Source organism: Panthera uncia, chromosome B1, assembly GCF_023721935.1.
Source record: "Panthera uncia isolate 11264 chromosome B1, Puncia_PCG_1.0, whole genome shotgun sequence".
NCBI classification, from domain to species: Eukaryota; Metazoa; Chordata; class Mammalia; order Carnivora; family Felidae; genus Panthera; species Panthera uncia.
In genome coordinates, this window is record NC_064811.1 from 94,222,773 (window position 1) to 94,366,951 (window position 144,179).

The following is a 144,179-nucleotide window of genomic DNA, read 5'->3' on the forward strand; positions in this document are numbered from 1 at the left end:
TTTTACACTAGCAGTGGAATGAATGATTCAGTAGTGTTGCCTTCCTGCTTTGAGAGAGTTGTTTTAAGACTGGGCAGTTAGTGCAGGCCCTGCAGGCCCTTCCCTGTGGGTTCTCATACAGAAAGGCCCTTGTGCTTTACATAGCTTTTGCATTTGTGCTGTTGTGCCTGTTGTTCATTTGTACTCTACCAGCCAATCAGGAGAGCAGGGCTTAGAGGAAAACTAGTCAAACAGGTTTTCCCCGTCTATTTAAATGGGGGGAAAGCAGTGAAATTTGTGGATAAGGTCAATGGTGAAACTATTTTAAGGAGTATTAATGCTAATCACTGACTCTTATTTTCTCCTGGGTTTTGAAAATACTTTGGGGGCATATGTGAGAATATATCTTAATGGAGCTAGAGTGAGCGTAAGGGAAACAGAAAGAAGTAAATAAGAAATAGGGAATTAGAACAAGGTAGAGAGAGGGAAAGGGAAAACAATAGTGGAGGGGAAAAAAACCCAAGAGGAAGAGGACAAGTGTTTCCACGTCCTATCTAGCCTTTGTGTAAGCTTTGATCTGAGAATGAGTTTAATTAAAACAAGCAAACACCTGCAGTCTTCAATATCCAAAATAGGGAACATTCTACTGGGTCAGGGCTGAGGCTTGGTAGGAATATTCGTGGGAAAATGTCGTAGTTACTATCTCTTAACACTGACTTTATCTTGCAAGTAAGTACACAGTTCCTTGAACAATAGTAAAATGTTATATTCATACAGCTTTTTTGTAGTTTGCAAATCCCTTACTCATACACTCTATTGTTTTATCCTCATTCCTCTCCTGAGCATCCAGTAGATAGTCATGTTTTACAAACCATGATCTGGGCTTGCAGAACTCTTAAGTAACTGCTGGTGGTCACTAGGAGAGGCTGTGAGGATTTGGTGTTGGAACACAGGCTTCTTTCCTAGAGCTGTGCCCTGGAACCACAGCTGACCGACCACCTGCTGAAACCTGGACCCTATTGAAATGACCTCTAAGTAAGTCTTTAGACCTCACCAGAGTCTTTTTACCCACCTACTGAGATTTTCTTCCCCTTTACCCTCTGGAATGGTGAGCTAGTCATGCTCATGGATTGGGGTTTTATTACGAATAAATGATTCACAGATTTGCAAGTCTAGTTCGGACTTCTTAGGTACACCTCTCTCTTTGTAGAGTCTCCAGGTCTGACACCCTCACTTGCCGGTCTTCAGGCATAGATTTTGGTGTTATTTTGGAGTCCAACCTCTCCTTTTCCCCTTATATCTAGCCTGGTCCCTAATTCCATCACTGTCTTCACAAAGATCTTTCACACATTGATACTTTCCATTCACTTTCTGCTGTCCCTGTCGCTTCCTGACCACATCAGTGCCTCCTTCTCACCATACCCTGGACCTTGTTTTCTCCACTCTCCATTCCTCACTGGGTTGCATTTGCCTTCCACGAGTGCTATTTGACTGTGCCATTCGTTTTCACATGAGAAATTCCAGCTTTCAGGGTTCTTACTGTCCAGCTGCATTCTGATCATCCTCCAACAGTTTTCCATTTATCAGGTTCCGTTTATTCCTGGAGGTATAAATGGATATTCCTCCACCTGATTCTTCTGCTTTTGTTTCTCTCTGTACTTAGCAAAGTTTCATTCTTCACTATGTTGACCCTCAAGTTCCATCTCAGATATTGCTTCCCAGTCTCTTGTGCTTTTCTTTGGATTTCTTTTTTACCTGTGCTGATGATCCTTTAACACTTAATTAGATTAATTCTCCAAGGAGAGTATGAGCTCTTAGAAGGTGGGCTCTCATTCATAGTTGCCTCGTAATGCCTTGGACAAACATACTGATGACAGGATATTCAAATATAATTGAATGGTATCTTTAGTGACTCCTAAGGCAGCAAAGAAGGTCCATTCTCCAATTTTCTATATGTATATTGCTGCTTTTGCCCTTTTGTTCTTTCCCAACTGCATTATTCAAACTTGAAATGTTCCATTATTTTATTTTTAAATGAAATATTCTATTCTACAGAGACCACTGTATCACTTAGTCACAACAGACAAAATAAAGTCTGATCTGTCATTATCTGCTACCTCTATATTATAGGTCCTTTGAACTCTTTATTATAATATAATATTTATTATAGTTTAGTAGGTTTTTCTTTTTGAGTTTACCTGGGGCTTCTAATGGATGGAAGTACACTCACAGCCAGCTCTAGGTAAGGCTAATAAAAGGAAATAAGGACAGAGATAACTAAGTGTATTTAGTTTTTGTTTTGTGTTTATATTTGAATGTAAACACACCTGATATCATGAAACAGTAGGTGGAGAAAAAAAATGATTACACACATGAGAAAGATCTGACTTCAGAGTCATTTGAATGGCTCCCTTCCTCCCCACCCCCCAGATAAGACATTAGATACTAATTAATTCAAAGCACCAGTTCAGGCCAAGTTCTTTTTTCCCTCTTCTGTGGTTATTTCCTCCTTTGGCAATCAGCAGAATTCTCTGGCTTGAAACGTCTCCTTCCCTATGTCTTTCTGGGTAGGGCAGTAGGAGTGGGAATAGGAATAAGAACATATTTTAAGGAATCTCTTCACTAAAAGAAAAAGAAAATAAGCAGATTTGGTAAAACTATTAATAAGAAATGATGCCTGACTCTGTTATTTGCCGGTTTTAATTTTTTTTTTTTTTAATTCTCCAGAGCTATGTTATTTTGATCAATTAGACTTTATCTGAGCATATGCTTTGGAATACTGTTTTTCTTCAAATTTTACAACTATGCAAAAATATACGGATACAGCCTCCTCTGGCTGTCCTGCTCCCTCCTTTTGCTATCTCTCTCTCTTTCTTTCTTCACCAGCCTGCCCTTCTGGAGATAATGTCCCTGTCTTTGATGGGGAATTCAGAAGAGGGATCCTAGTGATTGGGTTACAAATTGGAGGGAGGGATAGCGGAGCTGGGGCATAGGGTTCTGCCCATCACTAACATAGGAGGTGGTCATTTTGTTCAAATCACCCTGTATAGGGGTGCCTGGATGGTTCAGTTGGTTAAACATCCCACTTTGGCTCAGGTCATGATCTTGTGGCCCCGTGTCAGGCTCTGTGCTGACAGCTGAGGGCCTGGAGGCTGCTTCAAATTCTGTGTCTCCCTCTCTCTCTGGCTCTCCCCTGCTCTCTCCCCTGCTCGCTCGCACTCTCTCTCTCTCTCTCTCTCTCTCTGCCTCCCTCAAAAATAAATACACAGTAAAAAATCTTAAATTTTTTTAATTAAAAAAAAATCACCCTGTATAGTAGTTATCTAGCCTCTGTATGGGTCCTAAGTGCTTTTTGCTTTCTCATCATTTTTTTTACCAGTAAAAATACTTCAGCTTACAAATTTGATACTGCTTAAATGCATTTCTATTCCTCCTCATACACTTCTGCCCAAAGGGTATGACATAGGAGACGTTTTGAATCAGACACGCTAGAGGACTGTATGGTGAGTATCTGTAACATACACAAATTCATTCACCCATTCATTCAACAATCAGTCTATTATATGATAGAACTCTTCCACCTTAGAGCCAAAATACATGGTGTTTTTTTTTAAAAATCTAGTATAAAATTTAAAAGTTTTATGTAGAAAGGTTTAAAAAGGTCTTTATTAAGGCTTCTCAGAAACTGCTTTTGATTTGTATATCTCAGAATTTAAGAAAAAGTTGATCGATTATCTGACATATGACAGTGGCAACTTTTGAGAGTCTTTGTATGGTACTGGTAAAGGGTCCTGGATTAGGACTAAAGAAACCTGAGTGCTAGTTCCAACTCAGCCAGTGAGTAACTACAAACTTAGCCAGGGGATGCTAGGCGACCGCCCCCTGGAGACCTTGTCCCTTTCTCTACAGATGAGAGGATTTGAACTTGGTTATCTTTAGTCTTTAAATTGGGACTTTGACATTTTTTAAAGTGAGAATGCATACTTTAGGAATATTTGGTATCATTTCATAACAAATATATAAAGTACCAGTGTTTAAGTATATTTATATTATGTTTGCAAGCCTAATAACAATAGCAATGCTATACAAAAGACTTCTCTGGACTTGATTCATCATGCTGAATATCAGTTACCATTCTGGATGCTAAGAAGGCACAAAATTATGTTTTCGCCTGTTAGTAAGAAAGCATCAGAGAAGTAAGTTTTGTCTTTTTACAGAACCTATCAAAATCTTCCTCTTCTGGGGAATAATGTAATTTTGCTGTTTTATCTAATACCCTGCTGTTAGTGATTATGCTGGCATTTTATAGGACATCATTGGGAAAATTTGTTGTTAGTTCATTCTTCTGGACTTCCAAGGAATTGAACAGGGAAATATCCAGAAGTTGTTTTTGTTCTGATTTGGTTTTGGTTATATTTGTACAGGCATTTTTGGTTCTAAAATATGTTTAAGATATCACTTGGGAATTTATTCTGTGACTCTTAATCTTAATGTAGATAATGTTAAAATCTGCTTAAACTATTGATAGTAGCAAAAGGATATTATTAATAAAGAAGAGAAACAGTCTTGTGATATTTTGTGATCCTGGTACATTTCTACAGCCTTAAGAATGTCTGTATAATGATGTGTTGAAAACCTGTTTCCCTGGGGGGGTGCCTGGCTGCCTCAATGGTAGAATACATGACTCTTGATCTCCGGGCTTTGAGTTTGAGCCCCATGTTGGGTATAGAGATTACTTAAAAAAATAATAAAATATTTTTTAAAAACCTGTTTCCCCACACGTGAATAAACCTTGAGGTGGGAGAGGATGAAAATTTAATCTAGATTTCCTCCACATTCACTGTGGTGTTCTAAGAATTAAAATCCCAATGAAAGAGAGTTATAAAAATTCCTAACAAAACATTTTAAAACATTAATCAGGCATCAGTTTTCTTTTAAGAAACCATATACCTATAAGAATTTAAAGTCTTATGCAGTCTTATTTATGAAACTTTTCTCATTTGCTTAAAGATGAGATCAGAATAAAAACAAAGAATTTCCTTTTTGTTCGCTGAATGTTGATCACATGATGCAGTTGCCTGGAGATAACTGGTACCGAGCTGGTCTTGAGGAGATGAAGAAAAAGAAACCCACACTTATTCCTGTATGATTTATATATATGTATATCATACATACATATTTTTTTAAAACTGGTTGCGTGATAAAGATCGAAAGTGTCTTTTTTAAAAAATATTTATTCATTTAGAAAGAGAGAGAGCATGAGCGTGTGAGCTGAGGAGGGACAGAAAGAGAATCCCAAGCAGGTTCTACGCTGTCAACATAGAACTCAGCTCAACGTGGGGCTCAATCTCACAAACTGTGAAATCATGACTTGGGCGGAAATCAAGAGTCAGACACTTAACTGACTGAGCCACCCAGGTGCCCCAAGATCGAAAGTCTCTTAATGCCACTGTTTTCTTTATTAAAAAAGAATTACCTTTGTTAAAATTCCAGACTTTTATCTCTGTCAGTGATCCTTAAAATGGTGCCTAAACCAGCAGCAGCAGCATCACCTGGGAATTTGTTGGAAATGCAAATTTGGGGCTCATCCCAGATCTATGGAATCAGAAACTGTGAGGACAGGGCCAATAGTCTTTGTTTTACTAGCTCTCCAGGTGGTTCTGATGCATGCCAAGGTTGGAGAACCACTGATCTCTGATACTAAATATAATCAATTCAGGTTTTCTGATCATTTTAGGGACAAAAGAAAAATTAGGTTTAAATTTCAAAATGCTTTCCTGTTACTAATTCCCTGGTTAGTTTTTATAACCTAAACTTAAGCTATTGTGTTTTATTTACAAATTGCTTATTTACGCATATTCAAGTATTCATAGTGCATTTAAAACACACACACACACACACACACACACACACTCTCTCTCTCTCTCTCTCTCTCCTCTGTTTATTAAAAACAACAAACAAAATGGGTTGGATTAGTTGTTTACTTTTGTGTATTTTGCTATGATTTTGTGTAAGGGCAGTCCAGTGGTTCTCAATATTATAATTACTTGGAGAGCATTAAATAAAAGCAAAAAAATAAATGCTAAGACCTATGAGGTCTTATCTCCAGAAATTCTGATTTAATTGATAAGTTTAGGGGTAGTAGGCTTTCAGGCATCTCTAGCTTTTCCAAACATCCCAGGTGATTATAACGTATGGTCAGGATTGAGAGACACTGGCATGTAGCCATATGTTCAAAGACTGGCTTACCTACCACATAACGGTCCCTTAAAAAATTATATAGGTAAATTAGTTCCTTTCCTTATTATAAGCAGATTGTCTTTTGTTTTCCAGTAGGTTACTGTATTGTTGACTGGTTGACCATGTTATTAATCAGGTTTTATTGCTCTTAATTCTAACTCTTGGCTTTACCCCAAATCCTTTCTTACCAAAGTACAGTCCATGTACCTGCATCACTGGATAGCACCAGAGAGCTTGTCAGAAGTAAATAATTTGGCACACTAGACATACTGAGTCAGAATTTGCATTCTAACAGTATCCCTGTAAAATTTGTCTTCACACTACAGATTCTTTGTAACATAAAGCTTAAGATTCATTTTCTCAATTTTTTTTTTCCTTAGCATCTATTTGGTCTTAACTACTTTTATGAACCAACTCATACCAATGTCATTACACCTATTTTTAAAATTGTTTTTAAGTTTATTTATTTATTTTGAGAGAGACAGAGACAGCACGAGTTGAGGAAGGGCAGTGAGAGAGGGAGAGAGAGAGAATCTCAAGCAGGTTCCACACTGCTAGCACAGAGCCTGATTTGGGACTCAAACCCAGAAAGTCAAGAGTCAGACACTTAACCAACTGAACCACCCACGACCTTTTAAACCTATTTTTACATCTATTTTTTAGTAAGGTCTTTTAATTGTAAGAGATCTCCAGGACCGTCTAATTTCATAGTCTTAATTGGCAGATGAAGAAAATTAGGCACCAAGAAATTAAATGACTTGGCCCAAATTACAAAGGCTACTGATTTGGGGATCTATAGACACATGCCATACCTATTTTTATTTTTTCTTGCATCATAGAGACTTCACTGTAGGGTCACCTAAAATGATGTTATTTTCATAGTGTAAGCAACTGGAAATATGAGCTTCCCAAAAAGATAGTCTTAGGTTACCCAAGTATGACACACAGCCAAAACCCAACATTTTAAATACACGTTGACATTTGTTTATATTATCTATCTAGTGTGACATTGATTAATACTTTACTAATATTTTAATATTTCAAGTTATCTTATTATAATTTGTGGGATTAAATGATCATGGGAAAGTTGAATATGTGGTATTAAACTGAATGAAAATGAAAAGCTACTGCCGTGTTCTTATAAATTTCCAAAACTGTATTTGTGTGCCTGAGATATTATAGGTACTTTATAACAGTACATTAAAAACATACACTTTGGGGTTGCTTGTTTGTTTATTCTGAGTTCCTCAAGATCCTGGACTGGGGATTGTGACTTTTCTGAATACCCAGAACAAGTGAAATTTAACTCGGGTCTTTATATTTCAGATCCACATGCCCTTTGAATCACTTATGTATCTCTTAATGCACATAAGGATTGAGTAGTAGATCCTTGTCTCTCAATCCGGTGGTTGAACTGCATCAAAATCTCCAAATGCTTATTAGAAATGCAGATTTTGGGGGTTCTTTCTCCCCAGACTTCCTAACAGCCTGTGTGATGAAGAAACCATGGAATCTGTATTTTTAATAAGCACCACAGGTGATTGTTTAGGACAGGAACGTTGGAGAACCATTTCATGAGATTAAATATGTGTGTTTAAAATAATTAAATTTAATCACTGTTATCAAGCATTAATTTGACCCATATTGTATCCAAGGTACTAAGTTGCAATGTCTGTTGGTATCCATATTATCCTATTTTTCTTTCCCTTTTTTTTTCTTGTTTTTATCTTACTTCCCCCCACCTGATGATCAGAGAAGGGCCCCAGGAGGGCCTGGGCCAGGTATCACTGATAAGGGAAGAGCATTGGGTTTCTCCTGACAGCTTCACCATCTGTACTAGATGTCTGAATAGATACTGGTAGTGTAGGCAAGTGTTAAGTGCGGCTAACTCGGAGTGTGGGACGACAACAAAGGACAACAAAAACATTCTTCATGACCTCTCCTGCGCGAGGAGGTTTTCGTGCGCTCCTTGGCACTAGTCTAAGTCCCAGGTGCAGGATTAAAAATTTTGAGTGGTCTTACTACTGGCTTATTCCTTTCAGTAATTTGTGTGTATGAAGAAAGATCTGCCTGTGTGTTTCTTTTACAAATTCATATTCATCTTGTTTTCTTTAAGGTGACATGAGAGTGTTAGGAATGTGGTGTGAATAATAGACTATTTTCTGTTGTGCCTTTTGATATTATTAGACACAAATAGTATCCAAAAAAGCAAAAATGTGTTAGAAATTTTGGCTAAAAGCTTTTGACAAGTAGCTTTGATTTGTTTTTTGTTTGTTTGTTTTGTATTTTTGAGAGAGAGAGAGAGAGTGCACAACAAGCAGGAGAGGAGCAGAGGGAGAGGGAGAGGGAGAGAGAGAGGGAGAATCCTAAGCAGGCTCCATGCTGTCAGCTCAGAGCCCTATGTGGAGTTCAATCCCACATAGTGAGATGATGACCTGAGCGGAAATCAAGAGTCAGGCGCTTAACAGACTGAGCCACCTAGGTGCCCCTGGATTTATTTGTTTTTTTTTAATTTGTGAAATGGAGCCCACTTTCTTTCTTTGCATTTAGCATATTCCAGTTGAATTTTTGTAGTTAAATCGTGCACTTCCATACATATATGTAAGTATCTGTGATTTTTCTCAATGAGTAAAAACCATTAATTTGGGAAAGTGGTAGTTTTGAAAATCTAAGTTATCTATCTTTATTAACGACTGACAGACAACCTTAGTGGTTCTGTTGCCAGTGTAGGGTTTTGGTTGTTGTTGTTGTTTTCTTTTCCTTTCCTTTCCTTTCCTTTCCTTTCCTTTCCTTTCCTCTTTTCTTTTCTTCTCTTTTCTTCTCTTTTCCTTTCTTTTCTTTTCTATTTTCCTCTCTATTTTCTCTTCTTTTCTTTTTTCTTTCTTTCTTTTCTTTTTGTTTTTTAACCCAGATTGCACCCTTACTTAATTAAAAATGCCTATTGCCAGATCAACAGTTTTTGTGAGGTGGGAAGGAATATTAACCAACAATGGGTGGCCTTAATTTTCTAAATTATCTCTCCTCACCCTCCCACACCCAGTCAAGGTGTTCCCATTTCATAGTGTGATTTTAGGGGACTCCTTCCTTTTAGTAGTTTAGTTGCAAGAAGACGGTCCTAATTAATTTCAGAACTCAAGATATTGCCTGCATATGAAAGATGAATGCTTAAACTTGGGCTGTTGAATAACTCTGTAGCAATAAAATGGAGCCATCCCCGAGTTAGCCCACAGTTACAGTTTTCTTCAGCTTTATTTTCTTCCTCCCTTCCTATGGTGGGATAAAAGTAGGTTAAAAATGGATATGAACCTCTGAAGTATGCTACATGTAGATCCTGCTCAAGTTCTTGTCCTACTCAGTCTGACTATCCTTGTCCGTAAAATGGGAACAACACTTTTTCTTTGGTATGGTCTCTCAGTGTAAAATGAGATCATGCTCATAAAGCCTGTAATGCAGGGAAGGTACATAGTACAATGGAGCTCTTTATAAGATATGCTGTTTATTGATAGTTTTACGTTAGGATATAAGTCACAAACCATAGAGGGACCAGCTCGTTCCATTTTGTCCAGATAGAACACTGAAAGTTCCACATCCTGGAAATCCCCTCAGTTCTGGGCAAAGCAGGATGGTTAGTCATCCTAGTGTGGGAAACAGAGACTCAAAATAAAGTGCCTTTAAGACAGTAGTTTAGTTGTGTCACAGAGAATGGCCATAATGAGCACAAGCAAGGAAAAGAGCTGGTATTCTGCTTCCACAGTGTGGATTCAAGTATCTTTGTTGTTGCACTATTCCTGGTTTATACTTCTGCCTACGTGGTCAGTCCGGGATGTTAATCATTACCCTGTGCTCATTCCTGCTAGCAGGAAGGTGAAAATTGAAACCTCTCAAGGCATAAATCAGAAACTGCACATATCACTTTTGCTTCTGTCCCATGCGCATGTACCAGAACTTACTTATATGGCCAAAACTAACTCCTAGAGAGGCTAGGAAATGTCTTAGGTCTTTCTGGCTGTGAGCCAAGTAGAAGTAGAGGATTCCATTACTAGAAAAGAAAACTATATGCCACAGCAGTCTCTTGTATGCCTATTATGGCATCCAACAAATTCCAGCTTCTTGTCACATTCTTTTGTTATTTAATATAATGGTCACTTGCAAATTGAATGTGTAAGAAGTTAACAAATAAGATGAAAAAAGACCCCTAGACTTAAGTAAAAACTGAAATGGAACCTATACTTTGATACTTTCTTCCTCCAACTGCAATATCCATTATCCTAGAAACTTTCTCCATTATTGGGATGTGTAACTAATGTCAGTACCTCAGGCTTTTGATAAATCAAAAAGCTTTTGATTTAGAATTTTGTTTAGAAATAAGACAATTGATAAAATTACATTTCATTCATTTAAGATTAAAGAAAAAAAATGGGACCATTAGTGGCTGTGCCTGTGGTCCAACTACATACCCTGGCTCAAAATCACAATTGCAGTCAATTCATTCAGTAACTATTTATTGAGCACTTACTACATGGTTAACAATGGAAATAAAATAGTTACCTACTTTTACTAAAATTCCAACCTTTTTGGAGCTTAAATTGTGCTAGAGGATACAGAAATTAGATTTTTTTTTTTTTGGCTTTTTTAAACTGGAGTAAAATTAGCATTCAGTGTTATATTAGTTTTAGGTGTACAATAATTAGTTTTAGGTATAAAATAGTGACTGGACAATCCTGTACATCACTCGGTGCTCACCACGATAAGTGTCACTATTTGTCACTGTACAATGTAATTACAATATTATTGACTGTATTCCCTGTGTTGTTCATTTCAATTCCATGACTTGTTTTATAACTTTTGTACCTCTTACTTTATAGATTGTACCTTTTAACCCCCTTTTATCTATTTCACCCACACCCTCCTCCCCCACTTCCTTCCCTTTGGCGACTGCCAGTTTGTTCTCTGTATTTAAGAGTCTGTTTTTTGTTTGTTCATGTTTATTTTTTAGATTCCATATATAAGGGAAATTAGTATTTGTCTTTCTCTGACTTGTTTCACTTAGGATAACACCCCCTAGGTCCATCCATGTTGTTGCAAATGGCAAGAACTCATTCCTTTTTATGGCTGAGTAATACATTGTGCATATATACTACCTCTTTATCCATTTATCTATCGATGGGCACTTTGGTTGCTTCCATGTCTTGGCTATTGTAAACAATGCTGCAATAAACATAAAGGTACAGGTATCTTTTCAAATTAAGTGTTTTCATTTTCTCTGGGTAAACACCCAATAGTGGAATTATTATTGGATCATATGATATTTCTGTTTTTAATTTTTGAAGAATCTCTATACTGTTTTCCACTTTGCCTTGCACTAATTTACCTTTCATTAACAGTGTACAAGGTTCCCTTTTCTCTACATCCTCCAGGACACTTATTATCTCTTGTCTTTTTGATACTAGCCATTCTGACTGGTGTGAGGTGATATCCCACTGTGGTTTTAATTTGCATTTCCTTGATGATTAGTGATGTTTGTGGTGCCTAAATGGGATGTCTCTGAATTGGATGGGAGCCCCTGAGGTGAGGATCTATGGAAGCCCAAGAAAAAGGAGGTGAAAGAATTCACCTGAAGCAGAACAAAGGAGCTAAAAGTTTATTGAAAAAACCACTAGGCAGTAGAGGGCAGGACCGCAGAGAGGCTATCTGCTAGGAGGCAGGAGGGGGCTTCTTTTACTGAGGGAAAGTGAGGAGTATGGGGACCTATGGAATTTTCCCTTTTTTGGTAACTGTGCCTAGTTGTAAGTAGCCCATTGTTTAGTTAGGGCCTGTGGATATTTTGAGATATGGGTGCCTGATGGGCCTGTGTGTATTCAGCCAGGTGGTCTCTGTGGGCCCTTTCTATATTCCGTTGCTCAAGCCTATTTGCCTGAAAGTGGCCTCCAAAATGTTGAACATCTTTCTGTGGGTCTGTTGATCATCTGTATGTCTTTTTTTGGAAAAAAATGTCTATTAAGGTCCTTTGCCTAATTTTTAAGAAGATTTTTTGCCGGCTTTTCTTTTGGTATTGAGTTGTATAAGGTCTTTGTATATTTTGCAAATAAACCCCATATTGGATATATCCTTTGCAAATATCTTCTTCCATTCACCAGGTTGCCCTTTTGTTTTGTTTATAGTTCCCTTTGCTGTGCAAAAACTTTGTATTTTTGTGTAGTCCCAGTAGTTTATTTTTTGCTTTTGTTTCCCTTGCCTAAGGAGACATATCTAAAAAAATGTTGATAAGGCTGATTTCCAAGAGATTACTGTCCATATTTTCTTTTAGGAGTTTTATGGTTTAAGGTCTCACATTTAGGTCTTTAATCCATTTTTACTTTATTTTTGTTGATGGTGTAAGAAAGTGGTCCAGTTTCTTTTGCATGTGGCTGTTCAGTTTTCCCAACACCATTTATTGAAAAGACCATCTTTTCCCCATTGTATGTTCTTGCCTCCTTTGTTGTAGGTTACTTGACCACTTGGGTGTGAGTTTATTTCTGGACTCTCTATCCTGTTCTCTTGGTCTATCTCTATGTTTTTGTGTCGGTACCATACTGTTTGATTACTATGACTTGTAGTATATCTTGAAATCTGGGATTGTGGTACCTTCAGCTTTGTTCTTCTTTCTCAAGATTGCTTTCACTATTTGGGTCTTTTATGGATCCATACAGATTTTAGGATTCTTTGTTCTATTTCTATGAAAAATGCTATTGGCATTTATTTAAAAGCACTAGTAATGATGTCTAATTAGTCTTTATTTTGATGGATTTGATTTTTGTTTATTTTTCTTTATTTTTTCTGGATGGCATTTTCCTAGGTTTACTTATAAAAGGTGCTTTGAAGACAGATGAAATTATTCTAATATTTCATGTAGTACCAAGGTTGACTTCTGGTGGCAGTTATGATTGACATGTGGTTTTCATGTTATTGCAGTCATTATAATTAAATGCTAGAGAAACTTAAAAAGTACTGAGAATTTTAGCTGTTCATTTACCAGACTACATAATTTATTTTTTCTAAATAGTTCAATTCGCCACATACAGACATGATTTTAAATGTCCCATTAGCCTTTTTTTTCCTTTAATGCGAAAACACTTTGATTCTTATTTAAAATGACAGTCTATTTTTTTTTAAGTTTTTATCGAAATACCACTTAGTTGGGATGCCTTGGGTGGCTCAGTCAGTTAGGCGTCCGGCTTTGGCTCAGGTCATGATCTCGGGGTCAGTGAGTTCGAGCCCCAAGTCGGGCCCTGTGCTGACAGCTCAGAGCCTGGAGCCTGCTTCAGATTCTGTGTCTCCCTCTCTGTCTGCCCCTCCCCTGCTCACTCTCTGTCTCTGTCTCTCTCTCTCTCTCAAAAATAAAAATAAAAAAAAAAATAGAAAGAAATACCACTTAGTTAACATACAGTGTAATATTAGTTTCAGGTGTACAAGATAGCGATTCAGCACTTCCATACATCACCTGGTTCTTATCACAAGTGCACTCCTTAATCCTCATCACCTATGTCACCCATACCTCCAACCTTCACCTCTGGTAACCATCAGTTTGTTCTCTAGAGATAAGAGTCTGTGTTTGGTTTGCCTCTCTCTCTCTCTCTCTCTCTCTCATTCTCTCACTCTCTTGTTTTCTCCCTTTGCTCCTGAATTGCTAAGCTGCTAGGCTGGTTGGCTGTCAAAATTTAACTTCTTTCCTGTAGTTTATGTGCTTGCCATTTTTTTTATATATATAGTTCATCCTCATGTATGCTTTCCAGCTCAGTATTATTCATGGTTTAATCTCAAATAGCAAAAACCAGAGAAATGATTCTTTCATGTGGTAGCCAAAGACCATTCCCCATCTGTCTTTCTTCCTTCCTTCCTTTCTTTTTCTTTCTTTCTTTCTTTCTTTCTTTCTTTCTTTCTTTCTTTCCTTCTTTAATAAGTAGATGGAAATAACACTTTAAAGTAAGGTTGCTAGAGATCTAGTAAGGTATTAGACTCTGGTATTTTTAGACTCCTGTTTGAGAAAATAAGAAAAATCAGGGGTTAATGAAGCCTATTTTTTTTTATCTTTAAAAAAATCTCAGTAGAGTAATGGGGTGTTCTGGTGTCAGATTTCAGCTGAAGTGAACCATTGAGCTTTAGGAACAGGAAAAATACAGCTAATCTATTTTTTTCTGGTGTTCTAAGGGTTTGGTCTTAGAGGGATCACTTTTGCAAATGAGTGTTTTGGATTTGCAGCGTTCAAGTAAAGTGCCACTCTGATATCCTTGTTTTGCTGAATCCATTTACCCCTAAATGTTAAACGGCTTCCCTATGCCCTGAGGTGGGTCCTTTGATTAAAATTGGCATTGTTTCTTGTCTCAAATGCAAGTATATAGATAATTTTTAATTTAAGAAGAAAGGGAGAGCTGAAATGCAAAAGGAAATTTGTTTAGAGTCTTTGAATTCCGGATTTTCTTCAATATTGTGACAGTGAAGTACAAGTAGCAGTGGCATCTCAGAGCCAAGAGAGAATTTGGAGGGGAGAAGGGATTGATCATCAATGTATAGCGTTGGAGAGAAGTCCAATCAGGGAAGTGTTGGGGGAACAAAAGGGCATTTGTGTGAATATTAAGAGGTATTTGGTGCCCTCAACAATGAGTGTTTGGGCAGAGTGGTGGTGGAGACCATGCCAAGCTGTAATCATTTGGGGAGTAAGTGGAGCCCAGCAAATAGACACAGATATTTTTAGACATTGGACTCCAAGAGGAGAGTGGGAGTAAGGCTGCAGCTAAAGAGGCATGGAAATGGAATGAGTGTGTTATAAATATTACCTAGTTTTGGTAGAAAACTTCAAAAGCCTGGAAATATAAAATAGGAGGAGAAAACAAAATTCCTCAATTTGACAATCCAGATTTCTGATTTCTGTTTGTTTGCAGATTTCTGATAAGTTTGTTATCAGATAAGTTACTTTGTCATCGATATAATCATTTAGTGTATATACATAATACATATAATTTTATTTCTTTATGTTATGAGCATTTTCTCATGTTAAAAATGTTTAAAACTCAGTTTTGATGGTTCTATAATACTCCATCGTAAAATGTACTATGATGTGATTAATCCTCTATTGCTGGATTCCTGGTAGTTTCTGGCTGTTTGCTGTTAGAAGTGAATACAGGAACATCTTTGTACATACATGTTGATATACCTGATTTATAGTACTTACATAAATAACTATAAAATGATGGGCCAGTTGTTTTTCAGAACATTTGCACCGATTTATATTTTTACCAACTGCCTAAAACTGTGTTGTCATTCAAAATGATGTACTTGCTACTTTTCACGAAAGTAAAATCTAGTTTGTTTTGTTCAGTCATTCGGCAAATTTAAGCTCCTAGCCTCTAACTGGGAGGTTGAGTTCAAACTGTGTGTATGGATGCGGCATGTTCAGAGACCAGTACTTTCTCTAGGGTGACAGGTAAGGGGCTAAAAGCCACCTCCTGTAAACCAGCATTAAAAGGTTTTACCCTGAGTTATCAGTTCTCATCACTCTTCGGGCCGCCGATCTGTTCATCTAGGGAACCAATGTGCATTTTTACTTTGGGCAGTACATGTGGCTGTGGCTGCTTTGCGCCCATGGGAGTGAAGAGAAGATGTGATAGGTGGGGGAAACAACTTTATCTCCTCTTTAGAGAGCTCTTCCCCTTGGTTTCTTGCTGCTCCCACCACTCTTGCTCCCAGACTTGTCCACTGAAGCTCTCAGCCATTCTGGAAGCAGTTTTCACCTCTGCTACAGGCTTCTCTGTGTGTTCTGGGTCATGACTTCTTCCATTCACTTTTATTCCTCAATAAGCTATTCTTGGCATTTGTTTTCTAGAAATCCATTTCACTGATGACTGTAGCCCTGCCAACACCTCATTTCCTCATAACAATTTTCAGAGATATTAGGTTTCCCTATTATATTCTTGGCTGTCATTTCTAAAGAAGCTTTAGGAAGAAAGGAATAGAAACACTTATGTTCAGTTAGCCATCTTGGGCTGGAAACCTCTGCTCCAGATGTCTTTTTTTTTTTAATTTTATTTATTTATTTATTTATTTATTTATTTATGTATTTATTTAACATTTATTTATTTTTGAGACAGGGAGAGACAGAGCATGAATGGGGGAGGGGCAGAGAGAGAGGGAGACACAGAATCCGAAGCAGGCTCCAGGCTCTGAGCCATCAGCCCAGAGCCCGACGCGGGGCTCGAACTCATGGACTGCGAGATCGTGACCTGAGCCGAAGTCGGATGCTCAACCGACTGAGCCACCCAGGTGCCCCAGCCAGATGTCTTAAACATTCCCAAAATATTTAATGATTATGTAGTCGAATCTAATAGTATCTGTAATGAGGATTTCTTTCTTTGCTTTATGCTCATTTTCCACCTCTTTCCAGTGATCATTTAAAGTGCAACACTTTTATTGGATGTATTAAAAAAAAAATTAACACTAGTCTGTCTGATTTATCAATTTATAATATGGGAACGATTGACTTTTCTCAAATACCACCTTTCATTAAAGTAGTAGAGTATTTCTAAATACTTAGTATTATTTCCATGTGTATGCCTTTGGAGAAAGCCTTGCCGTACTTAGGATAGCAAACAAATATCCTTTTCAGTTAATTTCAAGGCATTTTATGTACTTTATTATTATAAATGAGATTTTTTTATCACATATTATTTAAAAGCAATGTTTATTATTTTTATTAAGAGAAGAGTAACACCTACATGTCCATTGTAGAAAATGTTAAATTAAAATCCTTTGTTATTTACACCATTATATGCATATTGTAAGTAATATACATTTCACTTAGTAATATGCATTTAAGTTTCTTTGCTTTTAATGGCTTGTAGTCCATATTCTTTTTAGCATTGAGTAATATTCCATTCTACTTTATTTATCCATTTACCTACTAGAAGACATCTTGGTTCCTTCCAAGTTTTGGCAATTATGAATAAGGCTGCCATACACATCCATGTGCAGGCTTTTGTGTGCACATAAGCTTTTAGCTCCTTTGGATGAATACCAAGTAGCACAAATGCTGGATCATATGGTAAATGTATATTTAGTTTTGTAAGCGGCCACCAGCCTGTCATCCAAAGTGGCTGTACCATTTTACATTCCCACCAGCAACAAATGAGGGTTCCTGTTGCTCTGTATTCTCTTCAGCATTTAGTTGTCACTGTTCTGGATTTTGGCCATTCTGACAGGTGTGTAGTAGTATCTCATTGTGCTTTTAATTTGCATTTGCTTGATATATGACGTGGAATGTCTTCTCATGTGCTCATTTGCCATCTGTAGATTTTCTTTGTGAGTTGTCTATTAAGGTCTTTGGCCCTTTTTGAAATCAGGTTGGTTGCTTTCTTGTTGAATTTTAAGAGTTCTTTGTGTATTTTGGAGAACAGTCCTTTATCAGCTGTGTCTTTCCCAATTATTTCCTCCCAGTCTGTGGCTTATCTTCTTATTCTCTTGGCATTATCTTTCTCAGAGCAGAAGTTTTTACTATTAGTGAACTCCAGCTTATCAGTAGACACATCCTGATAAGTCTGGACTAGCAATAGCCTCACCATTTGTTGGTAGTCGTGTTGCTCATTCTGTTACCCGCCACAACGATGTTTATCAGAGTAAAGTGCTGTTGTAGTACTTCATAATTAATTTTGTATTTGAACAATTTTATATCTGTAGAAATGATGCTTCTTTGTTGGTCATTAATTTTTTTTTTCACAAAGCATCAGTAGACATTGTTTTTAGAAGATATTTTTTCCCACAAATATTGGTATGTTTACATAACTACTTTTAAAATCTATATGTACAGAATGTATGCACTTTTTCTAACCTTATATTAGTACTGTAGCCACTGGTACTAAATTAATTAAGCCACATGTTAAAATTTAAAATTCAGTTCCTCGATCACACTAACTACACTTCAGCTGCTCAATATTGGATAGTCGTGATAGAGAACATTTTCATCTTCACAGAAAACTCTTTTGAACAATGCTGTTCTTGAACATAAGCACTTGTGCGTTAAAAAAACAGCCACTTTCCTCAGTCGATTGGGCATCCGACTTGAGCTCAGGTCATGGTCTCCTGATTCCTGAGTTCGAGCCCGGTGTCAGGCTCTGTACTAACAGCTCAGAACCTGCAGCCTGCTTCGGATTCTGTGTCTCCCTCTCTTTCTGCCCCTTCCTCGCTTGCTATCTTTCCCTCTCTCTCTCTCTGTCTCAAAACTGAATTAACATTAAAAAAAAAAATCGCAGAAAATGATGTCATTTTACTTTGTAGTAATTTCTGAAATAAAATATTAAAATAAAAAAGTAAGACTAGAGTAAAAAGCTCAGTGAAAGGATTTGTTTCCCTACTATTATTTTTTGTGTTTTGTTTTGTGTCTTATGTGTCTATGATAGATAAAGCAGTGGTTTTAACTGTAGCTGAATGAACTGTGTGTTCACTGCTCAGCTAGATGCAAAACACAGTAGACAAAGCCGTTCCTACCATTAGTCCATCCGTTGGTATGTCTTCTTGAACATGCAAACCATGGCAGGTAGTATTAATCACAGCAGTGGACACTAGCTGCTGAAATAACTGCTTTTGCATAAATCTCATCCCTGGAATTGAGAACGTGTCTACTGAAAATCCTTAATTTTTAATCCTTGGAATTGGGAGCCTGCACCAGAGAGATACATTAGAGAGATGGTACAGAGGAATGAAGGCCTGGAAAGTTTCCTCCAGAATTGGCTATTTAATTTTTTTTCTTCATTGACCTTGTAATTATAGAATAAACTTACTTCATTGCTATAGAAATAGTGTTTTCTCTAAATTTGTTTTTTTAAAGCCCTCATTAATTCAAGCAATAGTTAACACAGGCTCTTCTATGCTTATAATGGGCATTACTTCAATTTACTCTTAATGGTATAGTATCAACTCATCTAGAAATAGTTTGAAAATTTCCTTGGAGTGAGAGAAGGAAGAGGCACCTGGAATTATAATGTATTTTGTAGTTTAGTCTTTTTTTTAATTAAAAAAAAATTAGTTTTTATTTTTTCTTGAGAGGGAAAGAGAGAGAGAGAGTGAGCAGGGGCAGAGAGAGAGGGAGACACAGAATCTGAAGCAGGCTCCAGGCTCTGAGCTGTCAGCACATACCCCGATGCGGGGCTTGAACCCATGAACTGTGAGATCATGATCTGAGCTGAAATCGGACGCTCAATCGACTGGGCCACCCAGGCACCCCTATAGTTTAAATCTTGATATGAGAAGAATCTATCATTTGCCCGCTATTGATTTCTTTTTTGTTTTTTGCAGTGTGTTTGAATGTTGAGAAGGTATAATTGCTAAAACTTCATTTAGATGGTGGGAATTTGTACAAGTAGGGTAGTTAATATATGATAATGAATGAAAATGGTTATTGATTTGGTGATGTGCATATAAATCTATTCTAAGTTGTTCCTTGAAGTAAAAATATCCAGTTTGCATGGGTAATTATTATTTACATGGGTTTTGTTCGTGTGTTTGTTTGTTTGTTTTCAGTTTGGAGGCTAATTTAGAGTCTAAGTAAAAATTATACTGGGTCGGGTAGGAGGAATTTGCACACTATATAGACCCCACAGGTAGAACACTTATTTCTAAAAACTGATTGAGGACAACTCTAACTATTGTACATAATCCACTAACATGAAAAGGTAGAAGTGATAGGTATCACCTGTACAACCATGATCTAACTTGCCATTTGCACCTGACTTACAAGTACAACACAGGAAGTGTGGTCTGGCACACACTTGTTAATCACTTCTATAAACATCTACATAGATCTGGTTAACTCCCTTGAACTTTTCTATTAAAAGTTTTTCTTTTAATGTCCGGAAATGAATTAGCAAATTGCTATAAATTACATAGGGACTGCCAGGATACATAAGTGTATTTAGATAGAGGGGAAATTCACATAAAAGGTAATCTTTCCTGTAGAAAAATGTCCTTTATATAGAACTGTTACTTGAAAGGATTATTTTTTAAAACAATCTTTCTTTGGTATGCTTTGGTCATAATTAGGAACGTAACTGCTGTGATAAAATGATTTAAAGAGACACATACATGCTGATGCACCCAGAAATCAAAAATCTTGGCCCTTCTTCCTGGGATTAACATTAATGTTCAATTAAAAGATAAACAGTGTTGGGGCACCTGGGTAGCTCAGTTGGTTAAGCACCAGCTTCGGCGCAGGTCATGGTCTCGCCGTTTGTGGGTTCGAGCCCTGGTTGGGCTCTGTGCTGACAGCTCAAACAGAGCCTGGAGCCTGCATTGGATTCTGTGTCTCCATCTCTCTCTCTCCCCGTCCCCCACTCCTGCTCTGTCTCTCTCTCAAAAAATAAATAAACATCAAAAAAAATTTAAAGGAAGATAAACAATGTTTCATAGATATCTCATTGTGATTATTCGAAGAAGAGAGATCTTTCATTCAATCTTATAGAAGTTTTATTTCAGATTTCTGAAATCTAGTTCTCAGAAAGTATCTAGTTCTCTATTACTGATGGAGTTATGTGCTCTGCAACGGATATATTTTAAATGTATTTCAGTTTCTGTCAGCTTTGCTGTCAGTTCTGTACTTTAAAAAAATTATCTTTTAAAAATAGAGAGGTAATTAGAACAAATATCAGGATACTTTTAAACAGTGATCCTTAGACAAAATATTGGATCATCAAATACTTTGAAAGAAGTCTTTGTGATTGTTTGTTTTGAATGGTAAGGACTATACTTTGTTTTAAGTCTTTTTCTGGTTGTCATTTCAGCGATGAAGTCTTACACTCCGTATTTCGTGCTCCTGTGGAGTGCGGTTGGGATAGCGAAGGCTGCCAAAATCATCATCGTGCCGCCAATTATGTTTGAAAGCCATATGTACATTTTCAAGACACTAGCCTCAGCCTTGCACGAGAGAGGCCACCGTACAGTGTTTCTTCTCTCTGAAGGCAGAGACATCGCACCATCTAATCATTACAGCCTCCAGCGCTACCCAGGGATTTTTAACAGTACCACCTCGGATGCTTTCCTGCAGTCCAAAATGCGGAATATTTTCTCTGGGAGATTGACAGCAATCGAACTGTTTGACATACTGGATCACTATACTAAAAACTGTGATATGATGGTTGGCAACCGTGCCCTGATTCAGGGTCTAAAAAAGGAAAAGTTTGACCTGCTGCTGGTGGACCCTAATGACATGTGTGGATTTGTGATAGCTCATCTTTTAGGGGTTAAATATGCTGTATTTTCAACTGGCCTTTGGTATCCTGCTGAAGTGGGTGCTCCTGCCCCATTAGCTTACGTCCCGGAGTTTAACTCACTCCTCACAGACCACATGAACTTGCTGCAAAGGATGAAAAATACCGGCGTTTACCTCATTTCCAGATTAGGGGTCAGCTTTCTGGTTCTTCCCAAGTATGAAAGGATAATGCAGAAGTACAACCTGCTGCCGGAGAAGTCCATGTATGACTTGGTCCATGGGTCCAGTCTGTGGATGCTGTGTACAGATGTAGCACTGGAGTTCCCGAGACCCACTCTGCCTAATGTTGTGTATGTAGGAGGAATCCTAACCAAACCGGCCAGCCCACTACCAGAAGTAAGGTTTGCTGAACTCCTTGGTAATCTTTTCTAAATACAGAGGTCAATTTAATCGGTTTTGAGTTTCGGAAGAGATAGGATTGGTTATTGTTGGCTAACCGATGCTGCTCTAAAAAGTAGTTAAGACAGTAGATCCCTACCAGGGTCCCTTCTTTTGTGGATGCCATTCCCCTGGAACACGTTCCTGCTTTGATGGAGCATTTCTACACTGCTGAGGGGCCATTCTATATGGTCAATAGAGTGGCTGGGAAATCTATTTTTGATTAAGTAATAACGATAGTGTGTGAGGAGAATGTAGTTATTAGATAGTTAGCTTTAATGAATGTGAGTTTTTTTGCTTTTAATTAAACAGAGTTCTGTCTGTTCTTTGCCAGAAGCACGATTACAGGTCTCCACATCTAGATTAGGTTCAGTGAACTCAAATAAATAGGAGACCATGTAAATAGAGGTTCTTCTTTCAGCAATCACAACCACAAGAAAGTCCAACAATGAAAACGAGGTAGTAACTTCCATCAAACTAGGGAGCCAACTAATTTTTAGTAAGCAACTATAACTCTTTTAAAGAAATCCTGTTCTGTTGCAATTTCATTTCAAAGATGGAACTGATTGAACTTGAACAAAGCCTGTCTCATATCTAAGTCAGACCTAAATTCTTTTTTCCTGGTTGAGCTGTCAATAAATCCCTTGTGTTCTCTTCTCCATCACAGTGTGTTTTCTTAGGTATCTCAAACTTGCAGGAGCCATGCTCATATATCTGTTGTTGTAGGGTTTCCTAACCCCAGATTGGTTCTCTGTATTTAATCTCAGCATCTGATGTCATTTACCAGGAAGCAATGAGTTGTTCTACGATTTTGTCCTCTACTGAAACTATTTCTACTCTTGAAAATCTGAAAAGAGCCACTCACAACAACTCTGCTAAATTACTCATTTCTAGCTCTCGTCACTACGTATCAAAAAAAATTTGTTAAGGACTTGATGAAGAGCAAATCCAGACATTTTTATATATGCATCAGATAAGGACAATCACTGGGCAGCATTTTCTCATGGAGAAAGAATGTGATTGGAATATACAGCCAGCCTGTAGGCTTTTCTAATCCATTTATTAGAAGTATATTTAATAAATAACACCTTGATATATTTCGTGTAACATGAAAAAAATAGAACTTGCCAGATCTGTGGCCCATACCACCCTAGCATTTCAATCAGATGTCGCCAATGGAGGCTGTGAGGGCACAATTGTTCTCTCTGCATCAAATATAAAGGATAGGAATTAACCTCAGCTTTTCTCAGCCATTCACAAATTTATCCAAGCCCATTTCGAATCCTTAAGTATTCTCTGCCAGAGTCACTGTGTTATATATTAACTCCTCTTCCTAAAGGTAGCTAAAATCAGATTTAGAAGTAGCTTCTACAAGACTTGATAAGGAAGTCTGTTTTTACTCTGAGTCATTCATAATATTACACAGATGAGCCCTGTTCCCTCCCGGTGTTCATTTTTTTTTCTCAGCCAGAGCACTGTCCTTCTGCCTGCTCCATTTGGTTTCTGTTTTGGTGCTGTCTCCCTTCGGACTGAAAAAGAAATGCATGATGAAAAGGAATGTTCTGATGAGTCTTCAGTCCCTGTACATCTGTCTTGAGTTGCAGCAACTTGAGCTACATAAGCACAGAATAATATTTTATGTTTTGTTTTCTATCCACTGCCCTTCATTAAGATACATACATAGCATGTGAGAATGTTTCTTTTTTTCCTATAACCCAAGCTTATCTTTTCCCCCATGGGTCCCTCTGCCCGTTAGTTTCACTATTTTATTTTACTTTTAAAGCATCTTTTGAGTGGGTTTGGAGCCTTATATACGATTATTACTCCAAATGTTTTCTGATTTGCATAATTTCTAGGGTGATGCTGGTTTGACCTACTTTGTGGGCTTCCCTGTTCTTTTTTTTCTCTTTGGGTGTTTTGTAATGATTCTTTTAAGGATGTGCTTTTTATTTGCAATGGACACTTTGGCTGTGCCAGTTATGGTATGTGCATGTGTTATGTAGATCTAGGTAAATGTATTATTCCCATTGAAAGTGTCTTACTTAGTTCGTAAGTGTGAAGGGCCGTTTTCAGTTCAGTATGCCACTTACAAAGTTTTTCACCAGGGAACATTTTGAAGAATGATGTGTCTTACACTTTCAGATATTTCTTACTCTGGTGAGGTTTTATATGCTTAGGAACACATGTGTTCCTACTGGGATTTCTCTAGTAGACTTCTCTGATATGATAAACTGTACCTCAGGGTTCTACAAGTTAATGAGTTTCTCAAATGCCTGTATTATTTTCAGGTCATAGTTGTGACACTAAAATAATAGGGCCCAGCAAGTGGCCGTTTAGAACACATGATTCACTAATAACAGCTTAATTGTTAACTGCCTTGGTATCTTACATTGGGGATGGATTAGGTGTTCCAGATGTCTGGAAATGATTTGACAGTGGGATTTCATTTCAAAACCTGGGATGAAAGGCTACAGAAAATTTCTAAAAGACACTTTTTAGAAGCTTTCATAATGTTTGAGCCTAGAGAAACTCTAGAGAGCATCTAGTTCAGTTCCATTAATTTAGTTTATTTTTCTCCCCTCAAAATACAGAGAATAGTCCATTCATTTGTCACATAGGAGATTCAGTGAATTTGAGTGTCCCATCCAAGGCCATACAGCTGGTTTGTGGCACAGCCAAGTAAAATGTGGATTATTTTGCTGTGATTAGATATTTTGTCAAGATGCCTACATCTCTTGGTACTCATTTTACTCATTTACACATTTGTAGTGTATACAAAACTGTGCAGAGACGAATATTTCTCAACTATTTGATATCTCAAAGATTGTGAGGACTTAATACGAGAGTCAAATTTTAAGTCATGCATACTCTTACTTATGCTTTAGAGATTTAATAGTAGCAATCAGCCCGGTCCAAATGCTTTTGATTACAAGGTGCTTTATTAGCATAGAGTGAAGCAATTGAGTTCCTTGATAATACAATTATTTAACAATGCATGTTAGCTATGTGCCTAACTTGCAGTATTATTTACTACCTGACTCCCTAGAGTATGGGTCCTTAAAATGTGTCAATGAAGGAGAAGAGGTCCAGATTGGATTATATCTTACTCTATCATTGCAGGGTGGTAGAGAACATGAATACAAATTTTTTTAAAAAAAAGATTTGCCTTGGGCAGGAAAGGGGTGTGGAAATAGATCCCTACTTGATTAGGTCCTTTAAGTATTAAATGTGAATGAAATAATATCTAACAGAGAGTGATTAAAGCTTTTAGCAGTTTTATTAGTGGGAAATAATAATGCCACTAAGGAATCATACATTTACTTAGAGAGTCTATTAATTTTTAATTTTTTTCAACATTTATTCATTTTTTGAGAGAGACAGAGCATGAGTGGGGGAGGGACAGAGAGAGAGGGAGACACAGAAGCACAGGCTTCAGGCTCTGAACTGTCAGCACAGAGTCCAACACAGGGCTCGAACCCACGAACCATGAGATCATGACCTGAGCCGAAGTCAGATGCTTAACCCACTGAGCCACCTAGGTGCACCCTAGTTTTTAAAATTAACATATTTCAGGTGATAATTTTTAAATGATTTCTCATTGATGAAATGGTCTGACCCTGCCAGGCAGCTGATCTCTGCCACTGTTCTGCTTCTACAGTCCCAAACTGTTTTTGCACTTAATAGATTGTACTTTAAACATTGGTTTTTCACATGGCTTTCTTCGTAACTAGAGTGTGGATGCCTCAAAGGGGGTGGATCCTCTACTTAATTCATCTTTCTCCCCTGAGTACCCAGAAAATGGTAGGCATTCGGTGAATGTTTAAGATTAAATGAACTGCATCAAATAGAAATAGTTGCCAAAAGAAATAGGTTTCAGCTAGTCCAACAATGTTGTTAATAGTATAGGCATTATCTGTTTCTTTCTAATTTATGTCCACATACCATCCCAGCCATTAAACAACCAAACATTCCAAGCTAAGTTATTTTAATGAATTAGAATTGCTACATAATGTTATTGATATTGACAAAAGATCATTATACATTACTCAGTTGGTGAACTAAATGGCCTCTACTGTGTTCCAAATATGCACGGGAACAGGGTTAGTAGAGCGAATCAGCCCAGCTCTTGCTGTCTTGAAAGATGTTTTGGGGTGGGTAAGGTACTCATTTGGTATGCCTCAGAGGTGCTTTATTGACAGGCGAGGAGTATTAAGGGCATCTTCAATTCACCAGTTGTAGAAACATTTTTAATTTAGGGAAACATAGTTCTGGGGAGAGATACAGATAAGAGATAAGCAGAGATAAGAAAGAGCATGAGACCAAGGACAGGGTCGTGAAATACTCACTGCTTGTCATTTTGTTATTTGCCAGAACTCTCTCACAGAGAAGCGTTTTGGGGAAAATGAGATATTGAACAACAGATTCATTAGATTAACCACTTGTGAGCAGATCAGGTTATAAGAAGAAGAATAAAACTGAGAAGCAAAACATTGGCTTTCCATTTTCAGTTTCCATTGATTCACCTGTAAACCATTCCTTAGTATTACATATAGTAGTGGAAAGCTGACTTCCCGAATAATGAATGAAGTGTTTAGGCTGAGAAATGGGACCACAGTTGCTGGTGCTAACAAACTTGATCCAAGATTACAGCAGTTGTGGAAAACTCCGGCCATTTTAATACTGTGTTATATATAAATTATATTATCGTGAAATATAAAGCTACAGATGGGATTATAACCATTGTACCACATTGATTAAAATGCCCACTTAAAAAATTTTTTTTAATGTTTATTTTATTTTTGAGAGAGAGAGAGCATGCAAGGGAGAGGCAGAGAGAGAGGGAGACAGAATCTGAAGCAGGCTTCAGGCTCTGAGCTGTCAGCACAGAGCCCAACGAGGGGCTCGAACTCATGAACCGTGAGATCATGACCTCAGCTGAAGTTGGATGCTTAACCGACTGAGCCACCCAGGCGCCCCTAAAATGCCCACTTTTAAATAAGTATCATTTAATCAAATTATATATCCTTTGTTACAGGTTCCTCATTTTGAATGCCATCACTCACAAATGACTTAGTAAAATGTCTTCATCTATATAGTACTATTGTGCTGTTAGCAGCTGTGCCGGGATCAGAAATTGACAACTGTAATGTTGGAAAGAGACTGAGGTAGTTCCAATGACTAATTCTGAGCTTAAATATTCACTACCACAGGATAGTTGGGCAGAAGTGATAGATTCGCTTTGGGAACTTAATGTAAAATGTTGTTGGAGATATTTATTGCAAAAGTTTTATAGGTTGATCATATATTTTGTCTTTATTTTGTGGTAAGAAACCAGATTACCTTGCTCAATGAATCTATCCAGGAAGTATATCAGGCACTGTTAGAACCATCAGTAACTTATTGTTCAGTTTACTGATATGTTAATTTTCTAAGCTGCACTGTAGTTTTAAATAGCTTATCAGTTGCTTCTGTAAGCATTATGGGTTTACAAAGATTTCCTGATATGATACAAGATCCAAATATAATTGAAGGTACAGAGTCTGATAGGATTTTTAAACACCTTCCTTCTTGTGCTATTACGTATTTAAGCTGTAGGATGCCCAATAGAATTGTTTATGTAGATATTAATTCAAACACTGGCCGTGTTAAGGGAAATCTTTATAACTGATCATCTTTACAAATGCCAGTTTTCATAATTAAATTGCTGTTGGTACCAAGTTTTTGGTATGATATTCATCTCATTGTAAGCCAAACAGTTCTATTTTTGAAATTAAAATCTCTACTGTCAGTTGAGTTTGCCAGACCTATTCCTGAGTGCAGATTTTGACGGAGAGGATGGAGTGAGCATAAGCTTCTGAAGATTCAGTGTCACTGGAGACAAACTACCTAATTCATACTTTTGTTTATGGAATTTTTTGTACCAACTTTACTGGAGCTTGTGGCAGAAGTAGCAAAGTGGAAAAACATGGGCTTTTTCAGCCAAATGGCCCTGACTTTTAATCTTGGCCTTCACAGGACTCTTGGATGAGCGATTCAGCCTCATTAAAGTGAGGACGGCAGTGCTTACCTCGGAGGGATTGGTGTGTGAGAGCCATGGCAAAGCTGGTGGTGGCGGTTGTTGCATCTATTATTGTTTTAGTAGCTCCTATTAAGTAGCTCCTATTAAGATGAGCTATAATTGCTGAATCGCTATCACTTACTATTTTCCACATGGCAAATAGAATGGTTTCAGGGGCGAAGGGGGGACGTGAAGGAAGTCTCCACATCTTCCCCTCTACTTATTTTAGGGGTTGGCACGTGGTCCTTCTGCTCCTGTCCTGGGGATGTTTATTTCTCTTTCTTTCGTCCTCTTTTCTCATCCTCATTCTCACAGAAATAGGAGGAAAATGACAAGTGAGATAATGTGACATTAGCCCATTTGAGTGTTGTGAGAAATTAGTAGAAGCAGATGGGTACATTTCTCAAGGGTGAGAGAATTAAGGGTGTAGCTTCATGGTACTTGGGAATGCCGGCTTCCTTAGGCTCAATGATACTGTCTGTGGCTTTTCAGACCTTTACATGGAGCAGTTGGGACCCTAACCCCTGTCCTGCTGGCTCTACCCCTGTTCATTTTCCTATGTCTGTGCTTGCCATTCCTAAAAGAGCTTAGGGCAAATAAATGACTGCCTGCCTTCTAACCAGAGACTCTCCCCAGATTCTCCTCCACACTCAGACCCTGTAAACTAGATTATTAGATTGGATAGCCTAGAAACCTAAAAACATAAATAAATTCTAGGTTTTCTTCTAAGATCTAGAATGCAGACTCAGCAACAAACCCCAGTCTTTATCCTGATTTCTTGCAATATCTCTGTATCCTGCCCCAGTTCCTCAGTATTCTTTGGATCAGAATGCCATGACATTCTTGTCAAAACATAGATTGACTGGCCAATTAGTAGGTCTGGGATGGGCATACTAATTTCTGACAAATTCCTAGCTGATGCTGATGCTTGCTGGTCTGAGGACTAACCATACTTTGCAGACAAGCTGTGTGATCTATAAATTTTAATTGTATTATGTAATATATTTGGCATGAGAATGGAATTTTTTTTTGTGATCATTATAGGTTTTCTCCCTTCTAGACACTTGTTTTCAGCATAAATTGTGTAATGTGTATGTGTGTATTTCAATATCTAGAAGAGCCCTGGTTTCCGTTATACACATGGGGAGCTTATTATCTTACACCTCTGCATTGTGAAATTAAGATGATGCTATTGAATTATCAACCATTGCTTTAAGACACAGTCCTAAACAGAATGTCCGTGTGCAGCCATGTTAATAATAGTTAGTTACGCTTTTCAGAATGAATACCCTCAACTATTTTCCCTATTTCTTCATTCATCTCCACTATATTCTTTTTCTGTTTTTGCAACATTCTGAAAATATTTTATCCCAGGTTAACGTATAGTATTTGATCAAAGCAGGCTATGATTTTATTTTTCTAAGTTTTTCTTTATTTATCTTGAGAGAGAGAGAGAGGGAATGCACAGGCAGGGTAGGGGCAGAGAGAGAGAATCCCCAGCAGGTTATGCACTGACAGCACAGAGCCTGATGTGGGGCTTGAACTCATGAAGCATGAGATCATGAGCTGAGCCAAACCAAGAGTTGGACGCTTAACTGACTGAGTTCCCCAGGGGCCCCAAAGCAGGCTATGATTTTAAAGTCACATTATGTAAATGCCTGTTTTCTAAAATTCTAAGAAGTTATATGCTGAAATCACGTTTTTTCTTATCTACAGTCTTATATCCAAAATTTAGTAGTGAGCAGAATGCCATATATTTTATGTAGCATTCTATAAATGCCAGCTACCCATTATTGACATACTATAAATAAAAAATATGAGAAAGGATTTATTTTTTAGTGTGCAGTCTTTATGTCAGCTTGCTTGCTCAGGAAATATTTTTATGCTATGAGAACCACTTTATTTTTTTTAACTTTGAAGGCATCTCTCATAAGTTTGCAAATCCTGAACATGTACTTAAGGAAAATACTGGTTCCTGTCTGATATGCCCAGAGTCAACTTGGGGCAGAGGGTTACTTTGTAATGGGTACTTATAGCAAGAAAATTGGATAAACAGCCAAAGAGAAATAGGCACTGAAGTAATGGGACAGAGTTTTTCAGGCACTTCTTAATCCTGAATGTGTTCTAATTCCATCTAGAATCAGAGACGTATAGAAACTCCTCCTAGCACAGTGCCAAAGAAAGATCATTTCACAAAGCACAGGGGAGAGGCAGCAAGGTGCTCGCAGTGCCTGCGATTTGCCTGTACTCAGCAACAGGAACTGGGTGCCAAAATAAAAATGACAAAGCTATGCAGACCAGAACCCTGGGCATTTGTGGAAGAAGGCGTATTCTTTAAACGTTGGACACAAAGCAGTCACAGCCCAAGAGACCCTCCATACAGTCAGAAGCAATGGTGCTACCAAATGAGGCACAGAATGGGCCAGAATGGGAAACACGTACCTCCACCATTTTCCTTTGGCTTTCTGTCAAGATATTTTTTGCAAAGCTGCACTTATTGCTGTTACAGGGGACCACTTTTAGTAGAAGACTCAAAAGTTGTGATTCTACCAATATAATTAGACTGTTAACAGGCATTCGTTATAGAAAGTGCTGTAAGATAAAAGTGCTATGGGATATGAAAGAGAGAGAAGAAAAGAAAGAGGGTCACAGAGAGGCATGTGTTCCTTTTTCCTGAGAAGTTTGCTTCAGAGAAGAGTGCTTATTAAAATGGGCATTTACATATAATTAAGATTATTTCATATGGTAGCTTTTTGACAGGATAGCTTCTCGGGACAATTGTCTTCTGATACAAGAGAGGAAACCTTTATGCTATGTTGAGGATGTTATTTCCCTTGATTTGCTTCTGCTTTTTAGATCAAAAATTTTCAAATATATGATATAGTAAAGATAAACGTACCAAAGTAAGCCAACCGGATTTTACACTTCTTTGACTATCACAACCACTTAATAAATGTCTGTTAAATTGTTCTATCCCTAATTCGAGTTAGAGAAAAGTTCTTTTAATCTCAGTTGAAAATATTTAATTTGTGTAGCGCTTTAAGAAGAGCACTAGGTTCTGGGTTGTTTGGGTGACTCAGTCAGTTGAGCTCGGAGTCTTGATTTCAGCTCAGGTCATGATTCCAGAGTTGTGGTATCGAGCCCTACATCAGGCTCCACACTGAGCTTGGTTCCTACTTAGGATTCTCTCTTTCCCTCTCCCTCACCCCTCTCCCCTGCTCACATGCATGCTCTCTCTCCAAAATAAAATAAAAATAGAAATAAGAACACTAGGTTCTAAAAAACTGAACATTTTCAGAAAGAGTAATGGAGGAAGCAAAACTCTTTGAGAGCAGAGGTCCTGGCTCATCTTTTATATCCCACCCACTTCCATACCTCGTGCCACAGCACTCTGCATGTATAGGCCTTAATATATTTTTTTTGAATTAATGTAATTTCCAGTTGTAAAAGCCTATGTATTTGCCCAATTTATTTTGCAAAAATGAGATGAAATTATTTTTAAGCTATAGATTTCCAGAGCTTTTATCAGTGCAAAGCTCAAGTGGCGGGACAAATTATTACTAAAACTTTGAAGCTAAATAAATGCCCTGACTACCAGTTCCAAGCCACCACGAAGAGCAGTGAAACCAGCTTGACATTTTCTTTTTCACTGCAAGGTCCTTTGAGAACTTTTTTTGTGTTGGGGGCAGTGAGAAGCTTTTGCATACCACAAAGGGATGGCCGTTCAGAAAAGGAATAGATAGCCATTTTGTTATGCATTCGGTATGTACTTACTGAGAGCCTAAAATGTACCAGGCACTGAACTAGCAATATTAAGTGCAAGTCCCGGTTTCTTTGTTTGTGCCACTTAGAGTCTGATGGGAGAAATGATTAATAAAGATGTAAATAAATTAATAAGATCCATAATTTCAGCACTAAAGTGTTGTGGAGGAAAGCCATCAGGGTGCATTGATGGAGACGAAGAAGTCTTCTCAGGAGATAAAGTAGGGCTTCATGAGAGTTTGGAGCCAGCCACGGGAGGGGAACATTCCTGTCAGTGAACACATCATCCCAAGGTGCATTTTGAAGACCTGAGAAAGTTCAGTGAGGTTGAAGAGCAGGAGGCAAGGGGCTAGGGCAAGGTGGCTCAGGTAAACATTGACAGCTGAACAGAGATCATCTCACAGAAGCCCTTATACACTGTAAGGGGTTCGGATTTTATTCAGTGAGTTAAAAGTGATTGGATTTTAGAAAGAATTGCTCTGGTTACTTTGTGGGGAAATCTTGTTAGAAGGAGAGAGAGAAGACATGAGGTCCAACTGAGTGAATGTTGCCATAACTCAGGGAAGTGGTGGGCTGGTGAGAAGAGGGATGTTTCCAAGTGTATTTGGGAGGTAGAATTAACTGGTGGAGTTGGGTGAAGGGGACTCTAAGAAAACAGCAGGTTTCCTGCAAGAGTAACCAGTCAAAGGCATTTCGTTAAAGGGAAAGACTGAAGGATGAGCGGGTTTTTGAGAGAAAAGACATCGTTCAGTTTGGACATATTAAATCTGAGAAACCAGGGATCTATGAGCACAAATGTCAGACTGACCTTTGAAGATACGAGCATAGAGCTGAGAGGAAAAGTCAGGGCTGGGTATTCAAATGTGGGGGTCATCTTCCAAGAGACTGGACTAAAGCATTAGGAATAAATGAAATTACTTACAGAGAGGTGTGGAAAGAAAGGAGGACTTTGGTCTGAGCCAACAATACTCAACCATGTACAAGCTTTGTAAAGGAAGACGAGACTTCAAGAACTCCGGGAGGTGAGGAATATCCAGGAAAGAATGGTGTTTTAGAATCCAAGAAATGAGTGTTTCAAGAAGGGAAAGTCCACCAGTTATCACTACTGCTGAATTGGGTGTTTCCACATGTTAGTTGGGGACATATGCAGGGGTCCTATGTCACTGGACAATTTTAGTTGTTTACTGAGTAGATAAGTAGCAACAAAAAACTAAATTTATGCTCTCCTTTAACATTTTCTTATATCTGCTACATCGGTCCAATGGTAAAGTTGAAAGAGTGCTCACTGGGAATCAGGAAATTATATATATTCAAGGTCTCAAGGAGGTTCTCGGGAAGATCACTTTACCTTTCTGGGTCCCCATTTCTTTATCATTAAATTGCGGGCAGGTCAGTGGGCAGGATTGGATTAGTTTTTAAGTTTCCTCCACTTCAGTGATGATATGGAATAAAACATTTTAGGCACCATACATAATTAAAATGTAGATTTATATCCTTAAAACATTTTAATCTCTGGTGTAGTTATGTTGACAGAACTGAAGTCAAGCAGACTTTCTGTGTAGGTATGGTGTAAGTAATAGTTCATGAAGGTGGGGGCTCACAGAGGATGGGCAAGGGATAGCTATAGGAAAGGAATTTTACAATTTATATGTTGCAAAGCTTTGATTTTTCTAGTAAATCATAAGCAATCATTAGAAATAGTATTAAGGTGAGTAGTTTTGGTCTTATAAGAATTTATGACTAAAAATTCATGGGCGCCTGGGTGGCTTAGTTGGTTAAGCGTCTGACTTGGGCTCAGGTCACAATCTTGTGGTCCCTGAGTTCGAGCCCCACATCGGGCTCTGTGCTGACAGCACAGAGCCTGGAGCCTGTTTCAGATTCTGTGTCTCCCTCTCTCTCTACCTCTCCCCCGTTCATGCTCTGTCTCTCTCTGTCTCAAAAATAAATAAACGTTAAATTTTTTTTTAATTCACGCCATCATTTGGTTTTATTTTGCACAATACAGAAAATTCATTTTCTTCCAGAGAATATAATTGAATTACTACTTCTATTGAACAAGTTTTATTTTTCTTCTTGAACTGTAATCTCAAAGAGAATTTTAGGACACAAGCCATATATATATACATTGGTTTCTTCTCACTTGAAAAATTCTGGTCTTTCAGCTTTTTATGGTAGATAATTTGTGAATAGATTTTGCAAAATGTGTTTCTTCTGAAAGGCAAAAATTGAAATAAGAAAATGCTTAAGGCCTTTGCAGATTTAATTTCATTTTGGTAAAGTACATACTTAGTTGAATATTATATAGAGAGGTTAAAAGGAGGGATTTTGTCCTCTATGCTGCCAAAGCTTAGGGAGGGCCATAAAAACTTGGCTTAGTCAGAAATACCTATGATTCAGAATAAGCAATCATCTGAGGGACTTAGTACTAACCTGTTTTATATTACTGTGCCTACCAAACAGTGAATTTGGTTTTCTTTTTGCAACTTACAGTTCTTTCATTTAAGCCTTAGGTAATTTGCTTCATAAATAAAACTTCAAATGAGATCTGTTTACAGGATCTTTACCATTTAAAGGGTAGAAATTTATACTGATGCATGTAATTTGGGTCACTTCTGTTATGGAGATAGAAAAATCTCCACTGGTTTTTAGCTATTTATAGATGTTGGATGTTACCAGAGAAAGTTAGGAAAGAGTGAGGTTATTTATGTGCTAGATTATGTACAACTTTTTTTCAGGTGCATACGGAAAAGTTCCTTTTTTTCAAAAAGTATATGGGTTTTCTTTAATAATGTTTCAAAGTAGATAGCTTATCTCTCTAGACTTACTTAGTAATAAGGTCTTTTTTAAAAATTACGATGAGTTAATGGAGATCCATATGTAATGTGTCATATCGTGAGCTCAACCAAGTAAGTTCCTTCAGCTTGGCTTATTTTCTTTTAGTCCAAACAGCTTTTCTACAGAGTTGACAAATACTACATCTCTTAGCTTTATCAACATGTTATATATAACTCCTGTTTATATTTATAACTTTGCTTCTTTCAGCTGAATACTCGAAAGTTTTGTATCCAGTATTTGAGTACTTTTGTTTTTCTCTTTTAAAAAGTCAGTATTAGGCACTACTGGTTACTACCAGCTGAAGCCTCACACAGCTGTGTATTTAGCATTTAATCATGCTAAGAATTGCTAATTAGAACATCAAACTGGACAAAGCGTACCCAGTGGAGTTGATACAATACCATTTTTGTTTGAAAACCATAAATAAATAATCTTTGCACATTACTGGTTTCATTAATAAGCATTTGTGTTGAGTACGTAAAGCAGGCAATCTTTAACAAAATGTTTTAACCTGCTAGGAATAATTTAGCAATATCATCCCTTCACCAAATTTCATAATTTCTCTAAAATATGGCCAGCCTTAGTAAAAAATTGCCATAGTTAACATGTGACCTTTTGATTTCTCTTTCTATTCTTCACTTTCTTTATTCGCTCCATTTCAGCAATGGCCCCCACCGGCCTGACTGGCCCCAAGCCCCCACCACCCAGAATCTTTCTAAGGCTCTCTTCCCCTCTGCTTTGCTTTCCCCCTAATCGGAACCCTGGGGCCAGCAACACCTCTGTAGCACCTCAGTCAGCCTTAACTGTGGCTCAGACTGCCTTATGTTCCCAAATCCCCATCTCCTATCCTTTTACTAAAACCACCTTGTTTCAGATGCAGTTAGCAGTAGCAAAGATCAAGTTTAAGAAATTTGTTTAGTGCTGTGTTAATGGCTGATAGCAATTTAACGTATTACCTTTCTAGAAGTAGTGAATATTTTATACTGAAATTGGAGGTCTAGTGACAGTAAGACATAAGTCAGAAGAATCAATAGCAGTAGCGTTATTAGTCTGGTTAGTAACAGGCAGAGGTAATGGTTCCCGGGGATGAAGGGCACACTGTGTATCCTTAATATCAGTTCTTAGTGCTCACTCATATGGGTGGTTATACTCTTAATTTATTTATTTATTTTTTTATTTTTTAAGTTTAATTTTTATTTATTTTGAAAGAGAGAGAGAAGGAGAGAACCAGTGTGGGAGGGTCCGAGAGAGAGAAGAGGACAGAGGATCTGAAGCAGGCTCTGTGCTGACAGCAGAGAGCTGGATACAGAGCTCGAACACATGAACTGTGAGATCATGGCCTGAGCAGAAGTCAGAGACTTAACCAACTGAGCCAACCAGGTGCCCCTGGGTGATTATACTCCTAAGGGTTCAAACTTTTTCTAAGGAGGAGGAAATGCAGCATTTTTAGCTTTCTCAGCACTGGATCTCACAGTCATTGTGAGTTCAGAGAGAACAGGAATGTTCCCAGGCCTGACATGGTGGTCATAAAATGTGTGCCTACCGCTCTTGTAGACTGGACTTTGCCTTTTTGCTTTGAGGATTAAATGGGCCAGACAAGTAACAATACTACATTGAGAAGCTGAGGTGTGCAGAAAATATTTAAATACACTTTGAGTGTTTAAATGGCACAGATTTTGTTGAAGATGTTTTTTCCCTCAGGAATATGCATTTGGAGAAGTAATAAGGTAATGATCCTCTGAAATTCAGCAGGCGCACACTTCTTAGTAGTGTGGTGTTGCTATTAGTAACCTTTGTAGACCACCTGTGCTCCACTAATTCATATAGTCAAACCTGTGTCACTGCAGTGGCAGAAGTGTCCTGGGAGTCAGGAGACTGGAGTGTGAGTCCCCTCTCTGCCACTTACTAGCTTCGTCTTTGTGAGGGCTATCCATAAGAATTTCTCAAGTGTAGTTTTCTTAGTCATAAAAGGAGAAGATTTTTGTCTGTATCAAAAATGTTCACTGAAGATCAGTTTAAATAACATTTATAGGTATCTATCAATTATAGAGGATTATATAAAAGCAAAGGATTGTTGAGGCATTATGTAGGAACTATAGGTGATGAATTTTGAGAGATGTATCATTTACCTAAGACGGGCTGCATTTTTAAGAGAACATTTAGTGGAGATCTGAGTTCGGATGCCATTTCTTCTTCTAACTCCAATTACCGACAGGCTCTTTCTGGCAGTCTTACTCATCTGGATGACAACCAAGAGCTAAAAAAACAAGTCAAAAGGACATTTGAGAAGCCAAAATCAATGCCAAAATGTCCAGGAACTAAAGTTCATTTACTTGACTCCCAATGGATACCTTTAGGTCTTCTTGACTCAGAGTTCATTCACTCTTAATTATGTACCTTCCAAACAGCTTGGTTATTTTCTTCTCAAGTCCACTAAAAGAAGATTAAGAGAGAAATAATATTAAAAGAGCAAATAAGTTTTTGAGATAAGCATGCTGAAAACGGTGAAATGTGACAATCTGGTAACTTGAGACCCTTCCACAATAACTGTAGGAAGACTTTAAGTCATTCATACAGCATAGCCCTCTTGGGCCATTTAGTGTTGTAGACCCTCAGGATCTCTCTCTGTTATAGTGACACAAAAATAGAATTGGGTTCGTGTGTTATATATTCTTTGTGTAATCAGGGACAGAAATGTGTAGCGTGCTTTATAAGTATGATACAGTTCACAACAGGCTTCAGGTAGTTGTATCTGTACTGAGGCCAAGGTATCTAGAAATCCTTCATCAAGGTAGGCCAAGTTTATTCATTCACAAAACAAAGAGTTTGGGCCATACTAACCTTTAGAACCATAAACCAAAATATGTAACCTCACATATGCCTTCTACCAGATTAATATTATGTTTTAAAACCCTGCCAGATTTCTTGCAACCAATTTTCCAATAGAATATAAATGATGTAGGTTTAGAATGACATGTGGTACTTGCTTTATTCACGTGAAAACACCAAAATGCTTTTATCATTATGATCTGACCATAAAATAACACTTAGAAATATTTAGGTCATTTTTCATTTTCTTAACAAATATGCATGGAGCCCTTTCCTAAATCCAGAGACTACATTAGCTCCTGGGACCACAGGGTTTAGCAAAAGCAGTCTTGTGTCCTCAAGGAATTTAAGTCTGGTGGAAAGGATAGATATGAAACTTGTAATCACACTAAATGACATTTGGAAGTACTCCGGAAATGCCAGGCATCTGGAGAGTTTGGCATTAGAACCTAGGGATAAGGAACAGGGTCCAGTAATTGCTTTTTCCCTTAGAGTCCTAAGGGTGTTCCACTATAGTCTTTCTGGATCTGGGTTATGGAAATGCTTTTTGAGTAAGACCACTGCCTTAGAGCAAGACCCTTTGGAGCATGCCCAGAACCAAAGCTCCATGAGAGGAATTGGAAGGAGACACCCCAGATTAGGCACATTTTGAGGGACACTCATCTGTTTTTCTCTCCCCACTTTGCTCCCCTCCATCTCTCTTTTCTTTTCCTTTGTCATCATTTCCATAATTTGTTGATAGTCACCATGCATGAGGCACTGTGCGTTCTCCCATTTTGAAACTCATCTCTTTGACAGGGAGCGAGGTCCACCTTCTGCTACCACTGAGGCTCACATTTCAGGTCGTTCTGATCTCTGGTTCGTGCTGAATGTTCTCTACTTATTGGAAAGTACTATTCCCTCCCACTTATTTGAGCAATGAATTCTCTTTTGCATTTCACGATTTCACTAAACTTTATAGATTATTTAAGCTGGTCTTTGAACAATGAATTTGAGCAATGAATTTGCTTATTTGAGCAATGAATTCTCTTTTGCCATTTCACAATTTCACTAAACTTTATAGATCGTCTGTCACCAGCACCTCCATACTCAGGTTCAGCTGTCATTCTTAGATATTGCTTAAACTGCAGAGGATTTTTTTAGCTTCCTTCCCATGCTCACTGAGGATTTCTAGGTCTCTCAGACTTTTCTAGTCTTATGAGGATCTTGACTGAGAACAGTACTTCATACTTATAAAAGAAAATGCCCAGTCTGCTTCATACCTATATCTTTGGTTTATTTATTCATTCATTCACTTATTGAGCAATCTGTTGAGTGCCTGCCATGTGCAAGGTACTCCATTATGTGCTGGGAATGCAGAATAAAACATCATAGTCCATAAAACTGTAAAGGATCTTAAATGCAATCTGTTAGGTTCTATAGCCTGGTGGGATCTAGTGCTAGTTCCAGCTGTGAAAGAAAACTCCCAAGTGGAAATAAAGACCAGCAGTCTCCGGAGCTCTGTCACCCTCTTTATCAGACTCCGTTCACTCATTTCATCCATTCATCAATTCTGTCACTGAATAGTTATTGAAGGTTAGGTATTGTTCTTAATGCCATGACCAAATGGAATATTACCCATACCCTCCATTCAAAGAACTGGAAGGGCTTGCCATCCCCAAACCTGGTCTTGTGGACATTCTGGTGTCCCTGGATCTTCTGTTTAACTTTCGTTTTCCCGTTATGCCTAGACACACAGTTAAGGCAGAGTCTGAGTGCTCCGAAAGTGGTGCCAGGAAAGGCAGTCTTGCTGGGCTCTAGGTAATTTGGAATAAAGAATCTAAACCCTGTAATCTTCTCCACTTCTTTGCTTTACCTTTTCTTCGTTTATCATTCCTTGACTTTTCCTTTTGGAAACCATCTTTGTTGGAACTGACCTAACTAAGGAGGCCTCCTGGAACAGGAATGGGCACAGACTTTAACACAAGGCAAACCTGTGTTTTAATTACTAGTTTTAGGTTATAGGAGAAGTTATTTAATTTCTCTGAATCTCAACTTCTTTATCCATGAAATAAGAAAAACAATTTTGTTGTAAAACTAAATGAGGTAGGGACACTGGGGTGGCCTACTTGATTGAGCATCTGACTTTGGCTCAGGTCATGATTTCATGGTTCGTGAGTTTGAGCCCCGTGTTGGGTTCTGTGCTGCCAGCACAGCGCCTGCTTCAGATCCCCCCACTCTTTCTAACCCCCCACTTACGCTCTCTCTCAAAACTAATAAAAATAAAACTTTAAAATATAAAATAGGAGCACCTGGGTGGTTCAGTCAGTTGAGCACCTGACTTTGGCTCAGGTCATGATCTCATGGTTCATGAGTTCGAGCCCCACATCAGGCTCACTGCTGTCAGCACAGAGCCCACTTCAGATCCTCTGACCCTCTCTCTCTGCCTCTCCCCCACTCATGCTCTTTCTCTCTCTCTTAAAAAATAAATAATAAGTAAATAAATAATAAAATTCAATTAAAAAATGAAAATAAAAACTAAATAAAGTAAATTGTAAGTGCATGGCACATGTAGACTTAGTTTCCCTTGGTTGCCTAGTGTTATCTCCCAGAAACAGCTATTGAGAGGAAAAGTGGCTCACAGGTAAACATTGAACTGGAACGGAGATAATGGATGCTTTATTGGATGCATAAAACACAAATTGTTGACTTTCCTTTTGTGTGACCTTTAGTACGTTTTCCCTTTCACTATGATGATCTCATAGATGGATAATTTTCATGTAGAGAGATACTAGAAGAGAAAAGTTCCTAAGAATTTTTCTTAGAAGAGAACATTTACTCAGGTTCCCACTTCTGTAATATTTTTCAAGAAGAATAAAGTTATAGTTGTTGCCTCCAGTAAATGTTAGCAGCCATCCAAAATAAAAGAGTATTTTAAAAAATAGTATTAGAGTAAAACAAGTATACATGGGTCACGTATTTAAGTAATCTCTAACCCCAACATGGGGCTCGAACTCACAATCCCAAGACTAAGAGTTACATGTTCGACCAACTGAGCCAGGCAGGCACTCCTGTATTGCTGGAGTTTATTCATTTTAAAGATCTGTCCTAGAAAATATCACCAAAAGGACAGGATAGCCTCGTCTTAAAATTGTGAAGCCTTGGTTTTCATGACATTTTAATTATTGTTGTCAATCTTAGAGGGATTTCTGTGGAGAAATTCTGGTAAGCTTTTGATGTTGCTGTGTTCAAAAACTGACAGGCAAAATCTAAATTCAATACCTAAAATTAATAGCCTTTAGAAAGGCTAAGGATGAAGTTTTAATTAATAATTTGTAATTAATCTTTGTCAGCTAATAATCAATTGCTGAAAAAGAACCACACAAGGCCTACTGTTGGTAGAATTGCTATCTTCATAGATAATAATGTTATCTTAAAATACAGTATCATTATTAATTTGTTCCTTCCCTTTCCTCCATCCTTCTAAGAGATACGTCCCTCTTTGCTCAATCTCACTTTGTTTTTATTTCCACAAACAAAGCAATGCTTGAATTGGATTATATTAAATTTTGGTCTGGCAACTGTCCTATGACATAATCATAGGTTGCAATTCATACAAGTGGTGAGAAAGTTATCTTAATCATTTATAAAATATTAGGTCTATAAATTTGTCAAAATATAATGTTAGAAAGAAAAGGGGTACCTACATGGCTCAGTCGGTTAAACATCCAACTCTTGATTTCATCTCAGGTCATGATCCCATGGTCCTGAGACAGAGCCCTGCGTCAGACTCCGTGCTGAGTGTGGAGCCTGCCACAGATTCTCTCTCTCTCTCTGCCCCTCCCCTGCTCACGTGTGTGCTCTCTCTCTCAATCTCTTGGGAGGGAGGGAGGAAGGAAGGAAGGAAGGAACGAAGGAAGGAAGGAAGGGAGGGAGGGAAGGAAGGAAGGAAGGAAATAAGGAGGGAAGGAGGGAGGGAGAGACAGAGAGAGAAAAGAAAAGAAAAGGAAAGAAAGAAAAAAAAGAAAAGAAAAGAAAAAAGAAAAGAAAAGAGAAAAGAAAAGTTAGTTTGATGTTTACAGATTTTGATGGTTGTTAGACATAGGTTTGTTCATACACATTAACTGGGGTTACAATGAAATAAGACGCAAGTATATTGATAGTATTTACTGATTCATAAAAGGAGGGACTAACCATTGAAGTAAATTGATAGAAAAATGAGAGAAGGGTGGAGAAAACGATTGTAAAAAAAATTTTTAAAAGACTTATTTTTTTAGAGCTGTTGTATATTCCACTGCAAAATTGAGTCAAAGGTACAGAGAATGCCCATAGATGCCCTGCCCCTACACACGCATAGCCTCCCCGACTATCAGCATCCCCCACCAGAGTAGTATGTTTGTTACAATTAATGAACTTACATTGATACATTATAATTACACAAAGTCCATAATTTACAGCAGGGTTCATTCTTGGTGTTGCACTTGCTTTGGTTTGGACAAATGTATAATGATACGCATCCATCATTATAGTATCATGCAGAATAGTTTCACTGCCCTAAAAACTCTCTGTGCTCTGTCTGTTCATCCCTGCCCCCCAACCCCTGGCATTCACTGATCTATCTATAGTTTTGCCTTTTCCACAATGTCAAATAGTTGGAATTATATTGTGTGTAGCTTGTTCAGATTAATGTCTCTGCCTTAGTAATATGCTTTTAAAGTTCTGTGTCTTTTCATAGCTCAGGAGCTCATTTCATTTTAGTGTTGAAAAATATTTAATTGACTGTATGTACCACAGTTCATTTATTCACTTACCTACTCAAGGACATGCTAGTTGCTTCCAAGTTTAGCAATTACGAATAAAGCTGCTGTAAACATCCATATGTGTGTTTTTGTGTGGACGTAAGTTTTCATTCTCTTGTATCAATGTTAAGCAGTGTGATTGTTGGGTCATATTTTACAAATATGTTTAGTTTTGTAAGAAACCATGAGGTTGTTTGTCTTCCAGAGTGCCTGTGCTACTTTGCTCTCCCACCAGCATTAAATAAGTGTTCCTGCTGCTCCAAATCCTTGCTAACATTTGGTGTTGTCATTGTTCCAGATTTTGGCCATTATGATAGGTTGTAGTAGTACCTTCTTGTTATTTAAATTTGTTTTTTTCCCTGATGAAATATGATGTGGAACATTTTTTCATATGCTTATTTGTCACCTGTATATCTTCTTTGGTGAGGTGTTGGGTCAGGTCTTTGGCCCATTTTTAAATCAAGATATTTGTTTTCTTGTTGTTGAGTTTTCAAGAGGTCTTTGTATATTTTGGACAACAGTTCTTTTCAGATGTGTCTTTTGCAAATATTTTCTCCTATACTGTGGCTTGTCTTTTCATTCTCTTGAAATTGTCTTTCACAGAATCTTCAATTTTAATGAAGTCTAGTTTATCCATTCTTTCTTTCATGGATTGTGCTGTTGTCATTGTATCTAAAAAGGCATCACCATCCCCAAGATCATCTAGGTTTTTCCCTCTGTTATCTTCTAGGAGCTTACTGGGTTTGTGTTTTACATTTAGATCTGATCCATTTTGAGTTCATTTTTGTGAATGGTCTAATTCTCTATCTAGATTCATTTTTTTGCCTGTGGATGTCCAACTGGTCCAGCACCATTTGTTGAAAAGGCCATCTTTTTTTTTTTTTCAATATATGAAATTTATTGTCAAGTTGGGTTCCATACAACACCCAGTGCTCATCCCAAAAGGTGCCCTCCTCAATACCCATTACCCACCCTCCCCTCCCTCCCACCCCCCATCAACCCTCAGTTTGTTCTCAGTTTTTAACAATCTCTTATGCTTTGGCTCTCTCCCACTCTAACCTCTTTTTTTTTTTTCCTTCCCCTCCCCCATGGGTTTCTGTTAAGTTTCTCAGGATCCACATAAGAGTGAAACCATATGGTATCTGCCTTTCTCTGTATGGCTTATTTCACTTAGCATCACACTCTCCAGTTCCATCCAGGTTGCTACAAAGGGCCATATTTCATTCTTTCTCATTGCCATGTAGTACTCCATTGTGTATATAAACCACAATTTCTTTATCCATTCATCAGTTGATGGACATTTAGGCTCTTTCCATAATTTGGCTATTGTTGAGAGTGCTGCTATAAACACTGGGGTACAAGTGCCCCTATGCATCAGCACTCCTGTATCCCTTGGGTAAATTCCTAGCAGTGCTATTGCTGGGTCATAGGGTAGGTCTATTTTTAATTTTCTGAGGAACCTCCACACTGTTTTCCAGAGTGGCTGCACCAATTTGCATTCCCACCAACAGTGCAAGAGGGTTCCCGTTTCTCCACATCCTCTCTAGCATCTATAGTCTCCTGATTTCTTCATTTTGGCCACTCTGACTGGCGTGAGGTGATACCTGAGTGTGGTTTTGATTTGTATTTCCCTGATAAGGAGCGACGTTGAGCATCTTTTCATGTGCCTGTTGGCCATCCGGATGTCTTCTTTAGAGAAGTGTCTATTCATGTTTTCTGCCCATTTCTTCACTGGGTTATTTGTTTTTCGGGTGTGGAGTTTGGTGAGCTCTTTATAGATTTTGGATACTAGCCCTTTGTTCGATATGTCATTTGCGAATATCTTTTCCCATTCCGTTGGTTGCCTTTTAGTTTTGTTGGTTGTTTCCTTTGCTGTGCAGAAGCTTTTTATCTTCATAAGGTCCCAGTAATTCATTTTTGCTTTTAATTCCCTTGCCTTTGGGGATGTGTCGAGTAAGAGATTACTACAGCTGAGGTCAGAGAGGTCTTTTCCTGCTTTCTCCTCTAGGGTTTTGATGGTTTCCTATCTCACATTCAGGTCCTTTATCCATTTTGAGTTTATTTTTGTGAATGGTGTGAGAAAGTGGTCTAGTTTCAACCTTCTGCATGTTGCTGTCCAGTTCTCCCAGCACCATTTGTTAAAGAGACTGTCTTTTTTCCACTGGATGTTCTTTCCTGCTTTGTCAAAGATGAATTGGCCATATGTTTGTGGGTCTAGTTCTGGGGTTTCTATTCTATTCCATTGGTCTATGTGTTTGTTTTTGTGTCAATACCATGCTGTCTTGATGATTACAGCTTTGTAGTAGAGGCTAAAGTCTGGGATTGTGATGCCTCCTGCTTTGGTCTTCTTCTTCAAAATTACTTTGGCTATTCGGGGCTGAAAAGGCCATCTTTGCTCCATTGTACTGCCTTTGCTCCTTTGTTCTTCAACAAATTGACTATATGGAGATCTACTTCTGGGCTCTCTTTTCTGTTCTATTGACCTATTTGTTCTTTTGTCAGTACCACACTGACTTGATTACTACAGCTTTACAGTAAGTTTTGAAGTCAGATAGGATTTCCCAGCTTTGTTCCCCTCCTTCAAGATTATGCTGACTATTCTGGGTCTTTTGACTCTCCATATAAATTTTAAAATCATTTGTTGATATCCACAAAATAACTTTCTGGGAATTTGATAAAGTTGGAGAAAAACTGATATCTTGACAATCTTGGTTCTTTTTGCCCATGAACATGGAATATCTCTTTATTTATTTAGCATTTCTTTGATTTCATTCATCCAGAGCTGTGTAGTTGTTCTCATATAGATCCTATACATATTTTGTTAGATTTATACCTATGCATTTCATTTTTGAAGATACAAATTTAAGTGGTACTTTAATTACACTTTTTTTTTTTGAGAGAGTGTCTGCATGTGGGTGGGTGGTGGGGGGAAGAGGGAGAGGGACAGAGAGAATCTTAAGCTGGTTTCACACAAAGCATGCAGCCTGATGCTGGGCTCAATCTCACAACTGTGAGATCATGACCAGACCTGAAATCTAGAGTTGGATGTTTAACTGACCGAGCCACTCAGGTGCTCCTAGTACTCTCTTTTTAATTTCAAATTCCACTTGTTCATTGCTAGTGTATAGGAAAGTGATTGACTTTGTATATTAACCTTGTATCTTGAAACCTTGATATCACTTAGTTCTAGGAGTTAGTTTGTTGATTATTTTGGATTTTCAGCAGAGAAGATTATGTCATCTATGAATAAAGACAGTTTCTTCCTTCCAAATCTATATATTTTAATTTCCTTTTCTTGCCTTGTTGCATTAACTAGGACTTGCAGTGCAGTATTGAAAAAGAGTAGTGAGAGGGACATCCTTGACTTGTACCTGATTTAAGTCGGAAAGCTTCTAGTTTCTCACCATTATGTATGATTTTAGTTGTAGGTTTTTTGTAAAAATTGTTTATCAAGTTGAGGTTATACCTCTCAAGTCCTAGTTTACTAAGAGTTTTTATCATGAATGTGTGTTAGATTTTGTCAAGTATTTTCTCTGCATCTGTGATATGATCGTGTGATTTTTTTATTTTAGCTTATTAATGTAATAGATTATAATAATGTATTTTTGCATGCTAAACCAGCACTGCATGCCTGGGATTTTATTAGATATTTAGAACCTAAAACAGATGCAGTTAAACTTGAAGGAATTATAGATTCATAATTTCTCCATTGCCTGAATTAGTCATCTCATCTTCACTTACAATTTGACAGAAAAACAAAAATTTATAATCATTATATTTTTTTCATTTACCTGTGTACTGAAAGATATTACAACATAATTGATAATTTAAAAAGTGAATTTGAAATGTTATAACAAAAGGAAACTTCATAGTTTAAAAAAAATTTGTAATGTTTACTTATTTTTGAGAGAGACAGAAAGCCAGTGGGGGAGGGGCAGAGAGAGAGGGAGACACAATCCAAAGCAGTTTCCAGGCTCCAAGATGTCAGCACAGAGCCCTTTGCAGGGCTCAACTCAACAACCAGCGAGATCATGACCTGAGCCGAAGTCGGACACTTAACTGACTGAGCCACCCAGGTGCCCCGCCCCTATAGTTTTTAAGTATATAGAAATTCCTATTAAGGAAAAATAAATAAACATCAATAAGAGGAGGAAGTGGGCTCATTATGGTTTGTAAGATAGTAGATATGGGAGTTAGTGCTATCTATATTCTGGGTAATAGTCTCCTCTTGAAGTTGTTAACATGGGCTTCACATATTTAATACAATTGTAATGTCTGATGCAGCAATGACTGGCAGGAAGATGATGGAGGTTTTTCAACTTACATTAACCTTGGTGAAGTTTTTTTGTTTTTCTTTCGTTATTGCATTTTGTTTGTTTGTTTGTCATTTCTGTCTTTGAAATATTAGGACTCTGAGCCTGCAGTTTTCTCATCTATGTATGGGAAAACTGTCTTATGGTGATGTTTTGCCTTCTAAATAGGATGGTAGAGTGATTAAAGCACATTATTTAATGCCATGACCATATTCTAGATGCTCAGTAATCAGTGGTTATTAGCTTTATCAAGAGAACATGATGTTACAATTTTTTTTAGTTAGAATTTTATTGATATGTTCTTTGAAGTAGGAGATTCTTTAGCTGTTCTTTTTTACCAACTCGTTAGGCTCTGACTGTTTTGCTTCCTGAATTCTATTCCTATATTTTCACTTGAATGAGCAGCTGTATAATAAATCACCCAGCCTAGACAGCTGAATAAACTAGCACTCAACAATTCAGTAAATAAAACTTCATTTATGTCACCTTTCTCTTTCATAGCTATTTTAGTTTGTAAGCAATGGGATTTAAGTTTGCTGTTTGACATTTGGTTAGTTTATGAGAAAAATGTATTTATTTCAAAAAACATGTAGTTTTAAAGGCCCATAGATAAGTCATAGAAAAATAAGTAGGGGTGTGGAATTACCTGATTAAAGACACTCTTCTCTTGCATTTTAGGTAATTTTTTTAATGCCAAATATGGTGCTTTTCTTTTGGGAAATATTATCTGTAGGTCTCTGAGATATGTGATCTCTGATAAGTATCATACTTCAATCAAAACAAAATTAGAAATAGCTGCTCCTTTAAAGGATTCTTTTTTTCTAAAATGGGGAATCACCATTGGGAGTTTTGAAAGAAAAACAAAAAAACCTTTTAGGTTCTTATTATTTTAATAGTATTTTAGTTTGTATAATTTTGGTTGAAGGGCCCAGGAACTAAGATGCATGGTCACACTTTCTCTGATAGTTTTATATATATTAAGTTGTAAAAACAATGTCTGGATGCAAGGTAATGGCAGTGACATCAAATGCAGTTCTTAGGTGATTGAGCACTTGTGTTCAGGAGGACAGAAAGAAATACGGTCAACCTAAGTTTAAATTTTAATAGTTACAGAGTATTGGTGAATGATAAAGCACCTAAGCAAGCCACTTGAGTTATATTTGGGGCAATTAGTCAGAAAAATCCTTGGGAAAAAAAATCGTGCTAAGTCATATGATATCAGGGAGTAGTAGTTTGTGGTATTCCACTTGGCGCTGATAAAAAGGAGCTTGTGGGGTTTAGAAGAGATGTTACCATGTTTTCCTGAGTGAATTACTAATACTCGGCCTTTAAATAGCTTCTTCAGGGCATTATTTTAGAGTAAGGTACTATTTCACAAACAAAATAAATCACTCAAGCTTAATTTCCTTCCGGTGGTACTGAGCTCATTATTTGGCATGTATGTAGTAGGTAGTCTGTGAATCTCTGTTGGATGCATGTTAGTTTTTATGTTAGCTTTTTTTATGTTAGTTTCTCAGATGGAAACTAACTCTGCATAATATATAGCAGACCTATAGAAAGGGAATCTGTTTGGCAAACTTAGACATTCTTTTTTAATGTTGTATTGAAAACTCTTGGAAGCCATGGCACATTAAAAATTAAATACATATTTCTTAAACTGTTTGAATGTATCTGTCTTTCTGGCTTCAGCAAATACTGATGGTTCTTCTTTGGAAATGATATTTATCCCTTTCTGTTCCATTTTATTTCCACTCCCACTTTTTGCAATTCATAATGACGTCATGTGTGAACATTGACGGAGCCTGTTGACTTGTTTCCCAGGCTTCACCCTTCAGTCATAGTGCCCTTTTCCTGACTCTAATCTACCCTAAAAGCAATGATGTATTAATTTTCAAGTATTATAGCACCGTGAAATTGTTTCTCTTATGACAAATTCTCTGATCCCCTTACATAAATGATCAAGTTCAAAAACCTGAAACTTGTAGTCAGGCCTACCTACTTGCTTATATCTAATATTATTTCTTACAGTTTACTCACACTGCATCTGCTACCCATTTTTTTAAATAATTTTTTAAGTTTATTTATTTATTTTAAGGGAGAGAGAGAGAGAGGGAGGAAGGGTGCGAGGGTGGGGCAGAGAGAGAGAGGGAGACAGAGAATCGCAAGCAGGCTCTGTGCTGTCAACGCAGAACCCAAAGTAGGGCTTTCACCTTAGGAGCACAGCCCAAACCATGAGACTGTGACCTGAGCTGAAGTCAGAAGCTTAACCAGATGAGCCACTCAGGCACCTCTCTGCTCTCTATTGTTAACATCACTTCATCTGAGAGGCTTCCCAGACCCTCTTTTTGAATTCCGTAATCGATTTCGGCACATTATGTTGCATTGTAATTATTCGCCTGTCTTCCCCTATGAGCCTCTTGAGGTAGGCTCCTTATTTCATCTCCGTTGTATCCCTGGAGGTGTAATATTGTAGGTCTTCTATACATATGCACCGAATTAATAAGTGCATGCAACTTATAATTTGTGGTCTATACATTTTTAAGTCTTTACCTGCCTAAAATGTCTTATCCTACTTTATTAAAATCCTTGATCTACCTCTTTGTTTTGTTCAGTTAAAGCTTATTGAGTGCTGAGTATCTGCAGGACATTGTACTGGGTGATTAATAGGTCGTGGTGAGTATACTTCTGTGCGTGGTCCTTCTATAGCTAACAGTGGTGTGTTTGCCTCTTATGTTATCATTCTGATGTACTGCTTTGCTGGGACTCATCACATTGCTAGTAATTCATTTAGGTCTGTTTATTTATTTATTTATTTAGAGAAAGAGAGAGAGTGAGAGGGAAGGGGCAGAGAGAAAGAAGAGAGAGCCTGACATGGGGCTGGATCCCATGACCCTGAGATCATGACCTGAACTGAAATCAAGAGTCTGATATTACTGACTGAGCCACCCAGGTGCCCCTCATTTAGGTCTTTATGTGTTAATATTCCTGACCTGGATTATTAGCTCATTAAAGTCATGTTCAGTTTCTATTATAATTAAACATGTGTAAAATACCCAGTACATACTACACCAGAGACAACAGGCATCCTCATCATCTTCAAGACTGAAAATAAGGAAACTTTGTGAGAAGGATTAAAGCTGTATTTACAGAGGAGAAAATTTATTGAGCAAATAAATGAACCAGTCTAGAAACTGGTCAAACATTGTTAGGAATGTCATTGTAGATTTTCTTGAATAGGAATAAGGGTTCAAGGGTCCTTGAAAATTGTATCAGTGGGTGTCATTTGGTGCAGACTTATCATGGAGAGGCATGGCGTTGAGTGCTTTACAGGAAGGATTTCATTTTATATAAACTCCTGCTTGTTAATTAACAGAACTGTGGAAGACCTGTTGTGAACACAGGCAGATGTTCCAGCTTATGCATAATGTAGTGTTCTTGCTTACAGTTAAGGTATGTCAATTCAGTGTCTTTTATTTACTAATTGAAGGGGTTGGTTTCTGCCCTGAAGAAACTAAAATTTAATGAATTTGGCCTTTCTTCTAAAGACCTTTGCCTCGGGTGCCTGAGTGGCTCAGTTGGTTGACTCTTGATTTCAGCTCTGGTCATGATCTTGTAGTTTGTGAGTTTGAGCCCCTGTGGGCTCTGCACGGAGCCTGCTTGGGATTCTGTCTCTACTCTCTCTCTCTGCCCCTCCCCTGTTCTCTCTGTCTCTCTGTCTCTCTCTCTCAAAATAAATAAACATTAAAAACAACAACAACAACAACTTTGCCTAGTCAGTACCTGGATGTATATAAGGAAAGATTTCTTGTTTCGACTCATCTTCGTTGTATAAGGCAGAATGCCGTTCCAGCATTTTGAGTGTAGTCTTAGTTGGTCAGTAAGTGATACCATTTATGTGCTTTATTAATACTCAAAATACATGAGGAATGAAGAGTATGCACTTCTTGCCTATGGTAGGGAAGGAGGATTGTGTCATGAACATGCCACATAATATCATTTATATGTAACCTCAGACACAGCCTATTTTTTATTCGTTTTGTTTGTTTGTTTGTTTTAAGTCAAATCCAGGGTATTTAAGGGCTGCTATTTAGGCTGTCCGTAGAGAGCTGGGGGAAAGCCATTTTTTTAAATCTGGCCTTATGATACAAGAATGAGATTTGAGATATAGGTACTTTTCATTCAATTTTATCACAAATCGTAATTAAATGAGAATATATTTATGAGGGAGGAGCAGTTGGCACATTGTTTAAAACTCCATTAGCACTGATTCAGGTGGATTAATACCTATGCACTTAAGAAAGAAAAAAAAATTAAAGGAAATAAAATAACTAAATGAGAAAATAGGAAACACAAAATATTTAACAGTTGCAAAATTGGTTAATGTTTCTTTATGCATGTCATTATTTTTCTTTTCCCTCCAAAGCACAGCAAAGAGGAAAGTAAAATGTAGTCTTTGAGAATATAATACAACATCGTATCTTTTCACTGAGCAAGTAAAAAAAAAAAAAAGCATTTTGTGAACTACTTGGATTAATACCCTCAATTTACGTAACATTATCCTTCTGAGGCACTTCACGTAGTTTTTGCATTATCTCCTGTCCATAAATGGCTGGCTTTAGTTCCTTCAGCTGTAGAATAAAGTAGTAGGACAACATGAACTTTAGCTCTTCAAACTTGATGACACCGGGATAATGTTTGATTTTCAGGTGCAACTCCTGGTTACCGGGATTGATCATATAGTACGGGTAGAGTATTCTAGTTTCAGAGCAACCCAAGTGACCCGGAAATTAGTATTATATTAATAATTTGCATTGTTGTACGCGCATGCCACAAAATAATGAATGTGCTCACCTGTGTGATACTGGGATAGCAGTGCACAGTCAACCGTGAGTAATGGACATTTATTGGAAGCCTCCTGTTTTGCATTCTTCATGATTTCTCATCACTTAGGATTATGTTTTAATGTGAATCACATAAAACAAATAAGAAGCTATACACAATGGCAGTGTAGGCAGTGTATTTTTGCATCACATAAAGGAAGTACTAAGATGGGTAGTCGGGACAAGTCAGCAGGGATCCAGCCCCCTGTTCCACTGTCCTGGAATGCTGCTCTCATCCTCACGGTCAAGACGACTGCTGCATTTCGGCCACTGGCAAGTCCACTTCTGCTCACTCATTGTCCAGAGCATTGGCTAGTCACATATTTGTGCTCAGCTTCCCCTAAGGCTGGCACATGTTGTCTTTACTGGAGCTGCAGTGTGCCCGGCTAAAAGTTGGGGATTGTTCTTCAGGAAGTGGAGGAACCGGGTATTGCTAGGTAACGAACAGGTTGCTCCTACAATGATATACCTTCGTTTGTTTTATTTTTTTTTTAATTTTTTTTAACGTTTATTTATTTTTGAGACAGAGAGAGACAGAGCATGAATGGGGGAGGGGCAGAGAGAGAGGGAGACACAGAATCGGAAGCAGGCTCCAGGCTCTGAGCCATCAGCCCAGAGCCCGATGCGGGGCTCGAACTCACGGACCGTGAGATCGTGACCTGAGCTGAAGTCGGACGTTTAACTGACTGAGCCACCCAGGCGCCCCCGTTTGTTTTTTTATAAAAAAATAATATAAACGTTATTCACGAATTGAAATGGGTTAAAGTTAACATTCCAGGATGATATATTTTATGGCTTTATGGTGTTGTTCCTGGCACACTTGCGTGTTTTCCCACTGAGATACACAGATTTACGCGTGATGGTTTAAATCCAGTAAACACTGACCTAAATGGTATGTGAACTGTTAATTAAAAGCAGTGTTTTGGACCAGTGGGTTTTCTTTGTTTCATTTGTCTGTTTGTTTTGTTTTGTTTTTTAACTACATTGGATTGGTATGCAGAGATTTTTTCCTAATTGAGCTCTGGAGGAGATTCTGCATTTGCCCTGAGGATCTGATGTCAGGATCACTGAGTCCCCTCTTCCCAGGTGTTAAATTCTTTGCAGAGATTCCAGCCTGGTAGTCACACGGTTGCCTTTAGGGTTGTGTTATTTCAAAATGACTGGCAATTGGCCAGCCCTGGAACCCTTTTTCTTACAATCTTACCTGTGTATTCTCTTCCTGGAGTATATCACAGTATTACAAATAGTACTTGTTGGATAATTTTCCCACATTCACATACCTCTTGTGTATGAACTGTTTTTTAAAGGTTCATATGCTTTGAAGCAGGGTGTGCACTACTACTCCATACAAATATATTAAAATTAATTCGTCTATTTTTACTTTAAAATGATCTACATACGTTCTTACATTTTTATGAAATACTTAGTCCAATATTGTTACTATGACATTTTTATGAAATACTTAGTCCAATATTGTGACTATGATTGCTGGTTCCATTAAAAGAATTTATTTCTTGGTGATGTCTTTGATGGTTGCTTGTTGGTTTTTAATCTATTTTAAGTATTATTCAGTTTGTCAGAATCAACTGCCAGGTAAGAGGGATCCAGGACGATCTCATACACTCAGGAGATTTTTACTCCTTTTTTGTAGTCTTTGAGCTCTCTGCCATCTACTCTTTAATTGACCATGTTCACTTCTCCGTAGAGAAGATTTTTTTCTTCTGTAAATGTGTGAGTTCTCATTCTATTCTGCAACATCTTTCTTATTGCTTTTTTTCCATTGAACATGCCCTTCTCTTTGCCCAAAAAGTCCTTTTTTACTCTTCCATTTCCTGCCTCTAATATAAACTTTTCTACCTGAAACTCATCTCTTCCTTACTTTATTGATCCTGAAATATCTGATCTCTGCTTTACTCAGTGTTTCTTCTGTACTTTTGTTCACACTCTGCCCTGTCTTAGACTCAGATCTTCTGAGCTAAATGAGATATTTGAGATACTTGCTGCAAACATTTTCCTTACAATTGTTAAGGGGGTTGACGGTGGGGAGTGTTATGTATCTAGTTTTCTAGTTTTTCATACTAGTGGATGATTGTCATGCAAACTTTCCTTTGGAGTCCTAGAGTAAAATAAATCACACATATCCAGAAAACATGTCAAAGAAAAAAGGAATATATGTCAACAGTTTGACTTAAAAGATTTGGCAAGTCTTGATTCTTTCCTTTTCTCCTCAGTTGGGAATAGCTGAAGAATCCTCTTCTTAGAAGTAATACTTAAACCTTTTTCTTCAGCCATGTTTCTTTTTACAATATAAAATTCTCACATATTTTAATTTTGTGTGAAATTTAAGACAGTTTTAAGATTTAAAACAAATACTGGTTGGTTTTCCATATATGCATCATTTTTGTTCTCATTCTTACATGCTCTGATAAGGGTTTCCTTCATGCCCCCTCTGCTACCAACTGTGTTATGAAACACAGTTTCATAAACTCTTCAGGGTATTTACTGTTAAACCTATACAGAGAGGTGATTTTTTCGAACAGGTGCAGAAAGTCTGTCAGTCACTGCCCAGAAATGGGAATAGAGAATGTGAATTTGTTGTCTCAAAGTTCCCATCAGAACAGTGTTATTATGCATCACAGCTAGGTTCTTAAGGCCTCTTCCAAATGTCTCTTAATTAATAATTGATCCAAATATACTGAAGTCCCAAAGTGCAACTTCAATTATCCCAAATACTGTGTATAACAACATTTTGTGAAAATGCACATAGATTTCAGAAAAAGATTTACAAATGAACCTTTGGAATAAATCCATTTATAAGTTGATGGATGTTTGCATGTGTTTTAGCAAAACAATAATGAAAATTTAATGTAAGTTATTAGATAGACACATATTCAGTGAATGTTTGAGTGTATGTGAATTATGGGCAATACAATGTTTTGGGTGCTTTAATATTCAAGGAATTTGTAGTCTGCTAAAGAAGATAACATATGTATGCAAATCATTTTATAGTAAGTTCAAATATGAACACTACCATAAAAGAGATATAAAGTACTATCAAAAGAGAAATAAGTAATAATTCCTTAAAATTGGCAAGATCAAAGATTGGTGTAGAAGGTGGCATTTGACCTGACCTTGAAGGTGCTGTTTGATTTGGATAGATGGAAGTACCATGATGCAAAGGAAGCCAGAGTGAACAAAGTCACCAGTGTGGGCAGGGATGGGACAGGCTATGAGAATGTATAATGATATAGTGTGGTTCAGTGTAGAAAGTGAGAAACAGATTGGCCTTGGATTATTAATTAAAATCATAAGGTTTTTTTATGGATGAAGTTAAATAAATGGAATTAAGAACTTGAGCATTGGGGCGCCTGGGTGGCTCAGTTGGTTAAGCATCCAACTTCTGCTTAGGTCATGATCTCACGGTTGGTGAGTTCGAGCTCCGTATCAGGCTCTATGCTGAAAGCTCAGAGCCTGGAACCTGCTTTGGATTCTGTGTGTGTCTCTCTCTCTGCCTCTCCCTGCTCATACACTGAGCAAAAATAAAAAATAAACATTAAAAAAATTTTTAAGAAGTTGAGCATTGAGTGGAGAGTACTTGAATAAGTGATTTTTAATATACTGATTTGGATTGGGCAATAAACTTTTTTGAGAGACACTAGGAATTAGAATAAAAAGAAATTAGTGAGAAAGTAAATTTTAGTTGGCTTATTCAAAGATAGACTTCTATTACAGACTTCTTTAGGAGCATAGTGGTTAATTGTATTAATGGAAGAAAGTCATGGTATTGGTGAATTAGAGCAAATAAATCCAAATTTTAATTCCACAGGGTTGACTTGAGAGTGAATAGTTTGATGGAGTGCTCCTGTAAGAACAGTACCAGGAGGGGGACTGAGAGACAGGACAACCCCAAACAGCTTTATGATGTTTATCCTTCATTTATGTAGCCTTTACTGGGACCAGCTAGGATTTTTACCTTTTTCTGTCTTCCTGTTCTCTGTCCAAGCTGTGGGTGAGATTTGTTTTGTAAATTGTCTTTATATAGGTTAGTACATGAAAGATTACACCATCTGGCAGCACTGTTACCATGGCTCCGCATGTTTCTGCCCCAGGTAGAAACGCTTTCCCTGAGATGACACAGCTCCTCATGCCAGGATCAATGCACCATTGCCCAGACCCTTCTGGGTCATTGGCTTTGTTGCATAGGAGGCATTGTACTTCCTGAATGGTTGTGGAAAGAGATTATATAAAGGGAGAGTGAGGTTGAGGGGAAAGGGTAGACCAGTTCCTAGTTTTTTAGTCTATATTGTCACTCACCCCAAGAAGCAGCAGATGTAAACCAAACACGTCTCCTGCCTTCTTCCTGTCCATGTACAGTATTCATGCTCAGCATGGAAAGACACTAGAGTTAATGGAAATATCTGTGAGGTCATAGGATCTGATCTTATTGCATATTTGACTTTGTCTAACTTCATACACATTTCTTTAGACATTTGGGAGAAACTGACTTAGGTGCACTCTTATGCTATTATTGACCTGGAAGAATCTAATTGAGGGATTTACCCTGTAATTGACTGATCTTAACCGATTTCTGCATTTATTAGTCTTCTCTTTATAGGTTTATAATCTAGAAACACCAAATACCAGTGTTACAATATCAGAAAAGAGATTTTCTTTACTTTATGAAGGGATTCTTCAGCTGCCAAAGAATTTTTGACATTGTATTTAATTGAACTATTAATGTGTTTCTAACTGATTTTGGAACCATTTGCAGACAACTTTTAATTGCTAGTTGCCATACTATGGCACTGGGAATTCAACTCTGAAATCAAGAGAAAACTGAACTATAATTTACATTAATGTAAATATGTTTTTTGAAATTATATTATTTATTTCCAGGTCTCCATTTCCCCAGCACAGAGGGAAGAAGTAGGACAAAGGTAGTATTAATGTGCTGCCAGTAGTGAAGCGTGAACTGGACTATGAACCATTATCTTACTCTTTTGTATTCTTGGCACCTAGTGCCTGGCACATAGATATTGACCAATAAAAGTTTAACTGTTATTGAATTATTGAAGAAATGAATATGTCTGCAGATTAATTAAGGAAAGTGTACTCAGTCCTTGGTAGTATCACTATACTTCAGAAGGGAACAGGGCTATAAGAATTATTTTGGAAAAATACCAGGTAAATATTACATTTTCTCTATTGAAATATTGAGGAGGACCAAAGGTCCATTGCTAAGAATTAGATTCTTTAGGCCTCAAGTTTATTCATTACCTTATTTTCTTAGAAGAAGCAATTTAGAATAGTTTAAAGTCACAAAGTGAGTATTCAGTGCCTGTAGTTACTTCCTATTCTCTCAGTCTTTTCTGAAAACAAAACAAAACAAAACAAAAAAATCTAGGACTTCATGTGGGTCTCTTAGCCTTGTTTTTAAAACCTGTCTGTGACTCTTAAGAAAGGTACCAAATAAAGGTCCATTGGGATGTTTCAGTTACCGGAGCTGTAAAAACAATCTCAGTGGCATTTAAACAATTTCTTATGTCTATAGAATCTGTAGCTGTAGCTGAGGGATTGAGGTAGCGTCCAGCAGGAATGACTTGCCTCTGCTTCTCACATGGTCTGAGGCCTCAGCTGAAGACTTGAGAAGTAAAAGAATCATCTTCAGGCTCATTCAGTCAGATGTTTGACTGTTGATATAAACTATCAGCTGAGACCTTAGCTGTTGTTAGCTAGAACTCTGTGTGTGTGTGTGTGTGTGTGTGTGTGTGTGTGTTTGAGAGAGAGAGCGAGCATATGTGCACTTGTGCAAGTGAGGGAGGGGCAGAGGAGGAGAGAGAGAGAGAGGGAGAGAGAATCTTAAGCAGGCTCCTTGCTCAGCACAGAGCCCGACACAGGGTTCCATCTCATGACCATGAGATCATGACCTGAGCCAAAATCAAGAATCAGACAATCAACTGAGCCTCCCAAGTGCCTCAGGTTAGCTAGAACTATTATTTGTGGCTTCTCCATGTGGCATGGATTTGCTCAGAGCTCATAACATGGTGATTGGGCATGAAGGGTGCATGTTCCAAGAGAGAGAGAAACAAGTGGCATCTCTATCCTTTCTGATGACCTAGCTTTTAATGTCACATAGCATTACTTCTACTATATTGATCAAAGAAGACACAAGCCTGCCCAGATTCAAGGGGTGTGGATACAAACAACCTCATTGGTGGGAAGTAGCAAGGTTCTGAAAACACATGAGGGACTGCAGTCATTGCTTTATTGCACACAGTTTCCATGTATTTTGCTAAAATTTTCACATATGATTAATAATTTATAGCTATCTTGAGTACTTTTACCAAAGAGACTATCTACCAGTTCCTTGTATCTACTTAAAAAAACATCTACAGTTGGGGCTCCTGGGTGGCTCAGTCAGTTAAGTGTCCGATTTTGGCTCAGTTCATGATCTCACCGTTCCTGAGTTCTAGCCCTGTGTCAGGCTCTGTGCTGACAGCTCAGGGCCTGGAGCCCGCTTCAGATTCTGTGTCTCCCTCTCTCTCTGGCCCCTCCCCTGCTCACACTGTCTCTCTCTCTCTCAAAAATAAACATTTAAAAAAATCTATAGTTAAATGTGTCAAACAGATGCTGAAATTGATGGAGGGAAGTTTAAATTTAAAAGTGAAAATTCATAGCTTTATTTGTGTTTCTCAGTGAGGCGTTACACATTTGTTAATATTTTGGAGAGTGAATACTGAGGATTTATAATAAAATGAGATGGTAAGAGGAGTAAGAAGACTACATTCTTCTCTTACACAAGTAAATAATGAATACTCAGCTTCTAGGTAATTTTTTCCAGTTTCTTTTTGCTCTATGCTATTTAATTTTTCTATTGCATTTAATTTTAATCTAAGGCATCTTAGTTAATGCAAATAGCAATGGCATACTTTATAGTTCTAAACTATAATATGTGATTGAACAGGAAATTACAGGAGATATTTTACACAGGAATTGTTGAATTCTAAGAAATACCAAAATTGATATGACTTCCCTTCCCCAAAATTCCTTTTTTGTTGTTTTTTATTCTCTTCTTTTGGGCTAGATGCTGGTTTTCCTTGTCAGGAAGTTCGTTTCTGTCTGAACAGTGCTGAATTTTCAGGGCTATGCTCAGCCACTTCTGCTCAGCTCGAAGGTGGTCTGGAGAATCCTAGCATGGGACGTCCATGCAGATTAAGTTGGACTAGTTCTGGAATTAGGGCAATGGTCATTTTGATACTTTGATTTTGTTTGGGATCCTCCCTAAAGGAACCAGATTGAATAGGGGATGCAATAGATCTTCTGGACCAGAGCTGTATGCATGTACCATCAATTCTTACATTCCAACTAACTGAACTAGTGGATCATGTTTTCAATGGTGCTGGAACAGAAATATAACTAATTTATCCTGCTAATTATTCTAGACCCCGAGTCTCCTTTTTCTCACTCCTCTTTAACAATTAAGGTAATTTCTTTGTCATATTCTCTTTGGAAGAAAGATAATAAAGAGACCACTAATTGCCTGTTGTCCAAAACACTCATGTGTTTCCTCTTGATGTAGTTGAGGCACAAAGCTATATCTGTCGCTCACTTTTCCCTCCCAAGTTTCATATTTCCCACTGCTTTCTAGATAGTTCCACTTAGAACAGAAGTGGAAATCTCAAGTTTGTTATATTTAGCTATAAACTCTTCTTATCCCCCTCAGATCCACTTCTTGGTTAATTCTATAATTATTCCAAGCCAGAAGTCTGACTGTCATGCTAACCACCCCCTCTTCTCAAGTTTTCACTAAGTCTTTGGTTCTAATAAACACTTAAAACATACTCATTCCTTACTCTTCTGACCAGCACATCCTGGTTCAGACCCTCATCTTGTCCTCTATCTCCTCATCTCTTCTAAACATCCCATGATAATTTCTCCCTGTATGAATTTCACTTTAGTACAGCCTCAATCTGCCTCACTCATCTGCCTCAATCCCAGACATGGATTGTGCCTTGTTCATTGTGTCTCTGTGGCATAACAATGTGATTGTCACAACGAAAGTTTGGGTTTTTCCTGGAAGGGAAGAAGACAGACAGATAAACTGGCTGGCACACCTACCTTTATTTTTTTCCAAGCAAGTTACGTAAGTTAGTAGAAATATTTGAATTTAAAAAATGAGACTTTTTTTTAAGTTTATTTATTTATTTTGAGAGAGAGCATAAACTGGGTAGAGGCAGAGGGAGGGGGCAGGGGGAGAAAGAGAATCTGCACTAACAGTGCAGAGCTAACGTGGGGCTCAAACTCACAAACTGAGATCATGACCTGAGCTGAAACCAAGATCAGATCCTGAACTGACTGAGCCACCCAGGTGCCCCAAAAATGAAACATTTCTTTAAATACTCACCGTTCTCTTTGTTGGCTCAAATTCTAGGGAAAACACAATCTTATTTACTTAATTACCTGAAAGAAAAAAATAAAGCAATGTATTTATCTTTTTTAGATGTAGATTACTGTTAGCTTTCTTGATTTCTTAAAATAAGTAGTGAGCACCAAAAAGAAAGGAAGTCTTGTATGTAAATTCTCAAGTGAGGTGGATTAGTGTCCTGGGAGAGAGCATGTCTCACAGACGAGATCAACAGAGATCAAAGATATTTACCAAATATGTATTTGGTGTTTATATATATGCCATCGTAGATATTTACCAAAGTCCTGACAAAGGATCACCTTTATCAGGTAAATATCTGTGATGTAAGGAGGAAATCTCAAGCCCCACAAGGTAGGCTGTATGTGGAAAAATGAAGAGCAGAGAAGGCAACAACACCTGAAGAGAGGTACGGATAGAAATATGGCCATATTGTTAAGAATGTAAACTCTCTGAAGACAGAAATTTCTGTCCATATATTCTTTGAAATGTCTCGAGTACCAAAAGAATATCAGGTATGGTGCATAGCAGGTGTTCAGTAGTATTTGCTGAATTAATGAATGGACTTTGAAACCCAGCTAACTTATTGGGATACTGTCCGATAGCCGTGACTTTTTTTTTTTCCCTAACAAAACTTAGAACAGGTAGCTGACAACAGCTTGTTGAGGAAAGAATGTTCCAGGATCACATCTCTATGCTCATATGCGTAGTGTACTCAGAAAACATATGCCTCCTCTTTCTGGATCTTCATTCCTCCCCTCCAATCTCATTCTCTGTTGCAAATAAGCATACTTAAATCTCTCTCATTCTCCCTAAATCTCTGGATTTTTAACTTCCTTTTGTAACAAAGAAAGATATCGATGTCATTTTTTTTTTTTTGGACGGATTTTTTTTTTCTAGTGAGATTTTCATTGTTTTATACCCAGTGGTTACTTTTCAAGGTCTTAAGAACCTTGAAAGCTTAACTTTCTTCAACGTCAAATCAGGGTTTCAAATTTTGCCTACTTTTCATTATAACTGTCATGGAAAAAATTAAAAGCCTTATGAGAAAGAAAAAAAGATACTGTAGAATCTCCGTGGAAATGAATATGCCTTTCTGTAGGTAGTGCATTCTCCTGAATATTGTGTGTTAATAAAAAATCATCTGCCGAGGTTTTTAAAAAGTCGAACCATCACCTTGACACTTGTCTCCTCACTGTATTGCTTTAGGTTAGCTGTGGCTTAAGCCTCTTGGATAATCTTGGAAATCATTTGAATATTCTGAAAACTGACAGCTGGATTTGATACTGCATGTAAAACATTTTTTGTGTATGTTACTTCTCATTTGTTTGTACCAGCTTTATCCTGAAGAATCGAAAACATGGTGAATAGAATATAATGGAGAGGAAATTTCTTGGTGCAGAATGACTTTTTTCTTTCCTTTTCTCAATGTGGCCATTATTTCAGTCCCTATTCAGTCTACTGCTTATCAGACACCCTGTCTGGGGGAAAATAGCGGTAATTTTTATTTAACAAAGCACTTTTATATATTTGATCTCATTTAATCTTTGCAATGTCCTTGTGAACATTATCGGCACTTTTAAAGATGAGAAATCTGGGCTTGAGAGAGAATAGGCAACTTGATTGAGAGCACACAGATAACTGAACAACTGAGGTTTGAACCAAATCCCTGGCTGGTCAAATCAGTGAAGACAATGGTTGGGACATGGCATTGTGAATGGTAGGTAACTTCTGTATTTTCAGTGGTATTTTTTGTTGTCATTTAATAAGTTTTGGCTAACTATTTTAGCAGAAGCCAGCAATCAAGTATGATGCCCCACAATGTTTTTTAAGCATTTTATATCAAACTGTTCATTATTATCTTAACTACCGAGTTTTGCAAAATGAGTATTGCAATTCTCTGCAGCCCACCTGACCCAAGCGGAACATTCTTTATGTCAGATACTTTAAAATGGGAAAAGAGGCCTATTGATGTTGGTGTTGGAAACAAGAAAAAAGGTCTCTCTTCTCCCATCGTCATCTCTGTGTAGGATTCTCTCACAGCCCAGGCATTCTTCATCTCAGAATGGACGAGGCTGACAAAGGATACAGTGTTACTGCTTTCTCAACAGCGCTGGGCCCCACTCAAGGCTCTTATTTTGTGGGGAGAGAAGAGAGTAGGTTTGGGTCACAGGCTGCCATCAGGACAGATGTAATGTTAATTAACCACAGCAGCACAGTCTGTCCCCAGGTCTCTGAGAGCAGTGAAGGGTCTCCCTCGGGGTCTCCAGATTCTGGTGCCTCAGAATGAAGCCTAGACAGGACCGAGGTGGGCCTGCACTAGCCAGCTTTTAATTAGTTATTCTTCCATTGATTCTGAAGTGATTATCTTTTTAAAATCTGCTTTTAGGGGTGCCTGGGTGGCTCAGTTGGCTAAGCATCTGACTTCGGCTCAGATCAGGATCTCATGTTTCCTGAGTTCGAGTGCCGTGCAGGCTCTGTGCTGACAGCTCAGAGCCCTGGAGCCTGCTTCTGATTCTGTGTCTCCCTCTCTCTCTGACCCTCCCCTGCTCACGCTCTGTTTCTCTCTCTCTGATATAAAATTAAAACATGAAAAAAATCTGCTTTTACATATCTGGAATTGGGATGTGTTTTACATTGGCCACAACTAATAGGAAGTTTGCTGTTTGTTTTTGGATAGGGGGCTAAGTATATAAAAAAATGATTATTTTCTCCAAATGTCTCAAGATCTTTCTTTTTTCTTACTCATTCTCTTAATTTTTTTCTTCTTACTCCTTCTTTTAATTTTTTTCACATCCTTCATTTCTTGGTATTCATCATGTCAAAGTATTGTGTACAATTATTGAAAATGTCACACTGTGGGAGTACTTGCTTCCCCAGCCAAACTCTGGGACTTCTCTTGGTTCCAGTTCCAGCCCATGTCCAGTGTCACAGAGCCAGGCTCCTTCACCCTGGCTTGTCCTGAACAGCTCTCCAGGGAGGGAACAGGGGACGGTGCCTTATTCTCCCTACCACCAAGTCAAGGCACCCGGGGAAACGAAATCAGGCAGTACTAGAAAACAAATCTTTGTGTGTCCAGGTCAGGATTATAAAAGATAAAGAAAGGAAATACATTAACATGCAGTATTTGATTTTGATAAATATATTATCCATATTTCCTTATTCCACCTTTTCCCATAAAGGACTTAAGACCATTTAACCCTGAAAAAAGATAAAGTGGTTATTTTTATTGTGACGTTCTCTTCTCAAAAGCTATGTGTGTGTGTGTGTGTGTGTGTGTGTGTGTGTATGTATGTGTATATATATATATATATAATTATTTTATAGTAAAATCATAAGTATGTAAATGATTATTTTAATTGTATAGGGATGGAAATATTCGTAGTAATATAGTGAGGGAAGCACCTGTGTGTACTACTGATTCCCTGCTTAATGTTTGATCCATTATTGTGATAATCTTGATTTCATTTGCATTTGGAAAATGATAGAGTTCTACCCCTAGACAAGGAGCAGGAAATACCATAGTGATAGACTGTGGGTTTGACCTGTCATGATGGTTGGAAGCCTGGGGAATACTCTGCAGAGACCAGACATCCATGCTCCGTTCTCGCTATGCCATCTAGTGGAGCAGTGTGCTACCTGTGTGCCGGCAGAGGACTGAATGCAATTTTTTAACTTACATGCTATGTTTATTCTGTAACATGTATGCACAAATACTGGTAACATACATAAGAAGTGGTACTGCTAGTAAGTGGCAGGTAATGTGTTCAAAGAGTCCTTTAAAAAGCTGCTACATACAAGAATAACTAGTAACATCCCCAGGATGAAAATTAACGAGAGAAATCTAACACTGCAGATACGAACAGGTATTATAAAATAACAATAAATAAATCTCGTTGGCACTGGCACAGGATCAATAGGACAGGATAGAATTCAGAAATCCACTGAGCAGGTGGCATTTTATGTAAATGAGGACAAGAATAGCTATCCATTGGGTTATAAATAAAGATGGATCCCAGCCTCATTCTTTCCTCCAAAAAGAGAGACTAGATGATGAATGGTTGAAAATTCAAGAAATGAAGCTATCAAACTAAAAGAAACTATGGGTATTTAAAAGATAATCTTAGGGGCGCCTGGGTGGCTCAGTCGGTTAAGCCACCGACTTCGGCTCAGGTCATGATCTTGCGGTCCGTGAGTTCAAGCCCCGCGTCGGGCTCTGTGCTGACAGCTCAGAGCCTGGAGCCTGTTTCAGATTCTGTGTCTCCCTCTCTCTGACCCTCCCCCGTTCATGCTCTGTCTCTCTCTGTCTCAAAAATAAATAAATTAAAAAAAAAAAATTTTTAAAGATAATCTTAATGTGGGAAAACTTTTCTAAATATGTCAATAGGCCCAGAAGCCATTTAGGAAAAGATGTTTTATCCTTAGAGCAAAACAAAAAAGTTGACAGAAAATTATAAAATAATAACACTTAAAGGTAAATACTGTAATCAATTCTTTAAGTCAAAATAAATATGTTGACATCATCTAACAGAGTGCTGTGTAAAGAGGAGAGAGAATAAGAGGTAAAAACAATTTGAATTTGTGTTTCTCTGGCTAGCATGTGAGGCTAAGCATCTTTCCATGTGAATGCCATTTGTTTTCCTTCTGTGAAATGGGTGTTTCCTGACATTGTTCCTGGAAGTTCTTTTTCTCATTATTTTGTTTTGGATATCAATCTTTTATTATGTATATTGAAACTATTTCTGCATATTATCATTATTATTATTATTATGCTTTTTTAAAGTGTCCTTTACTCTCTGGAAGTTTTATTGTTCTGTATTCAGATCTGTCGGTATTTTCTTTATGACTTCTGGGATTTGTGACCGGACCAGGAAGGCCTTCCTTGTCCAGAATAAAATTATCTTTGGGGGAGTTTTTTCAAGTGCTTCATATATTTTCATTCAAATTGGCTTTTTAATTCTTCTCTAATTTATATTAGTGGAAAGATCTAAACTCATTTTGTCTAAGTCAGCGGTAGATGACTCTTTTCTGAGGAAAACTGCTCAGTTTCCTCTTTCTGAGGAAACTGCTCAGTCTCTGAGTGCACAGCAGTCTGGCACTGCCTGCCACCCTCATTCCTCGCTCTTCTTCTTAAACCTGACATTTCATCGAGATGACTCTAAATTCTAGAGTGCATTTTAATATCTAGAAGGAAAATTTTCTTTTCCTGTTCTTTTTCAAAATCTTCTTGGCCTTTCTTATACATTTTCTTTTTCAGAATAACTTTGGACTCAGCTCTAGTTTCATAGCAGTCCTCTTGAAATGTAGGCTGGGAATGCAGTGAACTTAAAAAATATCATTTCCCTAATACTGATGTTTCCTTCTTGGCGCATGTCCCATCTCTCCACCTATTCAGGTTTTCTTTTTTGTCCTTCAGTAAACTGTTCTTCATGCACGTCTTGTGCATTTTGTTAGGTTTACTCTACTCTTATGTATGATTTTTGTTGATACACTAAATGAAGTCGTTTTTATTTTTATTTTTTTACTCTAAGTTTTTAACTTCAGGGGAACATTCTAAAGTACCTTTATTTTAACAGTTAAATTTCTGAAATTGTTTTTTTTTTTTTACATTGAACACATTTATTGTAAAGGTTATTATTTTTTAAAAGAGTTGTTATAAAATCGATTTGCACTTTATAATTGATGGGGTCTTAAATTCCAGAAAATACTGTACATGTGTATAGAGGCAAGATGCCACCTGGGAACTCTCATCCCTTGGAGAGCCAGGCATACCTTTCATGAAGTTCCAGTTCCAAAGTCTTCACCATGAGCTCAGCAAATTCGGGATCTCTGCAGACTCTGGCTCCTTCAGCTCTTCATGCAGCCTGAATATCACCCTCATTAGCCAAACCCAAAACTCAATTGGTGTTTTGTGGGAACATTTTATGTTTTAGCTTCCCATAAAATATCAGTCACACCAAACGTTCTGTGAATTTAGGCTGAGGATGGGAGATCAAGGGAGGAGCTGGTTATGTCCAGGAGACCAGTGTCAGGCTCACTGTTTCTTGACCTCTGACCTTTCGCTTCCCCTCTTCCTTCAGTCCCCAAGAATAGCAGTTTGGAAGTCACCTTGAGGCCTCAATTCTAAGCCAAGTGGAGTATTATCTTCCAAAAATACTGAGTGCTTTTCCTGCAGGGAACTCGAATAAGTAAAATTTTCTCTGCTCCCTTTCATATCAATGAAAGCTATATACTTGAATTGTAAATGTATTGTAAATGGTTAATGCATATGGTTAGAACAAATCTGGAAAATACATTAATGGATTTTATTTTATATCACATAGAACAAAGAACAAATAACTTAAGTATTTATTGCATAGAGTCCATTGAAACTCAAAGACCTTTTAAGTCCTTGGGAAACAAATTTTAAATAACATTATTACTATAAGGCTTAGTATATCTGAATGTAAGCTTTTTTTTTTTTTTTTTAGTGGCATTGACCCTGAAATTTTAATCTTTAGAGAATTGGGTAGTAGGTGATAAAATGCTTGAAGACGAACCATAGGGATAAAACATAGTATTCAAGTCATTCTACCGTGCAGCATTTATATTTGTTTTAAGTACATCCGGCTTAGGACTGAATCTAAAATGAAAATTTTAAATCAGTTTGCTCTTGTTTCTTACTTTGAATCCACAGATAATACTGTTATATTTTCAGCACATGTGCTGTTCTTGGTAAATGGAGTAGAATACAAATTGAAAACTTTAATAATTACAGCTTGTTTTAATCAGGAGCTAGAAGGGTGTGCCCTCTTCTGTCTTCATCCCAGTTATCTGGTGACACTATTCACTAACTCATTTTGGGCATAAAATGTGGTCCCCTCTTCCCTGTTAAGAATGAGTACTATAGAGCTGTTAATACAGATATCATTAAGTGATTTTACAAAAAGGGAGGGAAAAGAAAACAAAGAAAAGGAAGACATGTTGGGGCCTGATGTGCCATATAAATATTTTGTTTTGAGCTATGCGGTGATGTCATTGTGATGATACTTCTTCCCTTGCAGTTAACTCCCAGCCGCAAATCAGGGTATACCAGAAAGTGATGTGAAATGCAAAAGGCATGGGCTACACTATCGTAATTCATTCATCCTGAATGAGAGACCCGCAGGGTCTGGAGATGGAACTGTGATGGCTCACTCTGCACATTATGAATACAGAGTGGGTCTGGCCTGTTTGTCATGCCTGTATTATGGCAAAGGTGTTGTGTATGGACAACACATTTGTTTTCCTTGTAGTGGAATTATGTGTTCCTCTCAGTGCTGTGGCTCTATTAGTTTCCATATGGGAAAGTGATGCTCGATGTCTTTGACAAAGACTTATTCAAAGGGATAACTTACCATAAAAACAAGTTTGTGCCTACAGAGCAAAACAAAGCAAGGATAGTATCCCTTAAAACTGACTGCTTTCATTTTCAGTGTAAATCAACCATACTGGCAAAACTTTGTTAATGTGTCCTCCTCCAAAATGAGTGAGTCCTACAATGTTAGAATTGTCCCTTGTTAACATTGGATCTGCTATGGCCCAGCATGTGTTGGGTGTTGAAGGACAGGTTTGAGAATTTAGCATTTTCCCACACAACGAGGGAGAATAGCAACCACTGGACATCTCCAGAACCCCTGGATGCCTCAGGATAGCACATATATGATCTGTGTTCTGTATGAGTTAGAGAGATATTTAGAGAAATGATAAAATTCATTAGGTCTATGGATCTTTGCAACTATTAGTAGATTCCTTCTCTTTCTTATCATAATACAGTATGAGTCCACAGATGAAAATTACCAAGTGTAGACCAAATGGAGTAGAATATAAACTGAAAGCTTTAATAATTCTTTTACAGTTATTTTACAGCCCACTCCTTTTATTTTTAATGTTAATTTATTTTTGAGAGAGAGAGAAAGCATGAGCAGGGGAGGGGCAGAGAGAGAGGGGGCAGGGGATCCTCAGTGGGCTCTGTGCTGACAGCAGAGAGCACGATGTGGGGCTCGAAATCACAAACCGTGAGATGATGACCTGAGCCGAAGTCAACTGACCGAGCCACCCAGGTGCCCCGAAGTCAGCCCATTCCTAAAATAAAATCTTCCTGGGTAGGGGTGGTCATTAATGTTTTTGTTGTATGTCCAGACCACATCTTTCACTTGTATCCTTGTGCAGATTTATCCCTGACCATGTTTTAAACATTAGTTTTAATTTTTTGACTGAGATCTGAGGCCATTAGCTGCTGATTTGTTGTTATTTGTCTGTCTTATCAAAGTAACTGTCTGCCCTCTTTATTTCTGTTAGCGTTGTCAGATGAAATATCTTAAACAAAAACAGTTATTTAAAGGAAAGCGTTATATCCTCTACTTACTAATCGTTTAAGATTACCTGAAGGCTTTTTAAAAACTGGGCTGTTGATGATGCTAATTACGAAATATATTGGCCTTTCATAAAATTAACTGCTGCATTTTGATTTATAGGATCTGCAAATGTGGGTAAATGGTGCTAATGAACATGGCTTTGTCCTGGTGTCTTTCGGAGCTGGTGTCAAGTATCTTTCAGAAGACATTGCTAACAAACTGGCTGGAGCTCTGGGGAGATTGCCCCAAAAAGTGATTTGGAGGTAAGGTAATAGCATCAATTGTTTCTTCACTGTGTATTTTTGTTATCCCCTTGCTTAACTTGCAGGGCCCTGTAAAGCTAGCACTTTGGTTCCCCAGCAAGATTAGCGGGAGCTTCTCCTAACTTTTCATTTTTGTTTCTTAGTGTATTGAAATCTAGCGACTAATTTATAAGACTCTGTGATGGATAAAGAAAGAGACATCAAGCCTTGGAGCATAGAAAGAAAATATGATGCAAGGGCGCCTGGGTGGCTCAGGGGGTTAAGTGTCCGACTCCATTTTGGCTCAGGTCACCATCTCACAGTTTGTGAGAGTGAGCCCCCCACTGGGCTCTGTGCTGACAGCGTGGAGCCTGCTTGGAAATCTCTCTCCTCCCCATCTCTCTGCCCCTCATTCTCTCTCTCTCTCTCTCTCTCTCTCTCTCTCTCAAAATAAATTTTAAAGACATTAAAAAATCTTTAAGAAAAAAAGAAAATATGATGCAGAATGATTTATCCTTGTGTCAGATGCATTTTTTTATGTTACCCTAAGCTTTATATCCTTATTTACCCTTCTATTAGTGTCATTTAAAAAGTTGTTTTAATTACATGCATTTCTATATACTTTCTACATACCTGCAAATCAGTGTTGGAATGAGGTAGAAAATGATCGATGAATGCATAAATAGGCAAAATATTTCATGGAACCTTTTGTCCTCTATAAATGCTTTTTATTTCTTTTACCCCCCCCCCCAAAAAAAATATAGGCCTTAAAACCGCAATAACCTGCCAGTTAATGCTGGTTAAAACAGATCCTTAGATTACCCCACTTCCCGACAAGTGTCTGTGTCAGTCCACCATGTAAAAATCCGACGTGAACACTATTTACCATGTATTTATTTAGTACCTGCCAGTGCCGCTGGGCTCTGGGGATACAGCAGTGAACATCACCCCCCCAGGTCTCAAGCTGTTACAAGTAGGGTCTGAGTAATATGTCTTTTTCCTTTATAACAATGGTGTAAGGATTAGCTCCCACTTTTCCTGCCTGAGCTATGAAATGGATACATATTTTATTCCAACTGTTTAGGACTTCTTCCTTTGGATGCCAGATCTATTGCGTTTCCTCCAAGGGCTTAACCCAGAAAGCACCCTTCTGCTTCATTTAGGACAGTTTGTGTCTGCTCAGTTCAGACTCGTGTCGTTCTCTCAGTTGTGAAGTATGTTCATGGTTTATCTTTCATAGATCAAGGCACTAAATGACTTAATTATAAACTCTGCCCCACGGAGTGCCTGTCACTGGGGCCAAGCTGGAGAAGAGTGCTTTCTGGTTTCTTTCAATTCTCACACCTTCCCATAGGCTCCACGTGTCAAAGATCGGAGCTATAGACTGCTTAGTGGTGGCCCTCCCAGCTTTTTCATGTTTCTCTTTCTGGGTTCTGCTGGAGAGTGACTTTCTAGCCCAGGTTTATTTATGTGCTTCTCACCTCCAACCCCCATCTCTGTGATGGGGTGAGAAGAGCCGAAAGATAATAGATCTCAGGATGAGAGTGTTTTTTATTTCTCTCACAATCAATGAAAATGTGAAAAAGAAACATAATTAAAATTTTGTTGTTAGTAAAGCCTGGTTTCCTTCTTAAGATAGCAATAAAAGATCATTTAACATTTATTTTAAATCTAATAATTTAAGCACAGTGTCCATACCAAGAGTAAAGTTCGGTTTTTGAAAGATTCATTGTCTGATGTACATTTTAGGTTTTCTGGAACCAAACCAAAGAATCTAGGAAACAACACTAAGCTCATAGAATGGTTGCCACAAAATGACTTGCTTGGTAAGTCAGTGACACGTGGGTACTTACTTGGCATTTAGATTTTAACTGAGTAAATGTGATTTTTGTATTTGAGCAGTTTATACAATATGTGTGTAGTTTATGGTAGAGTCACTAGAATGCCTAGTATCTCATGTTAGATTTCAAACCACCAAGTCAGATCTTTCTTTGTTGGAAAATGATTTGTAAAATATAGTCATTTTATGTCTGTAAATTAAGGTTTTTAGACCAGTCACCAATTTTAATTTTCTGGAAAATATGCTTAATAAGGTATATAAACCAGCAGTGGATAAAGTTGTACCTGATTAGACTGATCAGCTAAAGGTAGTAAAATTAAAACAGTGAAAATGTAGATTTGTGTTATAATTGTATTACAGATGTATCTGACTAACCTGAGAAATTCAAAGTTACTCATATGTTTGAAACTAAAAAGAAGGTCAAGAAAACATTTAATTCATCTTATCTTTATTTGTTTCATCTGTTCATTTCCCCTTAAGTCATCAGACATTTTTGAAACACACATTTATTTATTTAATTATTTATTTATTTGAATTCTGATCCTTAACTAAAAATTAAAATAACAGTTATATGAATTTATTTTAAGATATTTGATCGAAGAAATTTAACTCATTTTGTTGTCTTCACTAAGCATTGATAGTAAAACCGTAAAGTAATTTCATTAATTTCTAGCAAAACATGATGCTGTCTTAACCTTTAAGATATTAAGGAAATTATAAAAATATTATTGATTTGGCAATATTGACATCATTTGTTCAACAATACTAAATTCTAACAGCTATATATGCTGCTTTAAATTTTAAATTACATTATTAAAAATAGGCTTTGAAAAGTGTTTTTTAGAAGCTAAAATGGCCATCCTAAAAACCAGCAAATTGAATTTTGCAACTAAAAAACAGTGAGGAATTTTATTTATATAATTCCTTTTCATCTAGTTCTTCATATATGTTATTCTATAAATGACAAAATTGAATAAGAAACAGGGCAATTTACCTTCTTAATATTTGTATTTTTTTTATGTCTTTATTATTATGACTTCAGACTCCATAGAAGGTAGGAAGAAGCAGAGAATTTACATAAGATAACCTGGACTATCAGCTGTTTCAGTGCAACAGTGTGATGCTGCTCTCTGGGAACATTGAAACTGTTAGCATGGTTTTCTTCTGAGAGCCTCTACGGCAAGGTGTAGCTACTCAGTGGTGCACACCCAATGGCCCTCCTTAAGTTCAGAGCTCTTCTGTGTTCCTCAGAACCTCAGTTCTCTGCCTTTGCCAAGATCAGTGTCCTTTTTTATCATTAGGCATGACTTTATGAGTCCACTGTTGGCTTCTAACAATGATCAGAAGATTCCTCCAGGATGAGAAGTAGGAACCCAACCATTATCTTTCCCCTTTCTTCCTTCCATACTATCCCTTGCCCTCCACACACCAGCACTGTCTTATTTTTCACTGCTGGGCTTGGTGGTAAGGTTTTGTTCAGAGAAAAGGTTTTGCTGCAAAAAAAAAAAAAAAAAAAAAAAAAAAAAAAGTTTGACATGCACTGAGAGAGCAGATCCATTAGGTGGGCTGAGTTGAAAGCCACTTGTAGGCAAAGGTGACACTGAGTAATTCTAATAGACATGGAGTGGGAGAGTCCCTGCACCCTACTGAGACCAAGGTTCTACATACCATTTTATACCTGGTGTGTGTATATTTAAAAGACTTATATTTCTGCAAGCTGTAATTCCTTTCTGGCCATAGCATACATTTCCTAAGTGCAGTGTTTCCTTGTCCTACACTTATACAGGGTTTTCAGTTTCAGTACCTTTTATGAAATATTGGCTGCTCACGAGGGGATCTGTGTTTTGAAATACCTCATTAATTTTGATAAATTGTCTTCTTTTATCCCCTTGACAACTCGATGTTACATGATGTTCCATCTCTTACAACTAATTTTTATGTGTCAGTCCCTACTTGTTTATATACCTAAACTGTGAAATTGGACCCTAAAATTGTGAAGCCAGAAGCTGACATGACTTGAATGTTGTAAATACTTTGTACCATACAGTGTTCCTCCTTGGATAAGCACATAAACTCTTCCTGAACTTTAGGAATCTAGCCCCACATTTTAACATATTTTTTTTTTTTTGTTTTCTTACAAAATGTGTTTTACTTTAAGATAAATGCCTGGGGATCCAGAAGTGGATGTCTGTTTGTAGCAGAATGTGGTTGCACCCTGGTATTTTTGGCATTTCTTGCTTTTGTTGACTTCCTATTTTGTATTGTACTTTTAAATAGATGTTGCTAGCCAGTTGATATTTATGTTTGAGGGAAAGCTGTAATATGCTCTAAAAAGCTATAGATTTTAAATTTATAAATTTAAAAATGACTCTTAATTGATATATACAAATCAATTCACTATTTATATAACAAGTGTTTTAATTGATATAGGGCAGGAATCAGTGAAATTATGCCTTTAAAAATTCTGTATCTAAAATATATATTTAGTATAGTGTTGACTTTTAAGAGATTTCTGGAAAATCTTTTTTAGAGTAACATACAATACCCTAAGTTGTTTTCTTTTTTAATCCTTCTTTAGGGCATTCCAATATTAAAGCCTTCCTGAGCCATGGTGGTTTGAATAGTATTTTTGAAACTATGTATCATGGTGTACCTGTAGTGGGAATCCCACTCTTTGGAGACCACTATGATACTATGACCCGGGTCCAGGCAAAAGGCATGGGGATATTGCTAGAATGGAAGACAGTTACTGAAGGAGAGCTATATGAAGCACTGGTGAAAGTTATCAATAATCCCAGGTGAGTTTACAATGAACATGAAAGCAGATGAAATATATATATCATAGCATATTGTCAATAACCAATTATTGCCAAGAAGTTGTCAATAAGCCAATTATAAGAATATCCTTTACATTCCTGTGTCTAAATCCTTGTGCATGTTTTCTATAATTTTAAAAATAAAAATGGCAAGTGTATATATATATATATATATAGCCAGCCATGTATGACCTTGAATAATATTCTACCAGGATTTGCCAAATTGAGGGAGAAATTACAGTGGGAACAATCATCAGGTCCCTAAAATGTGTCAAATTTTATTTGTTCTTTGTCTCATTTTAATACTCGTAATATCTGCATATCACTGTTTTCACTATTCACATTGTAAAGATGAGGCACTTGAAACTCAGAGGGCTTAAGTAATTTGCCCATAGTTGCACTAAGCTATTAGAGTAGATATTTGAACCAGGAATGTCTGATTCCAAAGCTAGTGCTCTTTGTATTGACTGGTGCTAGGTTTCCCTAGGACTGAGTATCACTGAAACACAGAGATTTATTTACATAGTTGCAGAACTAGTCTGAATCTTTAGCTTTTTTAATTTTTATTTCTTGAATGTCCCCAGTTAACCACTGAGTTTCAAATAGTCTAGAGAGCTGGCCTGTGTAGTTTTAAAACAAAACAGTAGTTTTCCCTATTTTTTCATGACATTTAATTGATCTTGCATTTCAAATGGCAGTAATATTTGGAGGACAATAAGCTTTTTCTATTTTTACCTGGGGCATATGGCTTAACACTTGGATTGGGAAACATTGAGATGTTCTAAGAAACAACCAATAATAGGAAAAATTCTCTCATTTAAAATGATGCAGCTTTCATATAAAAGGCTGGGTTCAAGTGCACCGAGGTTCATTGTGCTGCCTTACATGGGCTCAGAGGCAGCCATCATGCTCTGACCTCCTAAAGGATCCAGTGTCTTGGTCGCAACTCTGGCATTTGGAGCAGTATGTTCTCTAAGACGTGGGGTGCTTGAGTATGGGGATCCCTTTGTGTTTTATAGCTCTTCTTTTAAAGTTGAGTGTTTTTCAAGTCATGATGCTTTTATGGAAAATGATATATGTCTTTCAGGACTTTTTAGAAAGGTTTGTAGAATGCAGCCCTAAAGCAGAGTTTATGGGGGGATAGTTACAGAGCTACTGAGACTGGATTTGTTCCACAGAAAAAAGCAAAAGGCTGGATTATCCACATACCGTCATTCTGTCAGTGTTCTTTGAGATATAAACAGGGCGACACTATAGTCGTAGGTCACATTGCAATGAAATCCCAGTTATGCAATCTTCATGTATCCATAAGTACTCTGATTTCAGAATATTGACTATTTTAGAGGGTATTTTCATTATACATATATACATACGTGCATATATATGTACTGCATGTAATGTTATATATGGCTTCATGGTGTTGTTTTTCAACTCCTTGTCCTCTGTTTAATAAGTATAATATTCTCACACCATCCCTTAAACTTATTTTAAATCAGAGGCAGAATTAAATTTTATTGCTAAAAAAAAAGGTATTGAGACAAAGTGCTGCATTTTTCTTCATCTCTCCCTTTTAGAATCTAATAAATGTACTCTTCCTGGTTGAGATTCATTGGTTAATAGAATTTAAAAGCATATGGAGAGAAGAAGTATATGTGGGCAAGAGGTGTGGCATAGTATAAAAAAGAGCTGGGGTTCAGAGACAGAAAAACTGGAATCTGAATCTCAACTTTATAATCATAATCAGGTTGCCTAGTCTGTCTAATTTTCATTTCCCTCTTTCAAATTTATTTTATTGCCTTAGCATAAGACAATGTGTTTAAAGCATTTACCACAGTGCTTGGCACATAGTAGGTACTTAATAAAGAAAAGTTGCTTTTATTATTTTCCTCATTTTAGAGTGAGAAGGTCTAAAATATATTGAACCTTGTATCTCCATGATCATTCTGTGTTCTCCCTCCACTCCATAGCTACCGTCAGAGGGCCCAGAAGCTTTCAGAAATCCACAAGGATCAACCTGGTCACCCTGTCAATCGGACTGTCTATTGGATAGATTACATTCTTCGTCACAATGGAGCCCATCACCTACGTGCCGCTGTCCATCAAATCTCTTTCTGTCAGTATTTTTTACTGGATATTGCCTTTGTGCTTTTGCTTGGTGCTGCCTTGTTCTATTTCTTCTTGTCCTGCGTGACAAAATTTATCTACAGAAAAATCAAAAGTTTGTGGTCTAGAAATAAGCATAGCACAGTTAATGGACATTACCATAATGGAATCCTCAATGGCAAGTACAAAAGAAATGGCCATATTAAACATGAAAAGAAGGTGAAATGAGCCAACAGCCCACATGATAGTAACCAACCTGTTCAGTCACTGGATTTTTACTGCTATAATTTAGTCTAACAACTACTAAAAGTAAAATGTCAGTAAACAATTCTAACACTCCCTTATTGGATCTTACTAACAGAATTCTGTGGAATTAAGATGGCTGTAAAAAGCACAAACCTAAAATGCAAAAATGTATTTTATTTGAATACTGATATAGAGAGTTTGGGCACTGAACCTTTTAGAAGCCTTAATTATTTAAATCAATTAAGTGACCATGTCAGACCTTAGTTTTGAATCTTGATATGTGTGTGTCCCAGAAGAGGAATGGTTTCTTTTCTCTTAAAAAGATTTGTTTGTGTGCATGTGTGTATGGGTGTATGTTTCCTAATTAAGGGAATTTTTAGCTGGCTGCTTGATATATTTGTTGAAGGTACAACACATTCAAGAATGAAATAGAAAGACAGGATCCAAATGTTTCTTTTCTAGAATTTAATATATGTGAACTCAGAACACTACCATGAAAGAACACTTTTCCCTCAAAACTGAATGCAGTAGGAGAAAATGAAAAGATAAATGGCACCTTTTTTGTACTTCTTGGTTCGTTTGTTTGTGATAGTTTTTTGTTTTGTTTTGCTTTTTATTTTTGTTTTCCTTTTCTTACAGACCGTGGGCACTTCTGGGGGAAAAATACATGCAATTAAGTACATGTATAAGTTGGTTGTCCCATTTTACTTTTATTTTCCCCTTACCAATAATTTGTCTCTAGAAGAATTTTATAGTCCTTTCTATTTCATTTTAGTGAATAACATTATGTTAAATGCATAATTCAGACAAAGCAACAAAGCTCTGACTTTTGTTCAAAGTACTGAAGATTATTGCTTTTATGGCATCTTTAAACAGGGCTGTTTGAATGTTTTTGTAACCGATGGCTTTTTTTATAATGTACCTTTTGAATGTTCAGGTGTTAAGATTTCCAAAGTTTTAACTTTAAAAAACGATCTTCTTCATCCCTTTTGTTGTCTGGGCCACACAATCTATATTTAACATAGGTGCCAACAGTTAATTAAGTGGAGCATTTACAGTTCTCTATACTGGTACCTACTTTGTCTGAGAAGTTTGAGATCTCGTTAACAAATCAAACTTTACATATTACGCAGAAGTGACGGAGAAATTGTATCACTTGTTTATGAAAATGAGTTTCTGTTTCCCTCTTCACTTCTTCACCACCCCACCTCACCCCACCTCAGTAGTGTTTTCCAGTCATTGTGGCTGATACGGAACAGTGACAGTATTCATTTGAGGATAGGGATGCAAGTCACACACATAAAATCAGGACCTCCTGGCTGACCATTCACTAGTTGGCAACTATGAGTTTATTCCATGTCATTCTGTTTACCTAGCATTTGCACTACACATGTTGAGTGTATGCTTTATTTATTCGTAGCTTGAAATCCCATGGCTGACAGCTGAGAGTAGAAATATACATTTACCTAATGACATTCACTAACATGGGAAGAGTTGTGAAAATTCTAGAATGCTGTAAATCCTTGTCATACACTATGACATACAACTTCATTGCACTCCCACCAGGAGCCACTCTCCTGTACTTAGAAATAATGTCACAAGTAGTTTTCTAATGTACAATGCAGACAAACGTACTGCTCTCTGAATACTTGAAGAAATGGTATTATACATATAAGCCTATTAGTTATACCTTTTCACAATCTTATCATTATGTTGCCGTTAAAAGGGAAAAAAGGCACAGGCGATGAATGGTGGGATGGCAACAGGCTTAGAGTGTATGAATGAGTTGATTTTACTTTTTTGGAATTGGATGAAGTTGACAGTAGGCACTCACTGGATGATTAAGCATAAATTAATCTCCACTGTGATAAAAACTTAATAAACATGATTTAAAAATAGAGAAATGTTGTTGGAATAAAATTTTTATTCAGATTTTATTTCACAATATTATGTATATCCATTATAAACATGTTTCTAAGACATGTCTCCCAACTTTTATATGTGTATATGCGTGTAAAAAACAGTATGTTACCTGTGGGAATATTTTTATTATTATTAAACAGAGGGATTTACCTTATAAGTACATCAACATGGATCTTAAAATGATCCCAGAATTAAAAATGTTAAGTGTAGGTATTTACTGATCACTGTTGTTGGTTTTTTGTTTTTTGTTTTTTTTCTAGAAAGCTTATTGTTAGCCAGTTTTTGGTAAATAGAGTGATTTTAAATTTTCCACATTTGGGCTAGATTCTCTAATAAAGTAAAGTTTTCAAGAAGGTATTTATTCATTTGTTATTTAAAAAGAGCCTCTGCAAATATTTTCATAGCTTGTCATCATCATATCAAATGCAAATGAGACATTGATCCATTTTTCCTCCAGAGCCATAACTTTTAATATCCCTCCACATAGACATAGGGGCAGAATTTGGACGCCCAGGATTGGAGGGAGCTAATGTTTGGGTGAAAGCAATGGTTTATGACTGAAGGTGAAGCAAGCTAGAGATTCTTTCCCGGGAATATAGAAACCTTGTGTTACAATATGAAGACCTAGTCTCAGACTCCCAAGTACTGCATAGATATTTTCTGGTAAGGTTTTGTCTGGTGTTTATCAGCTTAGGCTTGTTGGTACTGTCCTCAAAGAATCACCTCTGAATGTTATACAACCGCACATTCACCCCCAACCCCTAGATTTTGATATACAGCACCCCTCTCCAACTGAGCTGGAATCCACCACACTGGGTCCTCAGATGACTGTCCTTCAAAAAAAACCTACTCTGTGATCTGAGATCTATCCCTGCCCTCCTCCTTCCCTGCTAAGTAGTGGTGAGACACTACAGAGTCAAGATGTAGCATTCTGGGTTTTTTTCCCCCCACACATTTCCTGCTTCTGCCAAGACTACAAGAATGTTTGTGCTTGAATGGTCTGACAGATTCTGATAACCTGCCTCAGAGTCTTGTTTCCAGCTTTGCACTATAATTGGGTATATTAGACATTGTAATTAGATACTATGGAGCATAAAACATGCACTGAAATTAAAAGGAAAGAAGTTCACTTTATTGTGAAAACATTTTATGGGCTATTAATATTTATAAATGGTAAGTATCTCCTCTGAAATACACAACTGTAGTGAATTAAAGAATATATATTTATTCACTAGAAATTAGGAACTGCCATGGCAGAATGGCATTCATTCAACATTCAATGGATGCCCATCACACCCCAGACAATATACCAGATACCAGGGGAATTTACAGATGAGAAGGTCAATCTCTCAAGATGCTCATGATCTAGTGGGAGAGATGGACACATAAGTAATTATAATGTAAAGTGCTGAGAGATATAGCAAGTGTATATGCAGGGTGCTGTGGCAGCACTGAGTTCAAGGTGACATTGAACTGCACGCTCACTACTTGTTTTGGGGTTGTTTGTAATCAACTCCCATGGCATTAATTGCTTAATCCAGAACACCCTCATAATTTTTTTTGGCAGATAGTTGTATATTGAACTCACGTTCTGATTGTCTGAGGGTCCTAACTTTGAAGGCTAACTCCATCATTTACTAATCTTTAACTTTGGCATTTCTTATTTGTGTAACGATAATTACCTCATGGGCTTATCATGAATACACACTCACACACACACTCACTCTGTAATGGCCACTATACTAAATCTTTTAAACACATTGTGTGTAGGTATGTGTATGTGTTTAAGACATTTAGCATAGGGGCTCCTAGGTGGCTCAGTCAGTTAAACGTCCCACTCTTGGTTTTGGCTCAGGTCTTAATCTTGGGGTTTCTGGGTTCAGGCCCCGCATCAGATTCTGCGCCAACAGTGCGGAGCCTGCTTGGGATTCTCTCCTCTTTCTCTCTCTCTCTGCTCCTTCCCCAGCTTGCTTTCTCTCTCAAAAATAAATAAATAAACTTAAAAATAAAATAGAACATTTAGCATAATGGCCGGTGTAAAATGAGCGCTCGAATCGGTGGTTGTTTGTCCTGGACACGTTGAATAGACTAACCTCTGTCACAGTAGTGCGCTTTCGGTTTTTGAGAGTTGTTTGAAAAAACATGTTTCATTCATTCATTCACCAACCATTTACTGTCTTCATTCATCTGGTGGTGCCCTAGATGGTCACAGTTGTCCTGTCTTCTCCCTGCATAGCCCAACTCCTCACCAAATCCCAAAATCCTGCTAAGATTGAAGGGACGCACCGTGAAAAAAAATTTTTTTTTTTTTAGTTTAAAAATGAGAGAAACAAAACAAGGTGACAAAAGTATTTCAAATACAATTCACTCATCTGTTTTATTGAAAGTATAATCCATTCATTTTCACTTTTGCTTCTAAGTAATTCAGCTGGTTTGTAAATATAAAATCACATTAGAAAATGCTTATTTATAACTGGTTTAATCCAAAACTTTGCAATAGAAAAATTTCAAATTTGTATAACAAAGTTTAAGAATTATATGAATTCTATCAGTGAAAATTCCCAAAATATGCATTAAGGAGCTTTTATCCTCCTTATTTCTGAAAGGATAAGATTTTTAGCCAGCGTTTAAAAAATACTTTCATGCAAAAATGTCAGTGAAATTTGTAGATGTCAGCAAAACCATTTTTCTAATGAATTTCAGTTATAAATGCCTCAGAAATCCATGCAATTAAAATACTCAGATTGTCATTTTTCTACAAATTCTGCAAAATGTTTCAAGCTCCCTAACACTTGGGTGTTTGAGTTGTTAAGGTGGGGCCAGGGGAAGGATGGCGTGTATGCTCTTATTTTTCAAAATATAGAAACTAAAAGGCATACAATATATTATGGAAATTTTTTACTTTTGGGTAAATAACATATAATTTAAGAGTGAATTCATATAGTCCACAGGATTACTGATAATATGCTTAGTTTATGTAATAAAACCAGCAGAGTTTTTTCAACAGAGCAATATGTAATCCAAGTTGACTGAAAAATAAGAACTACATGTAAAATTATGTTATTCAAATAAAACAATTATAATTGTGTAAATCTACTCCAAGAAGTCTAACACCAACATTAACTATCTCAGGTATTCCAAAGCATTTTCATTTATTAAATAATAAAACCTGAAGTCCTCACTGAACTTTATACAACTACACATATTTTATTGCTCTGTTGGTTTCTATCTACAATTAGTTTTTACTCATTTAGTAACCTATTTTGTGAAGTAAGTGATTATTCCTTATTACAGAGGCAGAATTAGCTTGGCTTTAATACAGTATTCACACTTTTAAAAGGTAATTTCTACTAAGCCATGGGTTCTTAGTCCTAACACTAAGATCAATTTTCCATTTAGGTCAGAAATAAGTAAAAGATGATGTAACCATGAATAACTTGCTACTGAGATTTTAGATAGATAATTTTGCTATTGAAGGATCTGTTATTCTTTTACTTACCACGGTGCTGCATTAAAATGTCAAATATCTAATGTTTGAAAGGAAGAATTTTTTAAATTTATGCTAATTTTAATTTAGTTACCCTTATGAAATTTTGGCTGAAGTCCATGAGTATAACTTTTAGCAGAAAATCAGAAGTTTTGAGTATAAATACATGAAGTAAATTGCAGGTAATGTTAAATTTCGTTAATGATGATGTGTGGTGTTCTATAGCTTGTTGAGTGCATTTTGTTTACAAATCAAAGGGACTGGCAGTTAGAGACCAGGTGTCTAGAAAAGTCCAAGGCTATGATAGTCATGAAAATCATCAGTTCTGCTTCTGATCTTGATTCTGCCCTTTGGATATAACAAGAAGTTCAACTTTTGAGTAAGTAGACAGTTCTAGAGTGCTTAAAAATGCCAGTGTATGGGGCACCTGAGTGGGTCAGTCAGTTAAGCATCTGACTCTTGATTTCACCTCAGGTCATAATCTCAAGGTTCATGAAATCAAGCCCTGCACTGGGCTCTGTGCTGACATCATGGAACCTCCTGCTTGAAATTCTCTCTCTCCCTCTGTCTCTGCCCCTCCCCAACTTGTGCACGAGCTCTCTCTCTCAAAATAAATAAACATTTTTTTTAAATGCCAGTGTGAAAAAAATTAGTTAAGTTTGGCCAATAGAAAAAAAAGCAAATGTATATACCAAAGTTTTAAAAACATATAAATATATAATGTTAATAGTCTCTTTCGCATGTGCGTGCATGTATATAGTTAGCATTTAAATTATACTAAACAATGAACTCAAACCAAATATTCCTTCTCTATTTTTTTAAGAAGGGTAGTATTATGGGGGCGCCTAGGTGGCTCAGCCAGTTAAGCATCTGGCTTTGGCTCAGGTCATGGTCTCACAGTTGGTGAGTTTGAGCCCCGTGTTGGGCTCTGTGCTGTTAGCTCAGAGCCTGGGGCCTGCTATGGATTCTGTGTCTCCCTCTGCCCCTTCCCCTCTCACACTCTGTCTCTCAAAAATAAATAAACATTAAAAAAAAAACTTTTTTAAAAAAGGAGGGCAGTATTATAGAGTTAAAGTCTATTTCAAGAAACAAAAATTTCTTTGAAACTGAATAGAGTTCAAAAGAACTAGCAAGTTTTAACAACTAGTTTAAAACATTTCTTGCTAAAATATTGTGAAAGTAAGGTGAAACTGTCATAAAATCAAGCCATTCCTCTGAATATCTTCTTCTTTCTGGAACTTTCATCTTATTTACTCTGGAAGAAAAATATTTTGAGATTTAGAAGTTTAAGTTACATTTAGATTCTAGTTATGAATTACATTTTCTCATGATTTCAGCTGACACATGACAGTTTCCCATTGAGGGGGTCTCAAAAAGATGAAAGCAAGAAACATTTATTCAGGTACCTCTGATAAATATAGATCCAAGAGAATGGATAAGTCGATTTTACCGTTTGTGAAAACACAATTAACTTTGAGTATGTCAGCCTCTAGTTCCAGATTTCATACTACATACGGTACAAGCTGCTTTCCTCCCTGACCTGGTCTCCCCCACCTACTCACCTCCAAGCTTTCGGTTTCCTCTCCTGGATTTTCCACTGTTCAGTGTTTTTTGAGCTGCCTTACCATTTCCAGGTGCATGGTGCATAGAGTGTGCTAACGTATCTACTGATGCTTTTGTTTTTTAACAGACTATGGAAACACAATTGGAAGTTCAAGGATCCCAAATTACAGAAGGCTAAATTGAGAAAATGTCCAGCTGTGTTAAAATCTCTTTTGTCTACTCTAATTGAATGCCTTTTAGGATGTAAGGCCCATCAAAAACAATGAATATACAGATGGTGCCTCCTTAGGGGTGTGGGGAGGAAGGCTGTGGCTGGATGAGCACTGCACCCCCTCAGGGCACTGCCGGGCCCTTTGGCTTTGGAACCCCATGAACTGGTGTGTTCACATAGTGATCTCTAAACTGTCAAGTCATGCATACCCCTGCTTAACCCCCACTTGATTAGTCAAAATTCTTAAACAACTGGTGTGTACAAAGAGAGACCTTATCTTCTCCAGTGGAAGCCTGCCTCTTACATTCACTATTGGTGCTCCTAAAAGGATCTGCACCAGGATGTATTTCATCTCTGATTCTCTTGATGCTCATTTAGTAATGTTCCTATCTCTGATATTAACAGAAGATGCTGGAACTGCATCCAGCTGTCTGGTAGGGCCAAAGAAAGGCCCAGGACTGCTACATGGTGGGCATTCAAAAATTTATCTCAACCTGGGATTGCAGCAGGTTCATCTTCCATGTAGCAATAAACAAAAAAGTGTGGGTAGCAAAGCAAGGATGACCTGGAAAGGAAGCCGTGGTTTCAGACAAAAAACTACCTCAGACTGCCTCTTCTGCTTTTCACAATGTGTTTTTTATGCAGTTGGTCTATTTCACTGATATTCCAGAGAGGTTTATCTGAATTGGATGGATGGTTTCTCCAACCATGCAATTTGTATTTTGGAATAGTAATCCATCTTCTTAAAAGTTTTATCTATCTATCTGTCTACTATGTATCCATCCATCCCACCAGAGAGAAGGTAGGAAGGAGCAAAATCAAGCAAAGACCTTCAAAGGTCAAATATAGAACCCAGAGAGGTCTATGGGATTTGAAAAATGCAAGACTTTGGCAATATCCAGGTATCTATAGGTATGTGGGCCCTATTATGTCATAGATGTTCTAGCAATGCAGCTTTCAACAGAAAAAGATACGATCCCTGAGAATGTAGCTTTACCACTGGGGGAGTAGGTAGAGTCACCTCATGAGTTTACACACATGAAGATGGAAAGGTACAAAACATCTCTGCTGGCTATTGTTTATTTTCTCAAATAAGAGGGAAATGAGAGCAATTTAATAATTTTTAGTCTTCAGTTTTAAAAGTAAATAGATTAGGGGCACCAGGGTGGCTCAGTCAGTTAAGCGTCTGACTCTTAGTTTCGGCTCGGGTCATGATCTCACGGTTCATGAGTTCAAGCCCCTCATTGGGCTCTGCACTGACAGTGCAGAGCCTACTTGAGTTTCTGTTTCTCTCTCTCTCTCTCGCTCTCTCCCCTTCTCTCTCCCTCTCTCTCGAATAAATAAACATTAAATTAATTAATTAATGTAAATAGATTAAATTTAGCATTGATTACATGGAATTTCAATTTTATGGCCAAGTGTGTTCTATTTTTTTTTTAATTTTTTTTTTTAACGTTTATTTATTTTTGAGACAGGGAGAGACAGAGCGTGAACAGGGGAGGGTCAGAGAGAGGGAGACACAGAATCTGAAACAGGCTCCAGGCTCTGAGCTGTCAGCACAGAGCCCGACGTGGGGCTCGAACTCCTGGACTGTGAGATCATGACCTGGGCCGAAGTCGGCCGCTTAACCGACTGAGCCACCCAGGCGCCCCCCAAGTGTGTTCTATTGATCTACCAGTTTCAGATATCAGCTCTAGTATTTCTTCAAAAGAATTAAGAGCTAAAAAAAGCCCCCTTATTTTCTATATCAGAATTTTCTCAGTTTCCCAAACACCTCTTCTCCATAGCCATCTATATTTCCGTCTCCTATTCCTCACATCACTGGTTAAGAAACTACCCTTAGATATTTATGGTAAATGTTTACAAATTCTTTACATGACAGATTCTTTGAAAATTAAAAAGAAAATAAGCAGATGGGGGAACTAGTACAATTTTAAAAGTGGTTTTAGATTATGATTTAATGCCATCTATATTGCTTAAACTTTTTATTCTATTAAATGGATAGTAGCTTTCTAGTTTCCTTCTACATCATCACTTTATACTATATAGGCTTTAAAGTTTCAGTCTTGGGGCACTTGGGTGGCTCATTTGTTAAGCATCCAACTCTTGGTTTCCTCTCTGGTCGTGATCTCATGGTTTTGTGGGTTTGAGCCCCTCAGAGCCGTCTTGGGATTCTCTGTCACCCTCTCTTTGCCCCTCCCACACTTGCCTTTGTCTCTCTCAAAAATAAATAAATAAACTTAAAAAGTAAAGTTTTAGTCTTAAGAGTGCCATCCTAAAATCCTTTAAGCAAGTACAGAGAAAGATCATCATGCTTTTTTTTAACCTCCAGAGGACATAAACTCTATTCACTCAGTTAAACTGAATGATTTATTACTCTATTGTTGTGGATGGCAGGGATGCCTTGTTTTTTTTTCTTTACTTTTGAGTTTTTCTTATATTCTTTGCTTTCGGATCCCAGCTGTAAAGTAAAAATTGTAAGCTGTGGGCTGTTTGTTAGTTTTTGGCTGTAAGAATGAACATTATTCAAGGCTACCTATTTCCTGACCTTCACCGATGTTTCAGTCTGAAGGCCTTACCAGTCAGTCCAAATGCTCTTGTAAGTTCAAGGTAGGAGAACATCTTGTTGTTGTCAGCATCGAACAGCTCCAGTTGCTCTCGTTCTGGTGTTTCTTCTCCTAGAAGACTCTCTATTTCATTATAAGTTAAATATCCATTTGCATTGTTATCAGCACCATAGAAAAAGACTTGAAGATCTATGAAAATGAAAGGCTTCGCTTATTTCAACTCAGATTTTGAATATCAACCCAAACACTTACTATCCTTCTGTTCTCACCTAGGTCATCATTACCTTCCACTTCACCTTTGCTGTATATCTCTTCAATAAACCAATTTTTCCTTTCCTTTCTTTTAACAGTGTATCCTCTCCATTCTACTCTGAATTATCCAATTATTCATGTTAGTAATTATCCTTCTGTTATCTGTGTCCTCATGGTGTTTTTGTAGTTAACCTTAAATCAGTGTTTTAATTGTTTGATATTTGCTTCATTTATTAATTTAAGCATTTTAATGGAACATTCTAGGTCATGTATACTACAGTCTTTGATACTTCTATTGGATCTTATTTCTCCCCTAAAATGTTACCAGAAACATCCACCTGACTAATTGTAATGGTCTTTTCATTCTAAGGACTTGACTTACCTTGCTTACATTCACTTCTTACCTCCCTTTGTCTAACATTTCTTAATTTTACATAAAAAAAAATGCCTACTCTTTTTGTTATCAATTCTGAACATACTGACATTTCTTATGCCAAGTTGGATGTCATCTGTAAAATTTATTTTACTTTACATATAGTCAAATGTTGTTTCTTCACTTATAATACCACTAAATAACATTCCTTTGTCAGAATTCTTATTATCTTCTCCGTCTCACTGCTATAAATACTGCCTTTATTAAAACACAGTCAAACATTGTTTTCTGTGTTTCTAAAGTGCCAGGCACTGTATGTGATGCTGAGTATACCAGGATGAAGAAGCCATAGTCCCTGATTTCAAGGAGGCAAAACCAACAAGTAAGTAGTTTCAATAAGCAGTGAAACCTATATTGTAATGTAGGTATGGACAATGTGCCATTGAAGCATAGAGAAAGGTGAGGGAATATTCCACCTGGGGGTTGTTTTAATTGAATTATAACAAATAAGAGAAGTTCACCAAGCAGAGAAGTGGGTGGAAGTAATTTTTGGAAGGTATGACCTGTGGTCAAAGGCGTTGAGTTATAGAAAAGTGTAGCATGTTTGGAAACTGCAGGTAGTTTGGTTTGACATGAGTGTATGTGGTGAAGAACACATGACCACCATACTGAGGAAAAATATTTCTGACATGAGTCTTCCCCTTGGATCTTCATTTTATCTTTGTCAGACACAAGGTGCATTGCCTTAGCTATTCAATAACTTCTCCCAGGTTACTGGTATCTGTAGCTGAGTGCTGAACACCCGGTCATTCAACACAGCTTTCGAAACTGTTGATGTCAGTCTTCTTGCATTGCAGATTATGTGACATAGTGTAAAGGCCCTTCTATCAAGCTAAATTGTAGAGAAAGACCAATGCATAACCCTTTTAAATTTACTTGTGCTTGGCTTAGGAAATCTGCAAAATGCCTCTAATATGTCCATCTTCTTCTACTTAGCTGGTTTGAAGTAAAAGAAATGAGTTTTTTTTTTTTTTTTCATTTTAAAATGTGAAGGAGTATGTTCTGATAATGAAAGGATTCAGCAGAAGCAACAATTTATACACTTTTTTTTAACTTAACATGGTAAAGAATATTAAATGCCTAGGAATACTGACTGACAGAGTGCTCAAGAATAACAGTGACAAAGTAAAGATTGCAATTATCTTGGTGGTCATGGGTTAAATGGGAGTACAGATTTTACAATGTAATGTTGTCTATGGCAGGAAAAGAGAAATTACTATAGTAACAAGAGTAATATAACAGCAATATAATAATCGAATGCCATATAACTTTTAGAGATTTTAAATCTAGCCATGTATACTATCCAGTTGACATTTATTCTTCCTACAGTTTTTGGCTTTGGTTTTGCATTAGCAGTTATTTATTTAATTAATTAATTTATTTATAAATCCTCATTTCACAAAAGCATTATTTCAAACACCAACCCAGGGTCCCAAAATCAGATCACCTGGCTTCTAAGCTTCCCAAAAGTGTGAAAGGAAAGGATGGGCCTACCGAACTTCAGGATGGCTTAAGGAACCAAGCGTGGTAAATAAAAGCAATCATGTCATCCAACTAGTAATTCAACCCAGATTCAATGATTTCTCCCTGCCCATGAGTGAAGGGCAGTTAGTCCCAACAGAGCAAGAGGAGAAGCTCCAGGTTTGTGTGTGGAGCCTCTGCATCTTATCTTTTAACCTCTTTCACTCAGGTTTAGATTGTTGTAGCTCTGTGGGTCCATTGGAGCTGGCAATAAGCAACACCCTTCTTCCTTGGGGATGATGGGAAGTAAAATGCTTTTCCTTGATCTTGATTTGTTTTTAGAGAGAAAGAAGGGAAAAGAGGTTGGGAAAGTCAGTAGCCTTGAATTTCTTCCCACTAGAGGCTGATAACAGTGTAATCTTCTAACAGATTTAAAACTCATAAGCCTAGATATTGATATTTGCAATTATGTTTGGTTCCATATTAAGTCCAGGGGTACATTCATATGAGGGTTAAAAAACTAAGATTCAGCTGTTTGATAAACTGCCAAACCTGGGAGTTTAAGATAACAGAGCTGGCAGCAGTAGCTGGGCCAGGAAAATTGAGATTGGTTTCCTGCGTCTTCAAAGAAAAGCAATTTAAATGTCAACCCTAAGAGAACTTTAGTTACAACCCCGATTACTCCTCCCTCTAGGAGTTTCGCTCAAGTGATTTGACTGAGAGAGAATCTTAAATTCCTTCTTTCCAAATCCTGTCAACCATTTTCTGAAAAGGAAGAAAAAAAAAAAAGATAAAGAAAGAAAAAAAAAGTAAAAAAATTCAAACAACACAAAAAAGTCATTAAACGAAAAACAGAAAGTATCACTGACTCATTTTACACTCATTAAATTCCTAGAGGAGGTTCTATAAAATCGAATAGATTTTATCCTTAGGATGACAGCTACCTGGCCAAATTTATTGAAGGTTACACCTTAAGTCTGTTTAAGGAAGTTGGATTAGTGGCCTTTAAAGTCCTTCCAAATACTGGGTGGACCATCTGGCAAATTAGTAGATTTCCTTGGTGTTGTCAAAGCCATTGACCTCTTCTCTTCCTCTTTGGTAATCATATCCAAGCAAATTTTGTTGTTGTTGTTGTTGTTTTGTTCTGTTTCATTTTTTATCATCCAGACTCCACTTCTGAAATATTCTACTCTGGTATCCCTGCCAACCCCCCCCCCCCCCCCCCCCCCCCCGCAGCTAGTCTCCTGTCATTCCAGTACCTTTTCCACTACACTTTATTTGTATTTAGGTCCATAACTGTTCCATTTTTTCATCTCAACCCAAAAGGTTCCTTCTGAAACATTATTTTTGGTGATAAGCTTGGGCCTCTGAACTCTAACTTAAAAATCTATGGTCTATATTCACAAAACTCTTGCTTCTGCTTTCCTGCGTCACCCACGTAGCAAAAGTCTAATCCTGGAACAACGCGACCACCTGTGTTCTTTATCTGCAGCTGGATCGGTAAGTTATACTGGCAAAAATCAAACAGCCACATGGATTGATGCCACTAAAAAGTCAAGAGCTTCATCTTAGGGACTGTCAGTGATGCCTACTCAGCATTTTATTTATATCACTTCAGCTTTCGTGCTCTCCATAGCTATTTCAAACCTTCACCGTTTTCCCCTCAGGTCTTTTAACTTGCCAATTTGCCCCTACTAGTTTCAGCAAATGATCTTGCTTTCATTGAAAATTACCATATCAATAAGCAAGTGTTCCTTCATCATTTTGCCACTTCTGCAACTTATCTGTATCCACACCACACCTACCTTTTCTTCTTTTCTGTAGTTTCAGTGAAAAAAATAACAAAATGAACAATAACATTCACATACTTTTCCTCTTAGATGTAATTTCATTATCTAGATTCCACTTAGGAATTCTTAATTTTTGTGATGCCATAAAAATATACAAATAAAAATATCTAGGAGGGATTCAAATATACAGATCTGGAACTCAGGAAAGAACACCTGGCTGGAGATATCTATTTGGGTTTCAGCCGCAGATAAAGATTACATTGTGGCAAAAGAAAAGTTTCTGGCACATAGAACACACTCAAAAATATTGGTTGTTTCTTGTTCCCATTCCCCTAAGCTCTTTCTCCTTCTCATGTCCTCTCCTAATTAATGACACTAGCATTAATACAATCACATAAGCCATCAACTCTGGGATCATCTTAGGTTTCTTCCTTACTCACCACTCCCTAGTGTCCCTTGGGTCTCTAGTCCTTTGCCATTGCCTTAGTTTATATGGCTCTTTTACCTAACTTATGGACACACTTCTCTAATTGTTCTTCTTGCTTCCAGATTTCCTTCTCCACAAACTAGTTCCCTTTGACTTAAAGAATGATCTGTCAAAACATGAAAATTTGTTCATATTCTTATCACTCAAAGACTTTAAGTAGCTTCCTATTTACAGTAAGATAAAAGGCTGATTTATAAGGCCTTCCAATATTTGGTGCTTGGCAACATCCCCAAACTCATTTGTTGCCACTTACTACACTGTGTCACCAGTCAAATCAAACAACTTGCAGTTTCTCATATGTGTTATGCTCTTTAATAAATATATGCCCTTCCTTCCTTTCTTTCCTTTTCTTTCTTTCCTTCTTTCCTGCCCCCCCTTCCCACTAACTTTCTTTTTCCTCATTTTCCCCCAGTCTGTCCTTACCCTTTTCTTGACTAACACTTTCCTTTTCAAATTTCACGTCCAAGGTTACCTGTTTCTTTTAAGTTTATTTATTTATTTTGAAGAGAGCAGGGGAGGGGCAGAGAAAGAGGGAGAGAGAGAGAGAATCTCGAGCAGGCTCTGCTTTGTCAGTGCAGAGCCTGATGTGGGGCTCTATCTCACAAACCATAAGATCATGACCTGAGCCAATATCAAGAGCCAGCTGCTTAACTGACTGAGTCACCCAGGTGCCCCTCACCTCTGATTGTTACCTCTTAAATGAAGTCTTATCAGTCTGAGTTATGACCCCTTGCCCCCAATTTCTGTGTGTGTGTGTGTGTGTGTGTGTATTTGTGGCCATGTTATTTTCTCAACTAATGACACTACAATAATTGCATTTTACATCTATATTCCTAGCACAGATCTGAGACATAGAAAGCACACGCAAAATATATGTTTAATGAATGAAATATGCTAGTTATTTTTTGGCCTTTCTGCTTCCATATCAGCATATTTGGATCTGGAATGAGAATTTGGAAATAGGAATAAGGCTAAACTTAGGAAAACCAGACAAATATATTTAATATATTTAATTGTTACATATTGACCATTCTGTCTCAAGCAAGATGCCCTCTCTAGCTTTCTCCTAGCACTAAGTACGTATTTATTGTTCTTTCTTTGCTGCTAGGCTTTTAGTTCCTCTAGCACAGGAATCACATCTGTCGTGTTCATTGATGTATAGTCAGTGTCTGGCCCAGGGTGAGTTCTCAGTAAAGGCTGTGGAATTAACTGATTAATTTCTTTCAGGGGGCAAGTGTAGGGGAAGAGTGGGAGGGGCAATGTTTCTTTGTTAAGTTCACATTGTTCTTGATCCTCTGAAGATCACCTTAGTGCTAACTCTTTATGTTTCTGTGTAGTTCCCTTTCTTCCTTGTTGCCATGATTAAGTTACAGATGTCACAAATTAAGGCATAAACACACTGGTTTTCCATGTTTACTGGCAAACCTAAGTGCAATATACCATGTTTACCATGATATTATATATTGTCTATATAATTATGCCTCATAATACATGGTATCAAATTATATCTCAGTGAGGGTATTATTTAAAAAAATACAAGCACATGCAAATATATTATTTTAGTCCAAGTGGAGAGCTGAAGGTAATAACTTAGAGCCATTTCAAAGGCAGGCAACTCATGGTCATTTTCTTAAATTCTTTAATCACCATTTTCCCAACTTTTGAAGGCTTTATCTTTTCACAAGTTATGAATTACTATTAACATGTTATTCATGAATATCCAGGTAATAGAGGATTCATCAAAAATTTTTATAATTGGAAAAAAACTTTTTTATAATTGGACAAGTTTTACTCACAGCATTAGCGTGGCTTGGTTTGATGCCTCTAAAACTTGAATGTGAATCATTTAAGTTTATATGACTTAAATCATATAAGTTTATAGGATAAACTATATGTAGTAGAACTGTGGGATAAAAAGTAGAAATTGTACTTTTCAGTCATCCCTAGCCCCAGAGTTATTTTAGATAAATGTATTTAGTTAAATATATAAAAATATATTGAATGGTTTAGCAAAATAAAAAGTATATGTACATATAATTTAAATCTGACATTTAAAATTTATAGGATAGGGGCGCCTGGGTGGCTCAGTCAGTTAAGTGGCCGACTTCGGCTCAGGTCATGATCTCGCGGTCCGTGAGGGCTGTGAGTTCGAGCCCCGCATTGGGCTCTGTGCTGACACCTCAGAGCCTGGAGCCTGTTTCAGATTCTGTGTCTCCCTCTCTCTGACCCTCCCCTGTTCATGCTCTGTCTCTCTCTGTCTCAAAAATAAATAAATGTTAAAAAAAAAATTAAAAAAAAATTTATAGGATATATACTGCTAGAAATAAGGCCGGTGGTATGGAGACAGACAACTTCTTATTGTATATTTTCCAGAGGATATGCGTGGGCACTTAGCTTTATATCAAATTGTGAAACTTACCTGTAAGATTCTTTATGAAAGAAGTAATTATCTTGGGTTTCTTTTCCAACATTTCAGAATCTACTACATCCTTGGGGACTTGTGTTGCTGGTTCTGGAACAGTTTTTTTCAAAGAGAACAAAGCAGTCAGTGACTTTGGTCTAAGAGATATGAGAAAATGAATAGTCACATACTTGGTGTAGTACATCTAGGCAAACGAAATGTCGTTCTCTAACTCATCCCTCTAACCTCTAATCATCTGGATTATGGTTACCTGGAACAGAATGTTAAATCCATGCTCTTCTCAGTTGTAAACACAATGAAAGTCCTACCTATTCTCACAGGTTGATGTTTCATTTCCTTCTGCCCTCCTGACTTAGTGTTTGTTTATGTGACTTAGACTCCTCAGCAGAATCATTCACTTCTTTGTTCATTCAAAGACACATTTATTGAGTGCCCACTTTGTGCTAGGCTCAGGACTATGTGATGTGGATACCAGGTTGAATAAGACATTGTCTTTGGCACAAAGACTACTGTCTAATGATACATTTGGCAGCAAGAGGTTTTTTGAGGTACGATGTAGAAAGTGTCCAGAGTGAGATTTCTGGTATAATTAATATCCTGAAATGTAGTTTCAGTGGGGTCTCTGTGAAAAAAGCCATGGTGATAATGATAAATATAAAAGAATGACTCCAAATAGCCCCAGAACCCAAGCAAGAGCTAACCACTTGAGAACTCTAAGAGAAATTTTGGCTAAATATAAAGTATCAGATGCATGAATTAAAAGAGTCCATTTGACTGAAAAAATGAAAGATCCCCAGGAATTTTGGAAATCCTGAAGAGTAGGAAAAGGCAACTTGCTGTCATTCACTTCACTGGACCCATATAAATCTTATGAGTTAAAAGTGAGATCCCAAACTTTTAATTTTTTTAATGTTTTTCTTATTTGAGAGAGAGAGAGAGAGAGAGAGAGAGTAAGGGAGGGGCAGAGAGAGGGAGACAGAATGTGAAGCAGGCTCCAGGCTCTGAGCTGTCAGCACAGAACCCAACACGGGGCTTGAACCCACAAACTGTGAGATCATGACATGAGCAGAAGTCAGATGCTCAACTGGCTGAGCTACCCAGGATCCCTGAGATCCTAAACTTTTTAAATGCAAGACCACTCTAGCACTGGACTTTGTGAAAGTCACGGCTCTGTAAACATCACACTTAAGTGGAAATCTTCTCAGAGGCAGGTAGTGAAGACAGACAAGAGTCTCACGTTAGTCCAGAAAAGACACACTTCTGAATATTATGCATTGGACTAACCACTGTATCAACTTCCAGGGGTGGAGCCTCATCAAACTCCACCGAGAAAACCCAACCTTATCTCCTTACTTACCTGGGATAATCCAACTTTCTAGCCATTCTACACCCGCAGCAGGACAAAGGAATATTGCTGGCGAACACCTCAGTGTTGATCAGTCTTGCATTATACACACAGCCCCAATCTTAAATGGGCTCACGACACTGCTCACCCTTCCCTCTACCCTTTATTAGATTTACTGTCTTTACATTTTCTTTTATTAATCTTTCCACAGTCCCTCTTCTCCCTCAGGTTCAGATGAATTTGTATCCTACTCCTTTCATAAAGTAGAAATAGATTTGACTTCCTTATGTACGTACCAGCCAACCTATCAGCCTTCTCTGCTTCTGTAGCCACATCCTGTTTGCATTGATAATTGTAAAAATGCCCAATATCTCAGCTCCCATCAGATGTAAGTTCTTCTCTACTTGCAGTTTGGATCCCATCCTGATTTTTCAAAGTTTCACTACAGCAATTACTTACCATCTTTCCCACATATTAATTTCTCTCCATATGTATCTCCAGCAGAATTAAAATACTTTTTGGTCTCTCCCCTCTAAAAAAATTTCTTAATACAGTGTCTACCTCTATTTACTGTTTTCTCTTTTTCTTTAATTACAAAGCTTCTCACCAGGTTTCCCCATTCTTTATATAACCCACTTCTGTTGGGTTCCAACCCTTCGTATTCTTCTGAAACTTTTTTCCAAGGTCACCGGTGACCTTCAGCTTATCAAATTCAAGGATCACTTTTGTCCTTATCTTCTTCAACCTCAGCCTCTCAACACATTTGACATAATTCCCTCTTTATTGAGATACTTTATGTTCTTAATTTTTCTCATTCTCCTTTCTATAAGGAGAAAAATTTAAAGTACCTATGCATGCCTAGGTCATGTGGTTGTTGTGAAGATGAAACGAACTGGTACCTGAACAGAGTTTAGACCGGTGCCTGGCAAAGAATACATCTCAGTAATTGAAAGCTAACATTGTCCTCTAAGATGTACTGTCTTGTCCCCCCTCCTATTTCAATGACCCTTCAGTTTTGTTTTTTGGCTATACCTCTGCTATCAGACCTCTAAAGGTTGGAGCTTCCCAAAACTGAAGTCCTGGGCCCTGTACTCTTTCCTATCATAGCTCTCTCCCCCTGTGATCCTCTGTGTGCCTTTGGTTATTACATACATGTTGATGTCCCAGATTTATACCCTCAGCCCTTACCTGCTTGTAGAGTTCCCAACTTAACTGCTTATGTGCTATCTTTGCTTTGAAGCCTAAGAGCACTTCAAATTTAAAATGTGACCGAATTTTTAGATTCCCCCAAGATGTTCCCATGTTGTATGTAATATTCATACATTCCCAGTTACTAAAACACCTTGACTGCAGTATTTTTCTTATTCTCCAATCAAACAGTTAAGTCCTATTGGCTCTACCCCCAGGAGTTCTCCTGAAACCTTTCATTTTTCCCCATCTTAGCCATTAAGACCTCTCACCTAGCCTAATGCATAAAGCTTTCCCTGAAAGACCTCTCACCTATTCTTGGCTTTCTAATATCTAGTTTCTACTCAAGATCCAGAGGCCTCTTCAAAAACATATATCCTCGTCATTCACTCCCCTGTCAAAACCCTCTGGCTTCCCACAAGTCTCACTGTGGCCCACCTGGTCCTACATGTTCTCATCATTATCTGAGCTTTCACACAGCTGTACCGCACTTTCCATTTCACTCACTGAGCTTCAGCCTTCAGGGCTTTTTATGTTCCTCAAACATGCTAAGCTCATTTGTCCCCTAAGTTCTTTGCACTGCTATTCCCTGTGTTGGAATTCCCCTTCAGATTTTCACGTGGATGCCCTTTTTTCTCACTCAGGCTTCTGTCCAAGTGCCTTCTGCTCAGAGAGATTTTCCTGATCACTCAATTTAAGCCACTCTTCTCCAATGGTTTACTATCTAAGCAGTCTTTCTTAATTTCTTCATGAGACTTAATATTATCTAAAATTATACCTTAGTTATGCAGGTATTTCTTCCTTATTTATGTTAATTTCTCACAATAAGAATGCATCTTCATGAGAGCTGATATCTTCAGTGCTGAGTCCCCTCGTACATACTTGTTAAATAAATATTGTTGAATAGGTAAAGGATTAAGAGGTGATATTTCTAATAAAGGGTGAGAACAACCAAAGGCAATCCAAATGTCCTCTCTGTTGGTGATGTTGTATCTTATAAATATCTTTTCCTTAAATATAAGTAAACAATGCATTCCTTAAAGCATAAACAATTCCCTCTAAACCCTACCCCTACATGAACTGGAACATCAGAACTGTTGGGTTGCAAGGAATATGGAATATCTATACTAAAGTTTCAAAGAAAGGTTTGTGAAATTTAGTGACTCAATTATCAATTAACTTATCTCAGGCTGCTCATTTTCTACATTCATGAATTGTTGATAATAATCTCTGCTTACAAAGGTAACTTGTGGAAACAAAATATTGTCCATGTTAAAATGCTTTGCCAATATGTTACTGTCATTAATATTACCTGTGGCATTTAGATTATTTACAGAAGCAGGGATTGATATGGAAAAATCCATTGTCTCTCTTCTCAGGATTACTCTCAGGATTATACATTTATTCATTCTTTCAACAAATACATACCGAGTACCTAATATATGCCAGGAAATGTGCTGGAAGATAGGCAATGAATTAAATACATACCAAACCCACCCTTTTCTGAATATCATACTACAGCAAAATTATATATCAGTATAACCAATGGCCAACATACCAGGAATATCATAATTTTGACTAGATACTACATATGGCAGTCTTGGAGTATAAAACTTCTTTTCCTCTTGGAAGGACTGAGTTGGTGATGAATATGAACTTAAACCTTCCATCCTGGTTATATTCAATGTATTCTCCAAAATGTAGAGATTATCTTTAAGCTGGGAAAGCTGCAAAAAAACATCATCTAGGCCCTAGAAAGCAAATTATAATTACTGAGTGGTTAAAGAAAGATAAAAAAATGTTCAACCAAAATATCAATTATCTCACATTATATCTTGAGAAAAAGATGCTCCAAAGCACAGCCAGGGAAAATATTTAATATCCAAAGTGATTTCTGATAACACATTATAAAGAAAAAAGCCTGTATTTAAGATAACTTATTTATTATTTAAATTGTTTATCAATTTTTCCTTCTTGATGTCTTTAGGTTTAAAATCTGCCAATCAGGTAAACCTCACCCTATGAACCTAAAACAAAGAAAAGAGATGATTGGATTGGATTTTCAAAATAAAATTATACATGTGGCATTGAAGTTTGCTCTTTAAAGGAATTCTACCATAAAACCTTTTGAAGCAAGTAATTTCATTATTATTTCTTGTAGGAATAAATTCAATAAATGAAAAGTATATGTTCAAATTATTTAAGGCAATAACACATTATAAGATTGTCAATTTTCTCCTTGGTCATCATAATGTTCACAGTGATATGAAGAGTTTGAATTGTGAAATAAAGTTGTAATTTCTCACATCAGTTTGGTATCTCATTGGTGAAAGAGGACAACTTACGCTCATTTTCTAATGAAAACTGGAGGGAAATAATATTCATATATATTATTATGTTATATTATATATATTCCACATATACATTATTATTACATATACACATATAATACAATATTATATACATCATATATTTATCTATAGTGCGTGAGAAATAAAACAAGTCATTTTTCTGACAGGAGCCATAGAGGTCTGATCACTAATGTGGAGTCACTGATATGATGAACAAATCTTTGGTGACATCTAGTGGTAAAATACAGATTTATTTATTCACTTTTTTTCAAAGCTTTAAGATGCCAGTATTGTATATAATCTTGAGATATGCTGAGATAAATTGGAGACTAAAACAAAATGGACAAATTTAGTAAACTTCTTTTCTTCAGGAAAAAACACCTTAAAATTGGTTAAGACTAAAGGGGAAGGCAGAAAGAGAATCTGCTTTTACTAAAAATTTTCATATTTGTGAGAAATTTGTGTAGAGAATAAAATTAAAAACAATTTTTTCACCAGCTTACATGATAAATATGTTTCTTTCTGCAATTATATTTAGCTTATGTGTATATGCTCCAATTCTGAGAAGTACCACATTTACTTGTTTTGATGAGGTGAATCCCAGTAATGTGAACTTGTAACAGAATTTAGATGGGAGATAACAGAGGACCTGTGTATATATTTTTTATGTTCTGTAATCTACCATTATGCATTGTATTTTATTACCATTGTTTTTGGGGGATTATGGAGTAAAGACGTACTTATGATTAGTGGCTGCAGATTATGTTGACCCAGTTTCCATTTTATATGTTATTTAAGCAAGCTAACTTTCCAAGCTATGAAGTCTTTTATTTTTACTAAGCTGTGAGGGACAACATTATCTATATATTTAAAGATTTGTTAAGTCTTTATTTTTGAGAGAAAGAGGCAAAGAACAAGTGGGGGAGGGGCAGAGAGAGAGAGGAAGACACAGAATTGGAAGCAGGCTCAAGGCTCTGGGCTGTCAGCTAAGAGCCCAATGTGGGGCTCAAATTCACCGACCGTGAGATCATGACCTGAGCTGAAGTTGGATGCTTAATTGAGCCACCCAGGTGCCCCTACATTATCTATATTTTTAACAAATGAACTCAGAGCTGGAGTCTGCATGTTTCAATAGCAGAAACGCTGTGCTGGAGAAAAAACCTATATTCAGGTGCATATCTACTAACAAAAATTGGGTTAAATTATTTAATATCTTTAAGCTTCAACCTTATTTTTAGAATGGAAATATTGATAAACTAATGAAATACATTAGATGAACTCCAAGCTTCTCCAATCTCAACTTCTTTGATTTTTGTGACTATCTATATACATTATTTACTCTTTGGAATAAAATTCTACCAATGAGTAGGGAAAAAAAAGTCCCAATTACACTTTAAAGGCTGTGTCCACATATTGCAAGTGGGATTGGAATTTTGTTAATTATTCTGTTAATTTAATTACTTTAGGCACTTAAATCCAAACTCAATTTTTCATAGCCTCATTTACCTACATTAATGTGCCTGTATTGATTAAATTAAATGTTTAGTCTGCACTAAACCATGTTGATTTAACCCTGTGAACTGACAGGAAAGTAATAAGAGAGTATAGAATAATGTAAATTACCATAGTATCTCAGGGAAAATATACATTTTCTTTATATGAGATCAGCTTTGTTGCATTAATCATAAACAATGAAATATTTGAAATACATGATCAAAATTTTTAAACACTTATTATTTTTATTAATTCATTTAAAAATCTGTACTGAGTGCCTACTAAGTGCCAAGTACACTTCATCGAGGAAGAGAATGGAGAACAGCGGATTCAAACCTTTATGGAGCATACAGTCAGCCTAGCTGGGAAAATTGGCATTGACAGAATTAGAACTGAATGGAGTCATGTAAGATCCTGTGGGAATTTACAATGACAAGAAACCCTAATGTCAAAACATTTAGAATGCATATTAAAAAGATATATTTTATCCACTATTTCTAGATGCCTTTCAAAGATTTTCAAGCTATTTTAGTCTGTGTTCTTGCAGGAACTAAAAGTGAGAGCTTTACTCAAAGACAGAATTAAAAGACATCGAAGGTATGATCAGTTGTAACGTGCGTCACAAGTAATAACTTACTTTTTAAAAAATGGAGCAAATTCAAAGTCATTCTCTAATAATGCTATTCTCACATTTGTCTTGATGTTATGGTGAATGGGAAGAAGTGTCTTAGTGGGGGCATCAGGAATTTTATAGGCTTGCATGAAGGCATTCTTAATGCCATCTGTCATGAACATCAAGGTTGAAGAAACCAAAGCCTTTACCTCTGCTTTTGAGTGTCTTCTGTAGTATTTAATTTTTCTCTGATTTGGTGTCATATATAATTCTTGGTCTTTGCTGTTTTCCAAGAGTGGGCAAGTTTTGTCTTTTTGCCCAAAAAATACAGATGTTAAAGCTGCAACTTGGCATCTTCACTCATGGGATTCAGATTCGACAGCTCTAGCTGAGGCCCTAATAGGCAGCCAGCCCTGCCTTGGTTATGCTATTCTGCAACACAATTTTACAAGTAAATAAATGGAAACTGAGAAAGGCTGAGAACTAACACAGTAGGAAAAATAAAGACAGAGCAAAACAAAGTAAAATAATACATAATTCTACAAATGCAAACATCCTTGTTTAAGGAAGTTTTTGTCTTTGTTACAGTACTAATGCTTTTATTAGTATAGTCATGGTTGTGTATGTATATTATTTTTCTGTTTCTTTTCACTTGGCTTGTGGAGTATACATTTTTCCCACGCTGCTAAGGATTTTATTTATCAGTTGTATTCTTATGAGATAGTCTATCAGTATGTATGTCATAGCTTACTTAATTTAATCATTGTTATATATATATATATATATATATACTTATGTAAATATATAAATTCATTTTGTTGTATATTTCCCATTGAAAATACTTTTAGGATTATCTTTGTGTTTGCTACTTCTGAATATTTTTATTATTTTACTAGGATAGAGCCCTTGAACTGAAATTCAACTGATCAATGGATACGAATATTTTATAGCTTTTGATAGGCATTAAGCTGCTTTCCAAAAACCTTCAATTGTTTACAATATCACTGGTTCTTTTTTTTAGGATCCTATGTATCATTATCAGGGATTAAGCTTATTTTTTCTTCTTTTGCTAGTTAGATAAGTAAAAAGTGAATTTAATTTTCATTTCTTAACTAAAAAAGATATTTTTATGTATTTTCTTATTTATTGTTAGTGTCTTAATTTTTTCTTCAAGATTTCCATAAATCTTGCATATTTTTGGCAAATATATTTCGTACTGTATTATTTGTCTTTAATGTTTGTGGATAATACTTAAATTTTTTCTTAATCTGTCACTTTATGAGTTCTCCCCTTGTTTTTAGCCTTAACAAGTCAATTCTCTCCCCTGCAGAGTGTTGATAAATCTTTAGCTCAAATTTCTTTTCATTGTGTATTGTTTTACTATTGGTATTTTAAGTTTCAGCCAATATAAATTAACTTGAGTGTTTGAAATGAGATGATTGCCTGAACTAGTTTTCTTGTCAGTTAATAAATACTTATTCCGGTTTTCTTCACTGTATGTTTTTTTTGCTCTGATTTGGTTGTGCTTTCTTCATGAGGTGAAGTTTTTAAGTTTATCAGGACCAGTATTTGTGTTTTGTAAAGGGCTTCTTCCTCTTCTTGCTCAGTACTCTTAAATCACTGACCTTGATGAATGTTTGTTGAATATTTGGCTATAATTTTTAATATGTTTTTGTCTTCTAATCAGGTAATATGCTTAGATCTTCTGATTCAGGATGAGGTGTTTATTCACATTTTGTTCCTTTGCTCATTTCAATGCAATTGTGTTTAAACGTCTCCTAAATATGTCTGATCTCAGATGCATCATATGGTAACTTCTGAAAACCTAGCTTCATTCTTTCTATGTAGCACTTTTTCCAAAAAAGGCTACATAGCTTCCTGTTTGTGAGTCACTTCACATTTGATCAATTAGCAACAAGATACTGACTGAGAAACAAGAAAGAGTTTCAACAAAACGGCAGGAACAGATGACAAATCTGGAAAAGAAAGCCTTCTTTTTTTTTTTTTTTTTTTTTTTTTTAATGTAGCCCACTGACCCTTTTTTTCTGGAATGAAATAGGGATGCTTTCAAAGATGCACTGATGCTATTGCACGGAATTATTCCGTACTGTTTGTGGATGGATACAAGCTAGCCATTCAGTGGAGCAATTCTGCTGTTGTCTTAAACACAAAGGAACAATTCAAGGATAACTGACCTTGATACCCTAGTATCATGTCCTGAACATAAATTTGGTATTTGCAGGCCTAGTCTGAAGCATGCATTTGAAAAGTAAAGCAGAAAAGCCATGTAAATATAAACTCAGTTATTAATACTCCTCGTATCATTAAACATAGTCTATTTGAAAACATTCCCAGGATATAAGTAGTGATTTATTTGTTTGGGGTGTAGGTATGGAAAGTCCTCCTCCTTCTCACTAAACAACCTCATTTGAGTTCTTCATGTTCAGTAAATTCTAAGCACTGGGGAATACATTTTCCTTCCTATAACTCAATGTGGTTTGCATTAGCCCTTAATAAATATATTATGATATGCTATATACCTCCGTTTGCAGTTTCAGAAATCATTGTGTAGCTTCCTGCCAACCACCTCCAAAATGAACAAATAGGCTATTGCACTCAAGGTGAGTAACTGTGTATCTTTTAAAATTGAATTATTATCCTTTTAAAAAATTAATCATCCTCACTTGTGCACCAACCTAGACAGAGTACTGACCTCCTCTAAGCTGTTGTGAAGGTTATTCAAAGCGATGGTGACATTTTCAAGTCGTTTTTTGAATGCATTCATTTTTGAACCAACAGGATTCTGTAGCTGCTGAAAAAGAAGCATCACACAGGGATTACACCAGGCAAAAACAATGAGATCATTAGTTGGATTGCAGGTAAATGTACTCAGTTTGATTTTTGAGTCTCTTGGTAAAGTATCAAGTTCTTTTTTTTTTTTTTTTTTTTTTTTTTTTATTTTAGCAAGTGATATTTTAGCAGTACAATACTGACATCCAATGGAGAGACAAATAAATTTTACTGTATTTTTTTGGAGAGGTCAAAAAGAGTCATTTTTGCTATTTCTAAGGAATTGATTGTCCACATTGAAGAATTCATTTGATTTTAACTCATGTAAATTCATATCTCTGTATCATCCTTCTAAAAACAGTGTTACAATTAACAACATAGTTGTATGCACATGTTAAAAATTTCCTGGTGTAATCTCTTTTTGTTGTGGCTGATTACTGGAAGCTTACTACAGGCAAATACTTGTTTCTTAGTTCATCAGGCTATCATTACTAAGTAAATATATATCACTTGTCATGCATAATTATATTTATGACATTAAAAGGAAACTATATATGATATGTTGTTCATCGTAAAGAGAACTTGTTATTTCCCCCATAATTTGGTAAGGCTGGGCTGAATCAATGTTTGGTTGCTTTTCTAATATTACATGATCAGATGTGTTTTAGCAATTTAAAAAATATAAAAGAGCCATTAGTGCTGGTGTGTTAAATCATGCCCTGTGTAAGTGAATGTTTCTAGAAAGCCACTGATGTCAATGGAAATTGTAGTTTTCCTGTCAGCAGATAGCAGTGTGGATGTTGCCCAACAGGAATGGGTGGATTCTGATTCAAATTCACATAAGGTTGACAGTTTAGGCTGAGAGCTCAGGAATGACATTGAAAAAAAAAATTGAAGAGAGCCATGATGAACATCTTTATGTGTGTGCATGTGTTTTCTTTTTCAGCATACCTCCTCACTCTTTTGATAATGGACCTTCCCTTTATTGTGGCGTTCCATTATAGTTTGGTGGGAAAATCCTTCCCCCGAGTGACAGAGATGTATGTGCCTGTGAGCCAGGCTTGGCAGTCTGAGTAAACCATCTCCTGCCAGCAGTGATTAGCTCAGGGATGAGCACAAGAAGGAGCTATTTTTCCAGACTTCCGGGATTGCCAACCCTGTAGGATAGGAGATTTAAAGACCTTGACTCTGTATCACTGGGTCTTGTTGTACCTGAAACCAGTTACTGTTTTTTTTTTCTTTTAGTTACATGAGTTAATCCATCCATTTGCATACCTAAGTTAGTTTAATATAGGCTTATTTATCTTTGCTTCTAACAAAAGAATGCAGTGAACCATATATATTGATGAGAATTTTGAAATAAATCTAAATTCTTCTTTATAATTATGGATTAACTCTACCAGAACATATCTATCATCTCACGGAGACTTCCCTTTGAAGAAAACATGAAATTCGCTCTCTATTATCCATGCAGAAGAAAAATGGTATTAATAAAAAGTCAAAAAGTGCTGAATTGTGAGGACATTTGGGTGGAATTTACTAATTTTCTTACTAATCAATTCAGTCATCTTAAGCAAATCACTTCTTATATTTTTGTTTTACTTATATGCTTTATGAAGGAGCTGACTGCCATAACGTACATCTAACTCATACTGGATACCTATCTTGGCTGCTATTCAGACAATATCCATTGATGTCTGATAGTAGAATTGGCTTCTACACAAAGCCAATTGAGAAAAACACAAGAAGAAAACAAAGAAAAAAGAAAACACAAAATCAAACACAAAATATATGTATGAGATTGTAATGCCCTGGGTAATCTGTTTGAGTATTCTTTTTTTATAAACATCTCGACCAAAGAGTTTATTTCTTTTTTCTTATTTTTACCTTTTACCTTTCATACAATATTGTGGGTGCTGTGGAGTTTAGTGATGTGAATTTTCCCCCTTTTCCTTGTAAATTCTATTGCGGAAAGTTTAATGAAAAATAGAGCAAGACAGTGGAGGGGCACCTGGGTGGCTCAGGCCAGCTGAGCCATCCAGGCCAGGCTGGATGCAAAAGCATCCCACCTTTGATTTTGGCTCAGGTCATGATCTCATGGTTCCTGAGATGGAGCCCTGTGATGGGCTAAGATCATGTGCTAAGAGCACAGAGCCTGCTTGGGATTCTCTTTCCCTCTGTCTGCTTCTCCCCTGCTCTCTCTCTCTCTCTCTCAAAATAAATAAATTAATTAAAAAACAAACAAACAAAACAAAAACAAGACAGTGGAAAGGTGTAAGGGGAGCATGTATTTTTTTTTAATGTTTATTTATTTTTGAGAGAGAGACAGATGGAGTGCGAGCTGGGGAGGGGCAGAGAGACAGGGAGACACAGAATCCAAAGCAGGCTCCAGGCTCTGAGCTGTCAGCACAGAGCCCGATGTGGGGCTCAAACCACGAACCGTGAGATCATGACCTGAGCCCAAATCAAGAGCTTGGACGCTTAACCTACTCAGCCACCCAGGCGCCCCAGGGAGCATGTATTCATTAGTGTGGAAAGTAAGATTAATGGTATTTTCCCATTTGTGTATTCAACTAAATTCAACACAGACTTCTTGAATCCCTATTGTGCTAGACATTTTGCAAAAGTATTTTTCCACTGTTTTGAAAGAAAAAAAAAGATACTGATGCTGGGTTATTTGTTCCTGTTCATCAGACAGGAACTGATGAAAGGCATTGAGTGGTTTTAAGCATAATTTTAGTAAGCACATCCTCCTGTCCCCATATTGGGCCTCTGTACACACATTTGAGTTGAGCAAGACATGGCTAGAACAGAGAAAATGCTAAGAGGAACAAGATGCTTTCAGGTTGCCTTTGAGATTCACGCTACTTGAAAACCCCTGAAAACTCTCAGCATTTGAGGGAGAGCTTCTCCTTTCTCCACCACACTTACTTTATCTCTTCAACATCTCAGGAAACTAGACATTTCTGGCTAGTATCTGCCCTCAACAAAGATTTAGGCAGTGGAAAAACTTCTAACCAGATTAGTGAGTTAATGAGAAAAAAATGAAAATTGGAAGTGTTCACTCGGAATCTGATTAAATGTAAAAATGTGTATGTTTACTTTCCCAATTAGTCACACATAATTCTATAGGAGAGCCTTACATGGTGGATATATCCAGGAAGGAGATAGAGAGATAAGGAGCCATGCTATCCATACTTGAACTTGGTAAGTAACATGTTGAAGCTCAGATACAAATCCACACAAGAGTGACTTAATTTTCTCAGCATTAACATACCAATACCAGTCACCAGATACTTAGCTAGTCTCTGACTGGGCCCTACATGGTAATTGAGCTGAAATAATAAAATAGGGCTAAATAGTGTATTGGAGGGTGGGAAAGGCAATTCTTTTATGACTGTTGACATGTTTTTCATATTGTTTTGCTTTTGTCACTATGTGATAAAACTCTGAACATTAGTCCATCCTATTTTTTAAATTATTTTTTTAATGTTTATTCTTGAGAGAAAGAGCGAGAGCAAGTGGAGTAGGGGCAGAGATAGAGGATCTGAAGTGGGCTCTGCACTGATAGCGGACAGCCTGACATGGGGCTTGAACCCGTGAACTGTGAGATCATGACCTGGACTGAAGTCAGACAACTGAGCCACCCAGGCACCCCATCCTAGTTTTCAAAAGGGAGCTCTTTATTTCACTCGAATGATGAATCCATTAAGATTTGGCTCTGCAATGTGTGCTATTTTCTTTCTTAATACGAATACAAATATCTCAGGCCAATATTCTGTAGGAACTGCAAGCTGTATTCGTGCACTGCTATTCTAGGACTAGCCGTTATTACACTTGGTACTTCTTTGTCACCAAACATTTCCATAGTAACCTAGGACTATGCCTTTAAGTAATGTTTTCTCACTCTTAAATTTGTAGACAGAGATTATTAAAGATTACACTGCACTGATTAACATCAAATGGTTAACAATGTAGAAAGATTTACGTTGTAATGCTGCTAAGAGAATCAAGAGATGCTTAATTCTAAGAGAGTCAGTAGGAATGGGTTATTGATGCACCAGATAATGCCTTTTAGAGGAAGGAAATAGAGACATGTTCTGGTCACTCTTTCTTCCCCCACTTTAATATACCCCATAAATATTTTATATCTCTAAATGAATATTCCTCTGCCACAGACATTTGAGCGATAAGCTTCCTTAACAATGATAAGTATATCTTATATATGAAAATTAATTAATGTTATTACCAGGATATAATAGTAGTCTTAATAGAAACTATCTTGAACAACTATCTATTTCCTGGCAGAAAAAAAGGAGCTGCAAATAAATATTCTAAAATGGATTAAAATAAGTAAAACATTTGGCTTATTTACTACATATAGAAACTCGTCTTATGCTCTGTGTGGTTTATTGGAATTTTTATATGGTTTAAGGGACAGTGGGTAGTACCAGATAAACATATTCCAAACTAAAAGCTTTCAGTCATGCCCTATGAATTGTGAATGCTTGCTTGTCCAGTCGTTGCTGTATAAGGGTACATCCGAATTGCTGTCTGATGATACTCTTAGTCTTACCCAGGGTATTACCCGGCTCACCTTGGAGAAAAGGAGAACAGTCTCTCTAGTGAAGCACACGCCCTTTTCAGGATTCTTAATTTTTACAAGAGGATGTCTGCTTCCTCCCAGCACAATTGCCTACTGAAGCATACAGCACTGCACTTAACTCCCACGGTAAAGCAAATGTACTCAAGGTCTTTTCCAAGAGTATAATTGACCTGACTGTCTTTCAATAGGATTCAAAAGCTTGGCTGAGATAAATAATAGTCATAAAGGACTGCATAAAGATTATATTATCCATCCACTCATCTAGATATGTATTTTTCAAACACTTTTTTTTAGTAGCAGACTACTTTTACGAAATGGGATTTTACATGCAGCCTGACAAATAAAATGGATTAAAAGAAGAGTCTACCCCATGGGAGTCTCCTTTGACCAAGGTGAAACTGTGATATCTTCCAAGAAACTCATAGCTCTGCAATGGAAAAATTTGAAAGCCATTGCTGTAATCAGGCTTGCAAGCTGGAATGTCCTTAGAGACCCTCTTAGGTAAATGTAAATGACTCTGTGTCTAAGATACTTAGCAAGTAGTGACGAATATGTTCTTAATGTGTGTGTGTGTGTGTGTGTGTGTGTATAACTGACAAGACTATAATCTAGGACTGTTATTCAATCTCTCTGGGGTAATGCTCCCATTTTAAAAACAGGAATATTATTACCTAACAAATAAGTCTGTTGGATAATTAAATGAGATCATGCATATGAAATACTTATCAGAGTGCCTGGCACATAATGAGCACTCAATAGCTGTTACATAGTAGTACTTATTTTATAGCTAGAAGAATATATGCCAAGAGGAGAGCTAATGAAAATCATCAATTATGTGTTGGGAATTGATAGCTTTATTTTTCACTTTATAACTCCATTCTTTATTTGCTGAGCTATTGTGAAGTAAATTACATACATCATTACATTTCATCTCTAAGTACTTCTAATGTACATCCCTACAAAAATAACACACCCACATACCCAGGATAACATTACCATATCTGAAAATAAAAATTTCCCAATGCCATCCGATACTCAGTCCACTGTCAAATTTTGCTATTTGTCCCCTAATAGTCTTTTACAGTATGTTTGTTCAATAAACAATTTTAAATGGGAAAGAATTTACCAGGTTGCTTACTATACAATCTAAACATTGTTTGGCTATTTTTAAGCAATTAATTTTACACAAGTTGGCTAGTGGAACAGGACAAATGTTAGGCAAATGGGAAGGGCAAGGACAAGACCTGGCTTGAACAGTCTGTTACATCTGAGCGGACAGCCAGTGCATGCTGTTTATGGCAATTGGTATTTTTGCAGTTGGAATCCAATGTCACAGGATAGAGTCACGCTATTCACGCTATTCATTTCAGCAAGCAATATGGCAATGACCAATAATACAAACCTGAGAATTGGTAGTATAGAACAGAGAATTCACTACTGTTTCCACAGAAAGAAACTGGTCTGATAAATTATGCAAATAATTATGCAGTTGGATGATTTTGCCTTTTATTTCATGAAGTTCCAGTGTAGTGGATACGTTCAGTTTGTGAACACATTCAAACAAACAGGATACTTCCTATGAGGTTAAAAACAGAGGAGCACAGAAGGCAAAGAAATTACTTTAAAACAAAATTACTTTTTAAAAAGTTAGTTTACTAATATTTTCTGTGTAAGTGATTGAATTACAATTAAACTGAAAAAATTAAGTATCAGGAAGATACATCGATGCAAAGGAATGAAACTTGAATCAAGTCAACAGAGTTCAAAATTTAGATGCTCTGTGAGAAAACTGGTACAGCAAAGGGTTAGTTTTTGCTTTTCAAATGTGAGTGCCAGTTACATTGATTTTTTAGCTGTTGACATATATTTCCACAATTATGTACTTTGTGACATAATTGTGTGACATAATTCTTTGTCAATCAAGAATGAAACTGAGCATTTGTTTTTATTCCAGCCTGAAGTTTTCCAAACATACATGCTAAGTCAATCATTTGGAATGAATTCCCGCCAAATTTCTGATCTTTGAAGTCAAGGGTAAATGTATTAGTTACCTCTTTCCCTCTCCTATCTCCCAGTCTCACACACACACACACACATACACACACACAGGCACATACACGCAGTCATACTCACACGGTCCTTGCATAATATTTTTTAGAAGTAACTTGACAACTTCAAGAATCATCAGTATGATTTACGTTATCACATGAAGCAATCAATTGTAAACAGTTTGGGAAGCTGAAATTAAGTCAGATATTTTAACCATTGCTTTCTAGTGTCCTTCTTTGTCTTCACTGCTCCATGTTTTCTCATTCTAAACATTCTTTCTGAGTAATTGTATTCATTATGTCTCAACTACGTTAGGTTTTCTTACTCAAAGCATATTAGTTCAAGAAATATAATGGAGTGCTTACTATATATTAGGTGCTTTTCTAGGCACTAGGGATACAATAGTAAAAAAGACACACAAATATTTCTTTTTTTCAGTTTATTTATTTATTTTGAAAGAGAGAGAGAGCATGAGCAGAGGAGGGGAAGAGAGAGAGGGAGAGAGAGAATCCCAAGCAGGTTCCATGCTGACAGCAAGGACCCTGACACAGGCTCGATCATATGAACTGTGAGATCATGACCTGAGCCAAAATCAAGAGTTGGACACGTAAGCAACTGAGTCACCCAGGCGCCCCAACACGCAAACATTTCTATCCTTTTGGAGCTTGTATTACAGAGGGAGAAGAGAGAAAATAATCAAAATAAACAAGGGAAATATATAATATGCAATGGAGAAAAATAAAGTCAAGAAGAAAGAAAGGGAAAGTGGAGAGAAGTCACAATTATAAATAGGGTAGATGGTAAGAGGCTCTTCTCATGCCAAGTGTCCTGTTATGGGGCTATATTTACTAGAGGAAGGGAAAGGTTTTTAGTTTTTCAAGATTTTATATTTTTAGAACAGTTTTAGGTTTACACAAAATTAAGAGGAAGGTATAGAAATTTCCCATGTACCACCTACTGCACACAGCTTCTAGAGACTGCTCTAATCTCTTGGCTCATGGCCCTCTTTTATCTTTAAAGCCAGCAATGTCTGTGTCTTTTTCAAGACACTATCTCTCTGGTTCTGACTTTTCTATCTCCCTCTTCACCTTGTAAGTACCCTTGCGATTACATTGGGCCCATCTAGATAATCCAGAATAATTTCCATATGTAAGCTTGGTTCTTTAGTAGGCTTAGTTCCAACTGGAACCTTAATTCCCCCTCACATGTAGCATAGCAGAGATTAAGGCACTGATTTCTTTGGGGACCATTATTCTGCCTATCGCAGTGTATTAAAAGTAGTGAGCAGGAATAATAGAGGGAGATGAGAGGAAACATATATAAAGAAAGAGGTCGTTGGAAAGTGGGCAGCTTGAAATTGTTATTTGGTAATTAGAAGTTCTAGAGGGTGACGATGGGAATGAGCGACCATTAGAGGAAAAGAGTACTTTAAAGATCTGAGAGACTACAGTATTGAAATGATCACTTCTCAAAGGTTATTCAAATGCCTCTGACATTATGACATAACCAACTTGAGAGAGAGCTTTAGGGATGAATGAGATTAACTAGTTAATCAGTGAGGAGGAGTGACCCACTATGGTAGATTTTATTATTGTTTAGTAAATATTAGGCTTGGCTTGGCTTTGGCCAACGGAATGTGGAGATAAGAGAAAGTGGGCTAGTTCTGAGCAAAGACTTTAAGAGGCATTACAAGTCTGAGGAAAATCAAACTCAGTTTAGACCTCTCACGGGAATCAAGATTTATAGAGAAGACCAGTATTTTTATTAGAGCAAGGAGGTGAAAGGAAAATTTAGAGAAGAAGGTGAAGATATAGGGGAATTTGCTAATGATTGTCCATAGCACAGTTCCACAGCATGGTGGTAAGATTTCTTCTTTGACTTATTTCTTATTTTCAGGTCTTTATTTCCCACTGTCTAGTGTGCACTTCAGTATGATGAGCCTAGGCATCTCAAGCTCAAATTAGCTGAGACCGAATTAGTTATTTCCCTCATAAATCTGCTTCTCTTCCTAGAACGTCTTTCGTTTCTCCCAACCTGGAGACCTGAGACATCTTTGATTCCCCTCTCTTTTGCTTCTCACAGTCAGTGGATGCCCAGGTTCTGTCCATTATACTTTCAAGGTATTTCCCAAATGTGTTCCCCTTTTCTGTCCTCATAACTGCTGACCTAGTACATACCCTCTTTTTATTACTTACATGAGATATTAAAAGAATTTTTGAAAATGTCTTTATGTCTTCAGTCTCATCTCCAATTAGCTAACTTATCTAGTGAGAGAATATGAATTCTGGACTCAAATATTTCTCAGTTTGCATACTGGCTTTGAGACTTACGGTGGGACAAGAGGAAAGATAATGAAAGTTTTATGATTTTAAACTTTCCTCATGTGTCAAAATGGGACACAATAAAATTACCTACTTTACAAGGTTGTTCCTAGAGTTAAATGAAATAACACCTAGGTAATTGATAGTGCTAAATGAAGCCCAATTAATGTAAGTTTCCTTCTTCATCTTATATTTCTAGAATAATCTTTCTATAATGCAAATGCGATTGTATTATTCTGTGAAAAAAATATCTCAAATAGATTCTTCCTGAGTACAGAATGGAAAAGAAATTTCTAGCATGGCATAAAAGGGGTTCAATTATCTGGTCCTCTGACATATTTTTCTTTTTCATCCTTGGCCACAGCTGGTGGCCCTAGATTATAAAAATTCCACTGGCATTAAACCAACATGGTTCAATTTCTAAGTAGTGGAGCATCCTGGAAATGGGCTAAGGCGGGAACTGCTAGTTGCTCACCAAAAATCCATTTTCTTTCTCATTGTAGCGAAACTTACAGCTGTAATCACTGTGTTATCTCGCTCCTTATATTCTTTATGTTTCAGTGTTTTGCACTGTGATGAGGTCAGCTCTGAGTGCTGGGTAGCATAATTTATATAGAAATGATATATACCATTTCCATGCCTGGCCCGTAAAGTCTTACATAATCCTCCGGGCTCACAGTCTCTCCCTTCCCCTGTAGGCCAGATGTAGAGAGTACAGTGGGAGACTTCGAGCCTCTAAGGTATGGCAGAGACTTGAGATGGCCGAAGTTTGGATCCAGGAATGATTACATGAAGCAGTGTTCCTCCTCAGCCTACACTGGATGTAGTATAAACAAAAAAAGAAGCTTTTGGGGATGTGATCATCCATTGATGTTTTATTGTTGATTCTAATAACTGTTAGTCTACCAGACCAACACAAATTTTGAATGGGTGGGGGAGGGCATGCTGCTATAATAAAACCTAAAGTATGGGTCAGTGGTTCAGCGGTTGGGAAATGAGCCACAGAGGAGCAGATGTAACAGGATGACAGTTGACATTCATCCTTTATTATGGCAAAACTTTTGGTAAGAATGTGACTTATGATAACTAGAAAGGGGGACTTCAAATCTACCAATACTATCTCTATGAAAAGAGGTTGATAAACAAAGCATTACATATGAGTATTGGTTGCTGTTGGATGAGGTTGGTTAGGCATTTCAAGAAAAAGAACTCAGAAAATTGTAGGCCTGTTTGTTAGCAAAAAAGCAAGAGGAGGAATTTGGAGGCCTAAGGTGGAAAGGCCAATTGATTCTGAACTCCAAATGGTAATAGACATAAAAGATGAGATTGAAAAAAGGCTTTGAGTGCTGAAAACCCAGTGAGACTTTTCAGTTGAAGTGAGTACTCAGTCCTATAGACAAATAAATTAAATGTATCTTCCCACTCAGGCCTATTTTTCCACCTGGTACCAAGTTACCTCCTTAAGTTGAGAGGTAGGATTTAAGAGTGAGCAAACACAGAAATAAAACGAGGTGTAGAAAAGTACTCTGAGTGTGGTTACTGGCATAGGAAAGTAACTAGATGCAAATCAATCAGAAGTCTACCATTAAGTTCTTGAAGGACTGGCATTGTTAATAAAAAAAAAAAAACCTTTGAATGTTCAAACTATTAAACAAATTTCAGGCCACCAAGCCAACTACAACAGGAAATGAACTGTGAAAGCTGGGCACCCCCAAATGATGGCCTTTTTTTCCAGTGGAAAATGATGGAAAATGAAGAACCTTTTAATTGTGTGAGCCAGACTACATGAAGAACAATGGAAAATGAAGGGTTCCTTCAAGAAGGTAGAAATAGAGCTGGATTTAGGAACCTCTACCAAATACCAGGCAAAGAACCTTTATTCACCATGTTGGTCCAACAGGGTTTCAGGATTTCTGCAGGCAAATGACTGTTCTTATTCTTCTTCTCTTCAAATGGGCATAATTATTGTAATTATTCTGTCCCTGATCTATACTGTATATATAGAAATATGTATATTTTTAAAAAATTTTTTTTAACGTTTATTTATTTTTGAGACAGAGAGAGACAGAGCATGAACGGGGGAGGGTCACAGAGAGAGGGAGACACAGAATCTGAAACAGGCTCCAGGATCTGAGCTGTCAGCACAGAGCCCGACGCAGGGCTTGAACCCACGGACCATGAGATCATGACCTGAGCAGAAGTTGGACGCTTAACCGACCGAGCCACCCAGGCGCCCCTATAGAAATATGTATGTTAAGTGACATCCAAACAAATGTATCTTCTTAGTACGTGCAGCATCACCAGCATCAGCATTTGCACTTACAAGTGCACTGCACATCTCTTGGAAATTCTAGACTCTGAGCTGGAGACAGTGACTGGATGTAGTTTTGGCTGTGTCCTTTTGGGGAGGTGACGAGGGCATTATATGTATGGAGATCAAAATATATATTCAGAACACAGGAGTGTCAAAGACTGGATGCTTGTTCACAAATACTTATTTTATTTGGCAGACAGCTGGACATTATTTCCCAGGCTTTTCACAAGCGGGGCTGTATGATTAATTTCTGCTCACAGGATTGTGGGTGGAAGGGGTGTCCACCATTTGCAGGTCTGGTCCCTCACATGATTCTCTCTCCCTTTGTCTTCTGGTCACTGCTGATGATCAGGCAGAAACCTTAAGGTCTGCCTGTATGTGGTCTGAGTATGATGCAGAAGAAAGCTGATCCTTGAATGAAGGCATGCAGCAAAGCATCCTTGACAATCCTCATTGTACGGTGACGTAAGCAAGAAGCAGACATTTACTGTGAAAGCCATTGAGGTGTTTTGTTTTGTTTTGTTTTTCCCCCATAAAAGTTAGCCTCTGCTACCTAGCAGACTTCAATTCCAGAAGATAGAACCAGAGTGTAGTTCCCAGCTTCCCATAGAGTTAATTGTGGTCATATGGCTGAATGAGTTCTAGCAAATGGAATATGAATAGCTGTGTGGTTTGCCGTTTCTGGACTGACAGAGATGACCCTCTGAGGTCTGTCATCTTTGCGGGGAGGCAGAGCAATCACACCTTGGGAAAGCAACAGAGACCTTGGAGGATGGAGCCTGGGTTTCTGAATCACCACATGGAGAAAAGCCACACGTCAGCCAGGAACATCTGTTTTGTGTGAATGAGAGGCAACTTTTGTGTTTACTTATATACATCTGGTATCTTCTTATAATAGCATTTAGGATTTAAATGCTAAGTAATAAGTGGGCCATATTTCTTTATATCTTCATTGCTTGTACTTTAGTCAGTTTGGGATGACTTTCCCTGACTTCACTTGAAAACTTCTATCCAGCCTTCAAAACTCATTTCAAATCTCAACCCTTCTCTAAACTTTTCTTAATTTTCTGGGCAGTCATTCATTCTCTTTGATAAGAAAATCAAGAATTTTATATAAATATCTGTTATTGTACTTATAGTATTCAATTATGATTATTGATTTGCACATCAATCTTCCCTTCCTGGAAATTAAGTCATAAAGGGGAAGAGCTCATATTTTTCTGTTTCTACTATGCCTCACATAGAGTACAGGCTGCATGGTTTCCAAATGAACAAATTATCATTTCTATTTGAGATATTTTGTCATCTTGGTAGTGAAAGTTACTGACATGCTTTATGAATACTGAATACATATTGAAATAGTATCAAACTAAGAAATACAGTTTATTTTAAATTTTTTTTAATGTTTATTCATTTTTTGATAGAGACAGAGTGCAAGCGGGGGAAGGGCAGAGAAAGAGGGAGGCACAGAATCTGAAGCAGGCTCCAGGCTCTGAGCTCAGCACAGAGCCCAATGCATGGCTTGAACCCACAAACTGCGAGATCATGACCTGAGCCAAAGTTAGACACTAAACCAACTGAGCCACCCAGGTGCCCCCAAGGAATACAGTTTAAAAGTAAATCTCACTGAAACAGAGTAGGCTTTGGAACAAATAGAGCAAATTATCTATGTCAGTTTCAGTATATTAAAACCCTAATAATGCCATGACCCTGATGGAAGAGAATAGAGAATGCTTTAAGAGATTTGTCTTCCCCTTCACCTCAGGTTAAGAAAGGATTTTAATTATTCCTACACTATTTATTAATTATTCACAAAACTGATGGTCTGAGTGTTCTTTCTGCACTCAGGGAGAGTAAAGTTTTGGAAAGTCCTGAGGCATAGGCCGTGCATGGGTTGTTCAAGTTCTGTCAATCTAAACTTTTGCAGTTTATCATCTCTTTCTTCAATGTGTTTTATGACTGAATAGAAATCTTTTTTTCAGCAAATAAATTCCAAATGTGAGGGAAAGCCATTTTGGAAAAAGGTAATCATATTTCATTTCAGATTCGATATGAACAAAGGAAAACAACTTATATGCAAAGCTCACTTTCCATTTGATTGGTTCATGTATGACCACTTTTATGATTTCTAAGAGTTTCCTCCTTGGAAATTTACCTTAATAGTTAAAAAAAATTGACTCTCAGGGATATGAATCAGATGTACTTGCAGTGACAGAATTCTTAAAATGTTTTGTTTTCATTATAGCACATTGTATAAATGTAGTGACAGGGTCATAGATTTAAAAGAAATAGCACATTTGCTCCACATAGAAAATAACCTCAGAGAAAATGTTGTCATCAGATCAGTTCTGTTTATATATAAGAATTTATTTCTGGATATGATAAAGATTGATCACCAAAAAGCAATCAAGATGGACTAAAATTCCACAAGCCTAATAATTAGTGCTCTTATTTTACTGTGCTCATCTTTTTCTGTATATACATACTTCCTTAAAACATGGAATAAAGCTCTTAATTAAGTATTCTCTTCTAGACTACCTTTACGTGACAGCCCCAGATTTTTTATGCATTTGTGAAAATGAAGAAGATATCTAACACTATTTACATTAAGTTGCCTCTATTCTTTGTACCTGTGATTAACTTCTTATGAGATATAACTATTGGGTTTCACATGGTATTTTGAAATGTCACCATTTTAAGCAAAAATAAGCTTAAAGAGAGATTAGCTGAGTCATATACTTATTAGAATAAAACAATAAGACAAACGTTTAGAATTACAATTTCCCAGCCTATACTACTTCCTACTGTAAGTGATTGAATATGTAGAGAATTTAAGAACTGAAGTGAAAAAGAACATAATACTTGGCATTAAAGCCATCTGATGTTCATGAGTGAGAAGGCTTTTCTTTGTATTTTCCCTTTTTCCTTTAAAAAATTACCAAACAGTGAGAAAGAACTGACCACCCTTGATTGTTTCATGTTTGTTCCCACACAAAATCTTATTGCTGTGGACAATCTATACCATGATGCACAAATGTAGAGGACAAAAGAGAGCAATGGAAGAGGCATAAGGTTGTTATTATTATTATTATTTGCAATGGTAAGTGGCTTTAAAACCTAATAGGACAGAAATCACAGTAATGCTTTCATTGAACATAAGAGCACACTATTTCTGGCGTAAAGGGGTCAATACACTATCTAGGTTTTGAGTAATATCCTCTATACTTATACCAGATAAAATAGAAGAGAGTTGGTTTGTTCTACTTACAAGAGGAAAGGCAAAGAATCTTTATGAGTTTTCTGACACAAGATAGGAATTTGGATAGGTAAAGTTTGGCATGAAATTTCTTAGTGTATAATTCACGTTTTTTTACCTTAATAATTGTTGTACTCAAGTTTTCAAAATATTTTTACTCATGATCTTTTCTATCACAATAATTCTAGGTTTCCCCTTCTCCACTCTGTCTGTTGTCATTATGAAATGGACATTAAGAACTAGAAACTTAACAATTCTTAAACTCAACTCTATTTCCACCTACCCCCCTGCAAAGACGTTCACTTGCAACTTTCCCATGTTCCCTGTATACCATCACCTTTTGCTCAGGAACTGGAGCCATAGCTGAGTCCTCTCTCTGTTCTTATTTATCCTTCTTTAGCTCAGCCAATCACTCGTAAAACCTTCTCTATCTCCTAAATATCTCTCACACAGACTCCCTCCATCCTATTCTCACTGTCAAAAATCATGTCAGGATCTTGTTATCTCTCTTCTAGAAGCAGCTTCCAAACGGGGCTTCCCATGCTTAGTCTCTCTCCTTTCTAATTTTTACCTTTTTTTTTTTTCCCTCAAATGTGTGTTTTTGAAACAAATTTAATTTTGTCTCTATTCTGACCGTAAAACTCTATCCATCCTTATTATATGTGTGATAACTAAACATTTCTTAACTTGGGTTATGAGATCCTTTATAAGGTAGCCCCACATTACCTTTCTTATGCCACTCCCTACTATCACCTTATGATCCAGCCTGGAACAGGATCACCACTGTCCCCAGGACATACCATCCTCATCCATTAAGAGCACCACCTTGGTGCTGTCCTTCCTAGAATGAGAGATTAGAGAGGCTGTGTAGTTCAGTGTTGAGAGCCATGGATTTTGGAATCAGTTTAAATAGGTCTTGAGTCTCTGCTCTGCAATTTACTATCCACGAGGCCTAGCAAGTTACCTAAAATTACTAAACCCAAGCCCCAGTTTCTCAGCTATAAAATAGGAATAATAATACCTACTTCTCATGGTTGACATGAAGATTATATCCACTTACTTATATAAAGTGCTTAACACAATGACTAAAAAATAGCAAATGCCCAATAAATAGTAGTTATTTTACCATTGCTGCATCTATTGCTATTACTACTATTCCTACCAGGGCGGGGTTGTGGGTTTTGTTTTGTTTTGTTTTGTTTTCCTTTAGTTGCTAACACACCTTTTGAAATTCTCAGTGACACTTTTTTTTTCTCCGAAAATGTGCTTGATTATTAGAAATAACTGAAAGATTTTTAAATTTAATTCTTATAAAATGAGTGATCAAGTTTTTAATACTATTCTGGTCAAAAGATGTGATTTGATTATAAAGTTAGTTTCTATTATTCCAGTTTGGGTGACTGACCTTGAAAATGATTTTAACAGATGAATTAAAAAGTGCTTGGAGAAATACCAACATCATAAAGCAGTTGTATGGTTAGGATGACCATGTAATTAATTATCTAATTACTTTTCAGAATGAAAGAGGCATTATTGATAATCATGCTGAGACTAGAGGAATAAACAAGGATAGTCTCCTCCCAAAGTGACCTCCCCACAAAGTTAATTCAATGGATCTTTCCCTGAGGGAAAAGCAGTTTTGGATTGTAGAAAATTTAACACCAAGCATCAAATATATAAATGCCATATAAGCATCAAATCATCTATTACTTAACATAAAAACCCCACCAAAATCAGCCATTGTCCTTTGGATAAAGCTATATTTTCCTTTGCTAGGTTTTGTGATATATGTGACATATGTAAACAAAACCTATTAAAATGGTAATTGGCAGTTTATTAATTCCTTGAGAATTTAATTTTGATGAGGGAGAAGAGTAGCTTGGATAATTTCTTAAAAGTGTTAATGACAAAGTAGCCCATATGTAAGTTACAATAGGCTCAGCTGCCAATAAGCTTCTCTGGGCAATTGAAACAATAGAGAAATGTGGGGATTTTCTTTAATATGTGCATGATGACAGGAAGACACCTGTTAAGTTAAAGGTGTTACTGAGTGTTCTTTGAAAGAAGTGAAATGACGGGTATGAAAATACTAAATAAGCATAGTGTTGAAAGGTTGTCATCACTACGGGGGATATCCTAAAGAAGAATCCTCTTTTCTCTTTGACATCTAGCTCCTTATGCCTTTCTCAGCTCTTTTCAATAAACGCGACAGGAAGATGGTTTCCCCAGTTTGCTTAGCTGGTAATCAGTAATCTGCACTTCAACAGGGATACAAATGCAAGGAAAGTGCTTTATCTGCTAAAGGAACACATTTCTGAGAGTATTTACCTGCCTAGAATATCACATGAATTTTAATAAGTTGGGACTGTGTTCTACATTTAAAAAAAATTATTGGGAGCGCTTGGGTGGCTCAGTTGGTTAAGCATCCCAGTTCGGCTCAGGTCATGATCTCACAGTTGATGGGTTCGAGCCCTGCAACGGGCTCTGTGCTGACAGCTCAGAGCCTGGAGCCTGCTTTGGATTCTGTGTCTCCCCCTCTCTCTACCCCTCCCCCACTCATGCTCTGTCTCTGTCTCTAAAAAATGAATAAACCTTAAAAAATTAAAAAAATATTATTATTGGCTTTATTGCGTGCCCATGAGGTGCTTCTATGTACAGAATACTTTACTAAGCACTAACATTATAAAAGTTTGTAAAGCAGAATTTCTGCTTGTAAGATATTTGGTGGTGGCTTTGATGCTGCATAATAGGACATTGCCCAGGCATTAGGAACAGCTTCACAGGAGAAAGACCCAGTCTGTGTTGCCAGAGTTAAATAGATTAATTCAGTGGTTGTATTTGTAGTCTTGTTTTCTTATAATTTTTTCTTGCTTTTACTAAGGCCCGATCTTTGGCTTCTATTTCTCAACTGTAAGCTAGGACCTTTAGCACATGTCACTTTGTAACTTTGTCCTCACATCTTTAACTAGAGTGGTTTCATGAATTACATACCATCTGAAGACCAGTGGTTTGGGTCTTCATATGCCCCCATATGTGCCTCTGGCATCTACTTAGAATCTACTTGAGGAGGAGGCTGATATTTCTAGAAAAGCAATATTACGTAGAACCATAGAATACCACAAAAATAAACTTGTCACAAATATTTGCAAACATACATAAAATCTGGATAAATATGACAAATTCACTCAAAAACATGTATTGAACATGTACAATGCATCCAGCATTATTGAAGATGTTGTGGCTAGAAAACTCAAAAGAGCAATAGTTCTTGTTCTCATACTGCTTATATTCTGATGTACGTATGGAGAATGGACAGTGTATTGTATGTATCATATAATATGCCAAGTTGTGAAAAGTATTTTGTAGAAAAATAATGCAGAACCAGGAGGCTAGAGTATGACTGGGGGTACTATTTTTTTTTATAGGGTAGACACAAAAATCATTCTGACAAGGTGTTATCTGTGCAGACTCATGAGGGAAATGGAGGAGTTGAGGATAGATGGGAGAAGAGAATCTGAATAAAGAAAATTCCAACTGCCAAGGCCCTAAGTCCAAGGTGTTTTTGATGTTATCAAAGAATAGCAAGTGGGGTTAGAGTTCAATGAATAATAAGGAGAATATAAAGGTTAGAGAGGTTGGTAGAGGCTAATCATGGAAGACCTTGCGGGTCATGATGAGGACTTTGCACTTTGTTACATGAGTCACTGAGAGTTTTCAGCACATGAGGGACATGGTGTGATTTCCATTTTAAAGAATATACCGGCTCCTACGCCGGTACAGGCCATAAGAAGAACAAAGCTGAAGTCCAGGATATTAGTCCTGAAGCTACTGGAATATAAAATGTGAGAGACGATAGGGCTTGGATTGGGTGGAAATGATAAATACAGTGAGCGGCTTTGAATCCTGGACGTATTTTAAAGGTAGAGTTGACAGGATTTTGCAGATGTAGGGGTTGTGAGTAATAAGAATGAAAATTAAGATTGGTTTTAAGTATTTGGGCCTGAACAATTGATAAAAATGAAGTTATCACTTATTAGGATAGAAAGGACTACAGAAAAAGCAGATGTGTGTGTGTGCATGATAATCATTTCACAATATGTGTAAATGAAACCATCATGCTGTATACCTTAAACTTATATAGTGATGTGTATCAATTATGTCTTAATAAAAATGGGGAAAAAAGTATATGCTGTCAGATATATCGGGTTTGGGATTCTAAACAGACAAGTCAAGGTTTGAATAGGAACAAGGTATGTTAGGTTCCAGTTCACACAAAAGTTCAGTGCAAGAGTATAAATTTGGGAGTCGTCAGCAACTGGATGAAATTTAGAGCCCTGAATGTGAACGATATAACCCTGGAATGAGTATAGATGGAGAGATTTAAGCCCTATGCTTGGGAGCATTCTAAGATCAAGAGGATGAGAAGATAGGGATATAGCAGGAATGAGGTTCACAAGAAGTGGCCAGTGAACTGGGCATAAGAAGCAAGAGAAAGTGGTATCCTGGGGCAAAATGAAGAACATTTTTCAAGAAGGAAGAAAGGATCACCTGTATCAAACTGCTATTAGATGTGGCAATGACCATTAGATGTGGCACCATGGAGGTATGTGACAAGGGCAGTTGCAGTGGTGTGGCAAGGAGAAAGCTTAACTGAGTGGATTCAGCAGGGTCCTAGGGTAGACTGAGGGTTGATTTCAAGCATGGACCATGTAAAGATGGTCTCAGATTTATTGAGTGCTTAATGTATCTAAGTGTTTCTCTAAGGACTTTCGATCCATTAACTTTCTATAAGAAAATAAAGAAGATTAGCCACAGTTTATAGACAGGAAAACTTGGGTTAACAGAAAAGCTAAGTAACTTGAATAATAACACACAGTAAATAGTGGAGCCAGGATTTGTAACCCAAGAAGTGTGGATCCAGAAATATCGCTCTTAATCCTTATGTGATATCAGAACAATCAGTTCCATAATTTCCTAATGCTAAGACCACAACAATTAAACGTGCCTTTTCATAAGAAATTTTGAAAATGATACATTCTAGTTTATTTAAAAAAATTTTTTTTAATGTTTCTTTATTTTTGAGACAGAGAAAGACAGAGCATGAACAGGGGAGGGACAGAGAGAGGGAGACACAGAATCTGAAACAGGCTCAGGCTCCGAGCTGCCAGCACAGAGCCCGACGCAGGGCTCGAACTCATGGACTGTGAGATCATGACCTGAGCTGAAGTCGGACGCTTAACTGACCAAGCCACCCAGGCACCCCTGATACATTCTAGTTTAGATGAAGGCACTAAAAAACATTTAACATCTCACAGCATCATGCCTTCTCCTTTTGAAAGTAAAATAGTAAAACATTTCCAATCTAGATTAATTAGGGAAGAGTACCAGAAAATACACAGAAAACATTTATTGAATGATTACTATTTGCCATGAACAGTAGATACTAAACAACATGGCAAAGTCTTTGTTCTCCCAAAGATTATAGTCTACTAAAAAAAGAACCAATTAACAGTTACCAAACACTGTGATGTTTTGATGAATATGGTAGAAGGGCAGGCACAGACACACTGGAAACACCAAGCAAGGGGTCTGATCTGATACAGAACCCAAGGAAGCAAGCATCGCTTAAGTTGAGAAATGCAGAATATATGGACTATTAGACATATACTCAGTAAAACTCTCAAGGAGTAACCATATAAAGGTGTGTATAGACTGGGCTCAGCAAACTGTGGCTATGGGCCAAATCTGTCTCCCTACCTCTTTTTGGTAAAGAAAGTTTTATTGGAACATAACCATGGAATATCTGGTTATGGCTGCTTTCTCACGACAGTGGCAGAGCTTGGTGGCCATATTACCTAGACAACAGAAAATGTTTACTATTTAGCTTTTTATGGCAATATTTACCAACACTTGGTATGGATGACCATAACTCTACTTGTCATTAGAACAAATGTTTTAAAGGTACATTTGTAAAGATTTGTCATTTGCTTGATATAATATTTAAAATAACTTTGAATTAGTTTTTCAAACTTAAAATATATGAAAAAATATTAAAGAATCCAGAAACACTAGCCCCATTTTTATGAGGCAATCATTGACTAGTGCTTATTTGCTGTGGTCCCTTAAGATGGGGCACAAGCTTTCTAGATCATTACAGTCCCTATCACTGTAGGACAGAGACCAGGATTGAAGCTTCTTGCCCAAGAACAAAGGAAACTCACTAGTATCCTAGGAAGAAAAGAGAGAAAAAAGTTTTATAGGACCCAAAATTTATGGAAAGAGGAAAACATTGTGCTAGTGAAAGATCAATATAGAAAGTTAGCAAGAACATGTCTAGACCTAGGTTCACTTGAATGAAGTTTGTAGTTCTCATAGCCAGGACTATCTTTGTAATTTTACCATTGTCTATTACATTGTTCCTGTTTTCTTGCAGTTATCTCAGAACAAGGAGGGTAAGGAAGGGACAAGGAAATAGCATTCCTTTCCATAATGGACCTAGAGGAAGTGTCCAGCTGGGAGAAGAATGGTTGCAGAGAAGGAAGCAGGAAAATGTGGGCTAAATAAAGGGGGAGGGCGGGGTCAACATGAGGTTTTTAATCATGGTAGGAGGCTCTGCAGGGCATTATACATGGTCAACAAAAAGAATGATATTTTGCTGACTCCAGGCCTTAGCAGAGCTCCTTATACTCCCTTCTGTGTAGGTAGAGAGGTCCCAGAGTGTGGGCTGAGAGTTAAATGATCCCAGTTGCGGAGATTATAGAGCAGCAGGACGTTGTTCTTATATTTTGCAAAGCCAAATGTTTGGCATTTCAATTGTATCATTTGAAGGTTAGCAGAAAATCCAACTCTTCCCTCACAAGCAGTGCAAGTAAATGGATATCCTCTGCTATCTCTAAATTGTAATTTCAAGTAATGGATTAAGACACAAGTTGCCAGAATTTGTTCAGAGCCTGGAATCAGGAATTCATTTTCTTTTAGAAAATGTAAATAACGGCTAATTGGGGAGGAAAGGGAAAATATATAAGTCAAGTTCTATTTTGTTAAACTCAAAATAGGCCCCTGTGTAAATTTTTCAAAATTGCTCTATTCCTTGTGACCTAGCTAAAGTGTTAGTACAGATTTACTTGAGAGCTCTCAAGAAGACATAGTTACTCTTCCTTTGTTAAAGAAGTTTTAGGGCGCTCCATGAGTCTTTCTGCTTTCTTGCCTTTCTGTTTCCTTTTCCTTTTGTTCTGTCTTCTCATCTTTTTCTTATTCTTTTTATCTCTGTGCTTAAGAAAGTAGACTCTGAAAAAGCGAGTAATTTGGCAAATTAGGTGATAGAACAAGAGGTTCATGAGAAAAGAAAACTTTTCTGGTTCTTTTCTCCTCATCGTTTCTTTTGTATTAGGTTGAACCTTGAAAAAGTGCCAAAACGGAATGCTTTTGACTTACAAAATAGTCAAACTCATAGGGTTCAGCCCAGTCCAAACTTCATCATATGACTCCTCTACCAAGACACTTTCAGCCACTTCTCGTTGCTGACAATGTGACGTTCTGGCCCCGTAAGTTGGACGTTCATGTGGTTTCACACTCTGGGCACCATATTTTCTACCACAGGTTCCCTCCTCCAAATCAAGTCGGCCCAATTCAAGACTCATGTTCTTTAGAAGACTTCACAGCTCGATGTAGCGACCAAGTGTCTGCCCTTCCCCTACCACCTGGCACTGTTATGTACATAGGCTGTAGTGTATAATGTGTAATTAAACGTGGGTTGAGTCTTTGATGTTGTAGTGATCCGAAAAGTGTTATTCCAACCCAAAGCAATTGAAATCTGCTTATCAACATGACACATGTCTTAAGAACTTTTTTACCTTTTCCATCTATTCTAGTATCTTAGAGCTCTGTTGGTTTTTGATTACTACTTAAAAATTTTTTTTGTAGATTTTTTTCTTGGTAGCACTTGTATGTTAAAGACTGAGAGAATTCTGGGGATTTGAAAAGTGTGAAAGGTATGAATTCTGATGTTTTTCTTGCTAACTTATGCCTTTTGTATACTTTAGGAGACGATTCTTTAAAGTTCCTCTACTTTGTTAGAATCTGGATTCCAAACTTCACGTTTAGTTGTTTTCATTCAGTGATCTTATTAAGTTCAAGGAAATTGTGGTCAAAGGTGTCAGAAGCCAAATTGTGTTTGTGAGAGCATCTCAGCCAGTGTACGGGCAAATGAATCCCTTTGCAAAAAATATGCAAACTAAAAGAAGAAAATTCAACCACACGTCACACGAACACTAAGCTCAGGGGAAAGACTCTGTGGGAAAGTTAATTTTAGGCATCTACTGAATGATTTTTCTGCACGTGACAGCCGGGCTGATCCAAGGGGTGTAGGGCTGCCGTGTGGCAGGTGGGGACTGCTGTGGAGCTGGCAGAGGTCCCAGCGTGTGACTGGCAGGGGCTGTCTTGCGGCAGCTGGGAGCACCAGGGGGCAGCTGCGGTGAGCGTGTGGCTGGCAGGAAGACGGTCATGCATCTGGCAGGGGAAGCTGTGCAGCGGTACCCTGGCTGGAGCCACGGTCAGCAATTCAAACCAGGCATCGACCCTGCTTAGCGTTCTCTGAGAAATCAAGGCTCCGTCCCATCCAATTCTAAAAATAGTCAGCCAGCCACATGAACTGGCAAAACAGAACTTGCCCTGTCTGTGTAGAATGACCTTCTCCATGAATACCCATTACTGGTTATTTTGTTTTCTTCAATGGAAACTACAAGCAGTAGCAGCATAAGAACATTTGAACGAATATAGGCTCAAATCCATCCTTGTAGATGCCTAATTACATGTTAAATCTTGACCAGCAATAAGCTGGGGAAGCGTCGGGTTCTTTTCACCAAAGTTAGAGACAGCAATGCTCAAAGGTACCTTTCATTTTTATAGAAACAAGGTTGTAATCTAATATTAAAGAAGGGTCACCTTTGCTGGCAATCTACATTTGTGCTTTGCAATTGTTTTAATCCAAAGTGCATCCAAATGAAAGAACATTAGGACACCCAAGGTTAGCACTGGGCGGCCCTGGAAGATACACACACACACACACACACACACTCACTCACTCTTGAATGGACCCAATTGATTTACAAAATGATGTTATATGAGGACGGAAGATTCAAATCAGCAGTACTGTTTAAAAACTGAACAAAAGCATACTTTGAAAATTCTTTGCCTTTATTGTGCTTGCTACTAACATCCACATAAAATTAATTTTTAGCATTTAGTTATAGCAATATGTATGGGTTAGTAATCCTCACGCTGAGGGTTATGACTCCTTAAAGAACTGGAAGACAGTCCAAGGGTTTTAAGGAAATGAAAATTGTTTACCTGAAGAAGGCAGCAGCCCTGTTTTCAAAAGAATGATCTTCTCTCTCCTCACATCTCCCTTCTTTTACCATTTTCCTAGATTTTTTTTTCATGTATTTGCTATCACCATAACACTTTCATCAAAATTTTGAGCTATCTCTTTCTTTGAACCTTTTAACTCCATTTTTAACAGCAAGCATCTCCTGGTGTAGTTTAACGGTGAGAAACAAAGTTTTTGGTGTGTGCATATGATGGGTAGAGGTTAAGAGGGCATTTTGCAGAAAAGAACCTCTTTCACGAAAATACCTGGCTGTGCTGGCAATGGAGTAAAAGTCACCTGCTTGTGTTTCAATTTACTTCCCAAAAGAAGGGTGGTTAATCTAATGTAATATCCCTCTATTATAGTCTTAAGAACTGATAATATCCAAAATTGCAATTTGCAGATTGTTGTAAGTTTCCTAAAACTAGAAATTTTATATGATTGAATAGTACACTTTTTCTAATACTTTTCACACCACCCAGTAAATGATATGTAGCTAGAGGCTTTCCACTGCTTAAAATTAATCTAGCATTATTATTAGTGTCACTTATATCACTGAGTATATGAATTTACTTATTTTAGTTTATATGTACCAATTCTTACTGTAGATGACAGAAGGATATTGCAAACAAAATGAAAACATTTCCCAGATGTTTACTGCTAATAGTCATTTTTGTTAATGTCATTTTATTTTCTTCTGTGTCTGTGGAAGTCCTAAGTAATGCTCACTGGTGAATGTTACTTTGTAACATTACAGGGTATTTTTTTTCCCCTTGTAACTATAAAGATAGCAGCTTCCCAACAAGATTATTTTGGAGAAAGAAATTGCTCTCTGAAACTAAGTTGCAATTAGGAAACAATTTTTTAAGGTATCTTTGTAGACAACTAAATTACAAAAATAAAACATCCATTGTTTGGATTTTGCTTATGTAGACTCTCACGAGTCTACTTTTTGTGAAAGATAGAGGGAAACTTTTTATTTGAACTCAGTTGGAATCTGGATCACAAAGGACTCCATGAGAGCAAGTGACTGTCAAGAGCTCATGACTTGGGGCAGAGTATCCTGGTTTGGAAGTCCTGCTCGCCTTCTTATCAGGGTATGCTTTTGAGAATTCTTATTGTTTTTAATAAAATTTTTAACATCTATTTATTTTTGAGAGAGAGGGGAACACTGTGAGTGGGGGAGGGGGAGAGAGAGAAGGAGACACAGAATCCGAAGCAGGCTCCACGCTCTGAGCTCTCAGCACAGAGCCCAACATGGGGCTTGAACTTGCGAACAGAGAGACCATGACCTGAGCAAAAGTCAGACACTTAACCCACGGAGCCACCCAGGTGCCCCTGCTTCTGAGAACTTAACTTCATCTTTCTAAGACACGCTCTTTCATTGACAAAATGGAGGCAATAATAGAAGGCCCACCCCAGGGTTGTCATGAGGGTTCAATGGTAATTTATGGAAGGACTTGGCCTAGGAGCCCCCCCGCCCCCTCCGCCCCAGCTGCCAGTGGCACAAGAAAGGACTGGCCAGCAGCCCCGGAAGCTGCATCCTTTTGCTCTCAGCCTATTCCTAGTACCCACGTGACAGTCCCTGGCTGTCAGCCTTAGGGACGCCAGCTTCATTCTTCTCAACTGATGTGGACTGCTCTTTGGTGTTCCTGGAAGTAAGAGTTTCTATGGAGGCAGTTCTCTGAAGAACAGAATGAAAGTAAGCAAACCAACAAAAGTCACAGCAGGTACAAAAATTTATGGAAAAGTAAAAGCTGTTACGACTGGTCTGTTTTGTTTTCTAGGATATTTGCACCCAAATTTCCTAAAGAGATGATTTAGGCTATCTGTACTCAAAAATATAAACAGGCCTTCCCTGAGGCAAATTATACATTTCTTATTGGTTGTTTTACAAAAAAAAAAAAAAAAAAAAAAAAAAAATATCTGTGGAGTATCTACTGTGTCTCAGGCCCTGTGCTGTGTGTTGGGCATTCAGCAGGAAAAAAAAAGTATGTTCTAGGATGCGAAGGCCCACCTCTTGCTGTCCTGCAGCTTACAGTGTACTGGTGGAGTCAGATGTGAATCATGAAATTGGAATGTGCCAAGTGTAGACAAGAGGAAAGGCTAGGTAATATGGGAACAGAATAAAGGAATATACTGTGATCCAGCTTGGTCATAAATTCTCTAGAGTAGACAATATAGGATTTCAACCTTAATAAAGAGATCTATGACATCAGAGATAGGTAGTTTCCTTTACTAGTAACATTTTTGCTGGGTCTTTACATCTAGGTTATTTTTTTTTCAATGTATCAATACTTTATAGGTATAAAGTATTGAGTTCTTTTTTTTTCCTTTGCTAAACATAATAACCGTGGTTTAGTGAATACATGTTATTGGCCATTATTGTTGTAGGGGCTTTAAAGGATCTTAATATGACTTTATGAAGCATTAGTCCCATTTGGTAGATACAGAAACTTTGAGAGGCACAGAATTGAAGTAACATTTCTGATGTCACGCAGGCAGAAAGTGAGGGAGCTGAGATGTGTGCACAGGCCTGATGTTTCTAACACGGACAAGCTTTGAAATTCTCAGGACAATATATCCCCTAGTCAGGGCAAGTGTGTTTGTCACTAGCAACTTACAGCATCACTACCTTACCTTGGTAAATAATTTTTATTTAAATGGAACTATTTCATGTGACTTAATCCCAAATCATGGACTTAACCAATGTTTTTTTAAAAAACATTTTAATTATATGAAGTTTGATAGAGTAAGACTATGATTTAAATTCTGGTTGTACAATAGCATTTATTATTCTTTAAAATATAGATCTATTATTAATTTTTTGAGGAACCTCCACACTGTTTTCCAGAGTGGCTGCACCAGTTTGCATTCCCACCAACAGTGCAAGAGGGTTCCCGTTTCTCCACATCCTCTCCAGCATCTATAGTCTCCTGATTTGTTCATTTTGGCCACTCTGACTGGCGTGAGGTGGTATCTGAGTGTGGTTTTGATTTGTATTTCCCTGATAAGGAGCGACGTTGAGCATCTTTTCATGTGCCTGTTGGCCATCCGGATGTCTTCTTTAGAGAAATGTCTATTCATGTCTTCTGCCCATTTCTTCACTGGATTATTTGTTTTTTGGGTGTGGAGTTTGGTGAGTTCTTTATAGATTTTGGATACTAGCTCTTTGTCTGATATGTCATTCGCAAATATCTTTTCCCATTCTGTTGGTTGCCTTTTAGTTTTGTTGATTGTTTTCTTTGCAGTGAAGAATCTTTTTATCTTGATGAAGTCCCAACAGTTCATTTTTGCTTTTAATTCCCTTGCCTTTGGAGATGTGTCAAGTAAGAAATTGCTGCGGCTGAGGTCAGAGAGGTCTTTTCCTGTTTTCTCCTCTAGGGTTTTGATGGTTTCCTGTCTCACATTCAGGTCCTTTGCAATAGCACTGCTAGGAATTTACCCAAGGGATGCAGGAGTGCTGATGAATAGGGGCACTTGTACCCCAATGTTTAGCAGCACTTTCAACAATAGCTAAATTACGTAAAGAGCTTAAATGTCCATCGACTGATGAATGGATAAGAAAATTGTGGTTTATATACACAATGAAATACTACTTGGCAATGAGAAAGATGAAATATGGAATGAAATATGGCCTTTTGTAGCAACGTGGATGGAACTGGAGAGTGTAATGCTAAGTGAAATAAGTCACACAAAGACAGATACCATGTTTTCACTCTATGTAGATCCTGAGAAACTTAACAGAAGACTATTAGAGAGGGGAAGGGAGAACAAAAAAGTTAGAGAGGGAAGGAGGCAAACCATACGAGACTCTTAAAAACTGAGAATAAACTGAGGGTTTAAGGGGGGGAGGGAGGGGAAAGGGGGTGATGGGCATTGAGGAGGGCACCTGTTGGGATGAGCACTGGGTGTTGTATGGAAACCAATTTGACAATAAATTTCATTTAAAAAATAAAGATAAATAAATAAATAAATAAATAAAATGTATCTACACCATTTTATAATGCATCTAATCAAGATTTGAATGGAATAGAGGTTTTGAGGCACTCGGATGAAATCAATGGTTGAGTTGGCCACTGCATTGAAGATGAGAATGTGAGCCAAACAAAAGATCTTTATCTGATTTATACATTGATAAACCCAAGTGCCTACAACAGTGCCTGGTACTAAAATTATGTTTATATTTGTTGAATTAAACAATGACAAATGAGAAAAATTAGCCCCAAACAAAAGAATCACATTTATTAAAATGGGGAGGAGAATAGATGCTGTGTTTATTTCTAATTAAAGTTAACTTCTCTCAAATTCTTTTGAACAAAGGTATATTATCAGAACACTTTCATTGGTGAAATTGCCAATTTAGAAATTATTTATTTATTATTTAAAAAAGTTTTTAATGTTTATTTTGAGAGAGAGAGGGAGAGAGCAGGAGAGGGACAGAGAGAGCCAGAGACACAGAATCTGAAGCCGGTTCCAGGCTCTGCCCTGTCAGCACAGAGCCTGATGCGGGGTTCAAACTCATGGACCACAAGATCATGAGCTGAGCTGAAGTTGGATGCTCAACCAACTGAGCCACCCAGGCACCCCACCAATTTAGAAATTATTTAAAGCCCTGATAAAGAATTCTCATTTGCCAATATTCTGATTAAGGATTCCTTAATGGGAGGACAGATGAGTTGTTTGGTATATAGTGGAGTGGGTTTATTTTATAATGTAAATAAATTTGGAGATGAAGTGGAAGGTTGTGTCTACATAGATGAAATGACAATAATTTTAGGGATAAAGGGATGGTCTTATGAGAATACTCTCTTAATACTGAAATAGATTATTTTTTATACCTCTTTCTCAGCATAAAATATTGGAAGGTGTGCAGAGGCTGTCAGGAGTGTTGAAGCTCTTCAAACAGTATATTTACTATAAGTAAAACTAGTTAGAAATGTAACAATATTCCTATAAAAACAAGATATTACCATATTTAAAAGAAATGATCAATTACCATTAGAAAGCATGATGATACAAGATTGCTGTTTGTTTTTATTCACTCACTTATTCATTCAACAAATATTTGTTTGTTTGTTTGTTTGTTTGTTTATTGCATGTGCCACACAGATTCAGGTCCTTGAAACAGATCACTAAACAAAATAAGACAATGGACTCTGCCCTTAGGGAGCATACATTCTAAAAGAGGGAGACGATACATAATAAAAATAATAAATAATCAAATTACATAGAATTCAGAATTTGACAAGTGTTTGTAGAACAAAGAAAAAGGAGAGAAGGGTAAGGATTATTGAGAAGGGGGCAGTGCATTTCAGATAGGGTGATGGGAGAGAGTGCAGGATTGGTCTCTTGAGAAGTGACATGCTAAGAAAAACAAAGACAGTTGGAAGTTAGACATGCAGATATCTGTGAAGAACATTCTAGCAGTGGGTACAAGTACCAAGATCTTGAGGCAGGAGCATGCCTGCAGTTGTGATATGTAACAGGAGGCAGAGGGCACTGGTAGGTGGGCGTGGGGGCAGATCCAGACCACGAAGGGCCTCACGAAGCTATGAGGCCTTGGCTTTTATTGAGAGTGGAATCAGGAGATGTTTGAAGGTCTTGCACAGTGATGCACGAACTGACCTATGGTTTTAAAGGATTGCTCTGTAGGGGTGCACTAGTGGAAAAAGGAGACCTGTTAGGACATGGAGATTTCCAGGTAGGAAAGGATGGTGGTTTGGACAAAGGTGGTTGCAGAGGACGTGGTGAGAAGTGACCAGATTCTGGGCATATTTTGATTTACTGATAAATTGGTTTGGGGAATTAACAAAAAGAAAAATCCCTTCAAGAACTGACTTGAAACTCCAGTCATAAAGTTGAATTTTGGTAAGCATGAAATATTAAACCAGCATGACTACTCACCTTGGTTAAGAATTTTTATTTAAATGGAACTATTTCATGTGACTTAATCCCAAATCATGGACTTAACCAAAGCTTTAAAAAAAAAAAACATTTCAAAATGTTTTATACATTTAACATATGAGGTTAGGTAGAGTAAGCCTATGATTTAAATTCTGGTTGTACATTAGTGCCACTTGGAAAATTTTAGAAAAGTATCAGATACCAGGTGCTGCTCCAGAACAATTGGCTGAGACTCTCTGAACGTGGTATCTGGATACTGATATTTTTAGTTTAAAAGTTGTCTGGGTGATTCTAATATGCAGCAGGGTTAGGAACTCTGAAACACTGCCTGCTTGTATTAAGTCAGGAGGAATAGTGCCCCCCAAAAGGAGGAAGTTCATAATTTGACTTGATATTCATATTTGATCTTGATATTGATTTAATTCTTTCTGAATAATTTAAAGACAAAGACCCAAGCACCCCCAAAAATTTCACTGAATAAGGGATGCCACATATCATAGTTTTTTAGCCAGAACTCACAGAAATTAGCACTTGATCTTGGGAGATATACACATTATTTCTGAAAGTGTTATTGATGCCAAACCTAGTGTGAGGAAGGAAGCCATGTTAATCACACGGGTTTCAGGTCCATTAGAAACACCAGAGAGGGAGAAAAATTCCTTTTTGCCAAATGGAAAATGTCAAAAAATCAGCAGGGTAAAAATGAATTGGATTTTTGTGCTTCTAAGAAGGGGGAAAAGAGAAGCAAAATGGAGACTAAAACATGCCAACTGATTCTCCTAAATAAGTCAATTTCGTATACGTCCGTTAGCAATTCAAAAATATTACTTTGTTTAATTGACCATTTCTTTAAAATAAAAATATGTACTTCTCCTGAATCATGTCTCTTTTCCACCTGCTGTTCCAGACTACAGAGCTAGGATTGGTAAACCATGAATCTGTCCTTACCTGCTGGTTTAAGTCTTTGAATTCAGATTCCGTCTGTTCTTTTCTGCTGTTAATTGTTTCTACATCCGTCTGCTCACTGGCAATGTTCAAAGATGCTGTTAAAAGAAAAATACAGTGAGATCGCATTTGAAATGCTTTTCAGAACATGATTTTTCCTCGCTAGAGTATATGGAATATATACTTTAAATAACATACCTATCATATAAGTCAGTTAAATCTTTAATGCAAAGAATGTAATGAGGCTTGATAATTCAGACTGATACTGAGAATTTTGAGTTTATATTTATGAATACAAGCATACCTAATCAAATAAGATCAATGTTTTCTAGCAAAGTTGATTATGAGAAAATTATTGTAAAAAACATTAATTATTACTATCTTTAAGGAAAAAACAATCAGGATGAATTTGTATATATCCCGTGTAAAGTAATACGAATGTGCACCATGTGAATACACAATTATGCACACAATAACACACTGATCTTTCTGAAAACTCTAGTCATGCAAGGGCATTTAGTCCCAGTACAGACGGCATATTGGAGAATACAACCAATAATACATGTGGTGAAAGATAGAACCCTCTCCACCATTGAGACCTTCCGGCTGCTCTAGGCCACCCCTTCTGCTGTACTGCTTGTATTCCAGAGCACCTAATAAATCACTTTCGGTTTTTCAAATTCTGCTTCCTTTGTCCCTTTTTGTATGTAATAATCTGAAAACAAAATTGCAGTGTTTAACATCACAGCAGGGTATCTAATAATACTCCATATACCATATTTAGCATAAGGTTTTATTTAAGCAGAAAAGTCTTCATGTTTTAAATATGAGGCTTTATTATATATGTAGACCTGGAGACAATAACTGATTTAACTTAAATTGTGATTTCTTGTTCCAGATGCTCAGCTTTGAATTCTGGGGTGGCCACTTACTTAGCCTCAATGTGCCTTAGGTTCGTTACCTGTAAGATTGGAATAATAATAGTGCCTATTTATGATATTATTGTGAGAATCAATTGAGTTTATATACGGAAAACACTTAGAATAGTCCCTGAGATAGACTCGGTGTACTATGACCAACAAATTTTCTATTATCAATGTTATTAGTATGGTACTACGTAATGGGATTCCCAAAGAGATAAGTTCTTTTGGTATTTAACAGCAAAAGGAAACGAGTTAATTTAGCTTTTAAAAGACTGTACTGTAGATAATGTTGAATATCACCTCTTCAAGATCTAAAGAAATTAAGCGTGGCACTGTAAAAAGAGAGCATGCAATAAATAAACACATAAAAAGAATGTCCTATGGGTTGAACTTGAACTTACAAGTTTGACCCACACTATATATTTTGAAAATACCTATTAAAATTATTCAGGGTCTGGTCCTTGGAATGTGGTGTATGTAGTTCATTGACAAATAGTAGGTGGTGTTGCCCACTAAGGAAGTACAAAGATAATTTGATATGCATTGCCAAAAGTGTTCAAAGAATGAAATTCATAAATAAAAATGAGAAGTATTGTCAGAGACTTTCATTTACTGCATATAGGAGATTTAGCTTTGATGATATACCTGATAGTCAAAATAGAAAGCCCTAGTTCATATTGAAATTCAAAAATCTTTTTGTAATTTTAATTAAAATTCAAAGGAGCCTAGTGAATTATACCATTAACCCTTCACCACTAGAATTCAAGGATCACATGTTGGGTCAACATGAGAAATGAGTTTGCCAGTCTCATTTAAATGTCCATTTGTACACCTCCCTGAGCCAGGAGCGAAGTTATTAAATCCTCATGCATTTGGCAGTCTTTTACGAAAGAAAAGGGGGACACAGGGGTTTCAGGTCAGGACTATCTTTGACTGACAATGCTGCATGAGAAATTTAGGGAAGCCTTTTCTTGATTTAATTCATTGCTATCAGTACCTAATTTATTCAAAAAAATCTAGAAATAGCTAAAGGTCTGCCAAAGAGGGGAGAGAAGCAGATGAAAATAAAAAGTTTGAGAAAAAAGAAATTTGTTCCAAAAAAGGTTAGCAATACTGTCTGTGATATGGCTGATTTCATGTTTGTTTGCATTTTGTGATTGAAAAATAGCTAGGGGACAGGTGTTAATCACTGGGAAAATTATTATGAACTTATGAATTTTCCAGCAAAAGAGAAGGTGAAAGATTAGAAAGAAGGTATGAGTTTTCGAGGAAAACTTCTTCATTGGGCCTGAAATATTCCTAGACAGCACGTAAGAAATAATCTGAATAAAAACAAGGCGGGAAACAACACTGTGAGAAGTTGAAGGCAAGCAAAACTGGTGAAATTTTGCTGGCGACCAGAAAAACTGATGAGAAAAGAGAGAAGTTGTGAACCAACAGTGCCATGTGACACAGGGGCAGAATGGAGATACTTAAGAGAAAACTCAGCCTTTGTTTCCCTGAAGAGTGAAGAAGACTTTTGGTCATTAGCAGGGTTGGGGAAATCTGTTAGCGGCTGCCAAGAAGAAAGCCCAAGGCAGTTAATGGCTGCTGACTGTAGTGCACAATGAGGGTTTTGTGGACAGGCTATTGTGAGGGGGAGGATTTTATTAATTATTAGTTTTCCCATATTAAATATCATTTATGTGGCAGAGAATCTGACAGAATTTTTGAAGTGACCTTCTTCCTGTTGGTCTGTATTGGGACAAATGCCATTGCCAGAGTTAACTGGCAAGGTATCTCTACGGTGCTGTGGATTTTCAGGTAAAAAATTAAAAGGCTTGAAGTTCTGAGTTTTATCTCTTCTTGCCACGGAAGATTATCACCTTAGAGAAGAAAGAAAATTGGGAGTGAACTCATGGTTGCTGTGTGGAGAAACATGACTTCTTTTCCTTGACATGATTTCATCTATGAGAATGTGTTACTGATCTTTATTGAATTATTTGACACTTGCCAATAGAATCAGTAGGATTTTAATCTAAAAGTGGAGAGAGGGAATAAAGAGAAAAATCCTTTGATTAGATTTAAAGACGGAAAAGCTAGAGTATATATAGAAGATGAAAACTAAGATTCTCCCATGTGTTAGCTTGTTTAATCATCTCCACTAATTTATTAGACAGTGTTTTTCCTTTTTATTTATTTATTTTAAAATCGTCAGATGAGGAAAATGGGGCCTGAAGAAATTAAGAGACTTGGTCAAGTTCATATTGTCAACAAAGATTTGACATCAGCAGTCCAGCTCTTGTGCCCAGGTACTTGAATACTCTTCTCTCTGTCTCCTTGACATAAATATGTCACAATAAGAGGGTCAATAACAGACAAAGTGCCAAGAAAGTCTATAAAAATGTAAAAAATGAGTGTCAGGAAACTCCGTATTTATCCTCCATCTAAGGTGACCATATAATAAACAAAATGAAAGTCAAATTTACATAGAAGTAAGTTTTTGCAGCCAGATGGAGAAAATGGATGGTGGGCTCTAGGAAAACAAACAAACAAAAACCAAAAACCAAAACAAAAACCCCAAAAAAAACTGACAAGGGAAATATACAAGTTCCTATAATGATGGGATTTTCTGATCATGTGGACCCATGTGGGAGACAAATTCTTCTAGAAGCATACTATTTGATGTGTTGATAACTGGTTGCATTAGCTTTCTACAGTGGAATAACAAAGTAGTCAAAACTGGATGGCTTAAACCACAGAAATTTATTTTCTCACAGTTCTGGGGGGAGAAGTCCAAGGTGTTTGTGGCATTGGTTCTAACAGCTGTGAGGGGAAATCTGTTCCTTGCCTCTTTCCTAGCTTCTTGTGGATTGCTGGCAATCTTTGACATTCTTTGGTTTGTAGATGAATCACCCTGATCCCCACCTTCATGTTCACATGGGGCTCTCCCAGTGTGCTCAAATTTTCCTTTTTTATAAGGACTCCAATTGTATTGGATAAGAGACCAACTCTACTCTGTATGACTTAATTGTAACTAATTACATCTGCAATGACACTATTTTTCAATAAGGTCACATTGTGTGGGTTAGAACTTCAATATATAAGTTTTTGCAGGGATACAATTCAACCCATAGGAAAATTCTTGAAAGGTAGTTTCATTTTTCAGAACACAGAACAAACAATAATTGGGACCAGTTCTCTGGACTTAATGGCAACCATCAAATAATGGTGATTGGATACCTTGAGATGTTGGATGCAGATAGGTGTTACTAAGGAAGGGAGCACCATGCATATAATGTCGTATGTGCAGTTGAAAATTCAGGGAAGTATCTTGTAATAGGTAACAATAAATGTATTTATAGAATTTCATACAGGGACTTTAAAAGGAAAAGTATTGAGGCAGGGTTTGATTGTTCTAAAACAAAAAATTCCCAATAATGAAGGATCCCAACATGGGGAAATAAAAGTTTGTGGGGATGGGGTCATTTATAGAATCATTGCTCTTTCTAGAAAGAACATTTCGAAGAACTCAAGTTTATAATATAGAGCATCAACTAACACTTAGGTTCTGTTGATTTAGAGTGGGATTTGTCATGTACAAAACATAGAAATTAGATAATATGACCAAGAACTAATATTAAAAGCGCTATAAGCATATAAATTATATCAGAAAATGTAACCCTGAATAAAATGTGGCTTCAGAAAAATGTCAACAGTACCAAAGGGCTTTTTCAGACATGATGAAAGCAAGGAAAAGACAAAAGTAAGTGTAAGCCTGCTGCTTGGGCAGATGGTATAATGTTAACAGATGACAGGGGAAAAACAGAACTCCTTCCCTTCACAAAGTTTTAGCTACTTTGTCAGAGGAAATGATGCTTCAACCAAAGAAGGTAGAGCATATATTGTCAGGTGGGAATTGATCTGCAAGAGAAGTGAGATAATTTATAGAGTGGACCTGGTGTGCCAAATGATCCAGACAAATTGCATCCTAGGTTCCGAGGGAAGCAGCCAAAGTGATGTCTACGTGTCTGTTGCTAATACATTTAGAGGACTTGGGGAAATGGAAGGAATGTTACAGAACTGGAGGCAGAAAACAACGTTCTGGTTTCTAATAAATGGAAGACAAAGTAGTCTATCTGTACTGCAGATTGTTGAGCTTGAAGTGATTCCAGAAAAAAGATCTACAGAACTGCAGGTTTTCAAATTTTGGTTTTCCATACCTTACGGTTTTCCATGCCCTAGGGTTCTTAACAGAAATCCTAAGAGCAGCAGTGCAAGAAGAAGGGGCTGCGGTGAGGAGAAAGTACAGGGAGAGGCTGAGTATGGTGGACTGAGATCCCGACCAAAACATCTATGCTTTCCTCTTCTCAGATAAGATTTTGTTAGGGGAAAGAGTTCTAGGTTTTTTGGTTTTTTTTTAAGTTTATTTATTTATTTTGAGAGAGTGTGAGCAGGGGAAGGGCAGAGACAGAGGGAGAGAGAGAGAATCCCAAGCCGGCTCAATGCTGTCAGCACAGAGCCTCACTGGGGGGCTCGAAGTCGCAAACCGGGAGATCATGACCTGAGCTGAAACCAAGAGCCGGACACTTAACCGACTGAGCCACCCAGGCGCCCCACGAGTTCTATGATTTAAAAGAAAATCACTAAAAACCTCACAGTTGCCCAATGGACTAATAAACGCTCGATCTGTGAATACTTCCAGAACTCTGCAGTGAGCACCATCACCCACAGTGAGTTGAGTGAGGCTCGATAGTAAGAGTTTTCTTTTCTTCTTAAAAAAATGCTTATTCTATTCCTTCCTCCACATCTTTCTCCTTTCTCTCTTCTTCCCTTCCTCCTTCCTTCATTTCTTTCTTCCTTCTTTCCTCATTCCTCCCTTCCATGCTTATTAAGATTACCAGACAATCTTCTAGACATGTAGAACCTGACTTTCTGCAAGACATTGACAGTAACTTTTAATAACATCTTTGTGGATGAGAATGAGTGATGATGGTAGCACAATTAGGTAAAATTGTAAGTAGTTGATTAATCGGATGCAAAATTTGAAAATTTAATGAGCTGTTAACATAGAAGGATACCTCAAATGAAGTCTCAGAGCCCTATTTTCTTCACAGTAATACGCAACATTTTCAGTTAATAACTTTATTTCAATTAGTACAGCCTGTTGGTCAAATTGGCACATTACACGAAGCTGTGAGAAATAACACATTTATGTTTAGATTATTTTAAAGTGTTTCAGCAGGCTGGAATGGGGATATAACCATATATGTCAGCCCAGCATGCCCAATGACCACCCCAGCAGAGAACACGGGGCAGGTCACCTACTGGGGGAGGAAAAGGGAAGTTTCAGCCAAGCTTCTAGAGAATTACCCATCAGTAAGCTGCAAGAGGGCCCATATGGGCACATGAAGGTCATTCTCATGGCCACACAACAAAAGCCAACCTCAGAAGCCATCCATGCCAAGAGAGACTGTAAGGTACCTGCACCAGCTGGAGGAGCAGATGAAACTGAAGAAATGACGCACTACCGACAGTTATGCCGATGTGCACTCAACCATGAGCGGAGCAGTCCTTCCGTTCTGTCCTTGCTGCTCCCAGCTCCTGGCACAAGTGCGATGGGGGAAATTTGAAAATGGGACCAGGTAGACTGAGAGGGGAAGGCCTTTGAGAATTAGAGGAAGATCAGAGAGGGAGTTGTAAGCATTCGCTGAGATGTCCTTAATTACATTAAGTATTCACCTGAATGTGAATATATTCCGATTTATATCTACTATGTCTGTAAGTAGCAAGATTAGTCAGTGCCAAACAGGGCGAGAACCTCATAGGGAAACTTAGTCTTGCTAAATGTACAGGAATACTTTTTTCTTTCTCTCTCTCTCTGTCACTCTCACTGTTGCTCTTTTTTAACTTAGATGACTTGATACTGTTTCATTCCAACCATCCATGTTTCATAAACACAGCACTTTGGAGCATAATTGGCACTTTGTAAATGTTCAATAGATGAGAGTTTTTACAACTAGAAGTCCTATGGGGCGCCTGGGTGGCTCAGTCGGTTGAGCGTTGGCCTTCAGCTCAGGTCAAGATCTCGCGGTCCATGAATTCGAGCCCCGCATCGGTCTCTGGGCAGATGGCTCAGAGCCTGGAGCCTGCTTCCGATTCTGTGTCTCCCTCTCTCTCTGCCCCTCCCCCGTTCATGCTCTGTCTCTGTCTCAAAAATAAATAAACATTAAAAAAAAAAAAACAACTGGAAGTCCTATGTTTTTGCTTCGTGTCTAGGCCACACACGGAAAGTTATAGTCAGTTTAAAATTGATAAACTAGGGTGTACCCAAAAGAAACTGTCCAAAATAATGAGTATAATTCTTGCACCAGGTATAGGGGTATTAACACCCTCCCCCCAAAGGACTAAAATGTACCATTGATGTATATAAAGTAAGTGAGGGGAAGGGGACAATGGCATGGCCTCTAGGAGAGGATGGCAATCCAAGTTTTATAGTGAAGAAGGAGCGATTTAAGCCAGATGATTAGGTATCCGAGCTTGTTACAGAAGAGCCTAAAGGATTAGGTTTCCCATTGTAGGTGGTTATGGATGGAGATTATTTGGGAATATTGCCTAAATGTGTAAGGGAAAAGAAGTTAGGAAGAGCTAACTCCATGTAAAATTAGGAGCTGACTAGGATATAGTGTCATGGGACAAGATGTGGCACTATGCAGGTGTGGGTTAAAAACTGAATGATTGTCATACATACAATAGTCCCCCTTATTCATGGTTTTGTCTTCTGCAGTTTCAGTTATCTATGGTCTAGTGCAGTCCAGACACAGATGATTCTCTTTCTGACGTAGCGTCAGAAGGTCAACAGTAGCCTAATGCTACATTACAGTGCTTACGTCATCTCATCATGTAGGAATTTATCATCTCAAATCATCACAAGAAAAAGAAGGTGAGTACATATAGTAAGACATTTTGAGAGAGAGAGAGAGAGAGAGAGAGAGAGAGAGACTACATTACATAACTTTTATTATAGTGGTTGTAATTGTTCTATTTTATTATTAGCTATTGCTGTTAATCTCTTACTCTGCCTAATTTATAAATTAACCTTTATCATAACCTTTATCATAGGAGAAACGTAGTATATACAGGGTTCAGTATTATCTCTGATTTCAGGCATCTGCTGGGAGGTCTTGGAACATATCCCCTATGGATAAGAGAGGAATACTACTATATTAGATTTTGTGTTGACTTTATATTATTATGCAATGGGTTGGATTGGGAGATTCAGACTTACAGAGGTAAAATCTTGCCTTAAGTAATTTATAGTTTAGTGAATGTAGGGGTATCAAAAATTACGCAAATAAATTACTATTCTATGAAACATGTGCCCATGTACAGTATAAGCACAAAGGGGTGGGGTGCAACACAGAAGATTTCCCCAAAAAGGAGATACTTAAACTCAGTCTGGAAAGATGAATATATTTCTTCAAAAATGACTAGGGAGGGAACTTTCAGGAGGATCTCGTGATGTTCCACATTACCTAGAAAGCATATTGCTATATTGGGGCACCTGGGTGGCTGAGTCAGTTGAGTGTCTGATTTTGACTCAGATCATGATCTCATGGTTCATGAGTTCAAGCCCCACATCAGGATCTGTGCTGACAGCTTGGAGCCTGGAGCCTTCTTTGAATTCTGTGTCTTCCTCTCTCTCTGCCCTTTCCTTGTTCTCTCTCTCTCTCTCTCAAAAAATGAATAAATGTTAAAAAAAATTATCAAAAGAAGCATATTGTTATAACATAGTCTGACAAGTTCAAAATGGCAATAATTCATAACTATTAGGCTATAAGAGAGATTATTGTGAGAAACCAAAGTTGTAAAAATGTATAGGTCCTAGATTATAGAGAACCTTAACAGGATGCTAGTATCTTCTGCCATTTTCTTGTAGAGTAGGGAACCAGTGAAGCATTTTAAGCTACAAAGTGAAACATCACACGGGCCAAAGTTGGAAGATGGAGTAGAAGAAAGAAAGAGCAAATGCAGAGAAACTTTTTGAGGCTGGTTCAATGATAAGGGCTTATGAGATCCTGAAGGAAAGCAGAAGTGGAGGCAGTGATGGAAGGGGAAGAAGAGTTAATAGAAGTTTTTCACCTGGTTTCCAGGTGGGATGGGGAGGGGGAAATCTTGGCTTCCCACCAAGAACTTTTACCAAGAACAGTAACACAGGGTAGAAGATTCATTTTAGTAAATAAAGATGAGTTCAGTTTCATATGTGTTGACTTTACGGTACCTGCAGTCATTCAAGTGGCAATGTCCCATTGGCAGTTGGCTGTGTAGGTCTGGAGCTCAGAGAAGAATGGATTAGTGATACATATTCAAGCATATCGATAGCAGCAGAGTCACTGAGTTAAGGGTATAATGAGAAGTGTTTGTGTGTAATGAGAATGAAGAATGCATAAAATATGTAAGGTATAAACAGATTCCTGGAAGACCAAGAGTCAGCTGAAGTTAGAAGGAATGTGTGGAGAGATCAAAGGAAGATACATGTGGGGTGGATAGTAGATGCCAAGGAATAAGAGTTTCCAGAAGAAAGGAGTCTGAAATATTGTGGCAGAAGAGTCAAAACAAGTTGAAGACTGAAACACTGTAGATTGAACTGATTTGCTAGGGTAGATCTTATTTTACAGTGAGTAGAACAAGAACACCAGGTGAGAGAATGGACGCCCTCAGCAAAACTATTGCTTTAAGGAATATAACTGAAATTAATTTTAAAGAAGAGATATCCCTGCTTTAGAGACCGGAGAAGTGATGAGATGAGGTCAGATATAGCTAAATGTGTGTGTAAGAACAAGAAATACCTGATGACATCTGATTTTTCTCAGAAAAGTAAGAGACAGGGATATGGGCTGGGCAATAGCACCGGGGACTGGGGCAAGGGAGTTGCACCTGGCGTCACCACTTGAATATATTCAAAGTATCACACATTCAACCTATGGACACCCTAACTTCTGATCTCGCTGCCAGCCTTAACCTGTATTTTGAGTTATAAATCCATAGATTGAAATAAATACTTCATGTGGGTATCTTAAAGACAGCCTGAAATGTAGACATCTTTTTTGTCAAATCTTCTCTCTCATCCTTCATGATCCAGTGCCTCCCTTATCCTGTCTGTTTTGCCATGTACATCTCTCCATAGTCAGTTAACTGTGCTCTGTCTCATTGTTGCCGTTCCAGCCAAAGCTTCTGTCTTCTCCTACCTATAGGTATTGCACTGCATTGTCTACAATGCAGTAGCCGCTAGCATGTAAGCTGCATAACAGACTGAGACGGTCTATTTTGTCAACCATGCTATTCCCATAGTCTGGAAGCAGGGCTGGGTTGGGAGTTAGCAAATACTAAATATATATTGATTGAATGAACCAAAGAATAGCTTCCTAACTGATTTCCTCGCCTCCCATCTTACTCTTTCCATGCTTTTTCTTTTTTCTTTTTAAGTTCACTCATTTATTTTGAGAGAAACAGACACAGCACGAGTAGGGGAGTGACAGAGAGAGAGGGACAAGAGAATCTCAAGCAGCCTCCACACCGCCAGTGCAGAGCTGGATAAACCCTTGCTACTCAAAGTGTAGTAATATCTGCTTCACCTGGGAATTTGTTAGAAATGCAGGCATGAGGGCCCCACCCCCAGAAATACTGGATCAGAATCTGCATTTAACGATATCCCCAGGTGATTTGTAGGCATGTTAGAGTTTGCAAAGGAGTGTTCTGATAGCATCCAGAGAGATCTTCCAAAATACAAATATGATCATATCACCTACCCTTCTCTTAAACATTCTGGTGGCTTCCATTGCTCTTGGAATAAAGACTAAACTCATAAATATATCTGAGAGGGCACCGGTTTAGTGTCATTTGTCCCCACTTCTCCAACCTCTTTTCCCACCTGGGTCCCTTTCAGCCACTCTAGCATTGTCTCAAGTATGTGAATACACCTTGCTTCTTCCCACCACAGGGCCTTGGCTCCTGCTGTTTCTTCTATCTTGCTCACTTCTGTTCTTACCCCGACAAGGCCTTTCACTTGTTTAGCCCTTACCCATCTTTCAAATTTCATATCACCTTTAATTATTATTCAATAAAGACTTTTTTGACCCCCTGGATTCCTCCTTTCTGTAGTCACAAAGACTATGTTTCTTTCCTATGTGGTATTTAACATAGTTGTAATTTATTATTATTTTTTTTCTATACTAGTATTACTTGATTAACACCTCCACAATTGGGTGTAAGGTTTATGAAGGCAGAAAAAGTGTATCTTTCATTCACTGTAATATTTAAGTTGCCTAGCACAGTGTTTAAAATCTAATAGATATTTATTTAAAGACAGAAAGAAAACAATCAAGAAAGAATGAATTTATTTTTTACATTGAAGTCACCAAGGGAAATATGACAAGACTCGGGGAACAAAAGAGAAAACTGAGAGAATAGTTCTATAGCTCTGAATTAATAAGCGGTAGTAATCAGGAAGACGTGTATAATAACTTTAAGAAGGGGCTGTTAGAAGATTTATTAATGATCAAACCAGGGATAAAACAAAGATAGAAGTGCTGTTAAGACACTGAGAGAAATTAAAAAGAACTCATTGAAATAAAAAAACCCATGATTTTAATCCTGTTAAAATAGTAATCCTCTTTTTACTTTGAGTTTAATGGACCAGACAATAGACACTTTCCGTTCAGTATTTTGAATTTCTTAATCATTTTACAAG

General features: G+C 37.3%; 1 protein-coding gene across 1 annotated transcript; it reads left to right on the forward strand.

The window, feature by feature from the left end:
• The first annotated feature begins 21,021 nt into the window (after positions 1-21,021).
• UGT8 (UDP glycosyltransferase 8) lies at positions 21,022-77,647 on the forward strand. Its single transcript, XM_049631084.1, has 5 exons — positions 21,022-21,844; positions 68,259-68,401; positions 70,130-70,206; positions 72,799-73,018; positions 75,004-77,647. Exons 1-5 carry the CDS (start codon positions 21,023-21,025, stop codon positions 75,365-75,367), a joined length of 1,626 nt encoding a protein of 541 aa, XP_049487041.1. The 5' UTR covers position 21,022; the 3' UTR covers positions 75,368-77,647.
• Positions 77,648-144,179: the final 66,532 nt, after the last annotated feature.

Coding starts and splice junctions, on each gene's coding strand:
- UGT8 (XM_049631084.1), top strand. CDS start 21,023: ATGAAGTCTTACACTCCGTATTTCGTGCTCCTGTGGAGTGCGGTTGGG. Junction 21,845..68,258: donor CGGCCAGCCCACTACCAGAA/GTAAGGTTTGCT, acceptor TTTGATTTATAG/GATCTGCAAATGTGGGTAAA. Junction 70,207..72,798: donor GCCACAAAATGACTTGCTTG/GTAAGTCAGTGA, acceptor ATCCTTCTTTAG/GGCATTCCAATATTAAAGCC.